Genomic DNA, 121,896 nt, shown 5'->3' with positions numbered 1-121,896 from the left:
TGTTTCAAGTAGGTTTTCACTTAAAATAAGTAGAAAAATCTGCCAGTGGAAAAATATTTTTTTGCTTATAATGAGAAGATAAATCTTGTCCCGCTGGCAGATTTTCCTACTTATTTCAAGTGAAAATGTACTTGAAACAGGTGAAAATTGTCAAATAAGTTATTTTTCTGGTGATGACTCTAAATGTTGAAATAGCAGTAAAACCACATTCATTGATGAAATGACATAAGGGATGGAAAGGGGGGATGGCAGTTTTACAGGGGGATGATTTTGACTGTTTTTATTTCAAAGGGGATGCCATCCCCCCTCATCCCCCCTCAACTCTAGTACTGATTTGAATACATAATCAGGGGTCGTTATGCCATCAGAGGCCAATTCAACTGGAAACAACCTATCTGTAATACAGCTGCGAAAAGTAGGTGCATTTCTGTCTGTGGAAAAAGGATGGGTAAGTTGAGTATTATTTTGATAAACACTTAAGTAATCCTTTTTTTAACATATGTGTGTGTACAGATACATGTATGTATGTAAGTGTAAGCATGTGTAGTGTACATATGTATGTGGATATGTAATGTGCTTATATGTATGTACATGTATGGATATATGTAGGTATGTCATAAGCAGATAGGTATGCATATATATGTGCATATGCTCTTTGTTGTTGTTAGCTATTATTCATTTGTTGTATTTCATATAAGGAAAATGTCTCAAACATGTCAGACAAAAGAACATTTTGAAATGTAAGAATGGAGGGCATTCACAAGCCGAGGCTTCAGCCCTGACCCTTTGGTTGTGACCTAAGTGTTCATGCTTGGTGGTGACCAATACATTTTTTTATTCATTTATTTATTTATTCATTCATTCATTCATTCATTCATTCATTCATTCATTCATTCATTCATTCATTCAATTCATTCATTCAATCAATTTAATATATATGTGTGAGTGTGACCCAAGCCATGGTCACAGATGGTCCCCATACCTTTACAGAAACTGGCCAGAAACTGGCCTTTTGCCCGACGTATTTTTCTCAAGTTTGGTACAAATGTGAGCTGAAGTGTTGATATATGCTACCCATGTCCACTGGCTATTTATTTAAGAACTGTTACTATGCAGAGAAGACATTATGGTTGTTCTTTCTTATGCAGTGCCTTTCTTGGACGCATCAACAGACTATTCTGGGTGGCAATGGTTTTCCAGGTAATCCTAAATGATGCTGTATCACATCTGCTTCAAGGCCTGCTGTCTTTTGCGTTCAGGCTTTTGATTACCTTGTTTGTTACGAGAGGCTATTCAAGTTGTTGTTGGCTTTCTATCCACTAGAGTCTGGCTGTTGTTTTTTCAAACTTTGCCTCTTCAGTATTCTTAGATCACGTTCCCAAGTTTTCCCATTGTCTAATATATAACGTTCAGAAGACTTTCATTTTTTTCAAAGGAATTTATTGGAAAATATACATCAGATTCTTTCAAATATTTATTAACAGTGTAGAGGAATCTTCTTCAAAACTTTTGAAATTCCCTTTTGTATGATTGTTGTTGATCTAAACCAAATCTTGACTGCTGGACATTCAGTTACTATGTGAGAACACTGATTTGATCCCAGTTTAATTTTCTGCCTGTCTACCTGCTGTTTCTTTTAGGACCAAACACTTGTTCTCGATGGGATTAACTTTGCTATCACATTTGTGCATTTCCTGCAGAACTTTAGCCTTCCCTGCATGTTTTTCCTGCTCTTCATCTTGACACCAGGGTGTCTTCTATCAGCCTTAACCTTGCTGCATGCACAGATACATCCAGGGCCCAACATACAGCCAATGTCTCACCACTGGTGACACGATTCCTTAGCTGAATCCTCCTGACACCTACTGAACACCTGAGGGTTTAAGTATTACGTATTTCAAATAAAAAAAATAATGAACGCATTAATGACAAAATATCCTCATAGTTTTAAAATTATATGTGCATTTAGTTTAGATCAAGCTTTAGCCCATCTAAAAATAGAGATATTTATCACAAATTAATTCAAGATGCATGTTAATTTTAATAAAATTGGCTATATGAACGTCCAGTGTGGACGCACTTGCAAATGTTCTGTGCAAACATGTCATTATGTTTGCTGGTTTAGACTGGTTCTTTTTAAGTTAGTTACAACATTTAAATTAGCCTTACGGCAACAGTGATATATAAATCTAAAGGAAAATACAACACTGCTCACAATCATTTCCAACACTTTCAGCTCCTTCAGTATTTTCATTTCTTTTCCCCAACATCTGCTTTTGTAAGCAAAGAATACCCTTTTCTTCCAGTCAAGGGCAGTAATTAGCTTTCCACTTGTAGCTACTTTTTCATCTGTTATTATGAAAAACCGCTACTATAGATAAAGTACCTTCTAAAGTCATTTTGAATTTTTGCAAATGTTTTTGTTCTTGTAGCTCGTCATTGCGTCCTTGAATTGTCCAGTGCAACAACACAGCAAAAGCCACTTTAAAAACTTGTGACGCTCGTCTCCACGGCAGCTGCCGTCATCCTCTTGGCTCTCCTGTCTCTGCAGGAAAAGAAGATCCAGGTGGCGGCCCAGCCAATCAGAAGTCCCACAAGTGCCAGCACAGCAGCGAGCCATCCTGGCACGCTGCTCGAGCAATCTGGGACGAGAGGCCGGTTGGTGGTGCTTGTCGTGGCGGGTGCTGCTGAGGTCGTGCTCAAACTGGGGAAACTGTTAACCTTTGTGAAAATGTATGGATGCTCCTGCAACACAACAAGGTCTAAAACTGAGCCAAGCGTACAAGTTACAGCAAGTTGACTGTAAGCGATTGGAGGAGCAGTGTTAAATGTGGCGGCTCTCTTACCTCAGAGGGGCACTTGATGCTATTTCGGGCATTGGTGAAGTTGTTGTATGTCTGTTTTTCACCCACTGGCTCCAACTGGAGACGAAGCAGATTTATATCTTTGCCCAGTTCAAGACCAAATTACAGCGAAGGCAGGATGATTCAGAATGGCATCATCCTAAACCCTTCAGTTAATATTTCACCGCTTGCCTTGCCAGACTCACCATGTTATTCCACAGAGCAGCAGCCATGTCAGCATGTCCCCGTTCACTGAAGTGGAAACAGTCCACAGAGAAGTAAGTGGCATCAGGCCTGCCATCCTGGAAGAGAGCGAAAGCAGAAAACGCTGTTTGTAAGGATGCAGTAGTATTACTGACATAAATCTGGGTGTTTGTTGTGTAGCAGTGGAGGGTGGAGGGTGTGAAAAGGAGCTTACAGTAGTTAGAGGAACGATGGAGTTTTGGAAAAAAGGCTGGAAAACCACAGCAAAGTCCTCTCTGGCATCATAGCGGCCTCCGTAGACCAGATTTTCAGTTTCGACCTTACAGACGGGGATGCCGATGTAATGAATGTAATAACCAGTTTCAGTGTCACACAGCTCGGCTTTGCTGCTCCTCGGTACTGACCTGAAGTTCCCGATTGATCCGTTTGAGTTCAGACAGTTCTAGTGAATCCTCTCCAGGGAGCAGGAAGCAGGGGCAGACATACCTGTGGGTCAAGGATGACATCAAGAAGATGATTTTTGAAGATAAAATATTTTAATAATGATTGTAGAAAAGACTAAGTTTACTGTTCTAATTGCAACATTTATGGATTTATTATATATTCAGGGATAAAGCAATCTACTATAATAATCAAGCCGAAAGAGGAGGAGGATCAAGGGCAAATCAATAACCCATTGCATTTTGAAATGCATACTGCGGTGTCTGACTTTAAAACTGCAAAATACAGCACCGGCCTGGGTAAAATGTAGGGCCGTGCGATTATTCGATTTTAAATCTACATCGGATTTATTAATCACAATCGATGTTAAAAAAAGGAACATCGGAAAATCGATTTTCCTTTTTATTACAGACAGAGCTCGTCTAGTCATCTTTGTTTGGTCAAGAAAATTGTAAATGTTGTCACTTTACTAAACTCAAGGAGGATTTACAGTATCTTTCAATTGCACTTCATTCCCAATAGGGAAATCTTTAAGATAAAATATTTGAAACAATTTATTCCATTGTCTTTTGTAGTTTTACCAAAAAAATCAAAATCGAAAATCGGGTTTTCTGAGAAAAAAAATCGGGATTTTATTTTTGTCCAAAATCGCCCAGCCCTGGTAAAATGATACAACTTTCAACTTTCTAATTCTCTGCTTTGTGTTTCAAATGCTAATTTCCTACTTCTGTAGCACGTTGCACCCAAGACTGTCGCTCTTGACCCTGCGAAGGCCTTCAATCTCCAGGATCCCCAGGACATTGACAATCATTCTTGGAGCCTTGGGAGAGTCAGAAAGCAAGAAAACGCAATCACTGTTAATCTTGTACTTTTCTTTTTTTCTTGAGTCACTTGTGATTTTATTGCTTGTTACTGATAGCTATGCAGAAGATCTAAGCAGCATCTCACCTCTTTGTACAGGATATCCAAGCTTGTCATCATATGATAGCTGTAGTTCTTAGGTGAAAGCGTGGCCTGCGGATTTCAGAGGAAAAGTTATGAATTTATTGTGAACTCGTGGATTGAAGGAATAATGAATTGGCCAAGTGTGACTCTAATATCAACCATGTACGAGCTCACCAGCAAGAACGAACCCTAGGATATAACTACACAGTCTCAGAGCTCATCTTAAATTGATGCCGCTCTTTGATTTTTAGCTTCAAAAGCACAACCATGATGACAACCACCGCTGAAGAATGCAGAGAGGATTGAGAAATAGGAGGCAAAATGAAAAAGAGTGGAGAGAATGAAGTGAGTCTGGGTTGACCTCTGTGTTGTTTATGACTCTTACAGAACAAGGACTGTGACTGTGGCTTGTGTGCATGTTTAATGCAGACAGAGGCTGAGTTTTAGAGGAGGGAGAGGAGCGAGAGCTGCACTGGAGAGAGATGGGGGGGTGACAGAATGCACCCATTGAAAAGAAACCATGTCTGCTTTCATCTCACTCTGTCACAATAAAACTATTAGGGGAGGCCAGCTCACAAAGCTTCATTATTCTGCTCCAGTGCTCAGATCCATTTAGGGAGTGATATCATGAGACAGCTCTACACAGGGCATCACACAACACCCAGGGATGCTTAAAAGTGCTGCACTTGTGCAGGAGGGCTCCTCTTCTCCCATGCCCTTCACCCAATGGATCAGCCTGCATTTCCTGTGACGAACTCTTAAAGCGACTCACCCGGTCGTTGCAGTACTGACACAGGTCATTGCCTCCGATGAAAAGGGTCACAAGCTTCCAGTCATTCTGAAAATCCACCGTCTATTCCAGATAAATAGATGGAATATTTGGAGAGACAGGGAATTGGAGCAAAGGTCATCACAAAATGTCATTTGTGGCAATGATGAACTGATTTGGAGACGGTGTTATTATTATTTTGAAACTCACTGCGTCATTTTTTATGGCCTCAATCAGACGCCGGGCCTGCTCTGGGATGCCCCTGCATGTAATTATGTATAATCAAGTAATTCATTAGGTGAATAAAGTACTGCCAACATCAAAGAGTTGCAAATATTAGATCCATCTTTTGAACTCACGATACTTTGGCCCCAGAAACAGCCATATTGAACCCAGTTTGCCTTCCTCCTTGTCCTTTTGACATTCCTTTGATAGCAGGATTGAACTTCTTTAAGATATCTGGTAAACAAACAAAAGAAAAAAGAAAAACGGTATTTTACCGCACAATGACAGCATTCTTGTTTTTTTTAGACCAACTCTGCCATCTGGTGGCGGTAATGTGCATAACACTGCAGGGCTGCGGCTTACTGGGAAGTGTTGTGACGGTTTCAAGAGCCTTGTCCCCTCCAATGCTTGATCATGGAAGAAAGACAGCAAATGAACAAAATATACACAATGCAGCACATGTTTAATTATTATCTTTGTGTGTGGTATCTCACCTCCATGACACCCCGGTGTACTCAGTCCTGAGCTGCAGCAGGCTTTTTGCCTTTGCACCAAAGGCAGTCTACGACCAGCAAAAAACTAATTATGCTCCAGAAATCAAGACAATGTTTTTCCTGTTCCACCTACTGTTGCACTAATCTATTTATCTTTTCTATTATCTTGTCTGTAGCAGATTCATGGGGTCTTAACTCATACTGCATCATCTGGCCCAGGACAAAAATCACATAACTTTGTTCCACCAAGTCAAACTCACTGCCATAAATAAACCTACCGTTAAAGAGTCTCCGAGGGCAGATACCACCTTGATGTCAGCTGGTCGTACTCTATGAGCTAAGAAAAGGCTCAAATCAGCATGTTGTACACATAACAGTAGCATCTGACTTAAGTTAATAACTCCATATCACCTGAAGTGGGTACAGAGTTTGAGGGAGCTGTGTTAACACAGGAGAAATCCCTGCCCCAGTCCTGCAGAATGGCAAAGACACATGTGTTGGGTTTGTAAAGGCATCACATTATTGACCTTATATGATGCATGAATAATTAGTTCCTATTTATTAAAATAAAACCTACTGTAGGAGGGGGAAAAGTGGGTGGAGGGCCTGGAAATGTGTAGTTACTGTTAACAGCAGTTCGAAAGACTGAGTTGCTCTTGTGGAAAAAAAATTGATATCTAAATATTAATAACACAGGCTATACAAATAAACAATATGCAATGTAAATTTGCTAATAAACTGTTACCTCAGAAGGACATTTCAGATCAACGCCAGCTGCGAAGTCCTGCCTGTAAGTCTTGTTCCCCACCGGCTCCAGCTATTGTAAGAGTCACTAATTTAGTCACTGGTTTGGATTGTTGTGAAGGAAAACACAAACACAAACACAAAAATGTTCTCATAAAGAGTGGATCGTACCATGTTGTTCCAAAGTGCGCGAGCCATGAGTGTGTGAGCTTTCTGGCTGAGGTGAAAACAGTCTGGGGCGAAGTAAGAGCGATCAGGCCGGCCATCCTTTCAAGAAGAAGACGTAGGAAAGTCACGACTAGATGAAGAAATAAATGAAAAGACTCATTTTAAAGATGATCCACTTCTTGCCTCTAACTTGGGAAGGAAAACTTCTCTGAAGAAGGGCTGCAGAACCACGGTGAAGTTGTCATGTGTGTCATACCGTCCAGAGTCAATGAGCTCTCTCATACTTGACTGAACGACAGAACATGAAGACAAACGTAAAAAGAAACAGAAACAAGTCAGTGTTGCAACGTCTTCTCCACCTTAACCTCCTATCCTTCACGATACATCCTTTTTGTAACTTTAAAGCAGCACAATGTAACTTTCAGCTTTTGTTGAGTTTGGCGGCTCCTTTGGACAAAAGCGGTAGTGCTTTACCAGAAAGAACACTACATTTCCCATGAGCACCAGCGCGTACTGCCGGAAAACTCCTGTCCCCGTCGCGTGCATTGTCCGGGCATTTAGCTTGTTACTCTCGTTTTTTTCGCTGCTTCGGCCATGATACCAGCTTCTGCTGAGCTCTGCGCTCCATGCCCTGCCCATTTTCGTCTCGACTACGAATACTAGTCCTACGAAACTACGGAAGGAGGGGGAAGTGACGTATGCAGTACTCGAGTTGTAAAAAAAAATCAGGGGGGAAGGTGGATTTTATCATATGGGGACAGATAATTTGTGCTGATTACAAATAATATAATATATTACAAATAATAGCACTGACCAAAACACCTGCAGAAATACTGCAGGAATGACATAGCAGCAGTTAAATGCAGCCTTCTGTAAGCTTTAAATATCCACTGGGTTTACATCAAATACATCAAAACACAGCAATAAAAAACACTTTTCTGAACTTATCAATATGACTCTGTCCTTCACAGGATAAGTAAAATGGATCACTGCAAAAACTCAAAATAAGAATATTTGTCATATTTCTAGTTAAAATGTCTCATTTTAGTAAAAAATCTTATTACACTTAAAACAAGACTCATCACTGGAAAAAAAAACAAGTTTCAAGTAGATTTTCACTTGAAATAAGTAGAAAAAATCTGCTAATGGAACAAGATTTTTTTGCTTGTAATGAGAAGATAAATCTTGTCCCATTGGCAGATTTTTCTACTTTTTCAAGTGAAAATTTACTTGAAACAGGTAAAAATTGTCAAATAAGTTATTTTTCTGGTGTTATTTTTCTGGTGATGACTCTAAATGTTGAAATAGCAGTAAAACCACATTCATTGATGAAATGACATAAGGGATGGAAAGGGGGGGTGGTAGTTTTACAGGGGGGATGATTTGGACCGTTTTTATTTCAGGGGGGGATGCCATCCCCCCTCATCCCCCCTCAACTCGAGTACCGGTACTGGACGTATGCCGTAAAAATTTGTAGTTTTTTAGTGTGGCAGGGTTCCTACCATGCTCCTCAAAGTTACATAGTGCCAGTGAAGGTGATACAGACCCCTCAGACCATGACATAGGTTCATTAAACCTGTTGGAAGTTGATGTACCATCACAATGACTCTGGAAAATATGATATTAAGGTGGAAAAGTTACATAGTGCTGCTTTAACTCAGATTTTGTCAGTTTAACAAAACGTAACATGGGAAAAATAAAAGGTGTTATAATTGTAAGGGTTTGGTTACAGAAAAGTGTGACTGATTTACAGTAACACCTTCAACAGAGCTTGATTGAGTCTGGATGTGGACACGATAATAAACAGGGTTAAAGCAGCACATTTGCGTGCTAGTCAAGACAGATTAGGGTTTATGCATTTTGCAGATATCAGCAACATCTGAAAATGGCCGGAAAACAGTTTCTTTATATATTTCTCCTTTCAATACCTGATAAGCCAGGTTGAAGTCTGTGACCCTCTGCAGTTCGGATGTTCCCTCACTGGGCCTCAGCGTGCACGGGCAAATTATACTGAACATCAAAACACTTACATGTCAACGATACATGATGTGGGATTTTTTTTTTTCTTTCTTCATCTTAAACTGTTTGCTGTAATATTATCAAAGAATAATAATCACTGACTTGACAAGCCAGGTGGGACAACGCAGAGATTTATCCTGGTGCAATTCACGCAGTGGTATGACGTTCAGCGTCTCTACGAGATTGACAAACGCTCGAGGAACCTGGAAAATAAGATTTTGGCCTCAGTCATTACAAAGATGCAGTTTTGATGCAAAGTGTGAGAGGATGAACCCGTACTTCATTGTGAAGAATGTCCAAAGCGTCACGGATTCGCGCGACCACATTACTGGGTGAGAAGAAGATCTGTAAAACAGAAAGAGATTAGTTATTTGATCACAAACTGTGAATTAATTGGCAGTTCTTTGAAACGAAAAGCCAAAATGTTTCCGAAGTCTTGTTATGGTGGATTATGATTGGGTTAGGGTTGACGTAAAACAAGCTATTTTATTCGTTTTTCAGTCTCTTAAAAAAAAAAAAAAGAAAAAAACAAGTAAAGCAATCATTAAGAAAAAAAAGTTGTATAATTTGGTTTAAAAAAAGTTTTATAATTTGGTTTAAAAACAAATAAGTTTTATAATTTGATTTAAAAAAAACAAAAGGAGGTATATAACAGATTTTAGACATATATTGACTGGAATATAAGAAAAGCTCACAAATATGACCACTACACATACAAAACAGCCAAGTATCTTCTAAAATGAGAGTTGTGGTTTAGATTAAAGTAAATTATAAGTATGGAAATGTGAGTGGAAATGAGGAGCGCTCACACTGTCTGTGCAGAAGTCACAGATGTCGTTGCCACCAATAAACATGGTTATCACTTTCCAGTCCTTGTGGAAGTCGATGCGCTAAAGGGAAAACAAGGTGTTAAGTGTATGTAAGGGTTTAATGACATAAGGAAATCATAAAGAATTACGCACGGAAACAACGTTTATACAGTTTACACAGAAAATCACATAAGCTTCCTATAAACTCTCTAGGTATGACTGTAAAACTGAGGAAACTCTTCCTGTTTGGATCCTGTTTGGACTCCTGAAGATGATTTTGTCTGTAAAATATTAGAACTCTGATTGATTGATTGATGTCAACACTACGTCATAACAAGAGGGATTTTCTGTTGTTGTTTTTTTTTATGATAATAATTAAAAAAGGTCTAGGTGTTTATATTTTTTTAGGTAAAGAAATTATTCAAAGCTTTAACTGCAAGTGAGTCACATGAACACAGCAGAGCACTAATCTCTCTCATCCAATTATATTCAAACCGTTTTATGATACGTTTGCCATAATTTCATTTATAATAATTTACAATGCTTAAAGGTGTAAAGGTGAATGATTTTTATGGACACAGAGAACACTACTTTGCTTTGACACAAATGACAAAAGAAATGCTCAAAGGTGAAATAATTGTACTGAATGAAGCAAATATAACATTTTGTCTCTAATAGACTCGGAAAGCTGGAACAATAACTCCCTGTTCAGACGAGAGGTCATAGGAGGTTATTGGAGGCCATATTCTGCGTTTTTTTCCACCTTAGGCCTCATTGCGTGGCATTCAAAGATCAAATTAGTCAAGACATTGGAAAAGTAAGGTCAGCCGTAATGGGCCAGAATTCCAGCTAAATAAGATTAAACAATTTAAAGGAAACTCTGAAAAACATAAACCACGTTTCTGTGAATTTCAAACTTTGAAAATAGACTGATAAATATTATCTAAAAAAAAGTCTCCCCATAATCTGGACATTTTACAAATAAACAAAGTAAATAGATAAAAAGTAATAGATACAGGGGGAAAAAGAGGAGGAGGGGGGCTAACTAACCTAAACCAGGAAGTTTCCCTGACGTAACGGTCAAGTTTGTGTGTTTTTCTGAACATTTGGATTAAAATCGTACTTAAATAAATGAGTAAACACATTTCTGCTTTTGCTTTTTGTGTCACATCTCACCGAGTCGTTTCTCATTTTGTCCACCAGGGAGCGCACCTGTCGCACCATGTCACTGGGGGCAGAAACAAACCTTAGCAACAATCACATGTGACCATAAAAAGTTGTTCCTTTGGATTTTAAAAGTCAAATGCGGTTCGTGGGTGCGACTCACCCACTCGTTGCTCCCGCCACGGCCAGATTAAGGAAGGCTTTTGGGCTGTTCTCGTTCCCGGTTCCCTGAGAGAATCCAGTCACGTTAGGGTTGAACTCCTTCAGGATGTCTGCAAACATCACGGAGGTCAGAAAAATAAAACAGAGGTTTAATTGATGGATCAAACTATGACCATTTAATTATAATACATGATATTAGATAACAAAAAGTCTGCTTTTAATTGTTTTAATTGTACTTATTTATTCATTGGAGGTTAAGGCTGTGGCAGAGTGGAGGAGCTGCAGCCACTCAGGCTAACGGGCCACACCTGTGTCCCGTCAACCTCTCCACTCTGCCAGCTCATAAGAGGAGAAGCTGCTGCTGAGACTGGTGGGGTCAGACTGAGCTGAAGCTGTGCTCGTGCACGTGTGTCCTGGGTGCTTGCTAAATAAAAGGGTTCTGCACAAACTCCGTGTCCTCCTCTATCCTGTCGGTCGGGCCCCGTGGCACTCGCCGTGCTACACTGGCTCCCAACGTGGGGCCCGACGGGATGGAAAAGGGAGGCACGGAGCAGGCCCTGGACGCGCTCGCCCGGGCCATGGCGGACATGGCGGCCGCCTTCCGGGACCAGGGCGAGCGGCAGCTGGCCGCCATAGAAGCCCTGGTGGCCGCGGGGCGACCCACCCCTGCGCCCCGTCTGAAGTTCGCCGCAGCAACGCGGGAGGAGCTGGCGGCGCCGCAGCTGAGAGGCCGGGAGGCAGAAGCTGCGGGCCGCCAAGCGACGGCTCCCGAGACGGCGGGGCCGACGGAGCGACCCATCCCGGCTCCACGCCTGAGGTTTGCCGTGGCAGCCCTGGCGGCGCTGCAGTCGACCGGCCGTGAGGCAGTCGCTGCAGGCCGCCAGGCGACGGCTCCTGGGATGGAGGCGGAGTCTGAGGCGGAGTCGGCTGCGATGGCGGAGATGGGGGCGGAGTCGGCTGCAGAGGTGGACGAGGACCAGCAGGGCGGCGCGACGGAGGAGGCGGTGTTAGGCACACCAGCTCCAGACCAGGGCTGCGCCGTGGAGGAGGCGGTCCTGGAGGCGGACCAGCGGCCGGCGAGGGTCCGCGTCATGGAGGAGGGGGTGGTCCTGGACGCACCGTCGGACCCGAAACCACCTTGGGCCCGGTACCGAGAGCGGCGGTCTCGGCCGTCGGCCCGTCGCCGAGGACGGCCGCCCGACTGTTCCCGCTGGTCGGCCTGTCGCCGGGGACGGCCGCCCGACCGGGCCCGGGAGGGGAGTAGGCTCGGCCGGACGGACCCCGGCTCGAGGTTGGTGTTGGGGGTGTGTGGCAGAGTGGAGGAGCTGCAGCCACTCAGGCTAACGGGCCACACCTGTGTCCCGTCAACCTCTCCACTCTGCCAGCTCATAAGAGGAGAAGCTGCTGCTGAGACTGGTGGGGTCAGACTGAGCTGAAGCTGTGCTCGTGCACGTGTGTCCTGGGTGCTTGCTAAATAAAAGGGTTCTGCACAAACTCCGTGTCCTCCTCTATCCTGTCGGTCGGGCCCCGTGGCACTCGCCGTGCTACAAAGGCTAAAACTGTTTTCAGCTTCACTGTGTTAAAAGGCGACACTTTTCTGATGTAGATATGACTGTTGCTCAGGAATAGGCCTGTGTTGAAAAAATCGATTACCCAATTCTAAATCGATTCTCATATGAATTCCTAAAAATCGATTAATATGTCTAAAGATCGATTTTTTTTTTCTTTTTTTCTTTTTTTTTTTTCCTTTTATTTATTTATATATATATATATTTTTTCATCATTACATTACAACTTTTGGCTATTTTTCTGTTTATCCCCAAAAAAGGAATGTTTTGTATGACACGAGAATAACTGGTGCCATGTTTTTGCCTTTAAATATGTTTAAAAGTATGAAAACATTAAAGTGTTAGGTTATAATTGCATAAATTGTCTATATTTCATTACTTTATATACTGTCTTGGGGTAACATTTGCAAAAAATGCTAAAAACCAAATGCTCAAAAATTTAAAACCAAAATAGACAGAAAATGGAACAAATAAAAAGGAATGTGGGAAAAAATAAAAACGATTTCATACGTCTCTGTTTCCTCCCTGGATCTGTTTGGTAATTCTGACCCACATGATGTTTCTGAAAGCAGTTCTATCAGCATTCTGGGAGCTGATTGGTCCTTACAGCATCATTAGCTGCCAATACTTGCTGTTGAATCTCAATATAATACTAGTAGTAATATTTTGCATAACTACAGTCATATAATTCATGCAACACGCAAAAAACAGTTTTAATAACACTAACCCAAATCAATATCGGAATCAAATTGAATCGGATCGGATCGAATCAAATATTGATAATCGATTCTAAATCTTAAGAATCGGAATCGAATCGATTCTTGATATTTGAATCGATCCCCAGCCCTACTCAGGAATATATTCAAACTATTTTCCCCGAACACAGTTTATCACCGTATCCATTACTGAATGAATGAAGTGAATGAGACGAAGTGGAAAACCCGTCTTGTTGTCAGATAAAAGTGAGATTTGTGTGTGAAAACTGTGGATGCCAGGGGCTAGAGAGCAGAAAGGCCCTGCGGTTTGTTACCATTAACGGCTAAAATCATGCATTTGGGATGTCATGGGCCTGCAGTAGTGCACTTGGCTTGAGTGAAGACAAATGATAAATGATAAATGGAGAAATCTGCCAAACACGACTTTTCTGGGGAAAACTTTGCTTATTTCAGCAAGACGGTGCAAATTCACATTCTGCATGTATTGCTCTAGCGTGGCTTTGAAGGAAAATGATAGGGAGGAAAGACAGTTCCAAAGGGTTAGCTGTGTCGTGGCACAGATGCCAGATGATCAGCTGAAATCCTGTATTGGACTCAGAACCGGTAAACATTTTCAAAGTTACAGTCGATGTTTTCTTCCATACCTGCAAAACTTGTAACGTTTAAAAAAGAAAAAGTCAGATGAATCACTGTGATAAACGTGTTTCATTAATTTCTTTATAGATTTGTTTACAATTTATAAAGTTCCAACTTTTCTTAAATGTATTCATTTTTAGTTGACATCTAATCCAAGTCTGTTGGATTAGTTGTTGTTTATACCCTACTAAACTCTACTACTTATCAGTGCTGTAATTTGACAACATCGAACATGTCTTTTTTGATCAAATATTCAACTTGAAAGCATTTGAATTTGATTTAGTTTTAAGATTAAAAAAAAGAGAGAGACAAACGTACTTGGCAGAGTGGTCACAGTGGTTACGTTTCCATTACCGCCAATGCTGAAAATGACAGACACAGCTTGTTGTAAATGCAGTTTGAAAATAAATAAATGAATCCCTCCTGGAGTATTATTTCCCCCCACAACTCACCTCCAAGACAGTCCTCTGTATTCAGTGAGCAGCAGAAGAATGTTGTTTCCCTTTGCACCCACACCGTTGGCTGCCTGCAGAGACACCAGACACGAAGAGGAGGCTTGATTTAAGCCTTTGCATGCACTGCAGTTGCTGATGCAGCCCGGTGCTTTGCATGCAGTTGCACATTACAAGTGGTTGTGGATACACATTTGATGAAAGACCATGTAGGAGAAGGGAATTACATACTGTCAGAGAGTCGCCTACAGCAGCCACCACCTTGACATCAGCAGGTCTGAGCTCATGTACTGGACAGGGCAGAGAAAAGCTAAGTTTAGCATGTTTAAATTTGATTCATGTTTCCCAGCTGAGTTAAAAATGTTACCTGACGTGGGTGTCGTAGGAGACGGACTACGATTTAAGCAAGGTATCTCAGTTCCCATGACCTGAAAACATAGAGTTCAATTTATAAAGTGCAAACTTTATTAATCTATTTGTGTTTTAGTAAAAGAAAGTCTCTTACAGGATCAGTCAGCACAGATGTTCTACTAAGAACCTCCTGCTCTGCTTCAGTGGGGGAATTTATTTGTGTTCGCAGAAAAGGCCGCTCCTGAGAGAAGGATTTAGACGTGTTTTTAAACAGCTTCACCTTTGCATCTGGATGAGTTAGATCAGGGGTCGGCAACCCAAAATGTTGAAAGAGCCATATTGGACCAAAAACACAAAAAACAAATACGTCTGGAGCCGCAAAAAATGAAAAGTCTTGTATAAGCCTTAGAATGAAGACAACACATGCTACATGTATCTATATTAGTTATAACTGGGGGAAGATTTTTTTTTTCATTATGCACTTCGAGAAAAAAGTCGAAATGTCGAGAAAAAAGTCAAAATTTCGAGAAAAAAATTGAAATGTCGAGAAAAAGGTCAAAATGTTGAGAAAAAAGTTGAAATGTCGAGATTAAAAAGGAAAGGAAAAAGGAAGAAAAAAAGAGAAAAAAAAGGAAAAAAAGAAGAAAAAAAGAAAAAAAAGAGAAAAAAGAGAAAGAAAAGGAAAAAAAGAAGAAAAAAAGGTCAAACATTTTTGAAAAAGCTCCAGGAGCCACTAGGGCGGCGCTAAAGAGCCGCATGCGGCTCTAGAGCCGCGGGTTGCCAACCCGAGTTAGATCAACGTTTCAGGAAGTTACTGCATTAATTATGTCGGCATGCGTCACCTCAGTAGGGCAGGGGATGGTGATGACATTACCGTCCGTGAACCCCGACTGACCTGCGGACGGCTGGAGCTAGAGGAGGAAACCAACGATTGGTTAAGGCTTTGACGCAAAGTAGAGGTCATTCTGCGCAGCCAATCACCGACTTACACTTCACTTCAGATAATTGTTCTGTTGAGATGCACATGCAGAAAGAAATATATTGACAAGAATCCTCTTGCATGTAATCTCATGAGGTTAATCTTTACACTTCTTATCTAAACTGCCATCAGGCAAATATACACTTCAGCCATTGCTGGTGACACTTTTTACTCTTTCAGAACCATTTTATAATGCTTTTCATGACATACTGATTGATAACAGGCTGTTTTTGAGACCAACACACAGACCTTTTTATCTGTGATCTGTTTCAAGGATTTACAAAAACTTACCAGATTTGTCCACAGCTGAACGGCTAACAGGTCAAGTTCAAACACTGTGCGTTCCTTTAGGGACACAAATGATTTATAATCAAATTACACATCGGCCGATATCCTTCCACTTATTCTTTCTCAACGGTGAGATTGATAACTTACAGATGAATTATGAATGCTAAGGTTAATTTCTCTTCACTTACCAAAGGTGAGTTGGAGTCCAAGACAACTGGGGAGGGCTGTAGCTCGGCGGTGAAGTCATTACCCGAGTTTTGCCATCTTGGTTCTTCCCAGAGATGACTTAAAGAGTCCTGAAACCAAATTAAAAGCAACATTTTCAACAGTGCAGTAAAAAAAAGATGCAAGATAAGTTATAAGTCAAAAAAGAAAAGCTACTCATCTATCAGCTTTTTTACCTGCAGGGCTTTCAGAAGATTTGCTTTGTAGAGGCCTTGATTTACGGATTTATCTCTCACACACTTACAGTCACTACGAAATTAAAAAAACAAGCATTTAACCTCCATGCAGCAGTAACAACTGACAGATTTTTTTTTTTTGCTATTTTCATTTAAAGACACTGACGTATGTTCCTGATGATCTCCACTCCAGACCACCACATGAACTAAAGTGCGATGCAACTGTAAACACATGCCAATAACATTTTTAGTTTCAGAAACATTGTAATTGGTTAATTGTTAAAACCAACAATACCAAACCTGCTTCTGCAGAATCTGCAGAGTTGCTTCCACTTCCTGCACCGCATTTTTGATATCAGCATCAACCTGCAGAATAAAGACGAAGTAAAAGTACTTCAAAAACCCTTAACACAATATTTAATGTTAGAACAAGCGTGTTTTTGAGCTAAATACTGAGAAAACGTACACGTGGTGAACAGGCACACATGACATCTGCCGGGAGAAACAGCAACACAATCTTCCAATCTGTTGACTGCAGGAATACAAAGCCAGTGCATTTAATATTGATCGAGTCACATATATCTTATTCCTTGGAAGATTTAAGTTTGCTAGTTGGCATATAATATGCTTTGGCTTAGTAAATATGTTTGCTATTCATCTAATTTGACGGAGGAATTCATGCAGCTCACACAGGCAAAATAAAAATAAATGTAAGTAGTAGAAATGTTTAGAACTGGAAAGAAACTGTAGTAAAAGGTATTTCTTACCTGGTGTGAAAGCGAGAGAGACAGGTCCTCAGCTTCTTGTAATAAGCTCCTGTAACACATTCACTCTCACATGAGGGATTGTAGCACCCTATAATGTAGCAATTTCCTGAAAATGTAATAACGCCTGAAAATGTAATAAAATTTGCACTTAACTCAATCGAAAATGTAATAACATCCATATGTAATAACTTCATCAACAATGTAATAAAATATCCTGACGGATATCGTAATAACATTTTTACTGATAATGTAATACCTTATTACATTATTGGGAATTTATTACATTTTCAGGTGGGTCTTTTTTTTCTTTTCCAAAACTGATAATGTAATACTTGACAAATAATGTAATATATATGTTCATTTTCAGTCCAGAGTTCTACATTTTGTGTTTTAAGTACCTAAGAATGTTATATACACTGGATTTGAAACAACTGAATGACTATTGGGTTAAATTGCAGACTTTGAGGACCATGTAATAAATTCCCGATAACGTAATAAGGTATTACATTATTGGTAAAAATGTTATTACAATATCTGTCAGGATATTTTATTACATTATTGGGGAAGTTATTACATTATTGGGTTTTATTACATTTTCGATTGAGTTAAGTGCAAATTTTATTACATTTTCAAGCGTTATTACATTTTCAGGAAATTATTACATTATAGGGTGTTACAGGGATGATACAGCCATGTCCTCGTACATTCATGCTCCTTTGGGCGTGTTTTGTTATTACCTGGGCCTCAACGAGGTCTGATCCACGTGGTTCACGGTCACATCAGGGTTAAACATGGACAGCAACTCTGTTCAAATGTGGAGACCTTCATAAGTGAGTCATTCTTCACAATATAACCACACTACAGATTATCCACTTCATGAAATCTTAATGAAACTCTTCACTTCACATTTGAAATCCTCTAAAGTCCAAGCTCCACTGTGTTTTACAGAACTCAAAGTTCCATGTCATCAACAGACCAGTTCACATGGCAAGGCTCACTGGATGAGTTTCCAATAATAAGGCAGAGGCATTGGACTGTAAGGCTCCACTTCTGGAAGCAGCTCCCTGTTTGGGTTCAGGATGTAGACAAACCCGGTGAATATTCGCCTCTCTTTTTTGATGAAGCTCAGAATCAGGCTCTAGGTCTGCTTTGAAGCCTGAAAATCAGCTGTTTTAAGAGAATAGATATATTTCCCTTTTTTCCACAAGTTGACAGAATTTCCTGAAGTGATAATAAAGTGTAATGTGCTTGGATTGGAATACCACAGAGATACAACAGCTCCCTCTCAACAGCTTAGCTCATAATAGCTGTATTTAAAGGCTGATCTCCTGGCATGTTCGTGCCTTTTGAAATCAGTGTTAAATCTTTGCATCATCTTCTTCCAAGATGCTCCAAACTCAGCAACGTGAGAAGTAAAAATAATATACCATGATGATCTAACCGGCTCACAATGACATATTTTGAAACTTGTTTTTATTTTGTCATTACTTTGAACTGACTTTTTTTTCCTGAAGATTTCATCAAGGGGTCCAATCAAAACTCTAATGAAGACAGAATAGTCTTCATGTTCCTAATTTAAATAAAGATTATTGGTAGAATGTTTCTAGAAAGAATACTAATTCAAAAAATCTGCAAATTGAAAGTGCAAATCAATATTTTCTTCTGCAGGAGTGTGATAACATGGAGGAAAGGAACCTCAGTATTAGAAAATACAAGCAAATCTAATTAACTGTTGGTCATAATAAACAAAATATTATAGAAATAATACAAAGATCTCCATTTACTGCCATTTGAAAGTGGTTAATAGAGCCTCTGCAGGTGAGGTTTGTCTTACCTGCTAATCTGCTGACGACTCTGGATGCTTCTCCCCTAACAATGAAAACAACCATGTTTGATTTAGCTGAATATATATAGATGAAAGATTTGATACATGAGGATTAAATGTAAATCTAATCTGGAAATGTGCGTGTGTGTTGCACATTTCAAGTTTACCTCTGTGTGGGAGGCATTCCCAACGTGTAAAGTGCCGCGATAACAGCAGGTACGAGTTCATGAACTGATACCGAGAGGAAAGATGGGAATACAGATGTCAGTAATGTTATGATGCACCACAAGAAAATGGCAGGCCTGAGAAAGGCCGTCCATCAGATAAGCAACGATTCAGTACTTGATTATGATTGTGCAGAGTTTACCTGAGGAGGAGGAGGACAAGGCAGGTGTTGCTGAGCAGAGTATCTGCATGTAACTTTCTGTCTAAATCACAAAATATATGCTATCACTGACAGAGTATTAGAGCAAAATGTAAATTACATTATAGAAAACAGTAGCAATAGACAAAATATTTTTTTTATTATCATTAATTAACCAGGGTAATAAACTCTTGAGATTTAAAAGCACTTTTTCAAGAGTGCCCTGAGTGTCCAAGACAGGCAGCATTTACGAGTATGAGAAACATAAAATAACAACTATATAAACATAAAATACAAAAGCGCCACAAAACAACAACGTCATCAGAGACTATATATATATAAATGTATATATATAAAGTCCTAAAAGTACAGTTAACTTCAGACCTTTAAAGGCTTTTTTTTATTTCCTTTATTTAACCAGGTAAAGACTAATTGAGATTAAAATCTCTTTTCCAAGAGTGACCTGACCAAGAGGGCAGCAGAAACAGTGTTACAACAGCGAAAAAAACCCAACGACAAACAGCATACAACATAAACTCAGGAACAGGAGGTCCGTATATGTCAAACTTTTCAGTACTATTCGATTAAAAACAATCACATTGGCCAAGAGAACTAGTTTCTCGATCCTTTAAAATGGAAGTAAATTCCCCCGGAGTGATCAGTACAGGTAACCTCAGGTCATTGTGAAGGTCAGTCCATGACCAGGGAGCAGCATATCTGAAGGCTTTTTTCCAAGTTCAGGCTTCAAAGGTCATCGTGATCACGCCTGACGGTTATCAGTCATAACATCTACAGCCAGAAGTAGATCCATGTAGAATATCTAGTTATGTTTAAAATCATATAATGAGACCAGATCATTGAGGTTTAAGTGATTATGGAGCTGATTCCAAGCGCAGGGAGCAACGTATTTAAATGCCTTTTTCACCCAGCTGGGTTCTGGCTTTAGGAACAGCTAAAAGAACAAAAACTGTAACTCCCAGAGCTTTTTCCAAGCATGTAAGCCGGTAGATGGGATGGAAAAATACCAAGAATAGCTTTGTGAATACCGGTAAGTAAATGCCAGCTTATAATTCTACTGAAAGACAAAGAAGACCATCCGACCTGAGCGTACAACGTAAAGCTTTGAGAATATTGATGAACCTCAAAGCTCCATGGGAGACTGCATGCAGTGAATGCAGACATTGTGATGCGTCTAAATCATATCAACATAGTCCAGCAAAGACATGGAAGTAGCGGAGACAAGTATCTTCTTCTAACCATATGTGCAATAACCATATGTGCAATATCTGCCTGTCTACCTTCCACACATTCTACCTGTTTTTTTTGCGCTTTCTTTTTTATTTTCAATGTACTGTATACTGTTCATATTTTGTAATTTTGTAATTATATATATTTTTTACTTTTTACCACTCCCCTGCATGTGTGTGTTATGTGTACTGCTGCCAACACAGTGAGTTTCCCCACTGAGGGAGAAAATAAAGGATTATCTTATCCTATCTTATCTTATCTTGGTTTGAAAAAAGTAGTGAGATTTGATTCTAAAGAAAAAGTCAAATGTCAATTTAAGTTTTCCAGTCAGTTGTTCAACATGTGGCACAAAAGAGAGAGCATCTTCGATCAAAATCCCTAAGTTTCTATTGTGAGAATGCCTGTTGGCATTTAGGACTACTTTCAACCCACACAAGGTGGGTTAAGCATCATTATTAATAATACATCTTCTAATCATCTTACAGTACCTTCTCAGATTTATCTGCTGCGGGTCCATTTTCTCGCAGGTTGACTCCAGCGTTGCCTACATGTTTCAAAAGTTTTAAAAGAATGCAACAGTTAAAAGAGCATGTGAATTTAACACAAGAAACATTTCAATTAACTTTAGAAACTTAGCAAGAAGACTTTAATCTCCTTTAATCTCCCACATCCTTCCATTTAAAATAAAAAAGCTTTTTTGAAAAGCACCCGTTTGTTTTGTTAAACCAGGACTTTACACTTCTTATAATTCGTTTTTTTCCTGAGATATTTTTGCTGCTCTGTCAATAAACTACTGCACATGCAGATGTAGGCGGTGTCAACCGACACATCACAGGTCGTACAAAAAACATCTCCTGTGTCACAAACTTTTTATGTTCTTATGGTCTTCTCTTTCTGCAGATCCTGGTAAAAGTCCTTGAAAATATAACTAACAGAGTTAATGTAAAATCCCCCTAAACAGTGCACATCAGTAAAACTGGTGAAAGTTTAAACTGCACAATAAACAAATAAAGTAGCAGCCGCTGTGAAAAGGAAAGTTTTAATCCATTCATGATCCCAGCAAGTAATGTGAAAATGTTCGCAACAAGACTCTTGTTCAGTTATTAACCTCATCACATACCGGCACGACTTACTTAACAGTCCTTGAGCTGAGCTGAATTTTGGCTACTATTTAAGAATATTACAATGTACCATACATCATTTACCTGGGAAAGCAGCGCAGGCTCCAACAAGGACCACTAGAATCAAGAGTGAGCGTGAAGTCATGATACAGCAAGATACAGAGTGTCTTCCACACTGAGAGGATCGTGTACCTGCCTCCTCTTTTTCTACTCTCTGCCTAAGAGGAAGAATGATGGGAGGCCTCCCTGATAGTAAAACTGTGCTGTACCTGTACAGGGTGTGGAAGAGGTCCCAGAAGGGCAAAGTTTTATCGAGGGGGATAAAATCCTCCACAGGGAAGAGGTGTGCAATAATCATTCCTTCTGACTTCCTCTTTTCCCGGCCAGTTTTATGTTTTTATACTGCAAAGTAGTCAAAACATCAGTACTTTTTATGCACGGTTGTAGTGTTTGTACAGTAAGTGCTAAAAAGCATTTAGTTTGCTTCCTGTAGGAACGGTAAGTCGAATAAAATACGCATCTGTTTTGCAACTGTTACAACAACAAAATGAGGAAAGTAATTGCACATGTGATGGCGGAAAACCACGTAATCCTTCAAAAGCAGCCTCAAGATATAACTAAATGAACTTTTGCGTTAGTGTAAACAGCTGTCTCAAAGTTCATATGTTCTAGAAATTCAATTTATGCTTTTTAGACGCAATAATGGTTATCAGAAATTATTTTCAGATTTCTCACCACTGTTGTATTAAAAAAATACATGAAATAAAATACCCTCAATCCAGAACAAAAACTCTGTTACTCAATTAATGTTTGGTATCTTATGTCTTTGGTGCTCTTGAAAGATTTCCCATACATTATTTATATTTTCAGGGGAAGATATTTATCTGCAGTTTTGTTTTAGCCTTTAAATGTAGCATTGTCCCTGTGCTTTTCTTTTCTTTTTCTTTTAATACTCAGAGGTACCAGCAACAATAGGCCAGAAGCCTATACAGACAGTTTTCTCATGGTTGTAGGTTCTTTTATCCCTTTTTCCCCATTTTTTCCCTTTTTTTCTGTCCCTGTGCTTTTCTGAATGGATAGTCTTTGAACTGGTCTTGATAAACTGTGTAACTGTGGTGTTGCAAGCATTCAGTTACACAATCTTATTTTGATGACTAGCAATTTAGTAAGACTCCACAGGATCACTTTTAGAGACATTTTGAGATGTGATTTGATGGCTACAGTAGATACTTTATCAGTTTGTACTTAGATCAACTTAGCAGATAACCTGACCCTTGGAATCAGTGAAGTTAAACAATATCTTGATGTTATTGAGTTATCCTATTCCCATCAAGCAGGGGAAAACATTTACAACATATTATGTAATGAAAATATTGTATAATGTACATTATTCAAGATTCCAAGAATGACTGGGACTACATTTGATGATCTTGCGAGCGATAGAATATGCAGCAGCTTCGACCGAGGATTAAAACTCTCTCCTTCAGCCCATGGAGCTCTAACTTCTCATAAAGGTTTCTGTAGCTTGGGACTGCATACATGGCCACAGAACACATGCTGAGAGTGACAATGGTAGTATAAACACAATTTGACAGTGTTAGTCAATGCTTTTCTTGAATCAAATGTGCCAAAAACCACTCCCCACTAACTAACTCTAACAGGTCGCAACTTTTGCAGATAACATTTGTGGTTAGTTTCTATATCACAGAAGATGTTTTGCATTAAATATTGTATCATTTTGACACGTTTGTCATTTCATTTCATTTTATTCTTTATTTAATTCAAAAAAAAAATAAAACAATTCAATATAAATACAAATACAAATGTTCATAAATTGCGAATAAAAAGGGAGCAGAAAGAAGAAGAATCTTATCTAATCTGCCCCTTTTCCCAAGAAATAAATTCACAAATTACATAAATTACAAATTAAAAAAAACAACAACTAAGTAAATAAAAAAAACTAAAATAAAATAAAATTACCGCCGTCTATGGGTATGTCAAACTTAACTAACATATTTCATTATATTTACTTAACATACAGGCTTTAATTGTTCTTTTGAATGTAATGTTTGATTTGGATTCTTTGTTTTCTTTATTCAGATTGTTCCATAAACTGATTCCTTTCACAGAGTTAAGTTATACTTGCTTTCTCTTTTTTCAAATTTTTTCTGACTGTTGATTGGTAAAGTTTTTTTATGAGCTTTAAACATAATTTGCAGAATACCATAGTCTACTAATTCATGAAATTTCAACAATTTTAACTGAAGGAATGATGGATTTGTTGGATATCTATATCGTTTTCTACTGATTATTCTTATGGCTCTTTTTTTCAGAATGAATAATTGTGTGGGGTTCAGCTTCATTGAGTTAATTCTGCATTCAACGTGGGGTTTTTGTTGTAGAGGTTGAGCTTTGCTCTGCTTCGCTCTGCTGCCCCCTGGCGGGAGACCGGGGAACAGCAGCGCCGCTGCTGGGTGTGACGTCACCCCCGGATGTTTACACCAGCCGGAGACGGAACAGCTGAAAGAGAAAAACAAAGCCACGACGACGAGGGCACTAACAACTAAATAGTAGTGACACCGCCGCTGGACGAACCATTTTATACCATTCACGCTGAATATAAAAGGTAAGAAGCCTTTATTTTGAGTTAAGCCCAAATGTTTGATTTGGCATTATGCGCTTCTAGCCTGTTAGCGGTTAAGCCTGAATTATGGTTCCGCGTGAATCTACGGCGTAGCCTACGGCGTAGGGTACGCGGCGACGCGCACCGCTCTGCGTTGTTGTAACGCGGAACCATAAATCAGCCTTTAGCCTGGCGTTAGTTGTGATGTGTCTCTCATTATCAGTTTTGCAAACGACCTCATTTTTGAGTAATGTTTATTGAAATATTCCTTTCCCTTGTTTAGCTGTAAAGAACAGCGTTCAAATCTCCTATCTACAGCCAACATCACATGAAAAGCCATTCAGTTTTCCCCTCAGTGGTTTTTACCGTTAACAATATGTCATTTTTTTCATTGAAACCTAAATATCTTCTTAAAGGCAGAGTAGATGAGTAATAAAACCCGCTGTATATTATTTGCAGTTCTCTGTTTAAACAATCAACTGATGATTATTAACAAACAAGGTTTCACTACATTATCCAATTTTAAGAAAAATAAAATAAACTAGTGATCTTTTTAGCGCTTATTTTTACATTAATAACGTTTTATTTTGTTAATAAGTGAGAGATAACTAGTGACAGCAATAAGAGTGACAAAAAAATAAAGAAAATTAATTAAAATAAACTGTGTAGGACTGCATATCATCAGCTATGTTAAAGCCATCAAATCACTATGAACAATCAATTTTACTATCTACTTCACCTTTGCTATGAAAAGAGCAACACAAATGTCAAAACAAAAGAAAGTTGCATAGAAGTGAAAGAAACAATATCTGAGTTAAAAATTATATTTGCTCACAGGGCTTATTGATATATTGATAAAAGATACACTGTTTATTCTCCCTGATTTACCCCGATTTACTTGGCTGCACCTTTTATATATCCAGGTTATATATCCAACAGCTATCATAGTCTAATTGTAAAAACCCTTAGGCATTGTTTACACCTGGTATTAAAATATCCAGAGTGAATTAGTCACAAGTAGAGACACTTTATTGAATAGGTAAACACAAATGTACTGAGATCTGATCCTCAAACCACATTAAGAGGTGGTCTTGGCCACATATGGTCAAGTTCTTCTTGCAGTGGAAACACAATGCATCCTGGGTGGGCCACATTGAAGGAATAACATCATAACTGATGTCATCATATGTTGGTGGAAGAATGTACTTTTTCCTGCATCAACAGAGGCACACTAAAGCAACACAAAGGACTCTTCATGTGTTTTTAATTTTATTAATTTCATTTCCTGCCCCTATCAGCAGCAAAAACCACCTAAAGTAACGTCATATTCCCGTGCCGGTTCTCTCTTAAGACAACCATGTATCCCATTACAGCACTATGTGACACATCAACAGTGATGAAGTTAGTTCACAGAGCTACAGTGGAGATCATGGCAGAGGCCACTAAGTAATAGACGTGAGAAAGTAACGGCAAAAGGAGGAGGATATGAAATTAGCCAAACACAATTAAATATTGGACAGCATCATAAAGCAAAAGTGGTGTAACCTCTGCATCTGTAGGGGGGACACAAAAGAGCTAAACGTTACTGATGTTCCTTTTCACTGTTTTAAAGTGTGAAACATTGAGTAGTGGAGTCATTTTATTTTGCCTGCCTTTTTCTTTTAATGTCTAAAATATCACACCTGTGTTTTGATTTGTCTGTATAAACCTTGTTTTTAATGTTTTCTCATTACCATTGTAGAATATTTAGGCAAGGTAAGGCAAGTTTATTTATATAGCACAATTCAACACAAGGTAATTCAAAGTGCTTTACATCAACATTAAAAGCGGCAAGACATAATTAGACAGTAAATAACAAATAAAATGAAATAAAATTATGAGAAAAGAAGGTAAAATAATAAAAAGCAGAAGTTGCTGAAAACTAAGGGCAGTAGAGTACCGCGGGAACGCATCTCATTCGCGGTTTTCAGAAAGTATTTAATTTAAGAGTATGCTTAAATAACAAATAAAATTATAAGAAAAGAGGTAAAATAATAAGAAGCACAAGTTGTTAAAAAAATAAAGGCAGTAGAGTCCAGCAGGTAAGTATTTAATTTAGGGGTACGCTTGAGTAAACAGTAATGTTTTTAGGCCTGATTTAAAGGATCTACAGTTGGAGCAGACCTCAGGTCTACAGGAAGTTTGTTCCACCGGTGAGGAGCAGAATAACTGAACTGCCTCACCTTGCTTGGTTCTGGTTCTTGGGAACCACAACAAACCAGATCCAGATGAAGCTCAGGGGTCTGGGAGCTTCATAGGAACTAACAGATCCAGCATGTATTTTGGTCCAAGACCATTCAGGTCTTTGTAGACCAGCAGTAAGATTTTAAACTCTATCCTTTGACTCACTGGAAGCCAGTGGAGCGATTTCATGACCGGTGTAATATGGTCCATTTATAATTCATCCCTTGAATTAAAAGAAAAAAAAGTCAACATACACAAAACTTGTTCTTTTTTTCTGGTGACTAGACATGGTTTATAGCACTGTTGCCTTCTTCAGTTTAAAAAGACAAAAAAAACAATGACACATCTGTGGAGCACCAATCACTTGTACTTGTTTATTTGCATACAAGACAGGAGAGTCAGATCCACTTGAGACACACATGGAGAAAGATTTGAATAGTGTTCTTGTGATTGGATCACACAAGACACGTTTTATTGTCAGTTTGATGCGATTGGTCGGTTTGGTGGCATTGTAGTTCCTGCTACATATGTCTAATGGTTCTCTGCCACTTCCAAACTGAATAGAGACATTGTTGTGATTTCAGTAAAAGTAATTGTTGCTTTATCAACTCCATCTCACACATGATAAGCTCAGTTTCAGTCATCGCGCAAGCTACAGCGCTGCACGAAAGAATCTCTTGGAGTCCAATCAAGTTTGTAATTACATACCAATGTAAACACGGCAAGCAGTGGTATATAGTAACTGGGTAGTGGAAATGGAGCTGCAGGTGCTACTACCTTCTATGCTGTTAATGGTCAAGACCTGTTTTTATTTAACTCTTCAGAAGTAACTTGTTTCCATTCTTTTGTCTCAGGTAGTGGAGACAGTTCTGTAACTCCTCAAAACATAACAATGGGACGCATCTTCCTGGACCACATTGGCGGAACACGCCTTTTCTCTTGTGCAAACTGTGATACTATCCTGACCAACAGGTCTGAACTGATCTCCACACGATTCACAGGAGCCACAGGCAGAGCATTCCTCTTCAATAAGGTACATGCAAATTACCTATGAAGAGGCCAGCTGTCACATGTACTCCCAGTACTGGAGTTGTGGGGGGATGAGGGGGGATGGCATCCCCCCCGAAATAAAAGCTGTCCAAATTACCCCCCCTGTAAAACTGCCATCCCCCCTTTCCATCCCTTATGTCATTTCATCAATGAATGTGGTTTTACTGCTATTTCAACATTTAGAGTCATCACCAGAAACATAACTTATTCAACAATTTTCACCTGTTTCAAGTAAATTTTCACTTGAAATAAGTAGAAAAATCTGCCAGTGGGACAAGATTTATCTTCTCATTACAAGCAATAAAATCTTGTTCCACATGCAGATTTTTCTACTTATTTTAAGTGAAAATCTACTTGAAACAGGTGAAAATTGTTGTTTTTTCCAGTGATGAGTCTTGTTTTAAGTGTAATGAGATGTTTTTACTAAAATGAGACATTTTAACTAGAAATAAGACAAATATTCTTGTTAAGATTTTGAGTTTTTGCAGTGATCCATTTTACTTGAAGGACAGAGTCATATTGATAAGTTCAGAAAACTGTTTTTTATTGTTGTGTTTTGATGTACTTGATGTAAGCCCGGTGGATATTTAAAGCTTACAGAAGGCTGCATTTAACTGCATTTAACTGCAGTATTTCTGCAGGTGTTTTGGTCAGTGCTATTGTTTGTAATATATTATATTATTTGTAATCTGCACAAATTATCTGTCCCCATATGATAAAATCCACCATCCCCCCTGATTTTTTTTTTGTACAACTTGAGTACTGTGTACTCCTAAACCCCACAGCATGCACATAAACTGTATCTCATTCAATGCTTTATCTATCTATCTATCTATCTGTCTTAGTGACACTTGTATCTCCACCTTGTAGGTGGTGAACCTCCAGTATAGTGAGGTCCAGGACAGAGTGATGCTCACCGGCAGGCACATGGTGAGAGATGTCAGCTGCAAGAACTGCAACAGCAAGCTGGGTTGGATCTACGAGTTTGCTACTGAGGATAGTCAGAGGTACAAAGAGGGACGAGTCATCCTGGAGAGGGCGCTGGTGAGGGAGAGTGAGGGCTTTGAAGAGCACGTCCCCTCAGACAACTCATGAGGTCTGGACATGGCCATGCCGTCCTGTTCCTCTCCCTCAACCCCTCGCCTCTGCCCTGCACATCACCACCTGCAGACTTAGTGGCCAGTGAAGCTTTGACTTCAACCCCCACGGTCCTTCCATGTCTCCGGTACATGACCTTAGAGCTCTGCTGATTAAAAGAATAGTGTGCTGGATCTATTCTCGCTGAATTAGCTTCCCCCGAAGTCTCCCTTGATTACTGTGTCACCGAGCTGTCCATCCCCCCCAACACAGCGAGTCTTACCATCACTCAAGTGTTTTAAGCATGATCACAAAAAACCTTTATCACTGCATATGGTATTTAGATACATGCATGACATTACACAGGTCACTCGCGTTTATATTCTTCAAACTTGTGTCATTTACCTAGTTAATGGAGGCAGTTTCTCTGAGGGTGCTCACTGTCAAGATCAAGATAAGACTAAATGAGCTACTTAAGGCCTCATTCTGCATATTGCTTTTGTTGTAATTGTGCTTCTGTGTTGTGACTTTTGTCTCAGTGTATTTGTCACGGGTTACACTGAATGCAATTAAGACACCATGGTAGTTGTTTTTTCCGTCTCAGTTACCTTTTCCTTAGCTTGTGGTTTAATGGCTGTAATGGTGTTTAAAATGTTCTTGTCCAGATGATAAATCCATGAGGACCGCACAGACTGATGTCATATTTTAAGTATTCATTGTTGTGCTTGATAATGATTAAGCAGTTTTTTTTATCTTGCTTACATGATGTGCATATATTTTGATTGATGTGACATTCTTGAAATGTACAAAAAGTGGCTGATTGCTGTTGTTTGTACTGTGGAGGTGATAACCCATACTACAGATAGATCATTTGAGTTTAGTCATGCCCATCCAGATCCGTCACCATGCTCCTCAGAGAGATGCATATCACTCAACTGACTTGTTAGATGCATGTATCTTTTATCGATGTGTCTTCAGAGTTACAGAGGCAAAGTTTGGGTAACAATCGGCGGAGACTTCCTGGCAGTCTGCTGACTTACGAAAAGATGAGTCATATTTGAAGGAAAGGGTAACTTCAATGGAATTAGTAAAAAAACACCAATCCGTTTGGTCTTCGGTATCTGTTTTCTGCATTTATCTGCAAATCCTGTCTCTTAGCATTAAATTAATTTTGGCATAATGACCCACCATCTTTATATAATCTAATGCTCGGGGCATGTTTTGTCATCAGATGACTTGTTTGTTGTTTCAGAAAGCCAGGCAGCCATTATTGGGTTATAACCCATGCAATTCAAGGCCTTGTTCTTGAAATGCCCATTTTATATGATCAACTTTTGGAAAAAATATTTTTTATGACATTTAAGGTCAAATTGGACTGAGCTCTTGCGCCCTAGTGTACCAGTGTGCAGCGGCAGAGTGTGAACGCCTGTAGGCGTCACCAAAGTGGACCAGCTTGCACTGCTTTGTGCAGTCATCTTTACAGAAGGGTAAACGTATATGACGTCAACACCATTCATGACCCAAAGACAGTGCAGTTAACGGTTGCTGTCATTTTGTTATTCATTTGTAGTATTTTATGCATAGGTTTTTATTTGCTCTACATTATTGAATGTTATGTTGATTGATGTATTCATATTGAGTGTTTTCTTGATTTAAAAATTGAAAAATTATTGTTTTCTTTTATGACTATGGCAGGATTTTCTCTGATATTATTTCTAAATAAAGTCTTGCTGCGTTCAGCTGTTTAATAGTGTTTTTCATCTAAAAACAATGGTTTGTGAAACCTCTTAATGTCATTAGAAAGCGGGGGATGTTTGAAGATGTGGCTGTGGTTGCTATATTTGTCTTTCTCTTCACTTACAAGTATGCATGGATTTCCAAACGTGTTTTGTTTGCACAAATAAGGTATGGAGATGGACTGGAAAATTCAAAGGACACCAAAAGAGTTGGCCTCTAGGTGGTAGCAGAACACTAAGAAAGACATATCTCTTTGGAGATGTTTTTGATGCAGAATCTCGTGTCTGCTTCTGATGTTAACCTGTTTGGGAAGATCTGAAGGGACTCACTGTAAAAACGTTATTGGTCCCTGAATGAGATTAAAGTTAAGGGGAATCACGGACATCCAAGTAAAAAACTAATACTGACAAATATATAATGACGGGCAGAAGATGTGTTTGGACAAAGAACAAAGTGCAGCAGTGGCATTTGAATCCCAACTGTGCTGTACTCTGTGAATCATCCGCGATGAGGCAGTTCAACTACATCTAGGATTTTATTTATATATATATATATATATATATATATATAGGAAGTGACGACTGAACTCCTAATCCACCCACTAATATTGCAGTGTTGCGTAGAGTTATTTATAGCTCTGCTGCTGCTGGAAGGTGTCTTTGTTGGTGTGTCTGCAAGGCTGTGTGTCACTGTGGAGGAATTATCAACCAGTCTGCTTTTCTGCAGTCACTCCTGGAGACGCCACACATTCAGCAACCCAGTGCAAAACTTGGTTCTGGCAAACATTAATCAAGGTCGTTACAAACTAATGCTCGGCTGGCAAGCTACCTTTACATATAATGCAATTTTTTTTGCCTTTATAAGAAGGAAGACCAATCATTTCAGTGCAATTTAAATCCCACACTTTAAAAACAAAAGGGACGATGTTTCTTCACAGAAGTCATTGTGCAATTTTGCAATTCATTGTCATCTGTGCCATCATTCCCACTTTAGGACTGTCTGCTTCCTGAAAATGCCGTTTGGCAACATGGAGATAATTACACTGATTGTTAATCCTGTTAGTCTGCATACAACCAGGATGAATCCTAGGTGGGGTAGTCTGTGATAACACTCACAAAACTACATTTCCATGCTTCCATCGTGCACTTGGGCAGGAATTTGGACATTGAGCTGTTTCCACGGACATATTCAACTGCTCTACTATTAAATGGGTTTTTGTTTTTTGGTTTGCTAGAAATTGAATGATAAAGAATGTGTATACTCACTGCTCACTTCATTAGGTACAGCTGTTATACCTAATGGAGTGGTGAGTATAGACATAAAGCGGCCAGCAAGTGTACATCATCTATCTTCCCGCGGCACAGCTCAAAGCTTTCAGGATAAATTTAATTTAAGTTATATTCAGTGGCAGAGGAAAAACTGTTGGTGGTAAGGTGGCCAAGGGAAAAATAAGGAGCACAATCGCACCCTTAATTGGCTCATGATTCACCGTCCTCAGCCAGCTATTTTAGTTGATACTCCCCTTTTGTCTTTTTTGGATTTGACAGGAGGTCAGCAACACCAGCCCCCTGCCGATGATGCAGAATAAAGAAGTAAACTTCTCTCTTCCAGCTCTCTCCTCACATGCACAAAGGAGTGACATCATTCTGTCACCAGGAGAAAATAGCATGCTTTCCATTGACATCATTCTACATCCCGTTGCCAGGAGACAGGGGAGTCAACATGAGTTACTATGGTGACTGCGCTTCACCTTCAAAGCTCCTGACCTTTGGTTGTCTATGGTTGGTGTGTGTGCAAAACAGATGAGGTGAACCATGGCCTTGGTGTTGTGTAATATGAGCATTCAAGGTCCTGTTGCAATGTAGCTTTTGTTACAGCACAGTCTGAATTAAAAGAGCCGCTGAGACAATGCACACTTTTAGCCTGTGGATGGCAAAAAAAAAAAAAAAAAGTCATCATGGGAACATCATGTACTTTTATGGAAAATGTGCTAAATAAAAGGGGGAAAGAAAAAAAAAACAATGCTCCAAAATCTTATTTTCACTTAGATCCAGAAGTATTTGGATAATGACAGTTTTTATGGTTTTGCCTTTACACACCACTACAACGGTAAAGCGTAGACCTAAACCTTTAAGAGTTTTCCCAAAAATATATTTACCATTTAGGAACTAAAACCATTTTAAGTAAAAACGCTGGGATTGTTGACTGAAAAGTTTGCCAGCTGTGGTCCATTCCCTTGTTGCTTTGACACAAATGAAGCGGATAAAAGGTCTGGAGTTGACGTTAGGTATTATATAGCAAATAAATGTCAATAATTGAAAAACATAGCCCCCCATGTTCTGGAATCAGCTTACTTTAGCAGAAAAAACAGAATGATGGGAGATGGCCCATCTCATAATTCAACAGGTGACAAACATGGCAGAGGCAGCGTCATGGTACGGTGCTGTATAGCTGCCTATGGAGGGGACAGAATTGGCCAGGTACATTCTTAGGTGTAGAGAGCCAAATCAGCTGCCTGATCTCAACCCATTAAAACATGCTAAAATGGGTTGAGATTAGTTGCTTTGCTTAAAATGGCTGTAACTTCCTAAAAAGTAAATCAGATGTTCGTGAAACCTCAAGTAAAAGCTGAACATCTGGTTTTATTTGATGTATATTGTGGTGGTGAATAGAGGCAAAAAGCTAAATTTGTCATTGTCAAAATACTTCTGGACCGAACTGTCAATTAGAGCATTTTAGAGACTGATTCTAAAACATTCACCAGGTCAAGGTACTGACGGCATTTTCTATGTTCCCCATGAAACCACGAAAAACAAAGAGTGGAGGCTTATATATGGTGATATAGATTTATTTGGATATATATACGTCTTCCTTCAGGAGACTGACTTGTAAAAGTATACATTGTTTACCTGAGGATAATTATTCTGAAGAGGTCAAGCATCAGCAGTTAACTCAAAACAAAACAAGTGAAGGACTAACACTTGGCGACTGTGGCGGTTCAGCAATTTACATCGTTTAAAGAACCAGATGTCCATGTTTGGTAAACTACTACACGCTCATAGTAAAACTGCTTCACAGTGATTGGAATCAATCCTTTTACACAAACTACAGGAGCTCTAGTGTTGCATACATATACAATGAACCTGTGTGGTGATTTATGACGGATTTGAATCAGGAAATAAGGCTTACGTAAAGCTACATTGCACTGCACAGTGTCGGAGGAACTGCTGCATTCTGACCAAGATGCAGCTGATCCTTTGTTACAGAAATCATTTAGACTAAGATGGTTAAGAACATTGGCAAGAGGATTCAGTGGCTAAAAATACAGCTTATGCTCTGCTCCAAACCTGTTTAAAATTCTCTCTCCCTTTTATATTTTTGGCACCATTGGAATATATATTTCTCAGCTGCCACTCGCATATTTTAGCGGGCGCATTAATGCCCGTCCTCCGGAGAGGGACATGGGCAGAGATGGGCATTACTGGGCTTTTTGGGATTAGCTCGACTTCTGGGCCAGTTTTCCACTCCAAGTCTGGCCCTCTGTCACATTGCGCAGTGAGGGGTGATGTTGTCCCTCCCTCTCACAAAGCTTGTACAGCTTTTCACATGTTCAGTCTGTTAATTTGCTCTCATCATAAAAGGATTGCTTGAGTGATGCCACGATCAGCTTTGCTAGTGGTATGTGGACGTATCCTTTCCTGACAAGATACCCTACGTTAAGCTGGGTAAACATCACATCTGCTCATTCCCCGGGGCTTTTTTTTGTACATAATTAGTAATGAAAGCAAAAGACCACTTCCTAGGGTCAAATGAGAAAAATCAAACAAACGAAAATAAAAACACACTGATTATACCCAGTAAAGGTAAACAATGATACACATGCTGTATATACTGTACCTGGATATTCCTTGATAATTGTCTTGGAATTACAAATGGCCTTTTTTTTCCTTTTTAAAACAAAACAGTGCTAACAGAAATTGATTGAACAAAATAGTCCCACCAGTCCTATCCTGACAGTGCTCGTATGAATATTGGTGGGAGTCAAGTCATCATATGTACAGATGCTCTGTACTATGGCTCTGCTCCATTTAGGATGTACACAACGAAAGACAACATAGCACAGGATAAAAACAGCACAACAATAAGGATTGTTTTGTGACACCTGTCCACACTAAGGGTTTGAACAACCAACGGTAAACATGAACAACATATGAAATGTACTCACAGCAAGCTAAACAACTGATTGTGCAAGGACAGATATATTCAAAAGCACAAAAGGAACATCACTTAAAATGAATTCCTTGAATCCAGCAAGGATAAAGTACTTCACATTCCATTATTTTCGTCTCAGAAAGGTAAAGCTCTTAGCAGAGGCTATGCAAACCACCAGGAGCCACACTTCCTTCTGTCTTTCTAAAGCATGGGACCTCACATTCCTTAAAGATCCCCACAGCCCCCTGGACTGAACAGACCAACACAAGTGATTGAGATCTACCTCAGGTAACTTGCTGGTTATGAGTGGAAAGGTGTCATTTCCATTCAGAATTTCCTTTAATCTTTAATTTACCTTTTTCTTCTCACTAATGTCAGCCCCCCTGGACTTCCAGTATTGATGGCAAGCCAACTCCAGTAGTTCTAGCCCTCCGAACAGCTTCTGCTGGCCCACATAGACCCCGACCACGACTACGGTGTAGAGCCTGAAGGGAGCCCACAGCCACAGGCCGGTGAAACACAGGGCGATGAAGCTGCTCCAGTACAGCAGAGAGGCGGCTTTGATCAGAGCCACCCGCAGCTCCGACTTACAAGGTGGCACTTGGGCAACCCCGTCCCTGTCGAAGGCTCGGGGCTGGCTGGAGTAGAAGTCCCGCAGACGGACCTCCTTCTCAGCCCAACGCTCTCGACACCAAGACTCCAGTTCGGACGACGAGCTGGGAAGCGAGGACACCGGATAACGGTGGACGTGGAAGTGGATTTCACGTGGAAAATGGCCCAGGATCAGGTGACGTTCTGTCTGAGGGATGTTCTTGGGGTACGCCACGGTAATATCATGGACGGCATCCAGGTTGTCTCCTGAAGAAAGTAAAACAGTTTTAAATAATCAAAAAGGAGCATACTGGCTCATAGGCCTGTGTTGAAAAAAAATCGATTTCCCAATTCTAAATCGATTCTCATATTAATTCCTAAAAATCGATTCATATGTCTAAAGATCGATTTTTTTTAATTTTTTTTTTTTTTTTTTATTTATTTATGTTTTTTTTTTTTCATCATTACATTACAACTTTTGGTTATTTTTTTGTTTATCCCCAAAAAAGGAATATTTTGTTGGACACGAGAATAACTGGTGCCATGTTTTTGCCTTTAAATATGTTTTAAAGGTATGAAAACATTAAAGTGTTAGGTTATAATTGCATAAATTGTATATATTTCATTACTTTATATACTGTCTTGGGGTTACATTTGCAAAAAATGATAAAAACCAAATGCTCAAAAATTAAAAACCAAAATAGGCCGAAAATGGAACAAATAAAAACAGAATGTGGGAAAAAATAAAACCGATTTCATCCGTCTCTGTTTCCTCCCTGGATCTGTTTGGTAATTCTGACCCACATGATGTTTCTGAAAGCAGTTCTATCAGCATTCTGGGAGCTGATTGGTCCTTACAGCATCATTAGCTGCAATACTTGCACGTTTAATCTCAATATAATACTAGTAGTAATATTTTGCATAACTACAGTCATATAATTCATGCAAAAGCTCAAAAAACAGTTTTAATAACACTAACCCAAATCAATATCGGAATCGAATCAAATCTTGATAATCGATTCTGAATCTTAAGAATCGGAATCAAATCGATTCTTGACATTTGAATCGATCCCCAGCCATACTGGCTCATGCAGTTATTTGGAAAAACAAAAAGAAAACGCATATTTAATTTGTTTTTAGAATCATTGTAAAACACTCAACATTTATTACCTGCATGAAACACATTGCATAATAACTACACTTTTTCCTCATCTTCACGTGACACTTCAGCTCTGTTAAGCACCGTTCAAAGTCCCAGGTCATAAGCCTCGTTAGAAGACGCCACTTATTACCCAGGGACTTGATTTAAATCTACCGGGAGCTCAATCCCATCGTCACTGATCTGGAATGCGCTTCGCATCAGTCAGGGAGAGCTAAATGAAATATCAGAAATACAGGATGACACCTGCCAGCGCCTGCTCCTGGAAAGCTTAGCTCAAGCGTGATAAAAGCGGAGCTGAGACGGGCACAGCAGACCTGGAAAAAGACTATGTGCACATGATGCTGGCCAGCAATGCAGAGAGAGAGAGAGTAGGAGAATTAGTCGATGATATCATATTGATTCACGACACCTGTTTGGAGATTTAGTGCCACGCTCAGCATCCAGGGAGAATGAGGGTTAGAAAGCAGGGCCAGAGGTGGTATTTAAAACCTCTGGAGGAGCGCCAGAATTAGCTCATACGGAAACACGAGAGGCACAGGGGAGCTGTAGTCCCGGCAGTAAGGTGAAGCACAGGTCTAGGACGTTAAACAGGTATGATCCCTCTCCTACCAACGCCGGTGGAATAACAGCAGTCATCACAGTTACGTGTCATTTTCCGTTGGTTTTGCTGAGGCTATATTTCCACGCTGATAACAGGCTTTGTGTCGAGCCTATTTTCATTTGGACAAACAATATTAATCATCGCAAATGTTCTGTGTCTGCTGACGTTCTGCTGACTAATTGTAAGTGGACTGCTATCCTGTTGAATGCATTTATTTCAGCAGGCGATGATGTGCATCACCCTGACCTTTTCGGAGTTTCTCCACGATGAAGGTGAATCCAGTAGTACGGGGATGAAGCACATACTCAAACTTTGGCAGGTTGTTTTGAACAGCGAATACATCACTCTTCGCTCTTGTATTATCTGCAGGAGATGCACAAAATAAACCTCAGAAAAACTGCGCCAAGTTTGAAGTAAAAGCTATTATACATGCATGTGTTTGTTATACTGACATCAATATTTAACTGAGCATTTATAATTATCTTAAAATTACATTGCAATTTAAAACAAAGCCTACAGTATTAATGGGCTCTAGACAAGTACTTATACCAAAAAAAAAAAAAAAACTTGGCTTACAACAGTACAAAAATACATTTTAGAGCATGATAACAAATGAAGTAGTTACAAAGACATAACATTTGTAACTGGATATGGCTGCACAGGAGAGACAAATGTTTCATAACCAAACATTCCTGAGGAATCTGTCGACAGAGCAAGTATATTATCGTGACACAATCGTGAAGTTATGCAACAAGCAACTAATTCAGACAGATATTTAACCAAGTACAAAAAAACAGAGACAAAAGCACGATGGACAGACACGTCTAGAACAGGCCTCGGCTCTGAAACCAAGCTGAAACTTGTCACCGTCGTACAACCTTTCACTCAGTTCACGAGTTCATTAAGCCTCACATGGAGTCATGGAAATTTTTAAGCTGGGCAGCCTGAACGTGATCTTCTAGATCATCACGTAAGCCTCTAGAATAAAGCATTAGCGCAGTAATAAACAACAACTTCCGCCCTGAGCGGCAGAACATATGGATACATACCTTGGCTTCATGTGTCGAATTAAGTCTTTAGGTTTTAAGAGGCTTAAGAGCAAATGTGTGTGGACATTCAAGGATACAGAAACAACAGGTCAGTTACAATGCAGCTGTACTGGACATCATTAAATCTTGATCTGTCAAGAAATGTTAAGCTTTCCGAAGAAGAGCTACCCAGGCATTTCACAGGTTAAGTGTTGACTGAAAGAGCTTGAGGACATTGGGTTTCACTGGTGTTTAGACTGAGAGATCATAGCATTCTTGACTATGTGAGGTGTATGTCAGGGGATTAAAAAAAAAAGACTTTCCACTTTTAAATTATGTTTGTATAATTGAGTCCAGGAGGCAGTAAAGCCAAATTGAGCTCTGGAAAATAATTGGTGGGCAACAAGAATTCAGACAACTGAAATACTTGAAAATTGTCCCAAAAATAAATCAAAGAATGGAGAATGGCATTCTTTCCTCCTCACCAGTGAGATCTGTGCCCTCGGGGAACAGGAGCAGCTGCAGAGGCTCCCTGATGTCACAAAAGTAGTCCAGCATGTTTTCCAAATGCTTCTTGTCCACTTCCCAGCGACGTTTGATGAAGACAAAGCAGGCCACCTGCATCGCCCAACCTGCACAGTGCACATAATGTACATGTAATGACATGTATTACTTCTGATTCCTTCAAGTAGACCACCTGTAATTCTCAGGAGAGAAAAAAAACCAAACCTGACAGTCAGACTTCCTGTCTATCAATCAGTGCAATAAATCTCTTATTTATTTATATATATATATATATATATATATATATATATATATCTCACCTTGTACATATGCCTTACCATTTTACTATATCCTTGTACTTAACTTATTTCTATGTATTGTTTTGTTCATGACTTAATTTTTAAAGCCTTTAGTTTTTTCTGACCGAGAGCACCACTGGAATTTCGTAATGTTCCTGTAAGATAATGACAATTAAAATTCTTAAATCTTGTCATACTGCATGGTTTGTTAAATTAATGCATCTGCAAATCCAGCTCCTCAAATCAGTGCATCTACATTTTTTTTTTAAGATTCTTTGTTACTAATAAATTGTTGTGCAACAGTAGTTTTGAGGTGAGATTATATTAGGTGTAAGTGTGCTGGCATGCGTTTGTGAAAATGAGTAGGAAAGGGGCAAGGGTACCCACTGCATACACACCGAAGCCAGGCACAGCCTTGAGCGCAGCCTTGAGACAGATCTTTTCCAGACGAAGGTAGCTGTACCTGAGCAGACAACACCAAAGGAACATCCAGTCCAGACGGGTGCGGTGGTTCATGATGATCACACTTCGCTCTCCCGGTACAAAACCATCACCTGTGATCACCACTTTCACTCCAAATACCAGCTCCAGCAAAGACTGCCGGGGTGACGGGGACAGAGAGAGAAAAATTAGGATGTGAGGGAAGAAAGAAAGAAATGAGACAGATTCAGAGAAATAGGGAGGTGGGTAATCAAGAAGATACAGGAATAATGGTTAAAAAAGAAGGTAGAGGGAGAGAGGTGGCACTGGGAAGGGAAAAGATGCATTGAAGAGTAGTGTTGCCCGATCACGGCATTTTCAAAACATCCGTATCGGCCAAAAAAGTATCGGGACATACCTAGTTATTAATGTTTTTAATATATATTAAATCGTTTTATATATTGTTGCATTTAACGTCACTTCCGGCCGGCGTCACTTCCGGCCGGTAAGCAAAACTAACATGGTTTACGTGTTTGAATTGTGAAATTTTATATATGTTCATGTTGCATTAAGCTGCTGCTATTCATTTCATGCCATTCAGAATGTTGCACTAAGGTTAAGCCAAAAAGTATTTTAATTTTCTTGTGTTTGTGAGTTTGAATGGATGTCATTCAACTACCTCTTTTGAAGTTAAATTAATTTATTTTTGTCATTGCACTATTCTGCACTTTTTGTTTTGGTTTACAATTTCATGTTTTTACATTTTGTATGGGCTCAAATTAAAGCCATAAATATTTTGTATTTGTAAATAAACTTTGTACTTGTAGAAATATTTTGTGCGTGTGCAAAAAAAATATTTGTACTTGCAAAAAATATTTGTACTGTAAATTAGTTTACAGCGCAGTCTTGCCACATCCAATATGGCAGCGACGTCAGTAGGCGATGCAATGTGCTGATTGGCTCTCCAGAAATGCTTTGAAACCCGTGCCAAAGATTTCTGATTGGCTCTTATTATTGGCACGTCAAAACACTGCCATAATTCGTAGTTGTAAAAAAAGTTTGTAGCTTTGTATAGCCAATGTTGCACACAGACGAATTCATTCCACAGCTACAAATATTTTTTGCACACGCACAAAATATTTCTACAAGTACAAATATTTTTTGCAAGTACAAATATTTTTTGCACACGCACAAAATATTTCTACAAGTACAAAGTTTATTTACAGATACAAATATTTATGGCTTTAATTTGAGCCCATAATTTTGTGGCACCAGTGCTGATAAGCTTTGTGTAAATATATGTCCATGTTGTTCTCCAATGGACAATAAAAGAAACTTGGGATAATTTAGTTTTAGTCCTCTTTTTTTCTTTTTTTTTTTTAAATTAATTGCCAAAATGTATCTGATCGGGAAAAAGAATCGGAAATGTATCGGGAGCCAAAAAAAGTAATCGGATCGGGAAAAATCGGGATCGGCAGATACTCAAACTCAAGTGATCGGGATTGGATCGGGAGCTAAAAATGAACGAAGAAAAGGTAACACATTGATATGAAACAAACCTATCACAAACACCTGCACTTAAGAACATCTGGTGCACACAGACGTAGGCCAAGTAAAGGCCGAGCAGCAGTGTACGCACCACGGGCAGGGTGAGCCAGGTCGCAACGATTCGATCCGTGAACCAGCGGTACCAAGCGGGGGACAACAGCATCAGTGGCAGAACTGGAGCCAGCATGGAGGTACTTCCAAAGAAACTACCCAAGAACAAGGTCACAACAAAGTAGAGGCCTCGCACCGACACAGCCATCTGTGAGAGAGAGGAAAAAATAAACACATTCAAAATTAGAATTAGAACTTATAAAAGCCGAAAAAAAAAGGTATGTTTCCCTGCTTCCACACACGCTGATACAAATGACTGTGTCGTTAACAGAGTTGTGCAGACCTTGATGACAAGCTGATGACGACCATTAATTGTAAAGTCGTAGCAGGGAAACTTCTAAAACATGCTGGATAGGGGCTGTCAAAGACCAAGACTGCCCACCCCTGCTCCAAACTGAGATAATTATAAGTTTCTGATACATCTAAAAAAAAGGCTGGTTAGTCCAAATGTTTGACTGGTATGAGGAATATATGTTTCACTGTTACACAGCTGGAAAAGGACATCATCTGCAATATGGAAAAACATACATGTTGACATTGTCATTGATAACAAAGACCGATGTTCTTTTGTGTCCAACATATTTTCCCAAAAACAGTGGAAAATCCAGGGCAGGCATTCCAAGCATGGTATGTAAATAGGGGAATGTTTTGGAGCCTATGTGATAACCGTGAGAGCCTACTCACTACAGAAAGTGAGACTGAAGCTTTCAAATGACCAATTGAATGCTTAGGACAGCATTAAGAGTCAATTTCCCTTAACATTATACACCACAAGTGTTTGTGCTATCAAATTCAGCTCTGAAGTTTTAACAGTTTCCCATGTAACTACAAACTAAGCAAAAAAAACGGTCTTGTAATGTTTACAATTAGTCTACCAGTTGTAGGCAATTTACAAGGAGTCATTTTGAAAAAGTGCACATTTAGTAACCCTAGATAGCTCATCAAAAACCTTCACAATTAAAATCTTTTTAACTTTACTTTAAGTGGACCATACCAGTGGTTTGGTTACCCCAATAAAAGGGTGCTAATAACCAGTATGGTACACTCATTTTAGCTTGGCCCGCAACCATGACATGTCTGATGATGGAAACAAAGTATTACATACTGCACTTTCATGTACCGTTTGGTGGAAAACAGCTAAAAGTAAAGAGTTGTGGCAGGTAGGCCTGATCAGAAAAAGTCTGCACCATGTTTTGATAAAAGGACCATACTTTCCTCTACAAAGCAATCAAACAAAACCAGCTTCCAGTAAGTTACTTAAAATGGTACATCTTTTATAATGGGCAAGAGGCTGTAAAATATGAAAAGCATCACTGAGAGATAGTAAAACTCATATCTTACTTTCAGTAACCAGCTAATAAGTCTCCAGAGACGAAGGTTTATTAAAGGTGTATTTTTCATTCATGCTTCTGAAGTGATGCAATAGTGAGTTACATCTCCCTGCAGGTGTTTTCCTCTCCTAAATCAACGTCACACCTCTCCACCTAAATTGCTGTTATGATTGTACATACGCTTGTTTCAAACATACTCATCATCCTGCCCTCGACGACACCCTGAGCAGGGCCATGACGCAGCGATTGTCATGGCTGCAGCCACAGTGGCTCAAGGTACAATTAAGTAATGCAAAAGTGTTTGTGCACATGTTTATGCCGGTTTTGAGGGTTAAAGGGTTACTGGTTTTAACAATGGAAATTGTGATGCATAAGAGGTGGAAATAACAGACTCCCTGACTATAACTACCACAATTAGGGCTATAACCTCACACACGCAAAATAAAAACACACCCTTGGGTGTCTTCTGGAGGACTTAAGTGAGATTATCCATATGGTAACATTAAGCATGACACACCTGGGGTGGAAATTATGAAATTTTAAAGTGTTTAATAAACATGTGTGTCTTCTGCTCAATATGGACACAAAGAATGTAAAACACTATCCTTTTATCATTCCAAGGATAAAAAAAAAACATTTCTAAGTTTTGTTTTAATTCCATTCATTTTGTTGACTTAATATGTATTTGGTGGCCCACAGAACTAACCTCAAAAGCACCCCCTCAAAAGCAATACCACACACAAGTCAAAGCACACTCCTCACAGTCCAAGTCTGAATTCTCTGGCAGTCATTTGGCATTCTTAACTTTAAGCTGAGACCAGACATCCCAACGGAGCAAAAGCAGAGCAAGGAGGTCAAGTATGTTTCGGCTAAACAATGAACTTAAGTGGTGTGTGTGTGTGTGTGTGTCTGTTTGTGTAAGACAGAGGGGAAAAAGACAGAAATAGTGGAATTTAATAGGTGATGGTTAAGACTTCATTAGGAAAGCTGAAGAGAGTCCTCTTCAGCTATGTGAAATAAGCATTGAACTAGGGCTGTGCGATTAATCGATTTTAAATCTAAATCTGATTTATTAAATCAAGACGATGTTAAAAAAAGGAAAATCAATTTTCCTTTTTTGCAGCTGGCTGCATTACAGACAGAGCTCGTCTAGTCATCTTTGTTTGGTCAAGAAAATTGTAAATGTTGTCACTTTACTAAACTCAAGGAGGATTTACAGTATCTTTCAATTGCACTTCATTCCCAATAGGGAAATTTGTTTGCTATTTTTCTTTAAAAATAAAGATAAAATATTTGAAACAATTTATTCCATTGTCTTTTGTAGTTTTACCAAAAAAATCGAAAATCAGGTTTTCAGAGAAAAAAAAAAAATCGGGATTTTATTTTTGTCCAAAATCGCCCAGCCCTACATTGAACAAGTCCTTCCTAAATGTAATCTTAGAAACTGATTGATCTCCCAACTTGGATACAAGTTGTCAATATTTACCAAGTTTGAAAATTGTACCATCTTTTTAACAAATGCATACTGACGAGCTTTAGGTGTCACCAACCCTGGTCCTCGAGAGCACCTATCCAGCATGTTGTAGATGTTTCCCTGCATTGACACACCTGATTCTAATTAATGGTCATCATCAGCTGTCATCAAGGTTTGTACATCTCTGTTGATGACACAGCTCCTTGTATCACAGTGTGCTAAAAGCAGGGCAAGATCTAAAACATGCTGGATAGGTGCTCTCAAGGACCAGGGTTGGGGAGACCCTGCTCTAAGTGCCACAAAGGAACCTTTGCCCTTTTTAGCTCTGAGCTCTGGGTGTGGAGGTTAAGTCAATTATTTGACAACATTTGATATTTACTATTGTTTGGATCCAGTCACTCTCCTGTTATTCCTCCTTCACTTCTCAAATTATTATTTCCTTTGGTTCATAAAGTCCTCGTAAAGGCTGCAAGATTTTTACCATCATGCGAGATCAGTGCATCTCACACTTTGCAACTTGCAGCGATGTCAAAAATGGTACGTGCAGATCATACGGTCACCACTTGAATCACAGGCTACAATCGATGTACAGTAGAACAGCATCATTTACATTTGCTGATAGAAAAGCACTTAGCAAAACAAGAAAATCAACCCCGCTGAAGTTGTCGTTTTTATGCGACTGCCGCCAAGTTGTATAAATTAGCCATTTTTCATTGGGATTTCTCACATTGTCTGAAAATTGTCAACCTAACTTTGAGAGAACCAGGGTTGAACTAATCATACTGTAAGATGCAGGACGGCTGATTTGGAGCTGAAACCCTAAGCAGGGTTTTAGCCAGGATTTTGGAATAGCATGTCCAAATTCATCCATATTGATAATTCATCAATTATAATAAATAACAAATATAAACCACAAACATCTTGCAACTTGAAACTGAATTATGTAATAGGATTTTTAACTGCACGTGCCAATACTAAAAAATATAAAATAATCCCGTGTTAAACAGCACCTTCTGTCCGATAAAAACCCTCTAATCACTTCTAAGGGTCCTCGAGGGCCGGTGTCCTACAGGTTTTAGATGTTTCCCTGCTTCATTGCACCATGATACAAGTGACTGTGTCGTTAACAGAATTGTGCAGACCTTGATGACAAGCTCATGACAATGATTAATTAGAATCAGATGTGTTAAAGCAGTGAAACATCTAAGACATGCAGGACACCGGCCATCGAGGACCAGGATTGCCCACCTCTGAACTACACAATATCATTTAATAGGTGGAGGTTAATTATCATATAAAGCTGTGTGAAAAGTATACAGCACATTTCGACATCCAAGCTTTAGACTTGTTAAAGCAAAAGCACACAGTACATTTACATGCAGCCGTTCAATCGGATTTCTGATCGTATAAGACATCATTCAGACTTTTAAACTGCATGTAAACACCTCAATCCGATCTACTTCAGACCTATATCGGACATTTAATAATCGGATAGCAACACCGAGATAATTCGTTCAGAGTCTGAATTTTAACACCATGTATACGGAGACATCGGATATTGCAGTCTGCGCATGCTCAAGAATTTCCTCTGGGGCATTCACCCGGAAGTGAAAGGAGACGGCACGTGTTAAATAGTTGTTTAAACACCAACATGAAGATCGCGAAAGAGATGGCAGAAGCTTCATCAGGACACCGGAGCAGATCAAAATAAAGTGGAAAAATATACGGAAGGCGTACATTGACGCCAAACAAAACAACCGTCAACTGGAAGTGGCTCTTTGTTGAAATGGTTACAATGGTTACAGCGCCACATAGCGTCACGGAGTCAGCCATGCTTAGGGTTGGGCATCGGTTGGATTTTAACGATTCCAATTCTCAATTTCGATTCCTGTTCTAAACGATTCTCGATTACGATTCTTTGAGGTGCAGGTCAACAGGTCACAAATATTTCACAAGATAATTTTTTTTCATTTGAAAACGCCTTTACACAGGCCATTTTTATTTATTCACACTGCCAGATGACTTGATACAGTTTAATTTGGTTGCTGTACTGTAACTAGGGTATTCAAATACAAGGAGGGGCCCTAACTAACTGCTGAATTGCTGAAACACACAAGTTGGTAGCAGTCTAAAAACAAAGAGCTGCAGCCCAGGTGGAAAATAAAATAAAACAAACCCTGGAGCATTGACAATGTCATGTGACAGTTCAAAAACAATTCTTGTTCAGGAAGATTATCATGTCTGCCTTCTCAGGCAGCAAGCGAGAGCGCTCCGCACAGAGTAGTGGCTTTATTCAAGCGACGCACGCCGGGCGGATCAATAATACAAAACTAACGGAGCGCGGCAGGCGGAGTAATAAAAAATAAACGGAGCACGGCGGGCGGAGTAATACAAAATAAATAAAGACATTTGGGAACCGAATAAAATAATTGAAATGCAAACATCTTCTTAACGGTTCCGGAACCGGACGTAAGGAACCGGTCCCTATTTGGAACCGGTTCTCGGTGCCCAACCCTAGCCATGCTCTGGCCATTTATCCGATTCTCTGAACAGCATGTAAACTCAGACAAGTGATTCGGTCTTCTAGATGTCTTTATCTGATACGATCAGAAATCTGATTTCTTTGCTGCATGTAAAACGTACTGAAAGGTGTGTTAGGATCTGGTCCAGCTGTTGTAGATTCTGCTTGTCTGCTTTCGTGGTGTACAGATACACTTAGGACAGAGTATTCTTTCATGGCAGTACCTTTCTTGCAGTGAGAAAGTCAAAAGGGTTGAGGTTACTGATTATTAACTAAATACTTGGGGAGCAGGTGCATACAGCACACTGCTGTCCGGATCTTATCTACCAAGTTATTCAGCTGTTTGTGGACTGACCACAGTCCAGTGGTCACCAACTCTGCTCCTCAAGATCTACTGTCCTGCATGTTTGGGATGTTTCCCAGCCTCAGCACGCCTGATTCTGATTAACGGTCCTCATGAGCTTGTTATGAAGGTCTGGACAGTTGTGTTGTTGACACGGGTCCTTGTATCACGGTGTGTTGAAGCAGGGTGGCATCTAAAACATGCAGGACAGTAGATGTCGAGGACCAGGGTTGAAGACCACTGGACTAAACCACGAGGAAAACTTGACTTTAGGGCTGAAATGATTCCTCGAATAATTCGAGTAATTCGATTACAAAAAATGATCGAGGAATTTTCTCTGCCTCGAGGAATCGTTTAATTTCTTTTTTTTTTCCCTTTAATTTCACCAGCTCAAAGCAGGGTATTTCGCCCGGACTACATTTAATGCGACACAACGCGCTGCCGCCGCGCACGTAAAAGATAGAAGAAAGAGGCGGCGGATTTTTTTGGTTTTAGAAACATGCTCAGGCAGTCTGCAATGGCCCAGACGGGAGACACATGTAGCTCAGTGCTTAACTTTTATTTTTAATCCACTCTATATTCGTCCGTTATCCTATATGTTCCCCGCCAAAATTATTGTTCCGCGTTAAATCGACACAGAGCCTACGCTGTAGGCTACGCCGTAGGCTACGCCAGAGACGTTCTATAAACCGAGACAGCCCACTAAGGTTCGAGTTTCTGTATCTGTGTCACGTGACTGCCACGCCCCTTTAGGAGACCGGAAGTAGGTCCTGAGTCTATTGAGTCCTATGGGAAAAGTGAACGTGAGCACAGATTATTACCAATTCCTTCGCCCCATAGGGTTCTTTGAGGAACAGCTTTTATATTTGGTCAACTGTTCTCTTCAGACGGGTGTCTTCCCCACCGCCTTTAAAACGGCGGTGGTGAAGCCCCTTCTGAAGAAGAGTGGGTTGGACCCCAATGTTTTAAATAACTACCGGCCTGTATCCAACTTACCGTTTTTAAGTAAAATTTTAGAAAAACTTGTTTTTAATCAAGTGAATGAATTTTTAAACTCAACACACATTTTAGAGGCTCATCAGTCCGGTTTTAGGATGAACCACAGTACAGAGACAGCACTTTTAAAGATTTTAAATGACATCAGGTGCAATTTAGATAACCAAAAACTCACAGTCTTGGTTCTGCTGGATCTAACCGCCGCCTTCGATACAGTAGACCATCACATTTTATTAAACAGACTGAAGCACCTGGTCGGCCTCTCTGGTACTGTTCTTAAATGGTTCACGTCCTACCTCACTGATCGTAGTTTCTTCGTAAGTATGGATACATGTTCCTCAGGAATCTATAAGATAAGGTGTGGGGTTCCCCAAGGGTCAATTTTAGGTCCAACTCTTTTTAATCTGTACATGCTGCCCCTTGGGGACGTCATCAGGAGACACGGCATCAGCTTCCACAGCTATGCTGACGATACGCAACTGTACATCGCCGTGTCTCCTGATGACACAGGGCCAATTGATGCCCTTTTTAACTGTATTTTAGACATCAAGTCATGGATGGCAGCAAACTTCCTACAGCTCAACCAGGGCAAAACAGAGATTTTACTCATCGGTCCTGAAGGCCAGAGAGAGAAACTTTTACCAAAGTTACAGGATTTTAAACCCTCAAAATCAGTTAAAAATCTGGGCGTGATTTTTGACTCTGAGCTCACTTTTATTCCACATATTAAAAACATAACAAAGATCGGTTTTTACCATCTTAAGAACATAGCCAGAGTCCGCCCGTTTCTCTCTCAGGCCAGCACGGAGGTGCTAATGCATGCTTTTATCTCATGTCGTTTAGATTATTGTAACGCCCTGCTCTCTGGTCTTCCCAAAAAGAACATGTACAATCTACAATTACTACAGAACTCAGCCGCACGCGTGCTGACGAGGACCAGAGGGCGGGAGCACATTACACCTGTTTTAAAATCGCTGCATTGGCTCCCTGTGCGCTTCAGGGTTGATTTTAAGGTTCTTTTACTAGTTTTTAAGTGTCTTAATGGTCTTGGGCCTTCTTATTTGTCTGCACTACTTTTACCCTATCAACCCTCACGGACCCTGAGGTCCTCCGGTGCTGGCCTTTTAACCATACCAAAAGTTAGAACTAGGACACACGGGGAGGCGGCATTCAGTTTTTATGGTCCCCGATTGTGGAACAGCCTCCCGGAGAACCTCAGGGCCGCAGAGACTGTTGATGTTTTTAAAAAGAGGCTCAAGACTCATCTCTTTAATCAGGCTTTTAACTGACTCATTTAACTCTTTTACATTTTTTATGCTCACCCTTATTTTTATTGGATCTTACTACTCTGTTTTATAGTTAGTTTATCCTTTTTTATTATCATAATTTATTCTCATTGTTTTATCTTAATGTTTTATCTAAATATTTTAGTCGTTATTTATGGTCTATTTTATACATTTTACTGTCTTAGTCCTTTAGTTTTTAATGTCTTGCTTTTTAGACATACTTTTAGGATTTTACGTTATGTTATACTTTTTAAACTCTATTAGTGTATTTTATCCTGTTTTCTTGTAGCTTTTATCTCCAGTGTTTCCTCATGGGGAGCCTCCATGCTGGGAGTGACTCTGGCCTGCAGGGGGTCGTCCTGGGGATGGTTCTGGCCTGGATGGTTATGGAGCTCTGCACCACGGCTTCACCGCTGTAGTGTGGACTTCTCTGTCCGTCCGGGCCGGGATGGTCTCTGTGGGCCCCCCCCCCCTTCTAGCTGCGGGCTATGAGACCTCCTGGCGTGGACGGCTCCCTGTTACCGTTTCGTCACCTGGATCCTCTGTGCCTAGCCATGTCTGCACCATGTGTCTGCGTGTGTCTATCTGTGTGTGTGCGGGGAGGGGGAGGGGGGGGGGGCACTAATACATTTTATGTTTATGTTTTATGAAAAGCACTTTGTGTTACATTTTTTTTGTATGAAAGGTGCTTTAAAAATAAAGTTTGATTTGATTTGATTTGATAGTAACCTAAGTAAATATGGGACGCATTTTTCAAAAGCCACAAACCTTCTGAACATTCTGACACCAAAATGGCAATTTTCAGACCGACAGATTAGGAAAAAATTAACTTTGTTTGAGACCTGTCTCTGTCTGAGCAACACACTCTCGCGAGATTTGGCTCTCATCGTTTTCCCATCGGATAAAATGAAGTTTAAAACTAAAATAAAACTTGCTTCTTTGCTTAATAATACTGTTATTTTTATTATTTAAGTCTTTTTGGAAGAAAGTTGTACTGTATCTAGTGTTGTATGTTCCTAAACGATGTGGGGAGAGGGGAGGCCACGCCCACTTAGGAGACCGGAAGTGTATAGACGAATCCGGCGACCGGTTTGTGTGCGCCGCCATCTTGCGGCGGCGCCATTGCTGCGGTGGCAGGTGTCAATCTGCCACCGCAGCGCTGTTATTGTAACCTGACGCTACAGCATCATTATGGCTGGATTGATGATGTTAGACAGTGGCCTTCCATAAATAATGAAGGTATCTTAAATTAATGCTGATGTTAATTTATAAATAATGATTTGTTTGAGCGATAAGCAGGAAAGAATAGAGGAATAGGGAGATAAGGGAGTGTATGATTAAACACTGTAATATAGCTCTCTCCACCTCCTCTCCTGACGAGGCACGTCTGCACAATTAAATATTACCTGTTTATGTTTTGTTTAATTTTAGGTATCCAAGAATATTTTATTGATCGCCTGGCGTCCGATGACGAAAAAAAACGCAATTACAGGTCTCTAATTGAAGGGCAGAACTATCTCAGCTCCGGAGGATACATAATACATACATACATAACCCCAATCTGCAGATAAAACTAGTTTGTTGAGGAAAAAATATTAACTCTATTTGTAGCTGCAGAAGAAAAAAATAATCTCACGAGGAAAAGAAAAATATTGCTCACGCCTCTTCAGCATAAAAAAAAAAGAAAAGAGAAGTAAGAGTAATAAAAAAGATGTACTGTATGTTGTACTATTATACTAATTTATTGAAACACATGGCGAGTCAAACATTTACCAAAGCAGCTGCCAAACACTAAACAAGGTAGTAAGACGTGGGTTGTGCAGAACTGCGGCAGTAAATCCTCATCAGAGCTCCACTCTTTAGTAGTGATGATTTCATATGGATCCAAACCGTTAATAATCATTATTTTCTCCATATACTGCTCCCTGGCTTCCTTGTTTAAGGTATCCAGGTAAATTCCAGTTCCTTTCCAGCAGTTTAACATCTTTTTTTGCGTTCCGTCTGTTCACTTGGTGAAACAGAAAAGTAGTTTTTAAAGTCCATCCCTTCTTCATTCACTATCAAAACAAATGCACGTGACCGGGACAGGAGTGTTCCGATGATACAAATACATTAAGAGAGCCTGGCAGGGAGCGGAGTAATAGATCCATACGTATATATGTCTATGGGCTGGAGCGGAGGAGCGGAGCCGCCACCGCAGTAATGGCGGCCCGCTCGACTTCCGGGTTTCGCCGGATTCGTCTATACCATTTCAAACCATTGCCAGTAACGGCAGAGACGTTCTATAACCGAGACAGCCCACTACGGTTGTGTTTCTTGTATCTCTGTCACGTGACTGCCACGCCCCTTTAGGAGACCGGAAGTAGGTCCTGAGTCTATTGAGTCCTATGGGAAAAGTGAACGTGAGCACAGATTATTACCAATTCCTTCGCCCCATAGTAACCTAAGTAAATATGGGACCCATTTTTCAAAAGCCACAAACCTTCTGAACATTCTGACACCAAAATGGAAATTTTCAGACCGGCAGATTAGGAGAAAATGTACTTTGTTTGAGACCTGTCTCTGTCTGAGCAACACACTCTCGCGAGATTTGGCTCTCATCGTTTTCCCAACGGATAAAATGAAGTTTAAAACTAAAATAAAACTTGCTTCTTTGCTTAATAATACTGTTATTTTTATTATTTAAGTATTTTTGGAAGAAAGTTGTACTGTATCTAGTGTTGTATGTTCCAAAACGATGTGGGGAGGGGGCGGCCACGCCCACTTAGGAGACCGGAAGTGTATACCGTTTCAAACCACTGCCAGTAACGGCAATGCGCTATCTTGTGTATAGAAGATCATTGGTAACGGCAATGCGCTATCTTGTGTATAGAAGATCTTTGGCTACGCCGTAGGCTCTGCGTTGTTGTAACGTGGAACCATAAATCAGCCTTCACCCGGTACATACATAGGTTCCTCTAAACCTCTGTTCCCGCTACAGTTTTAACTAAAAGAAAATGTGCTCCAATACAGCAGGTCTCATAATTTTATTTTGAACACTGCCAGAACTCTAACTTAAAACTTAACTAGAACTTAAAATGTGCTTGACACAAATGAAAGTTCAATTGAAAAATGTGGGAAAAACACCTAATCTTTTAAGTGATGTGTGTTATCAGGTGTAATGGCATTTTTAGGTTAGAAATAAGATCATTTCTTGGTAAGATCCTTAGTTATTTGAGTGAAGGCAGTGAATTTGGTCAACTGGTGTAAGTTCAGGGTTTTTAAATGCACAGCCATGAACCTACTGTATTATTTAATTTAGTCTTAGTAATGTCAATTAACATCTAACATCTTATGTATATTTATAATTGCTCTTTAACTAAACAAAAATATGTTTTATCCGATTACTCGATTAATCGATGGGATTTTCAGTAGAATACTCGATTACTAAAATATTCCATAGCTGCAGCCCTATTTGACTTATACATTGTTGTGCTATAAAATCAGGAGCAGTGAGTGGGTCATGGGTTATTTCTCGTGTTGCAGCTTTCCCCCCGTCCCTGGGTGGGGCAATTAAAGCATTAGCCTTAAGTAACTTCAGGAGATTAGACAGCAGTAAACATTGGGTCTTGACATGTCCCCTCTTTGGCTCATAGGATCGTCATAAAATACCAGATCGTTGACTACTGAGTCATAAAGTTGACGGAAAGAGACAGTTTTGGGAGAAACATAAGAGCAGAGGGGCTGTGTGATGGGGATGATAACATATTTACCTTATGGGAGCAACGACTTCAGAGTAAAGGCTGATTTATGGTTCCGCGTTACACCGACGCAGAGCCTACGCTGTAGGTTCTGCGTCGGTGTAACGCGGAACCATAAATCAGGCTTAAGCAGACATATCGTGAAACGTGAAAGCATTAGTCATATAGCCCCGTCTTAGGTTTCACTTTTGATTAAACTTGGAAAACATGTTGTGTTTGAACAGAAAGGTGAGTATAAATGACACGCTAGCTCTCGTTAGCCTGAAGCCGTCACAACATGTGGTCAAACAAAGTCCGCAACATGTAGGCGAATAAAAGCATACGCACCTCGTACAGCTTGTTTTCAAAGGTGATTCGGATGTGCTAGTCGGAAATAGTCCTGTCCCTCGGTTGCGACATAGCAGCACCCGGCTAGCAGCAGCAGCAGCCCGCCATAGACATATGTATCCGCCCCATCGAGCTGCTGCTGCGATACGTTAACGACGCCGCCATATTGGATGAGGCAAGACTGCGCTGTAAACTAATACAAGTAAATGGGCTTACTTTCATAAAGCGCTTTTATACAAAGAAATTTACGTTTTACGTCTCATTTATTCATTCACACACGCACTAATATACTTGGGAAACAGTTAGGCACCAAATATAATATATTTAATTTTCTCCAATGGCAAAAATAAGAACTTTATTGATCCCACATAGGAGTTATTCATGTTATATCAGCTATAGAGAACAAGGTAGTGCCGAAAAACAATATATATCCCCCCTCACAAAAAAAAAATAAAAATAAAAAAACATTTTCTCATCAACAAAAAATATTTTACATAAACATATTTAAAAATGTTCAAGTAACAAAATAACATATTTGAACCATTTTCACATTTGTGCAGTTATTTTATTGTCTGAAAAATGGTTCAAATGTTATTTTATTGTCTGAAAAATGGTTCAAATATGTTATTTTGTTATTTGAAAATTTGTTTTATTATATTATATATTATAATATAATAATAATATATTATATGTGGTGCCTAACTGTTTCCCAAGTATATTGGTGCGTGTGTGAATGAATAAATGAGACGTAAAACGTAAATTTCTTTGTAGAAACGCGCTTTATGAAAATAAGTCAATTTACTTGTATTAGTTTACAGCCATGGGTTTACAGCGCAGTCTTGCCACATCCAATATGGCGGCGACGTTGACGTATCGCAGCAGCGGACAAAACCAGTCCGCTAGCAGCAGCAGACACGGGGAGCAGTTTTCACTTCAGACCTGCATCATATCAACTTTGTTGTTCACGACGACGTCAGCTGGCACGAAAGACGAGTTTAATATAACTTGCAACTGGCAGCTGCACCCAGAGTTGCAACAACGACCTCTCAACTTGTTCCCTTCCGCCTGTCCTTCCGCGGAGCCGTCGACAGGGGGCGCTGTTCGTGCAGCAAAACTCCTCACAGCGAAGCATACAGTTGCGCCTACATAGGGGGCTGCTTTGCAGGTTTTGTTTTAAATGTTAATAGTAAGATAATTTACTGCATTTTAAGTTGGAGTGAAAATATGAAATTGTGAAATATAATTAACAAATGGAAATGGAAAAAAAAAGACTTGCAAAGACAATTAATGAGGGCTATTAGGGTTAGATAAACTACCAGTCAGATATTTGTTTGGGAAAAATATCCATGCAGAAATGTAAAACACTCCATGATCAGTGCAATCACGAATTGAAGCCTAAATTATTTAAGTATTAATGTGCTTAGTGTATGAAAAAAGAAATAAGCAGGAAAGGTTCCATCCTTATTGTTTAATTTTATTGTGTGATGCCTATTTTAGTTGCATTGATGTCGAAATGAAAATTATTGTTTTGCAATGTTGAGGTGGAGTGGTAGCTTTCAGATATGTCTTACAGTACTAACCAAACAATGCATTATATGACAAAAAATGTTTGCGCGTGTATGTGCGTAAAATTTTAATAGCATTAGTAATAAAGTAAAATACGATGAAGTTGAACCCAAATACATACCTTCATAGTTTGAGTTGTTCAAATTAAGCAGATTAAGGGGAAAACTTCTGTAAAGCAGGGTAAACCCTTAATCTGCACACAGGCACGAGGACAGTTGTTCATGAAGACACTTATCTTGTCAGAGCATCATTCAAACAAACACTTGCAACCTGGTGAGAATGGAAAATTTGTCTGACATTCATTCATCAGATTAACTAAACAAAACATGCTGCCATCAATTATTAATGTAGGTTAGATAGAAAATGGAAAAATCTTAAACAATATACCTAAAAGTTCATCCAAACATTCATCATTCCAGTGTTTAAGGAATAAATAAGCAGCCGGCTATGGGATGTTTGAACAGATTCTACCTTCTTCAATTCAGTGAGTTTAACCCTAGAAATGATCCAAATGACTCCAAATCATTGTGGAATCACTGACATAAACATTCAGTGGGAAGGTATGTCTACCTCTGTGACTAATTTTATGCTCACTAATCCTCTTCCCACAGCTTGAGAAGTTTTTCTCATGTTACATTGTGTCTCTCAAGTTCCCTATGTTAGTACTAGGCCTATATCCAAACTCATTTAGCATGGTATCGATGATGTATGTCTCGACTTCAGCCATCCAACATGGCCTTTTAAAGCCGTGTAAATCCTAGCATGTGTCATTTGTTTCTTTTACCCACAGTTATGAGCTGCTCTACTGTTACAAATTACCTCAGCATTCAGTGATGTGTGTGCATACACTGGTCAATGTGTCAGAGTGCATCTGAGCGTGAACATGTACTGTTTTTTGCGTATGTGGCTGCTGGTGTGCACACGGTGAGTGAATGGAGCAGCGATGGACTGACGGACAGGGTAAAAGAGAGAGTGCACTTAGGCAAACTTAAGACTTTTCCATGACCTGCTCCCCATGGCATGCACTCTATCTGAGTGACTGAGTGAACTGTATAGCTTTATCAGTATAAACTACTCAGGGGTCAACGCATCACTTGAGAGAGGAACGGAAAAAGCTTGCTTTGTAATAACCTTGCTTTTTTTTTTTTTTTTTTTTTTTAAGTTTGCTGCCAACTCACCTTCAAAAGAGCTTCCACAAAATTAATGACCATTGTCAGGAAGGATTAAACAAAACCGCTGTGATCAGATACTCTTAGACTTATTCTCTTCAGAGAATTCCAAGGGTCTCTGCTAAAAATCTGATTTTATTCCAAGAAAAAAAAAAACAATAGTCATGCACGTGCTTGCAGATAAAAGCAAAACTTGTGAGGTACGCCAAGTTGAGCGCAATGGTTTTACAATGAATGTTTACATCAAAATTGCCTGATAAACGTCCACTCTTGCAAAAACATTAATTCGTGTTAGACATACCGTTCTACTTGGATAATCCCCCGTGGGAGAGACAGAGCAACTTTTCTTGTCTGTTGTACAAAGTGATTTGGTTTATTTTCAAATGGAGTCTATTGATAGAACTTTAATTAGGTTTAAAAGAAAGAATGAAACAGTTGGTTTGTTTTTTTGTATTTAACATTCTTTTCTCTAACAACATAATGTGCTTTTTTGGTCATTCGGAGAGGCTTGAACCTGAGTCCTTATGTCTCAGCTTTGCACCTGTAATAACACGTGCTTATCAGGGTACGTCCAGTTTTGGATTTCTACGTCCGTGCGAGTTATCCCCTCTTGTGTCCTCAGTCCCATCCCTTCTCTCTTTCCTTACTTTTTCCACTCCGGCCTCTAGGCAATAAGGATTAGAGCGGTAGGGTCATAAGCTGCCTATTTATATCAACAACGGCGCATGGAAGAGGAGCGGCCAGTGGTTTAGCACATTAACACACAAAAATTAAAGCACAAAGCAGTTGTTAGAGGTTTTTTTTAAATGTTCAAAAGGGCTTAGGGGATGAGTCAGAGATGCACCCTGCATCCCAGGTTGCTCAGACATGTCTGCCCATCGGAGCTGAGGCTGCAGATCCAGTTGTGTTGTGTCTTGACTAGCGTGTTGCGTGAGAGAGCTTTTTGGCCAACATATTGAACTTGCTCGACTCCAATTTCATGGGAAGTCGTGAAGGGATTTGTTTTAACTATCTCATTTCAAATCAGTGCTTTGTGGTTATTTGCACTCAACTGGTGTATCACATGTTGCAGGGGGGATTTCAGACATAATATACTCACTATTGAGGGAAATAAAAATGCCAAAATGTTTGTTTTTTTTTAATGTCACAATGGTCACATGATCTCTCTTAAAAAAAAAAGACCAACTTATTTTCCATTTCTGTGATAGGTTGTGTACTTTTGGAAAGTATTTTGGTTAAATTTTATTAGAGCATCATGACACTAAGGAAGCGGACCAGTCTCACTTTTGCTGTGGTTGCACTTTGCCCTTTTTCATAAGCCTTTTTCTAAAGTGACGTAAAGTGAAACAGTCTTTAAACTATGATTTACCAACACAGTGCAGGTACTTATATCCTCCTTTTAACTCCCCCTGACTTCTTCCTTCTTGTTTTATACTTCTCAAGTGTATCTTATTCCAGCTCTTCTCTTGTTGAGAGTGCCAGATATGTGTCTACGCTTGGTGGGCCGTCTCCATGCAGGTTAAAAATAACTATCAGAGCTTTTTGGTTCATGTCCTGAGAGCTCTGCTTTCTTCTCACACTTGAGGAACCATGGGAAAAGAATCTTTCCCTTACGCACATGACAGGCGTAATAACAGACATGGTCTTACATAAAACTTCCAAGCACATGCGCCTGTTTGGAAGCTTAGTGCGAGCACACAGACGCTGTTACAGCATGCACGAACACAGGGAATAAAAGTTACGGTGTATAACGCAGCGTTGCAGGAACAGGGGCACTGTTTATAGTGAAACATGACCTGCACTGTGGGAATGCACAGTACATTTCTGCTGCTGCGTAAGTATGGGAAACTTGCTGAAACAACAGAACGGGATAAAAGTCTGAGAGAGCAAAAAATAGAAAGAACAAGCAAACATCCAAATCGGAGGGAAAAAAAAGCTAAATGTGAAGAGGAAATGGAAAAATACAAAAAGATATACATTATTTTTCTCCTTATGGCACATTATGAAGCGGGGGAGTGTTAGAGGAAGTGAAAGGGTCGAGTTTAAGTGTGGAGAGGCCGCGGTGAAACAGCATTAATGTGACTATAGTTGGGAGTCGGGGAGAAGTTAAGGGTTGGCAGGTCAGACTCTGCTGACACACTGGGATCAGCAATGGGGATTGTTTCCACTGGAAAGAATTCCAGGAATGAGCTAGAAGAGCTATCAGTGACTTCACTCGCAGGACAAAAGTTTTAATACGTAGCCAGCCACACACGTTCTCCCACACTTTTAAAGACACCGGGTGTCATGCCAGCGATGTCACTGCCTTCTCTGTGACTCTCACCCTCATCTCAGCAAAAGGACCGCCGACAGTCCCGACCACCGGCAGCGTCGTTGAGGAAAAGATTTACAGTGTGCAGGAATTACAGAGATTCTGGAGATGAAAGATAAGCAACAATCACAACTTATGATCTGTGGTGGGGGCGGCGTCACACCGTGTTTAGGAGCTACTTAAGATGAACAAAAATACTCGTACATATTTAGAAATATATTTATTTTTTTCCACTTATCACGGGTTACAGCTCCATTCCTCATGTCTTTGTTCTGTTAATAAGAAATTTGAGTCATTACGTTCGCTTAATGCTTTGTGCACAGATAGAGGATTTGACATATCTCTGAGCTTTACGGGTGCTGACTGTCAGTTTTCTTTATTTTCTCACTTGGACAATGGCTGAGCAACAAAAACCTTTTTTTTTTTTAAACTATTACAGATGCAAAACTCTGATACCGACAGCAAAAATTATAACATAGAAAGAAAAATGTTTTAATGCCTTTTAATGTGAGATTTTGGGGCGTCTCACTGAAGACGTGTTCAGGTAGGACATGTGGCCCGGTGAAAATATCCAACAGCCAGTGTTCATATACAGTGCTCTCTTAGTTATCTTTCATTTAGTCCCCATATCTTCCACATCATGGTTCAAAGAAAGAGCAAATATCCTTCACAGGGCTGCAAAAACCTTGGATCCTAAAGATATCATCCCAACTTTAATAAGGTGATACTGTATATGTGAAGAGAGTTGAGATAAGAGCATGCTCAAACCATCAGAATGCTACAGAAAGATGCCGGAGGGCTCTTTCATATCTCCTTAACCCCTGAAGCGCAGGACCTTTTATTAAAGCTGAAGTATATTGCGTCCTGTAATATTTGAAAAACGCAGCAGAGTTCAGAGGTGTCAGGCTGACGTCACAGGCTTGAATGGGTGGGTGCAAGTTCAGTCCATGTCTCCGAGGACCATAGCTCTAACTTCTGTTCATTTCTTTTTTTTCCTCTTTTTCCATGATCTCATTGCTTTTTCCACTGAGATCAAGGAACAGTCATTAAGAAAGTCACAAAAGACAATCATTACATTATTCAGAACCAGACACCGGCTCCTTTGGCCAGACACACTGCTGCTGACCACCATTATCAGCTGTGAGGTATTAATAACTCCTCTATTCTCCCCCTTTCCCAGGAAGAAGGAAGCAGGTTATAATGGTGGCTCATTGTTCCCCCTTGAGGAAGTGAACAGAAGGTTGTGCGTTTTGGCCAACGCATCAAGCCCTCGGCCCACAAGGAACTCTTGGACACACCACAGTAGTAGGACGCTTCTGTAAATCACGTAATTTCAATCAGCATGTTGGTAGAGCAGGGCGTAAGGTCAAGGCTGGAGAGCTGGGGGCAACGAGGGGCGGGGCGGGGGCATCTTAAAGCTTACAACTTTAAAGCCTTTAAGTGATCAGGTCAAACCATCGTTCCCACCTACTACCTGAGAATTTAGTTTCAAGAACGTGAGGAATCAAAAGCTGTTCAGTGTTCAGGAATGATATTTTGTTGTCAACTATGAACGAGCGTGCAAGATGACAGGAAGTCATATGCAGCCTGCTCTCGCTTCTATATATACACACACACACATACATTTGATGCATTTCTCTTCATAGAGGGAAGAGAAATGTGAAAGATGCTGAACAGGAAGCAACACTGCTTTTCTCTAACCACTGCAGGTGAAGTGAGTGGGGGTAGCGTGCCAGGTTTACAAAAAGGAAAAGTCGACAGCATTAAAGTCTCTTGGAAACTACTTCAAATGCACTAGAGGATAACCCCTGTAGAAGACACTTTACTGCATCTTTTGGAGGACAAGAAAAACAAACCTTTAAAATCAACTACTTGAGACTTGGCTTTATAGCAAATTCAAAATGTTTATTTACAATTTCTGCAATTAGAAGAGTGATCTAAATACAAAAGAAAAAAAAAAACAAAACAAGAGAAAGATGGCGGCTATTCTCCCTGAGCTTTACAACAACAACGGACCTGTAGGTGACAGAAGATGTTCTGTACACGGCCCTAAAGCCTCCTAAACAAGAAAGTAAAAGGAATTGACACCTCAGTCATGCTTTTACAACAGTAACATCACAGTCCACAGAAGCCCCCCCTCCCCCCACAAACTGAAACACCCAGTGGGTAAAAAGGAAAGCCCCACAAAAACCAAGAACTTTTTCCAGAAATCATGATAATGTAAAGATAACCGTTTCAGGTATTGCCTATATATATGAAAAGATCTTCAATGTGTCAAATGTATGGCCGTTAATAAAAAATAAAAAGTTCTAAACACAGGAAGACTAGAAAATACTGTAACTTTTGATTCAGGACACTACAAAGACTCGAAGTTGGGACTCACTGGGAACATTTACACATAACTGGGTCTTGGACATGACTTTCCCCCCCCTCCACTTGACAATACCCATCTTCATTACACTTTCCCATTTGAACAGCAACTTTCCCACATTACATCTTAAAAACACTTCTTGCTTTGTCATCTTCAATGGACCAATACAATTAGGATCGTAGCATAACTCTGGTTTCAGTGCATAACAAGGCTTTTAAATACATCTCAATTTTACACAGCCCCCACCCCATTTTCCAAGTCCCCATTAACATTTTGCACTACATACAAACTTTAAGAAAAAAAAACAACTTACACCAAGAAATCTATAGACAGCAGTGGCCATAATTACAGCAATAAAGAAACCAAATAGAAACATGGACCGTGTACTGTACAGCAATCCCCACAGGTACCACAATAGTTCCTGTACGCAAGTATCAAGTCTCTGGGGTCATGATGCCAGCCATTTTTGGGGTCACGTAGAGAAGAGCATTGGTCCCCTGCAGAACAGGAGCCACCCCTGGAGGACTGAGCCACCACTTGGTATCGAGACACGCACGGCGGTGGAAGCGGTAGGTATCGGGCATGAGCTCGAGGTGCTCATTACCTGGGGGGGAGGGGGGGCAGTGTGGGTGCTCCTTTGATAAGTCTATTCTGTGTCTTAGGCAAAAGAGATGGCATCAAAAGACACTGGATGTGTCAGAGTCTGCAGGTGTGCTCCGGTGAAGTCAAACCAGTGTGTGAAAGGCAATGTCCATCAGAAACAACGAGCAAAGTGATACGGTGCTGAGACGCAGCTTCTAGTGCTGAGAATTCTGTGCTGGCTGTCCGTTTGGGATGTTGCCATCATTCTGCTCCTCTTCCTCCTCTTCACTGACCAGGAACTCGTCAGGAGGCCAGCGGAGCTCCCCGCTTTCCACTTCCCCTTCCGTTGGCTCGACAACGATGGACGGCAGGCGATCTTTGAGTTTACAGCAGCGGTCGAAGTCTGAGGGGTCTGGGAATATCTAAAAAGGGGAGGAGAAATGGTTAACACGCGGATCATTAATCTTTTATCAATTAATCCCTACAAAGCATTTCTAAAAATGCAAGGTAGGCCATTCAAGATGGGAGTGTCAGCCTCTGATGTTTTATTAAAAAAAAAAAAAAAAGCATATCTGAGCTCTGCAGATTGCCTTTAGATAAAGAGCTGGAAGTGTTGGGGCCACCATTGCAGGGCAGCTGAAGGAACATTTTACAAGATGTAAAATCTTTGACAAAAAACAGTTGTCTAAAATCCAAGCAGCATACTTCCTCTTCAGATTGCACTAAAAAAAAAAAAAAAATTGCTGCAGTCAATGTTTGAATACTGCAAATTTCACCTAAAAACTGTTTAATTTACATAATTGCTAATCCATCAAATCAAGACTTGCGTCTTGGAAATGTTTTCCATCTTAAATGTTTACATCTGAAGGGCATGAGAGACATCTTGGCAAGATTAGTCAACTTCCAACTTTCTCAGGAACAGGCGAAATGGAAGGCAGGAGGGAGAGGGGAGAAAGAGAAAAAAAAAAGAAAAAAAAAAGGCCCCCCACTCCTGGTCCAAGAACAGCATTTTTCTTTGCTCTATTTGGATAAAGTGGATGAATATTTTTAGACCTGCATATTTCACTCTAAGACAGAGGGAGGGTGAGGGGCGATGTTGCTGTCCAGGCAGCGAGGAGAGGGAGGGCATTCAGTTAGACATGCGGCAGGCGAGATAGAGATCCAGGTGCATCCAAGTCTTCATGAACGCAAAAAGAGATTGATGAGATAAAAGACATACACTCTGCGACAACTTAGGTGACATACGCACCATTAAGAGTATCTATTCTCCAAACCCACCTGTGCATAAAGTCACATGAAGTGTCATAATGTATGCAAGCATCCGTCTGTGTGCATGCATTAACTGCGTCACAAAAACTGAGTCAGCACCAGAGAGTTGGGGCGAAAGTGACTTTGCCTTTGGACGAGTATGCAAACATAATAGGTTGGTTCACTTCCAGAGGACGGGTGCCTTCTGAGAGGTTGAATTAACTTCCATCTCATTTTCTTTTACTAAAAAAAAAAAAAAAAAAAGGCTGCATTCACTTCAATACTTTTGTGGGAGCATCTGGAATTTGAGGGTCACGCAATTTAAGCCGAAGGCTCAGACGGAGGAAGTGACGAGTGAGGCGTCACTGCTACATACAGCGCTTCTCTAAGGAAACCCTGGAAACTTGGGCAAATGACTGAGATGAGGAAACGCACAGTAAGAATGGAAATGGTGGAGAAGTGGCACACTGAACTGCTTTCCCTTGGCCTCCTCTCCTTCCGCTTCCTCTCAGATTCACAGCTGGGGTGTGCAATGAGGATGGAGGGGAAGAAAGACTTTTCCTTTGGGGTCAGGCAGCATCCTCTTGTCTATTTGTATAAGCTTTATAAAACACATTGAATTAAAATCTCCAAACTCATGAACCAATTCACGTGATCTTCAGCAATGCATTAATCCGACTTTGCAAAAACTCTCACTTTCTGTGGAGTGGTTTAGTGCCCCCTCACTCTTTTCCAACAAAGTTCAAACGTGAAACTAAAAGAGGGAAGCATCTGCGTGTTTAAATAGTTCTCGGTCCAGGGTGACCCTGGTGAGGTGACAGTAAAAGCTGCTGGCGGAGGCTTGACAGGGCACCTGATGGCCGCTCCTTATTTGCAAGGCTCTGCAGGGTTTCCATTCACACGACACTTCCTATGCAGGTGTAAAATTGTGATGACTAATCCCCACTCCTTAATATAAAACCAAAAGATGATTTCAAAAGTAAGATTGATGTTTTAATGGCATGTTTTTTAAATTTAATGTGTTGAGTGAATCGTAGAAATAATTAAAACAATCTTGGGGGGAGGGGGTGGGACGGCATAAAATAAAGCTGCTGTCAAATCGGAGCTCCCTCACATGCTTCAGACCACGATGAGTCAATGAAGAGGTAATGTAGGCTGGCAAAGCTACATTAGGAGCACAGGTAAGCAAGTTTGAGAGGATAATCAATGCTTCCGTTCACATCCTACCTGGAAGGAGAGCCTGTCCTTGCTGGGGCTGAGCCTCATGTCCTCCATGGGGGTGCTGCTGATCATCACCACCTCAGTCATATCTTGGCTGGGTACAAACACTGGGCTGCAGGGTCAAAAGATAAGGAGACCATGTGATTAAAGACAGTGATGACTGTGGCACATTTGAGGGGAAAATGTCTTTACAAGTTTTGCATGTGCAAGCACATCCCCTTAAGCATTAAAAACAACTTTAGAATGTAGATCAAGTTTAAATGCTCATGTCAAGAAAAGGCTACAAAATATATAGAGAAATTAATAAACAAATATACAATGCCAAAAAACAAGTAAGGTTATGGTCTATTTACTTCCCCGTACATGTTTTAAGTTTTAGAACATGCACATCTTGACCACAAGGCAGCAAGCTTTCAGTCCGTGGTCAACTGCAGTTATGCACTGCAAAGCTGCACGCGCATGATGTTACCAAACAGCATGACGTGCCCTCGCAACAGATGAACAGTCATTGTGAGAGTGCGCTGTGGTATATGAATGTGAGGAAGCTTCAGCACTTGGTTCCAGAGCTTGGCCAAACTTTCCATGTTATCATATTAAGAGGCTGTTTATCTATGTTTAGTGCACTTACTCTGCACAAGTTCTCCATTGTTCTTTTTTTTTTTCTTGTAATAATGCTTGGTATGGCACCATTTTCAGAAGACACTGGATGGCTGTCTCATGCTCTCCATTTATAGCCTCATAATTAGTGGCCACATGTCTGTGGTTTGTTTGATCAATGGCAAACAAAAACGTGATATGACGCCTACTTTTTGCCTCATATCACCTGATCTAGTGAGCTTGTTTACTTTTCTGGGTCATGATCTGTGAGCTCTATTTGGCCTACTTTAGATTTCAGATGTTTGCCTCTGAAAAAAAAAAAAAAAGAAAACGCAAGGTAGTAATTAGGACATTATCTTAAATTTTAATTTTTACCTTTTTACCATCCCCACACCATTTGCCGGTGGTACAGTCAAGACATTAGAACAAGAGGGACTTTAGTTTTATAAGTGAAATAGTCATCTCTTTGGAAATTAACCATGTCAAAACAGCCACCACTTTTCACTTGAGTTCTCTGGTATTTCTGAATAGAGCATCTTAACATCTCCATTTGACTCAACACTAGTTCATACAAGCATAATTAACAAAATGTTTGTGTGGCCTACAGTCAAACTGATACCGACCAAACGGGAGGAGAATACTCAACTCTTTGAAGGAAACATCACATGCTTCTTATAAAATTTGAATTCATGAGAAATTGCACTCGTGCAGCTACGGCTTTTGTTGGCAACCGCTCACTTGGGGCCTCATTAACTAACATTTTTGCATTACACATCATCCTGTAAATGTCACTTGTTAAAAGTAAAGAAAAATAAAGGGCTTACATCGTTAATGCCTGTAAACTCCTTGTGTAATAAAGCCCCACAGGAACACTAACCATCCTCACTGTGAGCCTAAAAGAGGGATCACTCAGGTCTTGCTATAAACAGATTCATTAAGAACGACCAAAATAAAACCCGCTCCAGTCTTCAATTACTGTAACTGGGGAAAAAAAAAAATTAAGTAATTCAAAAGTAATTCACTCCAAGGATGGAAACATGTGACCGTCACTCAATTTCAGGAGACAACTCCTGAACCAAAGATAGTTCACTTGTTCCATCCTTAAATTTACAATTGCAAGGAAACACTGACACCACAGCAGCGTGTAGGGTGCCTCTGAAATGTTAATTCAAGTTTCCGACCAAATCCCCGTACACAGCCTTTCCTTTAACAGTCACTTGACAACATGCTTGGCTGAAACAATAGCGGGATGTCCAAAAATAAGAGGCTAGATAGGTTTAACATGCAAAGGAAGAAAGTAAACTGTGCCGCTTTAACATTACATCCGCGAGTGGAGTTCAGGGGAGGATGAGACAGGCATGCAAAAAGCAGATGAGGACAGAGGAATAGTGACAGTGAAGACAAGAGCGGAGGAGAAAGAGGGGAAAGAAAGAAAGATAAACACTCAGACCTTGCCAGTCATATTTCTGTTCAGGGATCATATAAACATCCTGCTAGGCAAGGAATAACAGAATGTCGGCCCAATAAAACAAAGTGGCACAATGAGGAGGAAGTTCACGAGTAACAAGCCGACCTGGGAGGAAACAAACAAGCACCAACTACAGTCTCGGCCATTATTGCCTCTAGCGTCGGAGACTAACGGAAAAACATCTCCCCTCGTGGAATATTAAAATACCTAGAGGATGCATGTTAAAAAAAAAAAAAGAAACTTCTCCAAGTAACCAACCAATTAAGACAAGTTCAGCATGGACAACAAATACTCATCTATTGCATGTGGCGCAAACTCATCACCATTAGGACATTTGCCAGAACAAAAAAAAGAAAAAGAACCAAACACTTGAAGCCTCCAGACAGCCCCAATCTGTAGTCAAGACACATTTTCAGACAAATGGCCACACTGCCTAATGAGAGGCCAGTGGGGCAGATGGCCATAAAATCCCTTTACCTCTTGATCCTGTCAACATAGTGCATACCTGGTCTTGCCAATATTTTAATGCCGCAAGTAGCCAGGGCACAGATGGAGCATGGGTAATATGAGACAGTCATCTATAGTACAAGGTGTCCAAAACCAGGATTAGGACAGTCTAGGACTTAAAGTGATTAGGCAATTATTGTGCGTCCATGCATGGCTGACATTCCTTCCTCAAGAGCTGTCCCGTTAGGCAAAATTAATGAATTTGGCAAAACACCATTATAGCCAGAGTCATACATACAAAAGCTATTTTAATCATAGCCTGATATTTGTTTCCCCCCCCTCTTTTGTAAGAACCGAAAAAAAAAAAAATTGCACCCAATTATATTTTGACATAACCAACATTGTGCTATAGCCTTTCATAGGACTGATCGACACAAAGGCGATGTTAGGATGTCTAAAGCCATATGCTATCCAAGCTTTACCTGTCAGTCAACACCCCCCTCCCCCATTTTTAAAACACGAGCTGTATCCATCCATGTCAGGACAATTAAAAAGGACCAGGGTGTGCTACAGCCCCAAGTGGTGTCTGCAATAATATCTGTACCAGGCGGGGAATTTGCATCATACATTATCAACATTGTTTCCCCTCTGTCACCTCCCAGTTCGTAGTACTACCACCATTATAAATCTCAGCATGGCAAAGCAGCTGGCATTCCAGACCAGCTCTGTGCTTTCCACGAGCCAAGTCACACCGCCCCGCAGGTATGCCAATGGTGGCAGGAGGAGAAGTGAATGGGCTGCATTCAGATTCTTGTGGCTTGACTACATTAACGAAAACGCTTTGGATCAGTTTTCTGAAGACTAATGCTCAGGTTCTCGTGTCTTCATCTCATCTCACACACAGATGAAAGAGCCTGTGTAAAACTAAGGATGCCAATGTCAGCGGAAACATTCCAGTTATGTCACAGGGGGAGAAAAAAAGAAAAACTGTGTGTGTGTGTTGGGGGGGGTTGGGGGGTATGTTTCCCCATAGAAGCAACATTACAGGAGACAAGCCAACTGTATGCAGGCACATGCAAGAAACCAAATTGTGGTTACAGTAAAGACGGTTCTGAACTTCCTGCTAGAGCAGAAACCTACAGGTTTTATCATCACTTGCAAAAAACATCTCAGAAATGTTCTCAGAAAGGATGCACTCATTTCTTATATTAAAACGACTCAATTAAGGCTTAAGGGTCACATTGATGTTATGGATTTAAATTAATAATACACTGGACTGTTCTTGCAGAAATAAAAAGTTAAGGGCATGTCTGCATTAAAAGATACATATATTTTTTAAAGTGCATACAATAAGACCAGCATTAAAATGAAGACAGACTAAATTGGCACGTGCATTTATCCAATTAACCCCCGCGAAGCAAAACCGGCAACTTGAAAGGGTAACGCATTTAAGTCTATCATTTCCACTCGGTCTTTCCCCAAAAGTTTCCAATTTCAGAGGCAACACCCCACAGAAAAATCTGAAAAGGGAAACTAGAGTGGGTGTAACAACAAAAAAAAAGGTGCCCGATTCAAAGGGAAATCACCAAGCTGCGCAAGTATTGCTTTTCTCTCATTGAAGGAGGTTACAAATTTTTTTTTTTTTTAAAGAAAAAAAAAGTTTTAAATCTGAAAGTTAATTTTGTTCGGTACAGGAAGTGAAATCACACAAAAAAAAGGCTTACACAAGTTGTGATAAGACACAGCAATGGACAAGATGCCAGTATACTCACCTGTAAACCAGCGGTGGAAAAATAGACATGAATTCTCAACGCGCGGCCACTGGTTTAATTACTATTGCTGACCTTTATCTACCTTTTTTTTTTTTTGGTCTTTTGTTTCCACCAACGCAGAAGAGGGACGCTCACGCAAACCGAAAGTAACAATTGGAAGCTGACGAGCCGAACTGACGTCTCCGTTCCCCAAAAACTGGCGCATCTGATGAGAAACGCAGCTGTGCTGAGTATTTATGCGGGAGGCGGGTACGCGCGCCGCCGGGAGACACGCCCCCCTTGTGAACGCGCCCCAAACTCCTCAATGGGAGCTCATTAACGGGCCAGCCAATCAGAGTGCGTGGTGACTCAGCTCCCCCTCCCCCCTCCCCCCCCGCTCAGCGCTGTGACGACAGCAGCTTCTCACTGGCGATGGATGAAGCCTGATTTATGGTTCCGCGTTAAATCGACGCAGAACCTACGCCGTAGGTTACGCAGCGGCGCGCACCGTAGACTCTGCGTTGGGGTAACGCGGAACCATAAATCAGCCTTTATACATATATACTGCAAGATGCAATTGATTTAAAGTCTCCAAGGAAACGAAATGACAGTCTCATACCCCTTCTTGAATGACAAAAACAGACTGATTTGGTGGGTTAGGTGATCCGTGACACTAATCTAAAACAGGGAACTCTTCTCTGATCACAAATACAGTCTTTTCCAAGGACAATTCAATGACGACGAACGCCAGTGAAGCAGGTTTGGGACTCTTAATGAGCCATGGCAAAACCATGTACTGTTTGCAATGTGCAAAGGGAAAAAAGGACGTGCATTGGTCCATCACGGATTTGTTTGTTTTTCTGTCTCACGTGTGCCATTGAGGTGTAAAATGCACAATTTCCCTAGACTCATTCACATTAATCCAGAGCTGGGACATCAAGCTCGTACTTGACCTTCACACCTTATAAAATGCCCAGATGCCTTTGTGCAGTACATTTGGCTCACGGAAAGGACAACCTGTAGTTGTGGGGACAAATGGAATAAGTGATGTAGGCTTTCACTGCCCCCTCGTGACTGAAAATGAGCCTTCATATGTTCAAGTTACTAGAGGATCCATTGATACGTCCATGATCTGTGCCAGCATCAGTCCTTATTCAGGGTCATCGGCTGCCACTGGAACCCATCTCAGCTGACTCATATGCAATATACATTTCTTTTTCCAAAGAGTTTTTGAATACGAGTATATTTTTTTCCATTCAGTTGTAATTTTCCCACAGTCAAGCTTTTTTTTCACCAGTTACTCGCTCAAACCATGAAAATCGACTGCTTTCCTGTCCAATCAACCTTCTATGGTTTACTTTGTTCAACTGGCAAATTGATGTCGCTTCAAACCAGTTAATGTTTTAATATAATGCTGAGGTAGAGGAAAACACATGTTCTTTTTGTGGTTTGGCTAAATTCAATTTCTCGTCCTTGGCACCAACATCTTTCTGAGAAAAATAAAAGGTTTAAATGAATCAGACATATGACTGCTGCGGAGCTGAAGTCAAATTAGGAGAGATATTCTGAGGCCTAAAGGTCAACTCTTTTCTTTGGATCTTACTGTTGTTTAGTCATCCGTCTGTTTACACGAAGTTGGTAGGAAATAAAACCCACTCACTTTACAACTTCTGAAATCACTTAGCAGCCTGGAATCCATCTCAGTCTCCGAATCTTCTCTAAGCTGTGTCATTTGTGCTACCATTTAAACTACAAACAACCACCTTAAAACGGGCTGGTTATGAAAACAGCAAAAATAATAATAATAAGTGAATCTGATCTAATCATTGAATGTGCTTTGAAACCCTCAAGGGGTCGGTGTTATGCATCCTCAAGGAGGAAAAATGCAAATTAGTTTATTGTTTCTCCTAACATGCCGTCAAATATTCCCAGTAATCCTTAGATTTGTGGTTTGTTTTTTTTAAAGTTTATTTCTTGATGTTACCATGTATGACTTTAAGTTCTAAACAATCCATGGCTGCCAGATGCTGATCAGCTGTCACAGAGATGTTGCTTCTCAAATGTGCTGCCGTCATGAATAATTTATTTTTACTATCAAATATTTTATGGATATTTATCTTAGCCATCAAACTCAGTTGGTTCTGAAGTGAGCATCGTTTGAACACAAGCATTTTTGGCAGTATTATAATCTTTTATAGTCGTTCTAGTAGCGACCTTCAGTTTACCTTCAAAAATTAAAATTAGGATTCCAAGTATAGTTTTAAATTCAACTAGATCTCAAATGCAGAGATGAAGCAATCAGTACAAAAAAAAATAATTGTTGTAATTTTCAATTAAAATGTAAACAATATGATTATTTTGACTATTGCTATTTGTTATTTCCATGTTATCATGGACATAACATGCGGAAAATAATAGAGAGAGGTTGTCTTTGATAAATGAATTGTATTGGACATCTTTTTTTGTTAGTAAAAGGTGATTTGTGACTAATCCTCTCACGTGATTTATTCCTCTTCACCATCACTTCAGGAACAGGCCTTGGTTGTGATTCAGCTCGTGACATCATCACATGTCATGATGATGTCACGAGCTGCTGCTGCTTTGTGTAAAATCTGTTCACGCCGTATGATGAACTACGGATAGACACCCCCTATCAATAGAGAGAGAGAAAAACACGTCAACGTGAGCTGCAATGACACAGAAAGACCACAAGGTGCCGCTAGTGTCTAAGAAATTGCTAAAAGTGTTTTCACGTGGTCTGAGGTAACGGTCAGATTGAAGTAATTGTACTTGGAATACTTTAGTCTAAATGTCAAGCTAAACTACACTTTGCTTTAAATAAAATATGAGAAATTTGTTGAAAAAAATTTAATTAGAATAATTTATTTTAAGTTCTCGTTTTAGAAAACATCAGAAGGACTGTTTTCCTGTGTAAACTTGACATTTGATGTCACTCAAAACCAGATTTACACACACACACACACACATATATAAATGTGTGTATATATATATATATATATATATATATATATATATATATATATATATATATAGTCCCCGGAAGTGAATAATTCAGCTGTTTCTTTTTTCGATGAACCTTTAACTCTGTCAACTGTCAGTATTTAAAATAAATGACACAGAACCCTCCTGAAAATTCCCCAAAACACCGACTTTCATGATAAGATTCATTCAATTTCAAATGTGGCTTTGGGTAAATGATCAGGAACTGTTCCTTCCTCACCGGCACTGTTGTGTATGGTGACCCCTTCTGTTCATATTACAAATGTGCAGGCCTACTTAAAAAAAACAAAACAAAAAAAAACACTGGTCCACACAAACAGCTGCACATCTGGACAGGCTGGGACGTCTCAGAGGAGCCGAGGGGAGGCTGAGGACCGACTGCACAACGTGTAAATGAATGAGGCCCTGAAGGGGACAGCGGTCGACAAGCACCCGCTGTCTTCCTGGCTGCCTTTCAAAGTACGGTTTAGTTTCTCGTTTGACTACAAACGTACCATGTAGTGCGATCTACAGCTCTACGTCTGTTTTCTTCGTCTTTCAATCCCCAGGATTCATTGCTTTTGCTGCTTGTCTTGTATGGCTTTGAAAAGAAACCTGTATTTGGAGAAGTTTCATTTATTGCAGTTGGGGTACACATTCTGCTACATACATCAATGTGATTGTTTCCATGCTCAATCTTTTTTTTGTATGTGTTTACATCCATTAGTGCAAGCATGTGCAGGCCCCCAACTTTATTCTGTGTGTAGATTTGAGTGAATGTTTTTCTCTGTCGTGCATACATGTGAGTATTTCTGTGCACACTGCTGTCGGGGGTTATGTGATCACCGAGCTCATTGCACGCCACGCTTGCTTGCAGGTTGTCCGTCCACACTGGGCAGAGCAGATTTAATATTTCATAGGAGCACAGCGCACCCCCTGACGCTATCATTGAGTCCACATGGCAGGCCAGAAAGCTGCTCTGTGAGCACTCGGCAGAAATATGTGGCCTGCCAGCCCCCTCTCCACCATGCTGCTCACTCACTTGCTGGGCCTCACAATTAAAAGCTTACCACAGCTACAGATGTTGGCAGATGTCTTTAACCCGTGAAATGCCACTTTGTGAGTTCAAGCTGCTATTTTTAAATGCAACATGCAAAAAGCTGTTTTTTTTTTAAGTTTTAAAAATCTGTGAATGCAACACTCTGCAGGAACCATCGACTCACTGGAAGAAAAGCTCATTTTAAAAAAGGGGAATAAGGAGGAAAAAAAGCTGAAGAAAAAGAGGGAAAAGAAAACAGAAAGCATTTCTCAAAGTATTTCATTTTGAGAGGTTCCAGACGTAATACGGCAGCTACACCCTCAGCTTCAACAGTTTTGGTGCCCTCTATTTTTCTCCCCTCTATACACAATACAAACAGGAAACCAAACGTGTTCAAGACCACCTCGCAAAATCCCGAGTTAAGAATTCAAGTTCAGGTCAGAATTTCCTTCACCATTCATCAGATTCCAATGAGGCGAAAACCATGTTCTCTATTTGCCGTCATGTCGTGTATGGTGTGCAGTTGGACCTCAGCCAAAGAGAACAGAAGGACATTTACTAGCACCATTATTCAGCAAGGTCAAAGCTGATTTAGATTTTAAACCAAAGCCAAAACAGGGCATCTTGAAACTGTTAGGAAACTATTCCAGATCTTAAACAGACCAGGGGGACTGTGTACATCTCCCTAATTGCACATGTCAATTTATGTACAAGCACCAGGTTTATAGTCAAGCAACATTACCACTGCCCTATTCCCCTCTTCTCTTCTCTTTTCTGTCTTACAAAAGCTTTCTCCAGACATGAAATGCAGACATTATTGGCTTCATCAGTTTTGTGAAGTGACAGTATTCTGTAATTCAGGTGTTGTGGAGTCAATGGTCCTCATGGCTACATTCAGACATGCCAGTGAAAGTAAGGGAGAGAATAACGGCGAGCGTATAACAATTACTAATTGTGAGAGACCGGCCAGCAAATCGAGAAACTCACGATATATAAAAAGAAAAAAAACAACCTGAAAAAGTAGTTTTTGAAACCTCTCATCTTATCTTGATGATCTTGAAGCGGTTGCATTAAATACAGCAGTCGTGGGTGGAAGCATCTGAAAATATCATTTTACTTCATTTTTAAGCTTACTGAACAGTAGGTTTTATTGAAAAAATGAATGAAGATTTGATTGCAGTCGGTGTCATCAACTCAAAAAAAAGTGACATTTTATCTCATAGTACTGTCTGAGAAGTTGAACACTTTTTTTCTCCACAAAAACCTTCTGTTTTCCAGTGAGCATGACATGACACTGTGTTAAACTAGGCGTGATTGGGAGCGGTTGCATATGTTGAAACGTAATCAGACAGAGAGCAAAGCTTCAGGGAAATTGCTCTAAAACGGAAGTCAAAGATCCATAAGGCTGCAGATGCAAAACAAGAAACAATCATGTGCTGCAGCTCATTTTCTCAGGTAAAAGCCAAAGAAGGGGTACGTAAGACGTCTGCTGGGTTTCTCTGATCAGATGGTTAGTAGTAAAGATAAGCAGGAGCATTCAAACTGCCCTTTTCAATTCAAAGCTCCAAATTACTTTTAACACTCCAGTAGATAATCAAATAAGTACTCTGAAATGAACATGAAGGAAATGTATCACCCGGGGAGGCTGCGGCACGGTACAAAAAAGAAAAAAGAAAGCCCATTTCTTTATCTCTGGCCGTGAAGATTGATTTTTCACCTTTTTTAACTCGACATTCTCCTGGTTTCCGTGGAAGGTAGACGGAGCAATTCGGTTGCACACTTTCAAATTCTTGTCATTCCTGCAAAATTTGCAGGCATCTCCCAAACCATCTTCAGTCGGACCCGTGCCGTGTTGGAACTGATACTTATCTAACTGGTCGCTACTTTGTGCAGATTGTCAAAGTTATGGAAAAAAACACTGTCCAGTTGCCACCAGATTGATGAAAATCATTACATTTGTTTAAAACGGGCTAAAGGCCACAGAGACGTGGAGATTTAGCATGTGTTGAGTCTCACTGCCCTCACAACAGTTTCCACGGAGCTACAGAAAAACACATGCACATGCAGAATGTTAGGTAAGACAACAACAACCTGACAAACCATGTCAGTTCACAGTTTGACAGCGTATTAATGTTGTGTGACTTCTCTGAGAGCAAAGGGTGCATTACAGAAACTCAAGATCGCATGTAATTAATCCAATCCCGCAATAACTCTCAAATATTTACTGTGTTGAGCTATCAGTGGTGGGGGGAGACAAATGAAGACCTCACACATCCGTGGGAGCCTGCCGCTTCCACTGACTGTAGCCGACAAAGCAGGTGAAAAGAATTGTTACTCAATCCCTGAAAAGTCAAAGACTTTACAATGTTTTAACACACGGACCATAACCCTCGTGGGACCTCACTACCATAATGCTGTCATCACCTGGTCGGAGTGCTGGGGCTGGGCTGTGTGTGATACGACTGTCCGGGCTCCGTGGGAGACTGCGTCCATGGGAGAATGACCAAAGCAAACACAAAGCAGAGAGTGTGAGGACTTCATTTTTAAGTGTGTATCTTTATTGCACACATTTACTTGGAACAATTCCTGTCAGACATCCTGATTGCATCTTAGATAATAATACGCAGATCTTATTTTAGGCACGGCTCTGGGAAGGGTAAATTAAAAACTCTGGGATCATTTAATTTTCTGTAACTGCACCATCATGACATGAAAGTGTCGATTAGACCAAACATTTTGTTATTTTCTTCAGGCAGCGGCAGGCTGGTATGTTGTGACATCATTTCAAAGATGCACTTGTGTTGCCGTGTTTATTTTGTGGGGGGAAAAAAAGAGCGCAATGATTAATCTCGGGAAATGTGCGAGTCAAAATGACTTCAAACACCAGAGGGAAGCCTATTCCTGCAGGAAGAGCTGCGTTCAACTTTCCACAGATATAATTACCCTTCCCTGCTAAATATTTCACCGGTGGGAAGATAGGGTCATTAAAATACTTTTAAAAGGTCATGAAAAACCAGCTTGAATGCTTGTTGTCTCAACAGTTTTTTAGCAACATCAGGAGGCGGTCGGGGATGTTTTATAGGCTTTGCAAAGAAGGACGTCCTACCAATCTCTAGGTTCGTAGGAAAGATGACCAGACGTGTTGGCTCATGCCATGGGACACTGTTTTCAGGAGAACAGCGGGGCAGCGGAGAGGGTGGGGGTCAGTGGAAGGAGGAGGGAAGGAGTCTGTTTGCCACATGTCGCCGTTGTTGCTCAGCGCTTGGATATCATGAGCACTTGTCTTAAACATCGACGCAGAGGTTCAAAATAAACCTTGTAGAAATACAAGGACTGGGTGGAGAACTGTTAAAGACAGGCCCCAGATGGGAATTACACCCACATCCTCCTCCCCATCTGTCCAGTTCCGGTCCAGTCAGCGTCAAACATCGACCCTGACCTCCAGCCACGGACTTCTTAGCCGCCAACTTCAGCCATGATGCCGTATTTCTGTCCAGCTACCAGATTATACTTATTTAAAATCCGTGACGCTGCAGTGTGGTACTTTAGAGATCTGGCATCTCAAAAGCAAAGACTGTAAGGGTATATATCTTCCAGGAAACTCTTTAAAAGAGCAAAGAGTGTAAAAATGAAATAAAAAGCCAGCGCTGTGTAACACTTTAATGTGTTTTTTAGTTAGTCAATTTTGTAAAAAAATATAATCTTATAATCTATAATCTTCTGACCATCTTCTGACCATCTTCTGACCTTTCTTGAAACGCTACAACTCTGTCTACTGCTTAGGGAACACAAACGTGACTTGCAATGACAGCAGTCAACACCACAGACATAACGTTTGTATCTGCAGCCTGGGTTACAACGCTGAATACCACGTGCCTTTTTTGCAAAACTGACATCCAAAGTTGTTGTCTTCTCCTGAATCATGACCGGGATATGTGGAACATATAAACGCGACTACACAGCTTTCCATTTGCATTATTTTTTTTAATGTACCTCTCTGCAAAGACTGACCGGTGGACAGAGTCTCACCTTTTGGATCCATTCTTTTTTTTTACCACAATAGACAGGTACAGAGTCTGCACCGCTGCATGGTTTGAATCACCTGCTCCATTCCCCCAAGATTCTCACACTCCTCTTCTTGAGGAAGCCCCTGACTCCCAACCTCATAAGGACTTTCCACCTTTTTATGACTGAGGAACCTGGTCTCAGATTTGGATTCTAATTCTCATTCCTGACTCTTCACACCAGGCTGCAAACTGCTCCAATGACAAATTCAAGGAAAAAAAGGGGTCTCCTGCACACTGTAAAGTCAAATGCAAAAAACTATAATAGGGTAAACAAATATGTAGGTAATATCCAATGACAAATTAAAATCCCACTTTCACAATTTTTGTGCACTTTTTTGCTGCATTCAGTGAATATCTTCTCACTCTGCACCATCTGCCCATATCAGGATTATGCTGTAAAAAAAAGAAAAGAAAGAACAACATCTTAATTCCCAACCTTGGTTCTGTGAGATGGACACAAACACAACGGAAGCATATCCCAGCAAATGTGAACAAACATAGTGGATATGAAATAAGGGAGGTTTAGGTGAGTTCATGAAGGGGTGTTTTTTTCTTGAGGATCACTGGAAGAGAGGGGGAACCTGGTTCTGTTTTCTGTTGATTTTTACAAATATCAACAGACGTGAGGTCATCCAAAAATCCCTTACTCTGCCTTTAATACGTGTCTTCGTGGTTTAAGCTCAGTCTAACTCTGGGCTCTTGGTTTGATGGTGAAACATTTTGTAGTGCAAATACCTGTTTTTTTTTAAGGGTTTATTTTATTTATTTATTTTTATTTAATCTTTATCCAGGAAAAAAAATCCACTGACTTAGAAAATCTCTTTTACAAAAATGTCCTGACCAATATATGGACTTTGGCCGTTTGTTACTTTGCACACCTATCACATGAAGAAAACAACTTTATAAACCACTGGACTAGAAGGGAAAAATCCACCAAAGAAAAACAGAATAAAAGCTGTGTGAGATTTCATCCGAATGGCTTGAAACATTATTAAGTTGATAATATTTGAATCATCTTTCATTCAACTGGTTTCTCTTGCAATATTATAAGAAAAGACAACTACGTAGGTGATAAGTTGGTTACGTTGGTATTTGCATTACCACAAACTAAAGCAGGGAACTCAAAAGCTAGACAAACAAAACAACTGCCCAAGCAGACAGTATCGGTGGAAGCATGAGGAAGGAGCCACATCAAACGAGGAGAGAGCATGAATCTGTCAGCAGTGAAGGGTTATTACTACAGTCGCAGCGCCTCGCCTTAGGGAATATGCTGTCAGCTTCCTCATTAAAAGATTGACCTGGGCTGGAGAGAGCCTCAGGTTAGCCCGCACTTTCTGGCCTGATCTGTTGCTCGCTTTCTATTATTTATCAAACCTCTCTTGACTATATTTCAGAAAAACAGACAAACTTTTTCAAGATCTACTGAATCTGTTGGGACGAGAGAGGCCGGCAGTGAGATAAACAACATATGTGTGTTTGTTTTCTTTCTGTGAAATTAGAAGCACAAACACATCAGATCTTAAACAAGCTTACCACATTCAACTTCTGCGAGCAATTAGTGGCGCATCAGCTCCGCTACACACCGACTCTGACACGCCACGTCTAAACCCCTTCACCTCTTCCAATGAGCACACACGCACGTCGGTGACAAAGCTAATGGGGAACCTGCAAATGAGCCTCATGAGAAGTGAGGCAGCGAGAATGGGAAGCAGGCCCATTTTTGGTAACCCATCACCAGGGTGCCGCCCGGGGACGGAGGAACCACCGCAGAGCTTGTGCAGAAGTTAGTGAACCTGCCTATCTGCTGTCAGACTGCTGTCACACACATCAAGGAAAGCATCAAAACACACTGACCACCCCCATCCCTCTTTTTCCAGGTCCATACGCACTGAACGCACATGTTTTGATTGCTGACGGCCATGTCAGGAGTCAAGTAGAGCCTCTTAAAATGTGGCCTGGGGGCAAGGGTCATCCACTAATGAGTAAAAGCTTTTTTTCCCCCCTTTGTTGGCAGGGAGGGAGTAAGGAAATGTGCTCACTAGGTGGTAAGGAGGTGAGGAGGGGGAGGGAGGGGAGGAGGGAATGTGTGAAGAGATGGGTCGTGGCAGGGGAGAGAAAGGGTGAAAGGGCCGAACGGGTGGACCGAGGGGGTGTCAGGAAGTAGACCCAGAGGGGAGACAAGAGGTGAGGTCTCAGGTGAGAGGGGGTGATAATGACAAACTGTGTTTTTGTGCCACCTCTGACAGAGGGATGGAGAAAGCGGAAGAAGCGGTGAGAACTTCACAAGTGACGGAAACTAGCGTTGTTGCAACAATTTGTAAAAGCAATATGATTAACAGTCATTATAAAACGTAATTCTATAAAGCCAATGAATAATAATCAAAAAGCTTATTTTTTTTCTTGCTTGATTATGACATCAACTTTTTTTTTTCCTTAATTGACATCCGAGCAAGGAGGGGAAATTATGCTTGTTTCTGCTGCCCTTATTTTTAACAGCTTGTGCTTTTTATTATTTTACTTCTTTTCTTTCATCTTATTCTTAATTTTTTCAATCTTATTTGTTATTTGTTATTGTCTGTTTATATCCATCTTTTTGGAACGCTGTTTTTTTGTTTTTTGTTTTTTGTTCTTGCTATTATTTCAATACAATGTATTTTCTTGGTGAGAACTTTGAATAAGCCCATTTAGGGCTTCCTTTCTCACCTGCACATATTTTCATGCTTTTATGTTCATTTCAACTTTTGTACCGTTTTTTTTATGTTGTGCAAATAAACAAATCAAATCAAATCAAATCAAATCAAATTATTTACTGTCTAATTATGTCTTGCCGCTTTTAATGTCAATGTAAAGCACTTTGAATTACCTTGTGTTGAATTGTGCTATATAAATAAATTTGCCTTGCCTTGTTCAGATTACTATACATAAACATTATCAACAACAATTTTCACTTTTATTTTGAAAACTCCTCCCCCACCAGGTCTGCAGCAGATCCCCATTATGTGGATGATAAACAGCTACTGTTACCACACATCCACATGCAGCAGACTCCAGCGTACTCTTGGTGTTGTAGGGGCTTGTCGAGGGGCCAGACAGCCTGACACCGATGTTTTCAAATCATTTCAAAAGAATCTCCGTTGGTTTTCTCTGTGTCCTGGTGGGCCGCGGACCCTGACCCGGCCGCGTATATTTAAGGATGTGAGGCCGCCACACTGGTGGGAAAGTAAAGCCAGCCCTTATCCTCGGAAAGTTAAACGTAAGTGCTTCAGAATCGTAGAGCGCAAAGAGACGCTCTTTGTTCCCTTGGCTCATCTGATCTGGCCTTTACCTCGGCACCCGAGAGGTGTGTGTCTGTGTGTGTGCGCGTGTTTGTGTAAGCAGTGGCGGGCCGTTTGAAGCCTCTCTGATGGTTCTTCTGGTGCTCTCCAGGAAACGTTTGTCTGTGCATTGGATGAGCTCCTCCAGATGTTCCCATAACTCCCCCAGATGTGTACGTGTAGACAGGAGTGTATATCTGAACGTAAGAGCGTATGTGTGCACATATGCGTGCGTAGGCTCCTCTGTTTAGACAGAACAAGGAGGGACGAGGGGCCATGATCCAATTAGAGATGGGTAAACTGTTGATGTAAAAGAAAATGGAGCTAACATTTACAGGCCATTGCACTTTGATGTCTCTGTTTGTGACTTCAGCGACATCAAGCCTAAAGTACTGTTCAGATGAGAGACGGGCCTGGAGGACTGTTTTTAAATTCCACATTATAGTTTCCAAAGTGCACTCCTGTGCTTTAAACACATTTTAACGCACAATTACTGTAGAAAACACTTAAGAGCACTATTTTTCCATCTGAACTTTAGATGCCCTGTTGAAGTGTCAATGAGCAAGACAAAATCCCATTCAGCTCCAGGCAAGCTGATCTGTTGCTGATCTGGGACTTTGACCTCTCTGTGGACAGCAGAGCAGGTTAATATATGATTTTTCCTTTGCAAAGGCAGAGCAGTGCAAAAAAAGCCATAAAAACTCTCACAGCTTAATGGCCAAAAAGAGACCAACCTGAATGCAGCAAATGTGCACAAACTAACCCCAGTGGCAAGACGGACAGTGAGAAAATGCACAATCATTTCTGTCTGACGTAGTTGTACTGCTCTCTGATCATGGCCAGCATAGAAAGTAATTTAAACAAATGTGGAGAATTAATCTGAGTGGTCAACTGTAATTATAAGAGTATTTAGTGTTATAAGAGTCCCACCCCGAGACCCTTTCATCAGATGTTCCACATTTGTAAAAAGTCAAATTTTTTCGGATATTCTAAGCATTTTTGATTTGACTTTGGAATTCATCTGGAACAGAGTAATTGATTCACAAATGTTTTTGTTTTAGTTTAAATCTACATATCAAAAACATTTAACTAAAACCTTGAGGGAAGAATTACTGTAAATAAGGAGACCCTGAGTGGAAACAGTCAACTGTGTAATCGTAATGACCAGAATGGCCAATCCATAATTTTCTCTCCACTTGCTTTTTTTTCTATTTATTTTGCTTTTATTGATTGTATATATTGTAATCGGTTGCAAAACTTGTCACATGTGGTAAATGCAGATTATGAATAGTGGACATGTAGAGGGTTGTTGTGGTTCAAGCTATGTGCTTTTATATTCAGAAGCCAATTATGGCTGGAACGTGTATAGAATTGGTTGTATCGAAGTAATTTACATGCTTAAATGTTGGAAACAATGCGCTGATATTTTGAAAATTAATGTGTCTGACCAGTAACAGCAGTTATGCACACTCATGTCTAGCTGGCAAGGCTCCTGGAATTCAACCAATCAGAAAACACTTCAGCCAATTCTGCAGGTTTTTGGGCTACTTTCAAACGTTTCAAATGGCATACTTTTATAAGTATGCTAAGTTCAGTGTGCTTACGTGCACACTGTGTTGTTTCAATGTAAAATTGGAAATTAGCAAAGCAAACTCTCCTCTTTGGCTGCGTTTCCCAAGTTGCCACCAAGACTTGACTTATTGTCCACCGTAGACTGCAAACAAAATTGATCCACGTTTCCTTGTTATATGTCTTATTTTGAGATTGTCGATGCTCAAGATGGACAGCTGTATTCTTTATGACAAAAATGTAACAGTGTAACAAGTACACTGCCACTACATTGACAAGATGGTGAGTGACCCTTGAAGGTATGAAGTGTCCAGCATTCCACATTACATTTTCTGATCATTTTGAACCCATCATTGGGTTACTTGCAGTGTACTGTACAGACAAATTTGACAGTGTGAACACTCCTACGCAGAGCTGTACAGATTGTAAGTGCAGAGCTGTGAAGTATCCAGCATTCCACTTGGAACATAGCACTGTGTGGCATCCACCCTTTTTTAACGACTGTCTGTAAACATCTGGGAAGTAAAGAGACGAGCTGCTGGAGTTTTAGGAAATGAATGCTGTCCCATTCGTGTCTGATGCAGGATTCTAGCTGCTCAACAGTCCTGGGCCTTGGTTGCTGGATTGTTCATTTCATGATGTGCCAAATGTTTTCTCTTGGTGAACAGTCTGGACTGCAGGCAGGCCAAATTCAGCACCCTTTGACTTTTCCCCTGCAAAGTCATGCTGTTGTGATGGAAGCAGAATGTGTTTTTGCATCATCTTGCTGAAATATGCAAGACCTTCCCTAAATCAGACGTCCGGATGGGAGCATGTTTTTCTTAAAGCTCTATGTACTTTTATGTATTGATGGTGCCTTTCAAGATGTGTAAGCTGCCCAGGCAACAGGCACTAAAGCAACCCCATAAAACAAAATATGTTGATGCATGATAGAGCCATAAACTGCAACTGTGGTTTGCATGAGAAGTCCATGCATTGATTTCAAATTCCTTATTTTAAATATAGTACTGCCCGAGGGCCCAGAGATCATGAGCATCTAGTTTTAACTTTTGGACTTGTCCTTTGGCCACAGAGATTCCTCCTGGTTCTCTGAATCATTTGATGATATTATACACCGTAGATGGTGGGATCTTCAGTCTTGCCTAAGAACCAGGTAACAGGAACTTGCGAACATAGAGATTTCTCTATGTTCAGTCAGTGTTTATTTTGTGCTTATTTTGTGCTTACCAGTTCAGTATGGGGCCTAAAATGCAGTTGAAAAGAGTGTTAGGGGCAAAAAGAAGGAGGTAATCACAATTGAGATCAAGAAAATCTGTGAAGTGTAGCTATGCTAATAGTGTTCGCATTGCTGATCTTGCCCGTACGAGTCAACGATATGAACAATCTTGAAGAAGAAGGATTTGTTTATGACTGCCGAATGCTCCAAATCCTCCGAATCCTCCAACAAGGATTCATCCTACAGGCTTGGAGGATTCCTTTTTGGAGGAGTTTTCCTTAATTACCGTAAAGTTCCTGCCACCCAACACCACTCCTCATGTTCAACCCATGGACGAGCTTGTCATCGCCAGCTTTAAGAAGTTGTACATGAAGGCATTATTCCAGGGAGGTTTCGACATGACGTTGGACACTCACCCTTTGAGAGTTTTGGAAGGATAATTTCAACATTGACCTGCATAGGCCTCATTGATAAGGCAGGGAATGGTGTGACGCAGAGGACAATGAACTCATATTGTAATTGTACTTTACACTTAACTGTTATGTTTCTGTTTTATATCAATCTTTATATTGTGTGGGATATTTGTCAAGGCTGGGACCAATTATTCATGTTTCCTTTATTTCTTATGGGGTAAATTGGTTCCCAGATACAAACTTTTCACCTTCCGAACTGCCTTCACGAATGAATTAGGTTGTAAGCCCAGGTACCACTGTACTGTTGTAAGAAATGGAAAATCCCCTCTTTTTGTTATCCATAATTCCTTATCTTCCTTGAACTTCTTGCTACGGTAAACATCAGAAGGGACATAATATTTTTTAAGAACAACTATAAATATTCTGTGGATCAAACCTTTTAAATCAGATTACAATATGATCAGGGAAATCTGTGGGTAAGAAAAAAGGTAGTCATCAAGGGTTTTTCCTAATGACTCAATGAAGGCTGGACACCAGTGATTCAGAAACACAGGAAATATAACAAAAATACCTGCATGAGACCATCAAAGGTATACAGAACAATGATAGTAGAGGGGCAGTTTTATCTGACTTTGAAGTCATTTTCACTGAGTCTGGGCTCATTTGACTTGTGCATGCATATTTCAGTTTCAAAATATTCATGCAGTTACATGTGTAGGCTAGTGAAAACAGACATACCAGACACAAAAAATATATTGTAGTGCATTTTATTTATCTTTTTTTTCTATGAAAAAAAATGTAGAAGCCTTGATTAATTTGGAGTAAATGAATGGGGCTGCACAAAGACCGTAATACAGATGTGGATATTTTACATCACATCATACCAAAATTAAATTTCAGCCCCCCTGTGTTTATTTTATGGTCAGTTAAATTGCGTATACATGTATTCTTAAATAAGTGTTGTGTTGTGTGATGTCATGAAGTGCACACATACACGGAAGTTCCAGATGCAGAAAGACTGAAATACGTCCTCCCATCCTCTGAAGTACTTAAGAGTATTTCTTTCCCAGTTGTACTTGCTGAATCTTACTTACATCAAAACCATGCCAAAAACGAACTTCCATATCCAAACTTTGCAAACTTGTAATTGAAAAAGGCTCAAATGCTCATAATCTCATAACATGCTTCCCCAGAGGAATGCAGAGCTTCCCACTTCCTGTCCCTTCATGCATTACTTCTTTGATGGGTTTGTTGAACAGAAACCCTTATAGGGGTACGTCACAATTTGGTGGCCTAATGTTAGTGCTATATTTTTCACTTGGCTACATATTCCCCTGCTAAAATAAATTCATCATCCTATGTGACTGTAATTCATAGTTTTAATTTCAATCACTGCCTTTCAAGTTCACTGCTACCACGTTGGTTTACAACTGAGAGAACACAAAAAGATTGAAATTGAATTACACACTGGTCTTGGGATGTCATGAGGGTTGAAACGTAAACCTGCCCTGGCTCTTAAACTCCTACGAGATGCAGGGACAAGTTTAGCATTCCATTGTGTCCCTATATAAAACTCGTAAAACTGCAGCGAGTCATCCAGATTTCTATGTCAACTAGCATGAGTTGAGAAGCATGTGTAGGAGGACTATTTTTCTCCTTATGGGGAACTTGGATTGGAGTGATGCAAAGACTAATATCAGTCATGTGCACTCTGTTGACAGGATCTCCCTCCACAGGCTCCACAGTATTAGTTGTACCCTGGACCTCTATGCCCCCTAGCATATTGGATTTTGTTCCTTCTCTGGACTCATGTCAAATATATACACATTTACACAGATTTACTGGAGGAGAGAACATCTTATTGTCTTAATGCCATACATCTTTGAAGATGAATCGTATATAGTCAATGTATCTTATATAGTCAATGACTAAACCACACATCAAACAAACTGATAAATCTTTGGCTTAGTTAGTGACATCGTATTAGAGAAAAATCGTAAGCTCTGAATTAGAAAGACTTAGAGATCTGTCTTGTATACTTTAGCTTTCATTTATTTCTCTGTATTGGCTTCTCCCAGTACTCCCACGTCAAATACCATGGAAAGAATTGTAGAGCATTCACGCAGTGCTTAGGTTAGCCACATCCTAGTTTGAATGTTTTAATTCCAGTCTTGTTGAATGTTTACATGCAGGGATAATAAATCTGGTCTATGGTTCAGCTTCAGCAACTGCTGCAATGAATAATTTCAGTTATAGTAAAACAATATTTCTATTGAACGTTATATTTAATATTCTTGGACATATTTTACTTTATGTCCAATAGCTTTTTTTTTTCACTTTACGAGAGCTTGTCTTTGGGGGTAAGTCCCCTGTCTGCCAGGTTTCAGCCAAAACATTCAACCCTCCCTTGACTCTGAAGAGGCTCACTTGAGCCGTGACCTCATTTGGACTGTGAGCACCTGTGGAGTGCAAGTTATTATCTCATTAGTCCTAAGTACTGCTCCTGCTCACCTAGAGGAGTTCTCATCCCAGCCCATGCCTCTTTGCACCCCTCTCCCAGCTCCCACATCTGAGGCTGGGGAGTGACTTGGAGGTGTGGTAGCAGTCTGAGGGAGAGGGGGTCAGGGGGATCAATGGTGTTCTCCTGGTTGACAAAGCTCAGACAAAAAGGGCCTTCTCTGCCTGAGACAGGTGGACCAGCCCACACACACCTGGATGGCCAGGAGAATCATAAGAGGGCTCAGAGTGCTTCAAAGCCATTCTGCCACCTGTGCTGATCGCTGGGAATAAAGAGAGGTGTGTCACATCCTTGCACACACAGACAGACACACACACACACACACACAAGTTAAAGAAGTTTACTAAAGATACAGTATGTTTGATTTAATTTCTTGAAATGCATACAAATAGTCTCACAAATAGCTATACATCTTTCAGCGTCCATACTCGTTTAAAATATCAAAGCACACACAGATATAAATGTGTACATGCAACGTCAAAATGAGGCTGGGAACCTGGGTGCAGAGCTGCCGTAGGAGCTGTTTGAAGCCAGCTGTCACAACCTGACAGCCTGTTGTTTTAGAGGCCTTTGGTATGGCTGAGGGGCTGAAGGGAGAAAAACAACACCAGGAATGTGTACAAGTCAGGACCCAACAGTAAATCCTTCGTCCATTTCCTTTTTCTCAACGTCGACAGAAGAGAGCAGGGCCGTCCGAGGGAGAGAGCTGAGGGACGTGGGAGCGCTGCGAGTCTTTCGGATGAGCTACTGAAACAATCTTTAATCTTCCGTCTCTTTCTCGCATCTTTAAATATTTTGTTTTTCCCTTTCTTGCATCTTGTTTTTACTTCATTTCATTTCAGAGGCCTTTCCCTGATCTCCTTGTTTATATCCCCTACATCACAGGCCACTTTTGCTTAACTGTCATCTTTTTCAAGAGGGCAGTCTCGTCGCATATTCATTTAGAGCAACTAGACAACACAAGAAGTACACAGAGGGAGAAACACAAGCTTTTAAATGCTTTTAAATGCACTCAACCCTCTAAAGATGAAAACCCATCCATGAAACTGCAATAATCTAGCCAAAGTAAGGCAAACAAGAGCACATAAACAAACATAAATGTCCTAGACAAGCACCTGCAGGTGCGCACAGATGTGAATACTGAGTTGTCTATGTCTCTCATGGGAGTATACATCCTCTTGGAACAGTATGCAAAGAAGTCGGTTACATTAATAACGCCAAAAAATTAGTGCATACAGCAAAATACCCTGATTATTACGCTTTTAAATGGACACTAATAGTGGGATGAGGCAATATTCTTGTAATTGGAGTATGTACTGTATCTATGGTGAAGTAATCTGCTGCCAGCGGTGATAGCTATAGAATGTATAGAAAGAGCGGGACAAACCCTCTGTAACATCATCCATAGGTTTAAGAGTTGCTTCAAAGTCCAATTTTTGCAACTATAGACAATGACAGGTCAGGCAGGAGCTGACTCCACCAAAAAATAGGAAACTGGGTGCTGATAACCATGTTGCCCGCTGTTTGAAACCCCCACCTCATCTTAATTACCAAAAGTTTTAGCTTGGTTTAGCTCATGCCAGCCTGGGTTTAATTAACCTTCCCTTAAATTTATTCCAATTGAATCCGATCTGATCTATCCATCCTAGTCTCCAATGTCATTGCCTAAATGGCATTGGGAAACTTGTACTGGTGGAGGTTATACAGCTAGTCAGTTGCCTAGCCAACATATTGGGGAACTGGTTCAGTTAGCTGTCCAGGATGGGCACAGGTCCTGGTGACGTTGCCTAGTGGTCCCGTTAGTCAACCCAGAAGAGTCTTGCAATGGTCTGGGGTTGATCATGGCTTGATCCAAAGATCCAGCTGCTCTGGCTGTTGGAAGAAGTAGCAACCAACGAGCTGAAGGCGATTGGGCAGTCTGTCCTCCGGTTATCCCTGGTTAGTGTCCTTTAACAAGGAGAAACTAGACAGCCATGTTTGCAACATAAATTAATACTTGGAATGCAATATATCTAATTATAGAGTGCCCCCTAATCAACTTTGATTTATAGCTTCATTTATGGCTCTGCCATGCTAATGCTAAACTGGGACAATAGATGATCTAATGGATAACGTAATGAGATTATCGGCCGGGCCAAAATAAGTAACTGACCTCTCATTTACCATCAAATGGCTACTCATTTATCAGTAAATCCTGTGATGGACTAATTTGAAAAAACTTCCAAATATTTAAAAAAAACACTTCTCTGCTTCCAGGGGGTGGCTTTTCAGACAATTCGATGATCCACTTATTCGCTAGAAAGTAATGGAAGCGCTCTCTGGCAGCACTGGATGTGATGTAGCCGGTCAATTCAAAGTAATTAAAACGTACTTTCCAGCTGTTTTTGGCCTCATTAATAAGATGTAGTTGTGCTGTAACACCACTAAATCATTACTGCTTTACATAAGGGCTTTGTCTCTGAATAATCATTTAAATGATCATCTGCTCCCTTATCATCAGCCAGTTTCTCAACAGTGGTAGCAGAAATCGCAAACATTTCCCAAAGACTAAAGATGTTTTAGTCCATTTTCTTCAATGCTGACACTCTTTTTTTCCGAGAGAGAAGTCTTGCACGACAGGATACAGAGAGTAATGAGAATTACGCTTAGAAAAACAACATTCAATGAAAACATCGACCCCCTGCAGCAGTAACTTTATCGAACTTTCAGAGATTTGATTTTCACTTGCACAAAAGTGTAATAGAAACATGTCTAGTAATGGCTTAGCATGGGCGGAATCAGAAAACAGCTTCATCCGGGATTCACTGTAAAAACATTTGTTCATTTGTCCATACAATAAAAAATTGTCTTATTTTAAGCAAAAATATATTCGCCAACAGCGCAAAAAAAACTTTCTTGACTATAATTCTTAAAAATAGCAGAATAGTCCAAGATAGATTTTTTTTCTTTTACTTTCACTTTTTTTTTTAATTAGAAATGACTTTTTGTAGTGCTGAAGAGCATTGTTGAAGATGCTTGACATACATCCACAAAATACATTCCTTTATCTGGTCATGTACTGGGTATGTGTGCAGGTGAACAGCTATGGGTCCACGGTGAAGGTCAAGAACTTTGTATAAACAGATCATTAGAAGTCAGGGGTCTGTTGCATGATCTCATATGCTTTATGAGTCAATGTTTCAGGAGAAAAGCATCACATCATTTTCAGCATATCTTAACCCCTTTGAGCATTTGAAAAAAGACCAGAGTATTTATCATGTATACTCAATATTTATCATATGTTTTAAACTTCAGTGCCTGACATTATTTTACCATGAAATCAGGGTAGATGATTACATATACTGAACACCTGGAGTCCTTATGTTTCAACAATGTTACAACTTTTGCAGTCAAACATTAAACTTTTGATTTACTGCTACGTGAATGCTGTTTTTTGTTACAGCTGTTGGTAAAAAGCCACCAAGGGATGTAAAGGGATTTTGCATGAATTCTCTCCATCCTACAGAAATGATGACAACCTCCTGAAGATCTGCAGCTGCAATCTCCTCACCTCCTACCTGATCCATTAGATACCATTGTCAACTAAATCCTACAGGAAAGAGCTCATGTTGCCTTTTCTTATAGCTGTACAGGCACGTGGGCCTTAAATCACGAAGATAAAAAAATAAATACCGTAATAATAAATGTTGGGGTTTCTCATCTAGCTCAGTTATGGAATCCCTGCTAACATTGCTTCGTTGAAAAGGTCCCGGGTCTTGCTCACAGTTTATATGGACAATGTGATGTAATGCTGGATGTCATTACAAGTGTAGTCATATTTGTTGTCTGTAATCTTTGTTAGATTACAAACATGTATGCTCACATTTACTAGCATTAAAGAATAATGGCTGTAGTGATGTAATGGCCGGGCTTTCACAAAAGGCCAATTCATCCTCCAAAACAAAGATATCAATTATTTTTTGTGTGTGTTTGTTTGGGTGTGTGCATGTGTGTGGTAGTGTTTTTACATACGCATAAACACGTACACAGCAGGGCTGCACCGAAGTCATAGACTTGGTGGTCCAGTTTCCTATACATCATCATCCTCAGCGCTCTTCAGACTCTTTGTTCTTTGAACTGAACATGGTTCACTGAACAAGCAGCTGCCTCCCTATTGGGATATGTAGAGAAAACTGGAAAATCACAACAATACACTGTGGTGAAACGTCAAACACAGACAGATGTTAGAAAAAGCTTAATTTTTTTTTTTTTTTTTACACCATGTGATAGGCCAGACTGCAGTCGACGTTTTCTGGTGTTCACATTGACTTCACAGTTAAATATTACATTACTAAAACAGCATTGGCTTCTAAAAATGTCTGTTTTTGTCACTGGGATTTGTCATAAAGAGTGAATGTGATTCTGTTTAGCCTCATGAAGTGTTAAATCTGAGCTGCAAGTCTCTCCAGGCTAATTAAGTGCCTTGGTAATTACATCATGGCCAGGAGAGAAAGAGGAGTGGAGGTGGGTGGAAGGTCTGAGAGTAATACTGCTGTTTACAAAATTAGAGTAATACATCTTGGTTTTGTGTGTATGCTGTGTCATGCGTGTGTGTGGTCGGTGAACATTTGTTTCCTCCTCTCCCTACTTGTAAATACAATGTGAGTGCTCTGACACTCAAGCACCTGAGGCAACATTACTCTTTTCACCTCCTTCTCTGACTCGTTAGGATAAGATTTAAATGGCAGATAAAGGAAGAATGTGGACGCTGAAGCAGGATTAAAAAAGAAAAGAAAAAAACAAATCTGTAAAGACTGTAAAGCTGCATTCATTTGTCATGGGCAGGACAAGAATTGGAAGATTCCATTTAAAGCTCATTCAAACAGTTGAGAAAACAAGTTTGCACTGTTAGCTCACTCTGAACACTACTGTAACATTGTCAAAACAAAACAAACAAACAAAAAAAAGAAAGAAAGCCATGTGATTTTGACAGATTTGAGCAAATCCGTTGGATTTCTGAGAGACCTAGCATCCAGGTTTAGCTACAATGTTAGAAACACTTAGCAAGTTTCTGAAAAGAAAACTTATTTCAGTTGTTTGACTACATAGTAAAATTGAATATAGGCTACAAGTGTGATCTTTTAAAGGAATAGTTTCCCATGGCAGCAAAACATTAGTGTTAGCATTATTAGCATTTGCATTGAGCCAACCTCCTTGCATTTAGTAGCTGGGGAATGCTCACTTGACGAAGGGCAAGTGGAAATCAGGAGTTAACTCAAATGAATTTTCCTGCACTGCATCAGTAGGCAATAATTATTGATGTTCGGTAGGCCTACTGCAAACATTTAGGTCGTAACTGTCTTTGCCTGCTCCATAGTTTGTTGCTTTAAGTTTGATGACAGGCACCTACAGTAAGCACCTCATTTTGTATTTGATGAAACCTTCAAAAACTCCTCAGTTATGAAAACATTAATGGGTTTTTGGAGCCCTCTGTTTCATATTTGCCTCATAAGGTCGACTTGAAGCACAGAAATTCTCCGGCTCAATACAATGGCCTACAACATGCTATTGCTAACAACTTGAAGTTGCAATTTTTTACATCGATTGTTTTTTTTAATTTTATTACCAGTTGGTCTACAGTCCTGCTCTCACCTATGGTCACAAGGTGTGGGAAGTGACTGAAAGAACAAGATTGCAGATACAAGCGGTGGAAAAGAGTTTTTCTATGCAGGGTGCCAGGGCTCTTTTTTTCGAGATAGCTTGAGAAGCTCGGAGTAGACCCACTACTCATCTGCATGGAGAGGAGCCATATGAGATGGCTCGGGCATCTGGTGAGGATGCCGCCTGGATGCCTCCCTGGTGAGGTGTTCCATGCATGTCCCATTGGGAAGTAACCATGGGGAAGACCCAAGACATGCTGGAGGTGCTGTGTCTCTCGGCTGGCCTGGGAACGCCTTGGGAGACCCCTAGATGAGCTGGACGAAGTGGTTGGGGAGAGGGAAGTCTGGGCTTCCCTGTTTAGGCTACTGCCCCTGCGACCCGACCCTGGATAAGTGGAAGAAGATGGATGGATCTAGAAATAAAATATTTTTTTTTATTTGTAACATCCAGTCATATATGCCAGGTCTCATTCTAGTAACAGTTATCTATCTCTCAACTCTTTCTGAGTATGTTTCTGGTATCAAATTCTGGCTTGTATTTGTTTTCTGAACATTAAAGTTTGAGTATGAGTTACGATTTAGAAAACATCCAGAATTTTTTAAGAAGGGGGTTCGTCAGTAAAACTATCAGGAAGTGCTACCTCGTGGTTTCCTATTGAGTTCTTTTTTTAAATTGTATTTCCTCAGGACCTATGTTTCTGACTGTTTATCTTTTTTTTATTTAGCACATCTTTGTGTCTGGCATGAGCTTTTGTAATCCTTTCTCTTTTAATCTGTGGTTAGATTTTGGGAACAATGTGTGCAGCCTGAAGACCTGAGCCAGTCTGTTGCTTTGTTTTTGATTGTAGCTTCGTAACAGAGCAATGCCACCACACTCTGTTGTGACCTTGGTAGCCAAGCTGTATACAAAAGACGAATCGGGTGAAGTCTCCAGGAATTCTTTTCAAATTTGTTTATTATGATTATTCTTTTATGTCAACAAGAATTTGCCATGTTTTTTTGCTGCTTGGGAAATCATGCAAAAGGTGTTTTCATGCCCCATCAAGCGCATCAGGTTGACCATAAAAATATCCTGGAGACAATAGTTCTTATTCACATTTTCCATTGAGCATTCTCTAATGTAAATGTTAAATTTAAATAACAAAATTTAATGTAAACTCACCAGTGGAAAAATATTTGCTGCTTGGGAAATCATGCAAAAGGTGTTTTCATGCCCCATCAAGCGCATCAGGTTGCCCATAAAAACATCCTGGAGACAATAGCTCTTATTCACATTTTCCATTGAGTATTCTCTAATGTAAATTTTAAATTTAAATGACAACATGTAATGTAAACTCACCAGCTGAAGTCAATTTGCCTAAGTTACTAATGTAGACTTAAGAATGGAAAATTGCAACAATTGTGAGTATTGTGAACATTAACCCATTCCTAGGATTAAAGGTTTTTTCTGTCTTGTGACATAGCAAAACCTCGTGGACTGTGTATTTAAATACAGTTCATATTGTATGAAGACATTCAACAGTAGTTTACTTATTGGAAACCTGTTTTAAAGGCACAGGAGAAAGTTTTTTTTCAAGTGGATATAGCCTTAAGTTCAGGAGAAGGGCCACATGTCAATCACAGCAAAAATTACCTGCAAGCCTTCTTTCATCTAGTCCTTCATCTTTCCTCCCCCTATCCTTGAACCCACATCACACTCCCATGTCGATTTAACTCTTTTTAATCACTGCATCTTTCCCTCGTCCATCTCATCTCTCATCATCATCTATCATCCCTCTTCATGGCCATTCCATCCACTCTTCCCTCCTTCCTCTCTCAACCTTTTCATTTGCCATCCGAAGGAGTTCTTCTACCTAAAATCCTCCATGCATATGGTACAGAGTATTTTCTAAGAAATGTATTGTGTTTTGCTCTCGCAGCAGACAGACGAAGAATTTAATTTCTAAGATGTCATGCAATCATTTTAAAGCGTGATATCTTCTTATGCAGTTGAATAAAGTTTTATAAATGGGAATGGGGACATTTTTCTTTTTTTTTATTTCCCTCTCTTGTGAATGCTGCACAGTTCAGCAAAGATGAACTCTGCAGAAAGGTTGCATCAAAAAATAAATTCTCCATGAAAAAAATCTGTTGGTTGCAGCAGTTACACTAAAATGATTTGATTATTATCTGAGTCAGTGTTTGCAGATGCTCTGTTATGACTGAGCCCCTTCAGTGAGAAGCAAACATCAGAACCCACAGAGATGAATTCAAATACGAATGTTTGAGAGTAAATGTAATTCCCAACCTTCTTCCAGAATGCCAATGGCCTGTCCACATTCTGACCTAGATTCAAAATATATTTATTTACAAAGTGTAGGTAGCCAACTATTTCACAGCCACATTCTTGGCTGTGATGTCAAACTGTCTGCAGGGACATTGATAATAAACATGTACTGAAAAGACACTGCATTCTCTCTTGACAGCTGCTCTTGGTTGTTTATGTGCAGCCTGTAAATAAATGCTTACATGGGGGTCTCCGAGTTTCCAGTCTCTATCAAAGCCTGACCCCTGTTACTGAACCCCCTTCCCAGCCTGCAGGCACTGGTCTTGGTCCTGTGGGATCAGGACTGGCCCTTGGTGAATGCCCCCTGGCCTTTTTCTGCAGGCCCGTGCATCGCCTTGAGCAGCCTTGGTCCTTGGGGAACCATACTAAGCAACCACCCCCCCCCTCCCATCTGGGGTTCTCTCACCACCAGGAAGCGGGGGCCTTCTCTTGCACCTCTCGGCTGCAACATTTGACAGCTAATATTTTTCTGCCAAATCCGCATCTGTAATCCGCACTTCCACGTAGGGATCCCGTTACGACCTGTCTTGAGAAGGCCAGCTGTTCAAACAAGGTGATTAATTAAAGGAATTCTGTTTGTAAAACAATCCCCGACCCCTCTCTCTTGCCATCACAAACTCTCCCTTCCTCCATCTTACACTCTCTCTTCATCATCACTCATTCCCCTTCTCTTTTCTCTCTAGTCTTCTCCCCTCGGACTCCGAGTCCAGCTCTTGCCAACCTCGGCGAGTGTTAGTCCTTATTAAGACCGTAGAGCACAGAGTTTGCGGTCTCCTTGCATTAAGTCTGATTCTCCCTGAGGCGCTGCACATTAGCAAGACAAACATCTAAAATAAAGCTGGTTTTTCTGGAGTGTGTGTTTGCATGTGTCTGTGTGTATGATAGTGGTGCTTGTGGAGGGGTGTGGGGAGCTCTCAAGGGGGACAAGAAGAGAGGTTTTTGCAGGGAGGTTGTTTTTTTATTGCTCCATGCCTTGCAGCAGGTGAGGTCTCTAGTTGCCAATTTTCTAGCTGGACACTTAGTCTTATTCCTCCCTCCCTCTCCATCTCTCAATCTTGCTCCTTTCCGTGAGTTGTGCAGGTGCTTACTATTCATCACGGCAGACAGATTCTTCAACTCCCATCAGGCTACAGCGCTCTGTGACCCTACTTATTCACACCAGAACTCAGTGTCAGGCCAAAGGGTTTCACAGGCTTTATAGCAACAAGGTGGCTGGCTCAGATGTTCACATTTATTCTAATGTGAATGTGCACACGCTGCCTGCACAGCGGTCTCATCGTCAGGTACCTGGAACGTATAAACTTGTGACTGATGGTCTTAGAGAAACTAGAGACTTGGAGCGCTCAAAGGACCTGTACCACTCTGCTGGAAATGCAGCAGGGGTCACATCCAGGACCTATGCACAGCCTTGGCCACACCTAGGACCACAGGAGACATGTGTGCACCCAGTGTTCCCAGCTGTAGCCTGTCCACGGATCTGAACAGATGTTTCGTCACAAGATACAAAAGAGGTAATAAAACCTATTGGACCAAAACCCATTGCACACACGACCTTACACATGCCTCGCAGTCGGTTCTCTCCCTAAAGAGCCAACAGGGAGTTTTTGAAACTATTTCTATTAGGAGTCTGGGCTTTATCTGTCTAACAAAATCTGTTGTGAAAACAGACGTGGTGAAAGAATTAAGGCAAGGTCCCACATAAGGAGGCCTCGCTACCAGGGTTACCGAACACTTCTGCATATGAGCAGTGGCAACGCCACCTCGTCAGCTCAGGTCCCATACACATCACATACGTCCTATCAAAGGGGGTTGATGCCTGGGATTCTGGAGCAGACTTCTTTCACACCACTGTGAAGTCTCAGGAGGAAAAGGTTAAGCTGGGTGCATGGCCTGGAGCTTATAAAAAAAAATGCCCAAACTTGTTATAAATGAGGACCAATCATGGGAAATGTATGATTTAAAATGAGAAAGCACATAAGGCCAATGCTTAGGCCCTTTGTCCATTCATAAAACTGACGTGTTTACTTATCTTTTATTTCTTGAGAGTGAAATCCACTATTATTTCCTTTATCTTAACTAAGCCTGCAGATAAAGGGATACAGTCTGAGAAAACAAACCTGAAAGTGAATTGATGTTGCTGCTTTCTGGCTTATAGCACACCATTCAAAGTTTTAGTTTGCAAACCTCTGAGATTTCAGGGAAGTATGAGGTGACTCAAACCGGAAATTCCCTCTCTGTGTGACCGCTTGCGTTTTTGTTTTCAGTTTTTTTTTTTAGCAGAGCGTCGAGATGGGTGGCATTGTGGTTCCAGGCCTCACTCATTGTCTTTTGCCCATTTCCAGATACCCAGAAGGGACTCGTTAGAGATGTCTTCATGCCCGGTTGGCATCGTGTGGATACGGTCCAGCTTCTTACATGCTGGGCCGCCTGCTTGCAGTTTACACTCCACCCTCGTTCCCTCCCTTCTTCCTTTCCTCCGTCCTTCCCTTTCACTTTTCCATCTGGCCCTCCGGTCAAGGCAGTGCTACCAAAAAGGAGTTTCCTCAGTTCGATGCGGTTATGACCATTGAGCAAAATAATAAACAAACACACAGTGTATTCACAGTTTTAGCAAGCTGGTGATGTCACACCTTTGCTCAGCTGGCCCAACTATGAGCCAGCCCAGCCCAAACTTCCGGGTGGAGACAAAATATTTGTTTTCATATAGACAAATAAAACTTTGAGGTGGACATGGTGACTTTTTCCTTTCCTTTAAAAAAAAAATGATTTGACAGCGAACAAGATCGGTGTTTGAGTTTTTCACATCTTAAAAGTCACACCAAATTTGATTCAAACAAAGTTGCAAAAGACACGAGGAAAGATTATGGGGGAAAGCAAGAAAGGAAAAAGAAGAAAATAGAGGGGAAAACAACATGAGCTGGAAGTGTTCCTTTATCCTGGCTGCACCTGTGATGACAACCCCTTGTGTGCAGTGCAGCGATTGTGTAACCTTGAATGAAAGGAAAGTGGGGGCTGTGGATGGTGTGAGGGGGCTGCAGAAGGGGAGAAAATGACAAAAAGTGTTCCCTGGACTTGTAAATCCATGACAAGACCCAGACAGTCACCTTGCAACCCCCACCTGGTGTCCCCCCTGCAGGGCATAGGTGGGAGAGAGGAGGGAAGGCACAAATCCAATAAATACTCTGCCTCCGTTTTCCAGACCCTCTCTCACTCCCCAGCACACATAAACACGCTGCGTTGGGCAGTGCGTTTCTTCCATTTCACACAAGCTGTTGTTTTAAATCATAATAGTAACCAGACTGTAATCACATTATTGCACACATGGTGATTTTGACAAGTGGTGGGAGTCATGTGCTGAGGCTTTGGCAGGGTTAGTGCACCATTCTCCCAGCTGTGAGCTCTGCCCCAGCCCTCCAAGACACACACACACACACACACACACACACACACACACACACACACACACACACACACACACACACACACACACACACACACACACACACACACACACACACACACACTGCCTCCAGCATTTTTGAAACCCCCTCTCAGGCAATATGTGGCTCTACTGTGTTCCACTGTAACCTGCATGCATTAGTGCGGCCTAATCTAAATCAGATTTCTGTAAATTGTGCATGTGCCTTGAGACAGCTCTGTCTAGAGAAACAAAAGCTGCAGTTGTTTTGTTTCGGACACTGAAATCAAAGATTTTGGTTATTTTCGTCCCCCTCCATGATAAATGTCCTCTTGAAGTCATGCAAATAATAATTCTTCTCTTTCCAAAGCCAAGACATTAAAATCACTATAGCATTTCTGGGGGGGGGGGGGGGTACAAACTCTTTTATGGCAGATTTATTAAATTAGGTTTTCTTGTTTTGCATCTAGCGTGATTGGATTTATGGATGTGATGATGGTCTCTAGAGCAATAGAGAAAAGCTCAGTAAAAGGGTCTGAGGCGGTAACACTAATAAAAAATAGATTTGAAAGCAAAAAAGTATAACATAAAAACATTTCACAATACAATAAAACACATGGCAAAAAAATCTCCTGTACAAACACCGATTAAAACTTGGTCTGTCTCAGCTAATAATTTGGTTGCTGCAATCTCGTAAACTGAGATATCACATCCGAGTGAAAAGATGGGCCAGGATATAGAAATTAAACCCTTAAAACTGAAAATGTCAAACTTCTAGATGTCTAGATATCTAGATGCAATATACAGTATATCAGTATTATGTTGATTCAGTACAAGTGTGCCATGGGATGTGATTTATAGATAAGAGGTTCTTGGTTGGAAGGTGAGATATTCATGTTGCGGCATGTAAGAGATTTGCATAGATGTGTAAAGAGGCCACTGGCGTGTAGGATTGTGTTGAAGTGTTTTGACAAGTATGATATGCAACCAGAGTGCTGTCATGTACGTGTGATAAAACGTGTTGACAAAGGTAGCATCCACCAGTAATGATGATATGATGATTATCATCTTTCTCTCACATTGGCCACCCTGTTTTTGTTCTGTTCTGTGATTTAACACCCAACTATATGGGCTGTTTTTCAAACTTTGGTTGCTAAGGCATACAACGTTTTCCTAAACAAGGTCGTAGAGAGTTAAAAGCAAAATTCTAACGAAGGTTGATCCTTTTTTTGGTTTTCCAGGTTGGTAATTGAGCTACAGCAGGAAGAGGACTCCCTGTATGACCACTATATTCTCTTGGGATAATTAGTAGTAAGGAATAGGTGCTTTTGGTTCTTCTAAACCAGGGGTCGGCAACCCAAAATGTCGAAAGAGCCATATTGGACCAAAAACACAAAAAACAAATATGTCTGGAGCCGCAAAAAATGAAAAGTCTTATATAAGCCTTAGAATGAATGTTGAGAAAAAAGTCAAAATGTTGAGAAAAAAGTCAAAATGTCGAGAAAAAAGTCAAAATTTCGAGAAAAAAGTGGAAATGTCGAGAAAAAAGTCAAATTGTTGAGAAAAAAGTCAAAATGTTGAGAAAAATGTCAAAATGTCGAGAAAAAAGTCAAAATGTCGAGAAAAAAGTCAAAATTTCAAGAAAAAAGTTGAAATTTCGAGATTAATGTTGAAATACAATCTCGAGAAAAAAGTCAAAATGTTGAGAAAAAAGTCAAAATGTTGAGAAAAAAGTCAAAATTTAGATTAAAAAGGAAAGGAAAAAGGAAGAAAAAAATAGAAAAAGGAAAAAAGAAGAAGAAAAAAAAGAAAAAAAGGAAAAAAAGGTAAAACATTTTTGAAAAAGCTCCAGGAGCCACTAGGGCAGCGCTAAAGAGCCGCGGGTTGCCGACCCCTGCTCTAAACCCTTAGATAGTTGAGGGAAGTGTCCCCTTCATTTTCAGTTTAAAGTCAACTGTGGCTTGGAACTGCTTTTTTGCTGAGCTTGCTTCGGAGTAGGAGCTTTCCTGGCCTGATTGGAACCATCTGTGATGCAACTGTATGTTGATTGGTCCAGATGACATACATGTATAGTCATTGGTGAAACACCCAACCACATCACTGGAACCTGCCACTATGAGAAAACACTGGTAAAAAAAATCCAGCCTTATAAAAGAATGGTTCCTAATTAGCCATTAAAAACCTGCAGGTAACACAAAGAGAAAAACAGCTGACTATGAGTCCCTGAATATGTCAAGAGGGCTTTATGATGTGATTTTCACTCACCTGCCACCTACTGACTGTCGATATCATGCTTCACTTACGCACATTAAAAGTGTATGAAAGTATGTTGTCATGTTAGCTGTCAATGAGCAGCAATTCCTTGGAGATGTTTAAGCTTATTGCCCCTTAATTTAGGGGTTTGTGTGTTAAATATCACGATTAAAGGCACTCCATACCATACTTCCTAGAGGGCGCTGATGTATGGCTTTCTATTGGTTTCTTTTGAGGTTGTTTTTTTTTTTTTGTCATTGTTGTTCCTTGTCACTTGAAATTGATCTGCTGTAGTATAATCATGTCTTCTAACTATCTGAAATACAATGAAGAATACATTAATCTATGGCTTTTGAGGACATTTGCAGATGTGGTTTTACTCAGCTAGAAACACTTTTATACCAAAAGAATCTCGACTAAATAATGTGGTTTTAAAGGTTGTCGCAGCGTTGAGTCAGCTTTTCTATAAGTTCATATTCTATATATGCCCGACAACCTGATGATTTGGTGCTTCATCTTACTGTGGCTTCTTTCATGTTAGACCATGAAGTCGTCTTTTTTCATTTGGAGCACTGTGTAAGAATTCAAAGGATGACTTTACTTTTAGCCAATCAGAGTTTTTCTGTAATGTTCCCCTTTCTTGGGGTACAACAGGGTTCTATTCCTGGTCCTCTCTTCTTCTCTCTATATTGAATATATCTGGCCTTGAATCCAAATGACAACAATAAACTAACGTCTAGTAATATTTTACTAGTCTTAAAGTTTGAAAACCTGATCAAGAGGACTGTAGAAACAAAGTTTTTCCAGCTTCATCCTCTGGGAAGAATTAAGATCTTTCTTAATACAAAGGATCTGGAAAAGGCAGAACGCGCCTTTATCAATTCAAGGCTCCATCATTGTAACACACTTTATAATGACCTCAGCCATTAATCTACCTTATGTTTTATTAACATATACCCCCAAGCATGCCTACATTACTCTCGTTCTTCATTCTCTTCATTGGCTCGTAGTTTTTTTTAAATTAATTTCAAGATTGTATTGTTTGCGTTTAAGGTCATCAATGGCCACAATGTATCTAGCTAAGATTCCAAGTCTTCCTCCGGGACTCTGGAAGAAGCTGGAAGAAGCATTCCCGACAGTCGATCCTCTTATCTTAAAGATCTTTAATTTGTCTCTGACCTCTGGATCTTTTCCAGACAGTTTAATAATGCAGTTGTGCACCTATGTTTAAATAAACCCAATTTCGACCTCACATCTTTAATAAATCACAGGCAAGTGTTTAAACTTCCCTTTCTCTCCAAGACTTTTTAGAAAGTGATCTCTGCACAGTTTATATAATCTCTGAAGGAAAACTGTATCTTGACACCTTTCAGTCTGGTTTTAGAGCACTCCGTGGCACAGAGACAGCCTTTGTTGGTGTTACCAATGACCTATTACCAAATGCAGATAGACGTGAATGTTTGACTGTGATACTCTTAGATTAAAGTGCTGCCTTTGATACTGTTAACTATAACATCTTACTCCATCATTTCCAAACAACAAACAAACACACACACACATTGCAAAGAAAATAAACAGTTCAAATGTAATTTCACTTCATGGTTTCTGCAGCAGACAAGAGGATTTCATTGTTCTCAAATGTGAACAAGTCGGTTGTAACCTTAACGAGGTTCCTAACCCCCCCCAACACCAACATCACCACCATATACACAGATTGATTTAGAGTTTGACTGTTTCCCATAATGTTGGAGATATTTTCAATTTATTCAATTACATCTTTTTATGAAATGGTTGCATTCTGTATCCCATAATGCAATGCCGGTGGAAACTGGTCAGAGGAGAGATATGATGGGGTTCTGCTTCTGCCATAGCATACTACCTACCAACAGTACTTGGTAGACCAGCGGTGCAGTACATATTGTATACTAAATTGTATGTACAGTACATGGTATACAGTTTTGAAAACGGCCACACACACGCATGCAGACATATTATATAAACAAATCATTGCAATTGTAGCCTCCTGTTACCTTTCATCTCAGTGCGTAAATGGATTCACTTCATGTGCGTGTAAAATGATGCAAAGAAATTAGTCCAATTAAAGGGCCCAGTCCCGCTTTAACTCAAGTAAAATTAGCATGTAAATGTACTGACTGTGTTGGGGCTCTGAGCTATAACACTAATCCCATGATGTCAAACTGGATAATGCAACATTTGAGTTTTCATCCAGCATAGTTATTTCAGAAGTATGACTCTTTACTGTTGTAGCGTGCAGTTAGTGTTGTACTCTAGTTTTTTTTTTCTTTTTTAAAAAAACTAGCTCATAAGTGCCCTTTTAATTGTGAAGCACTTTGATCGACCCTGGTTGTTTGAATAAAAATTGATTGATTGATGGACAGGTCCAGTCCCACCAGTGCAGGGTTGCCTGCTAAATGCATGATGATAGCTGAAGAGTTTATTAATATAAATATTGATTACTGAATACATTACGTCCTTTGCACAAGTTAAGAAAGTTGTAAAAAAAGAGGATCCACAATGGAAAAATGACTACTTCCTTTTGTTTCCTACTCACTTCCTGTTTAGGTTCCTAAACATACACTTATTAGTTGTATATGTCATAGAATTGACATTTAATTTGACACCAATTACAGGCATGCTTCCCTTCAGTGCCCACACACAGCAGAGTGAATGACTCCACTCGTAAGGGAAACGGAGAAAGCAGAGAAAAAAGCGACACCGTCTCATAACGTGCATGAGCATAACGTGAGAGAAACGAGGGGTCGAACCCAGAGCACTGCTCTGCTTCTACCCCATCTTTTCTTTAATTTCTTCTGAGGTGTGGCCGCGCTATCCGCAGCACCACTAACAAGATCATGCTGCGGGGTGGGCCTCATCCAGCTGGCGCTGCATGTGCGTGTGTGCAGACTTGGTTACAGTTGTAAGAAAAGGATTCTGAAAACAGTCTTGCATTTGTGAGAAAAAGAGGAGAAGAGAGAAAGTAATAGCTTACCACATCTTTCCAGAGTCTTAATACTGATCAGACGGTGGGCAAACGATTCAAAGTCAGAGAGGAGGGAAAAAGGGCTGATGGTAAACTAATGACATCCACAAAAGTTTCTACTTAACAAGGACAATTATTTTAATCATTTAAACTAACAAGGACGTACGTTTCCCCCATCAACCCAGTGCAGCGTATACTTCCTGAAACAAACATGCAAAGCGTTTTGAAAATAAAGACATTTGAAATGATGAATAGACGTGTCTGACAGACAGACAAGGAAAAGAGAACAAACAAATGTATGAAAGCATAAACAGAGGCTTGCTTTTGCTCGTGAGATGTACAACAGAGCTGGGCCGTCCCTGACTTTTATTCCCTGTGCCATTGTGGTTTCTGATTTATAGCGGAAGAAAAAGATGAGAGAGAACATTTCTCTCTAAACAAAGAAAGCAGATGTACTTTATAAACTCACAGCACTAAAAAACATACCTTCCTCAGTTGTTAAACGTTTTCGCTTTACACGTCAAAACCATTTTGTGCTACGCCAAGGGCTTAGAATTCCGCCTTTAAAAGGTTACAGGTTGCCCATATTTTCTTCTTTTGGCTGGTGGTCCAATCAGATACTGCTCCGAGCCAAGGCATCCCTGGAATGGTTTTGTTAAACTTTGCCTCAAGGGAGAATATAATGTATTACGACAATCCTTGGAAATATGATGCCCACATTTTCCTCCTATCTAAGAGCGGCCGCAGTGAAAACATCACTCTATCAAATTTTAAGAACCGAATCGAGATAGTAACAGATTGCAGCAGAGGGACGAGGATAGAGACATTGTTAAGATCTTGAACTCCATACGGGATGTTATCTGGTCTCCGGCATACAGGATTGACACCCGCGCATTACGGAAAACTCGGAGTAAAGCAGATGGAAAAGCACAAAGAGTCAGATATCATAACACATGTGGGTCTCATAACATTTTACAAGAAAACATTAAAGGATGAAATATGTGTGTGTGTGTGTGTGTGTGTGTGCAATGAGTTTAGAAATTAATAGGAAAAACGCTGCATCTGCGAGGTTGGCGTTCTCTTAAAAAGGACAGTATATTAAACCAGTGCCAAGAATTCACCTGTTTTTTGTTGTTTCTTTTTAACCAAATACCCCCCCCCCCCTCTGACTTAGAAATGAATGGAAAAAAAAAAAACTGTCTGCAAGGAAAACATGTGCTTCGATGGTTTTGTATTTGCCTGTTTTGTATTTGTGGGTGTATTTATTTCAGATGACGGAGAGCCAAGGAGAATATGCCAGGCCCCAGTTAGTATGCAGGCTATAATTTCAGTTTCTTTTGAAGTCTATGTATATGCGTGTTGAGTGTGTACGTGTGTGAGTCCATTGTGGTGTGGGGGTATGTACGTGGCGTCTCTGAAATATACTTTTCTTCCATTACTGTAAAGGTATTCTGCATTTAGTTAGGTATGTAGTTAGACCGAGTAAAGTACACATTTTATAATCCTACGGAACCGGAGACTAAAAAAGCTTCCACAGACGACACAGTTTAAACCGTTATAAGTTTCACAGAGATGACTATAGTGGTGGTCCACCCCTTGTGAGTGTACAAAGGCGTCCTCCATTTTCTCATGCCAGTGAAGGACACACCCAGGGGCGGATCTACAGGGGGGCAAAGGGGGGTTGCCCCCCTAATTTTAATGCTACTCTGCTCAAAAGCTCCCTAATGCATTGAAATAAGGCATGGATTTTTTTTTTAACTATAAAAGATCATCTTTGGCCCCTGAAATACTTAGTTACCCCATGCTGGTGCTGCTGTATGAATGAGACGACCGGGGCAGCAGTAGAGAGAGTGAGCTGGCAAATGTCTGTTCGTTAAATAAGCTACCACGGCCCACAGGTGATATTTTCACTTATTTTTAAGTTCAAGTCAAGTTACATTTATTTAACCAAGTTAAATCTCAACCTGGAACCAACCGCCAAAGGCAAATGTTAAGTACGTCTGTTAATCGCTAGTCAAAACGGGCTGTTATATGTGAATTGTTGGTGAATCACAGGGCTCTTAAGTCTCACGCATGGAGCGTGAGACGAACACATTTCAATAAGTTCATACGCTCACACGGCATTTCTCATGCTGAGAAATTATTAACTTCACCGCACAGAAATTCTAACAGCCCATCTTATGAGAGGCTACGCTGCAGTGCATGGTCTTGAGTTACCATGCTATCGGCTAATCAGAAGATTTTGTTTGCGGTGAGATCTGAGTTTCAGCCTCGAGCACTTCATCCCCTGTGAGACAAAATTTGAAAACAGAAATATTACAAGTTATTTTTGCAAAAAAGGAAGGAGCGGCCAGGAAAAGCAAGCAGAAGAAAGGGATAGAAATGAAGGAAGGGAATGGAGGAGAATTCAGGAGGTTCAGATGTGGGGAGGGCCACTGAGGGGGGAACAGAGCAGCAACAAAGTGAGGAAGAAGACGAACAAGAAGACAGTGGTACGAGGGATGAAGAGGACGAGGATATACGGTTCAGAAAAAGGAACAAGGAAAAAGGAACAAATACAAAAGAGGTAGAGGAAACTACATTTCAGCTGAACCAATTGATATGTTTTTCTTATCCATTCAAAATTGCAGTGAAGCAAAATGAGATGATGCTCAATAAAATAATATGCTTTAAGAAAAATCCTCCTTTTAAGGTAAGACATGTAAAGCTTAATAATTCAGCTTATTTTATCTCTAATTGCAATTAACCACATCCTGTGGTAGAGAAACAGTGTTAGTTGCGTTTGCTAATTTTTTTTGTCACAGTTTTTTTTTCTCAGACATATCAAAATGCAAAGGGGATGAAAGGAAGAGTATCAAACAATTCTGAGAAAAAAGTCAGAATTCTGACTTTTTTCTCAGAATTGTAGAATTTTTTTTCTTCAGTGGTCCTGATACTCTCCCGTAGGGAGGCACCAGTGCAACCTCATTTAAAGACGTTCCCCAAAACCCTCCAAGGAGCAGCAAAAAGAAGTTTACATTGGAATTTGCTCATACTGCACTGATGTTGTCCCACCCCACCCGGTCTAGACCTCCTGCCACCCCTTTGCCCCCCATGTAAAATAATCTAGATCCGCCACTGGACACACCGGATTTAACTGTGGTGAGAGGAAACAGAATATATGTTTGATGTTAATTAGGCTAAATAAGCACTTAAGAGAATAAATAATTGTCAGCAGCAACAATTCAACTACTTTAACAGATAGGCCAGTTCTCCCTGTCTGCTGCTGCACCGTCATCTGTGATGATGGACTCAATACCTACGGGGAGTGTGAGTGTGTGAGGGTAAAAAAACTGGGTACGGACCTCTTAGCTGATGATGTGTCAAATACATTAATGCCACAGTAGATTATTTGCTGTTGACTAGATTTCTCTTATGAGTTTTAGGACAATCCCATCTCACAAAACAATATACCCATTAGATCAGTGTCTCCCAACCTGGGGTCCGGGCCCCCTGGAGGGGGGGCCAGAGATCTCTGGGGGGGCGCGAAGTTTTGTCTGCTTTGAAATTATGCAGTTGTAAAAATTATATTTGCGAATGAATCATTCATAAGACATTGTTAGGAATAATTTATGAATGTCTTGAATATTTTTTGTGTTTTTATACACTGGTGACAAACACAGGAAATGATTTCATTCCTTATTATTATATCATTACTCAACATTTAATCTACTCCAACAGGTTGTTAAAGGAAAAATGTTAAAAAATGTTTGTCTCATATTAAAAGAGACATTTTTCAGAAATATTTTTGTCCTTTTATGTCCTTTTGTGCGTATTTTATACATTGGTGACATTGGAAAAAAAAACAAAGTCATGTATACAGAGTAAACCAAAGAGAAATGTAAAAAAACATAATTAATGTTAATTTTTTCAATTAAAGACTATTTTGGTGTTAATACATAAGGGTCGGGGGGCCTGGCTGGTCTTAGACACAAGAAGGGGGGCTCCAAGGAAAAAAGGTTGGCAACCACTGCATGAGATGATCAGCAACATTTATCATACTCTGAAAAGTTCATTTCCAAAATGAATGAATTAAAGTGCAGTTGTTTGACACGTTAAGGTCAGTAGTAGAGGAAAACATCTCGTCCACCTGTAGTTTTTCATTGGGATCAAGAGGTTTCAAAACTGGGACAGAGGGAGGGGGTGGGGGGTAATCATGTGACAGACTCTGTGGGAAAGTAGTTCAACAATTTAAAAATACTGTTCCAGAAAGCAAACATCTGCTTTCTCTGGGCACAAGCTCATTAAAGATGGACTGAGGGGAAGTGGCATATTTTCTGGATTTCCGGACTCATGGAGGCCGCATCTTCTCACAGAGAAGGGGCTTTTATCAGGTTTTTTTGTGAGCGCGCATCTCACGATGGAGACGGATCAGAGCACACGGGATGGACAGTTTGCCCAGCTGTGAAAGTATTATCAGTGCTGCCCAATATATAAAAGTTTTGGAGCAGCATATGACACAACGCCAGTCTGCATTCTGCTTTGTGTACAACTTCATGGCTCCTGAATGAGAGAGTCAAGCTGCTTAACCGTTGGTTACACGTACCTGTCACTCAATAAAAACACTGGGCACATTATGAAATGTAAAATATGACATAAGAAGGCCTCTTTGCAGCTGAAATCTTATATCAAGCGAGAATGGGAAACATTTCATCGACTGGTCTCCTGTGTTCCAAACATTTACAGGGATCACATAAACATGCAGAAGCAAATAGCTGGCTGCACGCTGGATGTTTCAGGGTAACATGAAGGCCATAGATAAATGTTTTCTTCCTGTTTTGTTACAGGAAAATGCCACGAGTGGCACAAGACACATTTTCTAACATTTAATCAAAACTAGTATATGATCCCTATCTTCCGCTTTGGCTACTTTAAACATGATGTGAAGTTGTAGACAGGTTTGACCATTCGGCTTTTGTATTACGCAGTAGAGCGAACCCTATTTTTATTTTCTTTTTTTTTAAACAACTTGAAATTGTGCTACAGTTGGAAGTAATTTTCCCTGGTAAATGAAGCTCCCAGATGTATCCACCTTGGTGTGGATGTGGTTTCGGTGACTGTTTACTTATTCACTCGGCTTACGACTTTACGACCCAAGGAACACTCATCCAGCTAATGTTGTGATTTTTGTGGCTGTGGCTTCGGGATCAAGTAAGTGCTGCTCAAAATAAATGAACAAATAAATAAAAGGCATTTAAAAAAAATGCAACCTCTTTCTTTATTCATGTATTTGGAGAAAAAAAACATCTCCATTCCCACACTGGAAGGAGAGATTGTCATGAATGCGTGTTGCCTGCTGAGTGACACCACAGAGTCAAAAGCTTTAACTGGGAACATCAAAGAGCAGCCATTGTGTCCTGATTGTGGGTACCTGAGAGGGGGGGAGAAAATAACTTTGTGTTGCGGGAAAAGCAACGTAATGGTGCAGGTGACTCAGAGACAATGTTACCACAAAGTGAGTCACAAACACTAATTGACTCACTCACAATTTTAATGGACTCACCTTCTGAGGAACTCTGCGTGACCCCGAGAGGGAAACTGCCACTTACATGCCAGCGTGGTGATTTGTCTCACCACAGCAAGGTGGTTTCTTTAAATGAAGGCAAGAGTTTATAGAAATGAAAATCATGGATTTGCTGAGAAATCGTGGTGTTCATATTGAATGAGTCGGTAGAGACAAAAGTCTGCCACAGCTGGTGCAGGTTGTCTCCGTTCTTTTTAAGTTGAAAAAAAGAAAGTAACAGACAAATACGTTTATAAAAATGGTTTAATTTGCTTGTTGTGGCTTGTTAAAGTTGTCAGAAATGAACCATCATCTCAACGTATCAAATCAATCAAACATTACATTCAAAAGAACAATTAAAACCTGTATGTTAAGGAAATATAACGAAAAATGTTGAGTTTGATTGACATACCCGTAGGCGGTGGTAATTTTATTTAATGTTATTTTAATTTTATTTTAGTTGTTTTTATTCACTTAGTTTTTTTTTTTTTATTATTAATTTATGTTATTTGTGAAAGGGGCAGATCAGATAAGATTCTTCTTCTTTCTGCTCCCTTTTCATTCATAAGTTAGGAACATTTGTACTTGTGTTTGTATTAAATTGTTTTGTTGTTTTGAATGAAATAAAGAATAAAATGAAATGAAAAAATGAAAACGTATCTATTAACTTTATATAATAAGACAGAATATAACTAAATTTAAATGAAAACATGCAGTTTGGTCACAGAGACTTGCACCCAATCAGATTGAAATTACACTTTAACTTTGCTCTTGACATATCTCAGATTAACACGGCATACTTAGGATGATTTTATCTGCTCGTGTTTGGTCTTCGTGGGAACTTTTTTTTTTTTTTAACTTTCAAGTTTGTAGTTTTAAACGAGGCATTCAGATGTAAGAAAACCCAAATAATTCTCCACTTCACACCAAAACATCATATTATTTTTCGCCCCTTGCTTGTGTCAGAGCGATGCCAACGCTGCTCCATCGCATGCGTGATATCCCGAATCTGCTCATCTGTAATCTCCTGTGGTTTGAAACATCGCTCCGGAGTGAGCATATCAGGGCATAGCTTAGTTCTGTGTCTGATCCTGTGAGCTGCAGATACGTCCAATCTCTGGCCCACATGTGAAGTTAGTAACGCACTGCGAGTCCAGATAGTGGCCCCTGAGCTGTGAAACCCCACGCTTGGCAGGATGCAGGGCTGCAGAGATAACTCACCTGTATACTGATAGAAGTGCAGACAATGTCCCAAACAGATTAGAGCATGTTGATTGCAAAGCTTGATGCGCATTTCTGCCCAAAACATACACGCGAGACGGAACATTTGTCAAGTAAACCAGATGAAAGAGATGTTTTTTATATTGTCTTTCATTATCTGAAAGACTTTGAATCACTTCTGCATATGAAGCATGAGTCATTTACTTAGAATATCAGGGTATATTCATGTTGGGTTTGGATATCCTAAACAGCCAAAAAACAAAAACAGAAAATGGTGTACATTCAAATCTTTTTTTTCCACAGCTCAGCATCACGACCACAATGTCAGTGGCATCTGTTCAACACCACATTTGGACGTGATGCAAAACCCTCTGAAATGTCAACACTGACAGAAGATGGAAGCAGCCCAGCTGAGAGTCTGATCTTAATCTTTTCTTTTTCGGTCCTCTCTTCTTTTTCCCATCCTCAGGAGATTCTCGGTTGTCACGTAACAGTCTTTGCAGTCTGCTGGCAAAAATGTCATTTCCAAAGGCTTATCGCATGTATCCTGTCAGAGCAAGTAAGAGATAATCCATCTAATCTGCGATAACAGGGAGTGTGTGATGTTTTTGGGAGCTTTGTGAGGACTCATGTGTGAATATTTGTGTTTATCTCAGGGGTAGATAAACTGCAGGTGTTGTGAACATAATTTTGACATCTTTGCGCAGGCTGCCCCACCGACCCGAACTCGGACAAGGGGGAGGTTGAGAAAATTAAAGCTGCAAATTTAGTTTAGCACCTGTACTTAGTACATAGTTAGCTGTGGCTTTGAAACAAAATCCATGTAGGGATTTCCAGTTCAGGATTATGCCTGTTTTTTGTTGCAATCCTGTTTGAGAGCCCAATGATTACAGGCACCCTACAGTGATTTTCAACATTGTCCCCCGTACACAGAGATTCCTTCAAATTATTAAAATCTCTTGATGATATCTTGCACTGTAGATGATGAGATATTCAAAGTCTTGACAATTTTATGCTGACAAGCACTATTCTGAAATCAGTTCAGAATTTGTGGCCACTGTTTTTCACCGATCGGAGAACCTTTACTTCTGAAAGACTTAGGTGCTCAAAGATGCTCTTTTTTACCCAATCATTTCTCTGACTCATTACCAGTTAAACTAATTAGGTGCAAGATACTCCCTTGAGGTGTTTCTTTCTAGTACCATGTTCCCATGTTATGACTTTTTAAGACATACTGCTGCAATCAAATTCAAAATAAGCTAACCTTTTAAATGAAACAATAAAATGTCTCACTATGTTTTTTTGTGTTACATTGTGAAAATGTCCAATGTGTGTTCATGAGATTTTCCCATGAGAAAATGTTTACATTTCACACAACATCCCAACTTTTCTTGAAATAATTTAAAGGAAATAATAATAATATTTTCAGTGTCAAACTTAATTGTCTTTATGGTGTTTAAATAAATGTCCCGATTGATGCCACTGGCTTCCAACAATGATCTGTTTTGTAATAGGGGTTTCATTACTGATCCAGATCTATGGAAGCAGAGGCCATGAATGCTTCTGCTTTTGCATCTATTGAGTCAGCCAGACTACACAGAGAAGTCTTCAAACGCTTAATGAAAAGTAACTCACTTTACGTTACCTCCACCCTGATCAACCCCTATTTATTCGTATAAACCTAGAGTAACTATTGGGAGTGATGAATTTAACCATTGATCCATGTGTAGAATCGGAGCCTACAGGCAGCAGCAAGCTCGGTCGGCAAGAGACAGAAAAAACACCAGAGAGACGAGTACCTTTTCCTCCTTATATAGGTCTATGAATGAGCTGGAGTGAATCATGCAGAGGGGTGAACGCCGGTGTAAATACTGCTTGCACTGAAAAAAATAAATCTAAGCGCATGTAGATATAACATATTTAAACCTGTGATATTAACAATTAAAAATGACGTTTGTTGCTTTACATGAATACATCTAGTTTTGAACTTAATCTGCATTTGTTCATGAAACAAGACATTGTGCATTTTTTCCTTAACAAGCATTATTTCTGTAATCCCAGGCAATCTTTTCATTTACACACAAACAACAAGCAATGATCTTGTTGTATTTACTTTTCATTTAACAGTTTTAATCTATTGGGCAGATTGACCAACGTTTAGATGAAACATGCTTTATTTGTTTAAGTAGAACAACCACAGTAAAATATATTGCTTGATCTACTTTAAAAATCAAGGCAACTTTTTCGTATGAGATTTTTATGTAGATCAAGAAAGACTAGTCTTTGTATAAACTACTTAATTTTTAGTATGTACAAAATTCATTTGCAAGTAAAGTCAACTTAATTTTGATAAATAAGTAAAGTAAACTTAACACAATTAAGTTGACTGTACTTGCAAAATATACTATTTACATACAAAAAATTAAGTAGTTTATACAAAGACTAGTCTTTCTCGATCTACATAATAATCTCATGCAAAAAGTTGCCTTCATTTTCTTAAGTAGATCAAGCACAATATTTGTAACAGTGTGAGATGTCTGATGAACAAGCTTGTATAGGCCACCTCATTTTGTGCAACATTCAGTACTCCACTTGCATGCTCTCATAACAAACTGCCTCTACAAACAGTCCTTTTTATATATTTTCTGCACACTTACATAGTTAAAATGACTTTGCTTTCTCTTCAGAGCAATACTTTACTGGTCCTGCCAGAGGCTTTAGATAGAAATGATTTTGATGTAGGTCGTCTTCCCCGAGTGCTAACATTTGGAGTCGTGTCTCTTTGGTCCCTAACGATAGCGTGCACTCTTTATCATCTAATAATGGATGTAAGATTGTTTCAATGTTCCTTTAAAAGCACAAATTGACATATTTTATCTTCGCAGTGGTTTTAAACCGATCACAGTGGTGCACTAAAATTAAATTAGTTTGAGGTCATTCAGTTAGTTAAAGGGATATGTCAGCTCCGCCCGTGCAACGTGCTTTATGGTACTTTACATAATGCAAAACAAAAGTATGTGACTTCATTGTTCAAAGGTGTGGCCGCAGGCTTTGGGGGATTTTACAAAGTCGTGAACCAGTTCAAATATTCACTGAGGTATTTCTCTCCAAATATGTCTCCCCACTGAAGAAGGAGCACACAATGATTCACTGTAAACAAACAAACAAATAAACCAAAAAAAAAAAAGAAGAAAAAAGCCTTGAGTTTAATTTGGGGATTCTGGCTAACACTCGTACGAGCTAAGCCAAACTTCGAGGGTGGCACGAAAAGACATTTTCTAAATCTCATTAATCAGGCGTCCAAATAAACAGCACTGAACCAGTGCACAAACAAACAAACAGATTCCTATTAAGGAAAGAATTAGGAAAACCGAAAAGTGACTGCAGCCTCTGCGGAGGAGTGAATTATATAGCCGGTCCGCCGGAGCGCTGAGAGGGTGTCTACGCGCATCTGAGAGTGTTTATGGACTGGCTCTAAAGTGGAAGTCATTATAAGACGTTTGAATACACTTGCGCTGATAGCAACGGTTCTGGGTCCACCCAAGGCTCCGAACGTAGGTGGTCCGGGGGGAAGATGAGCGACAGAAGGGAAGGAGGGGAGGAGAGAGAGAGAGAGAGAGAGAGAGAACCAGAAGGGTTGGCCTCCACCCGTCTTCTACAATTTGCCTCTGCTGCAGATGTGGTTGCGAGGAAGGAAGGGGGAAAAAAATAAAAAAATCACCATAAAGTTATAATTATCCACATGAATGCCGACCGAATTTGGGTAAACTGCAAACATGCACAAACACACACGGACAAATGCTACAAAAAAAATTTGGGGACGAAAGTGCTTGTCTTTGCATACTTTAAAGCTATATAAAAGCTCTCATTACTATAAAACATATAGTAAAATATATTTCATGTCTTTCTGTCAAGCCGCAACGAGGCCAAGACAACAATGAGACAAAACCAGAGAGCCTATAAAAGTTCAGACCCCAGGTGGCCTTGATGCTAAAGTCTTAGCTCTTGCATTATGAGAAAAACCTGCTATTTCTGATATTGCGGGGTGGAGGCGGACAATGTGCAGCAGCGCACCGCTCCAATGCAAGCAGCGGCCATTTTATGAGCGGTTACAATCTGTTAACTATTGCATGCCTACAACTGGTTCGTATCAGCTAAGTTTACATAACGGTATATTTTACCTCAGGACATTTCGAGAGATAACCAAATAAACCTTTCAAGGCAGGAATGTTCCCCGGAGCAGCCAGGTTCAAAGTGAAGCCCACCGTGGCCCCTGCGCAGCTCCCGGTGGGTGCCCTGCATCCAGGGCGGACTTGTTTTACCGAGGTCTCGCTGGTCGCTGAGCCGCGGCAGTGAGTAATGGGGACCAGGAATAACATTTAGCATGGGTGTGGTGGCGAGGAGAGTGAGTTTTTGCTTTGTGTGGCGGTGGTAGTGATGGAAGTGGGGAAACATCAACCAGCAGCAGCCACCCCTTATTTGACACTCTGCCCAGAAGAGCATACTGAGAATTTAAACTTGCTTTCTCAGATGTTCCACTTCCTCTTGTAAATTGCAGGAATTCTTTCATGTTACAAGTGCTTTTGTTTTATGGCCGCTGCATGGGAGAATGGTCCTACAGAGCCCCACAGCTTACAAATTTCTCCCGTCGCCCCAGGATTCGAAACTGTGCATGTGTGCGGATTCTTGGAGGGTGTAAAGGGAAATAGAAACAGGGAGGAGGTGGGTGTGTGGGCATATCCCTTCCTCTCTGGCTGCTCCACTCATCACTTTGTTGTCCCAGCTGTGGACAAGACCGCAACCCTGCAAATCCCTTTTGAAAAGTCTCCACGATAAGAGTTCCTGGATTGCACGTGGCCAACTTCCTCTGGAACCTAGCGATGGTGCGGTGGACTGCGACGGTGACAGGAAACTGAGGTTAGCGCAGCAACGCCCTAAAATGCATCATGTCCGGCCCGATCACTGTGATAGATCGAGCGTCCCGCACCACACCGTGATGTCATAGTGTTACACACAGGAAAGGGAAGAGTCCCGTCTGGCCCCGATAAACAGTCGTCTGGATCCCCCGACCATGTAATTACAGCGCTGCACACGTGCGCCAGCGAGACGGCAGCCATGATCCATCAGAGACGGCAGACCTTATAGTAGCTGGTCAAAAGGAGACACTCCAGGAACAGAAATACACAAACCTCTTGAATAACAAGAAAATGTGAGGCTACTCGTGTAATTTGAAATACCAACTTGTAAGTCGTCCAAATGTCCATCAGGAGAACATTAAAGCGAGAAAAAAAAAGATCTGTCGACGTCTCCCTCTTTTGGGATTTCCTAAACTTACTGACCTCAGCCATTTTGTGTTTTTGGCGTCTTTTCCACCTAGAATCCATCATATGTCCCACAGACGGTTAAGGCCAGACAACTGCCAGATGGTGTATGTATTTGCTTCCCTTTAACTTTGCTGTGTACACCAGATAAGGCCAGCAGAAAGAGGAACTTTGGCACCGCACCAAGAAAAGCCCATGCAGTAAAATTGCTCTCTGGGTTTTTATGCGCTCCAGTTCAGGGAAAAAAAGAAAGACTTGATTCAGGTCCAATCTAGCAGGTGGAACTTTGTCAAAGGTAAGAGCAGATTGACGTATGGCCTTCTTTCCTCAGCTCTTTTTTTTCCCTCTTGCTCTCTGTTGGAGTGTACTGTTCTCTCCAACCTGTTCTTGCGCTCTTGTTTCTCCCTTTGTGTGCCAGTGCACCTGCGCTCAGCAGGGGGAGGTTGAGAAACGAAAGGCATTAACTCAGACTTCCAGAAAGTCTGCTCTCATGATTCATCTCTTATCCAAGTCATTTGTAAAACTCGTGTTGGGAGTTCAGTGTGTATTTGTATGTGTCTACAGGCACAATCAATTGCTGTTTGTTTGCTGTACGTGTCTGACTCTAAGCGCTTGTGTGAGTCTGTAAACACAGATTGCTGTTGGGAGACGCAAGCCTTTTCTTGGCAGAGCATTTGCAAGAAGCTCGGTGCTGGAATCCATCCACTGCCAACTACTGGAACACAATAAATCAGAACAGGTGTCTCGGTGGGTCAAATGCTGTTACATGCCGACCAGATGCTCGCCAGGCAATTTCCAAAACCCCGCAGTTATAGATTTTAAAAGAAAAAGACTACAAAGTCAAGATGTCAGAGACGATGCTTTGAATGGATACCTATGACTGCATTGTCTCATAACCTTTAACAGACGAAATCCAAATATTAAACTGATAAATCATGTCTGGTAAATCTGGATATCTGCTCGTGTTTTCCTCGCCAAAGTCGCTGACCCCCGAAATCTGTTTTTATTTTTGTGGTCGAGCGCTGAACAGTACTGATTCATATGCTGCTTTATTTTTTAATTTTTTTCAGACACAACAGCGGCACTGATTTCACTCTGGATGGAGATAAACGGATAAAATACACACATGTTGACCAGGAAAAATGTAGTGTCTGGTGGGATGGCTTCGATCGTAAACTTGTGACCTCCCAGCTGTGATTTTTAAGACATTTACTTTTATGTGCTGGATGAAGAATTACTACCTTTGTGCGTAACATTGTGCCTTGTGAAGTTGCTGCTGCCCCCTCTTACCTACCTTTGCCTTGAACATCCATTCGTAGACCTTTTACGACCCTAACTTACACCTGAATGAGATTGAGAGTGCTATATGTGTTACTGTGCTATGTTACATTGTAAACCATCATATTTTATGATACAGAGGACATTGCTCAATAATACGTGTTACCTAGAAACTGACTTTTACACTCACACCTGCCCTCAGGACTATCTTCTCAAGTGTAAAGCAAATTATTTATTTAGTCACTTTTTTTGTGGTTCAGTACTTCGTATTTATTTTATTGTGATTAAGATGTATAAAGCTGGGATTCGGAGTGTGCCGCCAAACAATTATGTGAGGCATGAGTGGCAAGCCTCAGCCGACTAGAGATAAACTGCCAACACATAATTTGGACCTGCTCTGTGACCAAATTTTGTTGCGTAACATTTGAGATCCTAAAAACTGCAATGCAGTTCATGAACTGGATAGTCAAACATCATCTTACGAAGTTAGATAAAATTACTTTAATTTTTACTCTTTACATCTCAGCTAACGTTGTTTGGCCTGCATGGTACACTGCAAGTTTTTAGAGCAATTATTTTCTTCCTTCCCTTCAGTTTGAGCTTTCGTGGATGGTCTGGAGTCAATAAGATCCATTTTATGTTATGTATCTAACTCTAAACAGAAACAACATGCCTTAATTCAACATGAACAACCAAAATATGTCAAGTTTTTGTAACTTGCAAACAAAACTTCACATTTTGGGGATTAATTCAACTTGGACATTTTCATAATGTATATCTTCAGGATACTGCATCTTCCTGTCACTTTCAACAAGCAAACAATCTTCCATCCATCCATCCATCCACGATCCTTCCATCCATCCATCCATCCATCCATCCATCCATCCATCCATCCATCCATCCATCCATCCATCCATCCACGATCCTTCCATCCATCCATCCATCCATCCATCCATCCATCCATCCATCCATCCATCCAACCATCCATCCATCCATCATCCATCCATCCATCCATCATCCATCCATCATCCATCCATCCATCCATCCATCCATCCAACCATCCATCCATCCATCCATCCATCCATCCATCCATCCATCCATCCATCCATCCATCCAACCATCCATCCATCCATCCATCCATCCATCCATCCATCCATCCATCCATCCATCCAACCATCCATCCATCCAACCATCCATCCATCATCCATCCATCATCCATCCATCCATCCATCCATCCATCCAACCATCCATCCATCCATCCATCCATCCATCCATCCATCCATCCATCCATCCATCCATCCAACCATCCATCCATCCATCCATCCATCCATCCATCCATCCATCCATCCATCCATCCAACCATCCATCCATCCAACCATCCATCCATCCATCCATCCATCCATCCATCCATCCATCCATCCATCCATCCATCCATCCATCCATCCATCCATCCATCCATCCATCCATCCATAATTACCGTTCTCTAAATCTTTGTGTTCAAGAAGTGTGTGTGTTACAACCATCCAAACTGAAATAATTAAAACAATTGGCAAATACACAAAATTATGTTTTTAAAATCCTGTGATAAAATAAAAAAAAAACATTCTCAGATCAGTTTAATTATCCTGCACCCAGCCGGCCAAACAGAGTTGAGTTTCTTTGAACTCAACCAAACTGTTCCGATGTAGAATCACAAGAAAACACTCTAAAGATATTCAATATTTCACCCACTTTAAAGTTGTGGGTTAAATTCACAGCCTTGTTGAATTTTGCGACTCTGTAATGACGCAGGCATCTTGAGTCAACGATGCCCCCCTGCTGAGGGAGAGAGTCAGTCCGCCGTAGCCGAGGTGCATCTATTCATCTTGGCTGGCTCTAGAGAAAAACTTCAAAAACAGTTACACGAGGGAGTGTTTGCCATAATCTTTACTGTACGTCTTTATTACTGTAGTGCTGTGCAAAATCTAATGTCCACTTACTACTGTAGTGCGGGTTCTTTTAGTAGGCGCATGGTCCTCTAACATCCACCATGTGTGCTTCCAACATGCTGCGTAGAACTCCAATAATTACGACCACATGAAGTACACAAAATATGAAATTATTAATTTGACCTTTTATTCACTTAACAACTTTGTGTCCCCTCCTACATCCATGGTGCGTCGTTTCAACTCAGCCCTTTTAGCTAGATAATTAAGTTGTTGAAACTCTGGCATCCAGGATAACATATATTTCTGTAAATTAAAACCACCAGTTAGCCAGCTTGCTAGTCATCAGAAACATGTCTGGAAGGCACGGCTCGCTCCTCGGAGGTCCGTGCAGTGCAGAAGGTCTGTTTGTAAAGTTGACGTGTTTCGGGCAGGCTTGGCTTTTGTTTGCAATAAATACCTACTTTGTTGTGTCACAGAATCCCGATTTCACACCCGCCCCAAACATCCTCACAATAAAATTAAGTGTTTTCATGGTCTAACTACATAACTTAGTTTAATGCAGCTGTCAGTCTTGTAATTGTTTTTTTTGTGAATAAAACCGTGTCTAATACAGATGTTCCTGTGCAAATTTCTGAATTATCTTTACTCCGTCAATTATCAGATTCAGGTACGATCTTCTTTTTTTCATCTGGGTCTCCTGTTCACTGCTTCTTCCTCTCATCCCTGATTTGATAGCAGCCTCTGCTTGTAACAGTTACAGTACCCAGCCCATAATGCACTCCAGACGGCCTGACTTCCTAATGACTGGTTGTACTTCAAGCTTTTCCGGGCACGGTTGTGGCCGCGAGCCTCACACAATAACACACACACACACACACACACACACACGTACACACACATAGGCACACACCACATGTTGACCAGCCAAACTGTGTACTTTAGTCATTCATCTGTTTTTTAAACTATCGTTACACTGAGTACATGTTTTGAACTCTTTCTTTTAAGAATACATTTCTTACATCACACACATGCACAATTTATTTATTTATTTATTTTATCACGCTCTTCTGTTGTGTGTTATCAAAAGCTATCTTGAATTGTAGGTAGCATAAGGTGAACACATGGTTGGAGCGCGTGTGCATACCAGGCAACATGAGCAGCTTGTACATCCTCCTCCAAGTGCAAAGGACAAATGACTGTGAATGTTTTCGGAAACCCCCTCGTTGCATTCAATGCACAGTGATGGCCTGGACTTAATTAGAGCGGTATTCTTCTCTACCTTTCCCTGGATTTTTGAAGAACACCACATCCATAACAATAAGAGGTTGTTTCTCTTCCTCATTTCACATCTGTCAAATACTCCAGCTCATTCCTCCGCTGGGATTCCAGGTCCTAGATGGAGCTGGAGCTGATGGCTCATGTACGCCACCTCAGCGGGGACCCTGTTCATTACCAAGGCAACAGGCCTGTTTGTTTGGTGTGACTCCTCTCTTTTTCTTTTTTATTACTGGCTCAGATGTTTAATTGTATGTTTTCACATTTTTCCTCTTTTTCCATGTCTTCCCAAGCCCCAGTGATTCAATCTTGTGGCAACAAAGTGCACCAAAAATGTATATTTATGAAGAACTTATAAGAGGAACCCTTTCGTTTTTACAATGGCTTCTAAAGATAAAAATCAAAGAGAGTGACAGAGGAGCTGCGTAAAAAGAAACTTCACTTGTAAGTACCTTCTACTCAAATGTTTTATACTTTAATGCACTTACAACCGCAGTATTTATATATGTTCTGGTGGGAAAAAGGGGAAAAAACTGCAGTTTTATGTGGCAGTCTGACGTTTCGTTGACTCATCCTTCCACCCTGACAACCTTTCCTTGTTGCACTGCAATAACGTCACCTGATTTTGTCTTTTGAGACCACCATTTGTATCACCATGAGAGGCCTTTATGAACTGAAAACAAACACAGTACAGAGAACACAGTACATTCGGAAAGTAAAATGTTTTATTTATGGTTACGCCTACCATCCAGACTACTCAGGAGAATTTGACCCTTTTATGATTATTTTTCTTGATCTGCTGCAGATAACATTTAGTTTGTAAATGAAACTGTTGCAGTCTAGTGCAGATGAAAAAAAGAATTTGAACATTTAGACAAAATGAAAAGGTTGTGGAGATTTGCATCATGATTAGATTTTCTACAACCTTTCCCTGATTTATCAGTCCTGCATTATTTGACCATCACCACCAGACCACTACGTGGCATTAATGGACGCTTCAGGTGTCAACCATCAATAAATTGCAAATACGAAGTTCTAACTATCCTGTTGGCTAACAAGAAAGTAGGAAAAGTTGCGGTTCCTCATCTGGCCATTAGGGACCTGCTCTTAAACCCTTTGTTGAATATTCACAGTCTGTTTTAAAAAATGGTTTGGGGCGCCATAGAGCTCAAATCCATGACAACTGTATGAGGGGGTGCTTGAATTATAGCACCCCCTATACAAAAAGATGTCTGTATAATTAGGGTCATAAACTTTGATTGACAACCAGAAACAGCCAATGGTTCAATGTCATCACTTTTGCCACTCATCACTTCTTAACATAGCTTTTGAGCTGTAAATAAAGACTCAAAAGAGTATAGGTGCCCAAGTTTTAGGAAAAAAAGGTTTAGTGTTGAGAGTTTCCAGGGATGAACCTTAACTAAAAGCAGGCTGCTTCTGCTAACAGATTGTAAGCTCAATGCAGTGGCCTCAGTTGAATATTGAGTTTAAACTATGTGATCAGACACTACAGCACTTGGTGCTTGGTGAAAGATAAACGATCATTATGCTAAATGTAGTGGAATCTAGGATAAAGGTGTAATATAATGTCTTAGCCAGACTTAGACAAAATCCAGGGTACCAGAGTACCAGAGTACCAGGGTAACAGGGTACAAGAGTACCAGAGTACCAGAGTACCAGGGTACTGGGGTACCAGGGTACCAGGGTACCAGAGTACCAGCAGGCCCATGACAACTGGCACTCACTGCACGAACACCTGGCCCCCCAGAAACGGCTCACGTCCAGAAGCAGCTTCCTGGATACCACTCCAGAACTGGGGACCACACCATCTGTCGCCAGGACCACGGAGTGGCAAAACCAGTGGAACAGCCTGGGCAGCCAGACAACCCAATGGACAGAGAGAGGCATCATCCCAGATGAATGTCTTGCAACCGGCCATGACCAACCATGGGCTATCTGGAAAACCCTAAGCCGTTTGCAGGTCGGCGAAGGACGCTGCAAGGCATCCATGAAAATATGGAAATTACCATTCTCTGATGCATGCGTGTGTGAGGAACCACAAACAATGGACCACATCATGAGATGCATATCGGCCCCACAATGCACTGGAGGTGACCTGACCAAACCCAACACTGCTGAACTCGCCTGTGCCACCAATTGGAAGCACATGATATAGAGGACGGCCAGACACGAAGAAGAAAAGTACCAGGGTACCAGGGTACCAGGGTACCAGGGTACCAGGGTACCAGGGTACCAGAGTACCAGGGTACCAGAGTACCAGGGTACAAGGGTACCAGAGTACCAGGGTACCAGGGTACCAGGGTACCAGAGTACCAGGGTACCAGGGTACCAGAGTACCAGGGTACCAGGGTACCAGGGTACCAGGGTACCAGAGTACCAGGGTACCAGAGTACCAGGGTACCAGGGTACCAGGGTACCAGGGTACCAGGGTACCAGAGTACCAGAGTACCAGGGTACCAGGGTACCAGGGTACCAGAGTACCAGGGTACCAGAGTACCAGGGTACCAGGGTACCAGAGTACCAGGGTACCAGAGTACCAGGGTACCAGAGTACCAGGGTACCAGAGTACCAGAGTACCAGGGTACCAGGGTACCAGAGTACCAGGGTACCAGGGTACCAGGGTACCAGGGTACCAGAGTACCAGAGTACCAGGGTACCAGGGTACCAGGGTACCAGAGTACCAGGGTACCAGGGTACCAGAGTACCAGAGTACCAGGGTACCAGGGTACCAGGGTACCAGGGTACCAGAGTACCAGGGTACCAGGGTACCAGGGTACCAGGGTACCAGAGTACCAGGGTACCAGGGTACCAGAGTACCAGAGTACCAGGGTACCAGGGTACCAGGGTACCAGAGTACCAGAGTCAATGGAGATTGACTTACTTTTTCCGCGGTCAATCGTAATCTTAGTTCCACGTGAGCCTCAACCCAGAAGTTAGATGGCGTCTGCTTCAAAATAGCACATCAGAAACTGTTGGGTCACATGACTGTTGCCTCCTCCATTCTTTTCTACAGTCTATGGATAAAACCCACGAAAAATCTTAACAATAATTTAAACACAAGCATGGAGATGGAGCAAAAAGGATGGAGTCAAAGTTTGTATTTAATAACATTAAAAATGCTTATATGTGTAGAAGGACAGACATGATCCACTGCAAGAAAACGCTGCAGGAAATGTTAGTTTTCACAGTTTTTTACTTATACACACAGTCGTAGTGAGCACGAATGGTCATGTGATATCCACCATTCATTTGGTGTAATGTGGATGGAAATCTTTTCTGACACGGAGCTGAAATCCTAGTTTTGTTAATCCCTGTGAAACATGTACTATGTTCCCAGTGTTCAAAGGAAGGAAGTGCAGTTCTGGAGATATGGCTTGTTGCCCAAACACCAACCCTCTGAGGAGCCCGAACATTATCAACTGCCAGCACTTGCAGCCTATAGTGCCAAAACATTGTCAAACACGTTAGCTTTTTCGAGAGAAATAGCTTGGTAGGAACTCATGCAACTGTCCCATATCCACCGCAGAAGTCGGATTATTTAACTCACGTGAGGGAAATGTTTCAGAAAACTCTGGAAGGTGGGTTTTCACAGCTACGGTACAGATCACAGAGGTTCTCCTGTAAATGAATTAACTTCCAGAAGTATCACATTAGCGCACAGAAGCAAATGGAAACGAGGCGTAAGGGGACTTGTGAAAGATCTGTCTGGTGTTATTTCTGGCAGAACATGCTCAGAAAAAACAGTTTGGGTAAAAGTAATGACTGCCGACTCTTGGATTTAATCACAACTTGAGTGAAATCTAATCGTTCAAACAAAAATCCTTCAGATAAAGTCTAAATTATTTTTATTTTAGTTGAAAGTGCCCAATATTACCAATCAAGTTAATCAGATTTGCTTG

At 40.5% G+C, this 121,896-nt stretch overlaps 4 protein-coding genes across 5 annotated transcripts; 1 reads left to right on the top strand and 3 right to left on the bottom strand.

The window, feature by feature from the left end:
• Positions 1-1,428: 1,428 nt before the first annotated feature.
• Positions 1,429-21,914, bottom strand: LOC133462545 (phospholipase B1, membrane-associated-like). Its single transcript, XM_061743840.1, has 43 exons — positions 21,788-21,914; positions 21,071-21,126; positions 19,338-19,398; positions 19,138-19,201; positions 18,980-19,014; positions 17,883-17,949; positions 17,146-17,194; positions 16,845-16,910; positions 16,679-16,744; positions 16,545-16,600; positions 16,379-16,451; positions 16,166-16,273; positions 15,981-16,034; positions 15,553-15,621; positions 14,865-14,951; positions 14,727-14,787; positions 14,591-14,649; positions 14,360-14,433; positions 14,226-14,269; positions 10,989-11,097; positions 10,838-10,889; positions 9,662-9,742; positions 9,132-9,197; positions 8,955-9,055; positions 8,762-8,843; positions 7,017-7,121; positions 6,837-6,932; positions 6,667-6,738; positions 6,499-6,576; positions 6,333-6,393; positions 6,200-6,258; positions 5,922-5,989; positions 5,791-5,834; positions 5,562-5,661; positions 5,413-5,464; positions 5,206-5,286; positions 4,437-4,502; positions 4,214-4,308; positions 3,452-3,533; positions 3,262-3,366; positions 3,050-3,145; positions 2,847-2,921; positions 1,429-2,745 (listed from the first exon to the last, which is right to left on the bottom strand). The coding sequence occupies exons 1-43, from the start codon at positions 21,846-21,848 to the stop codon at positions 2,485-2,487; spliced, it is 3,297 nt and encodes a 1,098-aa protein (XP_061599824.1). The 5' UTR covers positions 21,849-21,914; the 3' UTR covers positions 1,429-2,484.
• A 2,275-nt stretch (positions 21,915-24,189) lies between these two features.
• On the top strand, positions 24,190-30,404 carry LOC133462776 (protein yippee-like 5). The gene is made up of 3 exons (XM_061744211.1): positions 24,190-24,329; positions 27,404-27,582; positions 28,470-30,404. The coding sequence occupies exons 2-3, from the start codon at positions 27,442-27,444 to the stop codon at positions 28,692-28,694; spliced, it is 366 nt and encodes a 121-aa protein (XP_061600195.1). The 5' UTR covers positions 24,190-24,329; positions 27,404-27,441; the 3' UTR covers positions 28,695-30,404.
• A 2,822-nt stretch (positions 30,405-33,226) lies between these two features.
• Positions 33,227-53,036, bottom strand: lclat1 (lysocardiolipin acyltransferase 1). The gene is made up of 6 exons (XM_061744209.1): positions 52,908-53,036; positions 40,870-41,037; positions 39,209-39,407; positions 38,493-38,639; positions 37,226-37,342; positions 33,227-35,483 (listed from the first exon to the last, which is right to left on the bottom strand). Exons 2-6 carry the CDS (start codon positions 41,035-41,037, stop codon positions 34,972-34,974), a joined length of 1,143 nt encoding a protein of 380 aa, XP_061600193.1. The 5' UTR covers positions 52,908-53,036; the 3' UTR covers positions 33,227-34,971.
• Positions 53,037-59,837: 6,801 nt separating this feature from the next.
• Positions 59,838-67,858, bottom strand: lbh (LBH regulator of WNT signaling pathway). 2 transcript variants are annotated; one of them, XM_061742865.1, is made up of 3 exons: positions 67,742-67,858; positions 63,382-63,487; positions 59,838-61,328 (listed from the first exon to the last, which is right to left on the bottom strand). In XM_061742865.1, the coding sequence occupies exons 2-3, from the start codon at positions 63,460-63,462 to the stop codon at positions 61,122-61,124; spliced, it is 288 nt and encodes a 95-aa protein (XP_061598849.1). In that variant the 5' UTR covers positions 63,463-63,487; positions 67,742-67,858; the 3' UTR covers positions 59,838-61,121. The 2 variants fall into 2 exon arrangements, with proteins under 2 accessions (XP_061598849.1, XP_061598848.1); XM_061742864.1 differs by having other exon boundaries at positions 67,660-67,855.
• Positions 67,859-121,896: the final 54,038 nt, after the last annotated feature.

The sequence above is a fragment of the Cololabis saira genome, chromosome 16 (genome assembly GCF_033807715.1).
Source record: "Cololabis saira isolate AMF1-May2022 chromosome 16, fColSai1.1, whole genome shotgun sequence".
Taxonomy (NCBI): domain Eukaryota; kingdom Metazoa; phylum Chordata; class Actinopteri; order Beloniformes; family Belonidae; genus Cololabis; species Cololabis saira.
The sequence above is the reverse complement of the archived record's forward strand: the minus strand, read 5'-3'. Positions and strand labels throughout refer to the sequence as shown.

Bases quoted from the DNA above. Each gene is read 5' to 3' on its own strand.
- LOC133462545 (XM_061743840.1), bottom strand. From the start codon at position 21,848: ATGACTTCACGCTCACTCTTGATTCTAGTGGTCCTTGTTGGAGCCTGC. The intron at 6,577-6,666 runs GTAACAGTTTAT...TTTTTCCACAAG, and splicing joins ATCTGAAATGTCCTTCTGAG to AGCAACTCAGTCTTTCGAAC. The intron at 3,146-3,261 runs GTAAGCTCCTTT...GCTCTCTTCCAG, and splicing joins CCATCGTTCCTCTAACTACT to GATGGCAGGCCTGATGCCAC.
- LOC133462776 (XM_061744211.1), top strand. From the start codon at position 27,442: ATGGGACGCATCTTCCTGGACCACATTGGCGGAACACGCCTTTTCTCT. The intron at 27,583-28,469 runs GTACATGCAAAT...TCCACCTTGTAG, and splicing joins GAGCATTCCTCTTCAATAAG to GTGGTGAACCTCCAGTATAG.
- lclat1 (XM_061744209.1), bottom strand. From the start codon at position 41,037: ATGGCTGTGTCGGTGCGAGGCCTCTACTTTGTTGTGACCTTGTTCTTG. The intron at 38,640-39,208 runs GTGTGTATGCAG...TGCACTGTGCAG, and splicing joins CAAGGCTGTGCCTGGCTTCG to GTTGGGCGATGCAGGTGGCC. The intron at 37,343-38,492 runs GTGAGGAGGAAA...CATCTCCTGCAG, and splicing joins CGAGGGCACAGATCTCACTG to ATAATACAAGAGCGAAGAGT.
- lbh (XM_061742864.1), bottom strand. From the start codon at position 67,688: ATGTCTATTTTTCCACCGCTGGTTTACAG. The intron at 63,488-67,659 runs GTGAGTATACTG...TTGACCCTGCAG, and splicing joins TTTCCACCGCTGGTTTACAG to CCCAGTGTTTGTACCCAGCC. The intron at 61,329-63,381 runs GTAGGATGTGAA...TCCCCTTTTTAG, and splicing joins AGGACAGGCTCTCCTTCCAG to ATATTCCCAGACCCCTCAGA.